Below are 131,579 nucleotides of genomic sequence, written 5' to 3'. Positions count from 1 at the left end.
GACCTGCCTCTTAGGGGATGACCTACAAAACACATGGCACATAATAAAAGATGCAGAAAGGTAAAGAATCAAAATTATCAACAGTGTTAACATACACAATTAGAAAAATAGAAAAATAATTACAAAATGTCATTTGAACCCTGGCTAAAAAACAACAATGTTTGTGAGCATTGTTACAGCTTGGTGTCTGTTCTGACTTGTCTATTGCTCCCATCTAGGTCTACGTCTTACCTTGCATTAGACAGTCTGCAAGCTCTTTGCAATTGTGAATTACATTGAACACGTTTGGGAGTGTAATATTGTAAAAATGCAGAATAAGATAAAGTTCCCAGGCAGCCTTAGTGTGTTGTGATTTTCTGACTCAAAAAAGCAGAATGAGGCCTAAACCTCCAAAATAGAGACTTAGACTTTACTACCTGCAGGCTGTGAATTCAAAATTAACAAAAAGTCCTGCCTCCCAAATTGAGTGTTATGCTACTCTGAGGCCTTGTATTTATAATGGACATTTCTTCAACTCTCAAAAAAATGGAAAGCTCTGATTGAAAACACTTATTAATAATCCTCAAGTAAAATTCAAAAAGAAGGGGAGGAAACCATAAATAACATCTTTATTCCAAAAAATCTGATAACGATGTTTGAAATACAGTAATCCCTCCTCCATCGCGGGGGTTGCGTTCCAGAGCCACCCGCGAAATAAGAAAATCCGCAAAGTAGAAACCATATGTTTATATGGTTATTTTTATATTGTCATGCTTGGGTCACAGATTTGCGCAGAAACACAGGAGGTTGTAGAGAGACAGGAACTTTATTCAAACACTGCAAACAAACATTTGTCTCTTTTTCAAAAGTTTAAACTGTGCTCCATGACAAGACAGAGATGACAGTTGCGTCTCACAATTAAAAGAATGCAAACATATCTTCCTCTTCAAAGGAGTGCGCGTCAGGAGCAGAGCATGTCAGAGAGATAGAGAAAAGCAAACAAATCAATAGGGCTGTTTGGCTTTTAAGTATGCGAAGCACCGCGGCACAAAGCTGTTGAAGGCGGCAGCTCACACCCCCTCCGTCAGGAGCAGAGAGAGAGAGATAGAGAGAGACAGAGTGTGTTTTTCAATCAAAAATCAATACGTGCCCTTCGAGCTTTTAAGTATGCGAAGCACCGTGCAGCATGTCAGGAAGCAGCTGCACAGAAGGTAGCAACATGAAGATAATCTTTCAACATTTTTAGAGGAGCGTCCATATCGTCTAGGTGTGCGAACAGCCCCCCTGCTCAATCCCCCTACGTCAGGATCAGAGAAAGTCAGCGCAAGAAAGAGAGAGAGAAAAGTAAGTTGGATAGCTTCTCAGCCATCTGCCAATAGTGTCCCTTGTATGAAATCAACTGGGCAAACCAACTGAGGAAGCATGTACCAGAAATTAAAAGACCCATTGTCCGCAGAAATCCACGAACCAGCAAAAAATCCACGATATATATTTAAATATGCTTACATATAAAATCCGCGATGGAGTGAAGCCGCGAAAGGCGAAGCGCGATATAGCGAGGGATTACTGTATTTTGAGTTTCAAAAGACACAAAATTAAAAGGTAAAAGGTAGGCCTAAAAGAAACTACCTACAGCAAAAAAAAAAAAAAAAACTACTCCAATATCCATTAATTTAAAGGCTTAAAAAACTAAAAGGATAAAAAAAATCAAGAACTTCAAATACTTACAGATAATGTTAACAATATAAATTTAAATGCTGAATTGGAGAACCTGACCTTTGATCTGTAAAATAGTCAGAGGACAGTCCTCCAGCCAAAACATGACAATTGCTCTGGCCCCTTATAAACTCTAACTAAAGGAGACAGGGCACATAACTAAATACACTCATATAAAAATAAACATGACATTAACATATTAAATTATGAATAAATAAGACAATAAATGGCCTATAGCCAGGGATGTTGAGCCTTTGTATGTTTGAATATATTCTGGGAGACCAAAGGTAACATTTAGGTCTGAGATATATCTAAGATATCACGAGTTGTTTGTGCCTCTGATAAGTAAGTCTCTTGGAGTACTAGGGAAAGCAGACTGTGCATGTGTTATTCATACAGTCCTTATGTGGGTTAAAGCGCTAGGGAATAACGTGTATGTGTATACATCTTTCATACAGTACTTTTGTGTTTAGGATCTGTGTGTATGCGTATATCTATATATGTGTGTGTTAATTTTAAGGTGCGACAATAGACCAACCTGATAAAGAACTTGATGAGTACACTTAATGCCTGAAGAAAACAGGTAAAGGGTAAGTACAGGGAAATATCACTTTAAAACAGTATTGAATGGAAGAAAGTGAGTACCCACATGTTTGATTACCTATTCATCCATATTCCTTACTCAGTAATTCAGGGCAGTGTTGTGGGGCTGCTTGAGTCTATCCCACGATTCACAGTAATAATTACTACATTTTTGCAATTTGCTATCTATAATGCCAGATCTCATAATAATCTTCAGCAACCCACTGAGCCCCTCAAAAACATCAAGTGTGATATGAGAAAATAGCAATCTGGAATTTAATTTGATTTTTTTTTTGATTTGCAAATAGATGTGTATAGACCAAGGCTTTATGACTCATGCTCATCAGAACTTGCTGAAGCTTGTACACACTAAGGCCCATAGCCATATCTGCCCTCACCCATTTAAGCTCCAACCCATTTCTTCACAAAATTCAAAATAATGCACCTAGATAGCAGCATTGGCTACAGACCTTAAATATAAGTCTTGGGATGAACGGAATGTGGAATCCAATGAAACATTTTGAGACTCGTTCCTTTTAGCATTCTTCTGTGCCACAAATTCTTACAAGGAAAGAATGGTTTAAGACCCCCCACAGGCCCCTGGGTGACTTAGCTCCTTAACAGAAAGTTGATCATACTTTTAATAATTCAGCGAACAGTGCAGTACTTCACACTTTTGATTTTGGTGTGAGATCTGTTCGCTTCATCGATGGGAGTAGTCTCCTTCAATCATTTCAACACATGTCATCTCGACATTTTCATTGAGCTGGGGAAGTCCCCCTTGAACATTTCAACGTGCAGATACTGTATTGTTTTTTCGGGTGGTGGGGGGGGGTGTGTTCAAATCAGTTATTTCAACATGCAGATACTCATCCGTTTTACCAAACGGGAAAGGGGGAATTGGCGATAAAGACCCTCTCTGTCACAGGAACACGATGATGGTAGATCCACCTGTGTTACTAGGCTAAAGTATATTTTCCTTTCTGGAAAAATAAGCAAAAATGTTTGTAAACTGCAGAGGGGAAAAAAATCCCATAATATTTTTTGTTTTGTTTTCATGTTTGTTACCACAATTACTCAGTGAGTACATACATACAGGGGGTCCTCGAGTTATGACACAGTTCCGTTCCTACGACAGAGATGTAATCCGAATTTTGGTGTAAGTTGAAACACACCCTAGTGTAAGTCACTTACCTATCCTAATACATTTGCAAAATCACAATCTAGAACATAAAACACAACTAAGTTACAGAAAAAGGAAAAGGACATAAATATACTGTACTGTACACTGTACTGTAGTAACTGAAAAAATTTCCCGGACCTTCTTACCTTTTTGTGGGGTGAGCGGTACTTCGCTCGCCTCCCCCTTCCCCTTCGGAAAGCCCAAGTCCGTCGTCTTTTGGGCGAAGTCGTCTGCAGCGGTACACGGACCTTCTCCTTCCCAGAATCCTCCGGGGCAGGTCACATGTTCCTCGCCGGCACCTGATATGTGGAAGTCCTTCTTTTTACTCGTCTGCTCGAACAAGAGCGCACCACCGTCTTCGGAAGTTTCTCCTGCCTCCCGCAGAGCCTCCGGATGACCTTCTCCGAGGTAGGTGCACAGGACAAAATGTGTTATTTTAAAGATGTTATCAATTTTAATCCCGGCACATACCTTGTAGCAGTCGTCTTCTTCCGGAAGCTTCTCTCGGCAAGCGTAGTTGCTCTGTGGCTCATTCCGAGCGTCGGCTTTGACGAACGTAGGACCTCCGCTTGGGTTGCCACTCTACTTAACCTTCTTTTTTCCCATGATGGACTTGGTGAACATGGGTTGTGGCGATTTGTTTCTGTGTTTCGTGAAGCTGTCTTCTTGGGGTTTTCTGTCCACAGAAATTTTTTTTTCCCCAGGTCCTCTGCCAAACCGACAGCCAGAGAATCCTGCCGAATGCGCCACTGTGACAGATAGGGGGTGCTGTCATCCCCTTGAAAACTCAGACAAGGCATCGGACACCAGATAAAAGTCCAAATATTGACTTTATTATAATTATACAGTGCACAAAGCACCCTCCACTCCACAATACTCAATAATAATCCCAATATACAATCAATAAACACAATCCTCCATTCCCAGCAGCTCAGTCACCTTTCCTCCCAACTCGGCTCACTGCTGGGATTTCCCACAGTCCTTTTAAAGTCCTTGACCTGGAAGTGTTTCTGTCCCTCAGTCCATGTGACTTTATAACACTTCCGGGTCGGGTGAAAACTCCTTTTCTTCAGCCCGGAAGTACGTCGTTTCCTCTGTCCCTGTGACTAGGACGTACTTCCGGGTTATACGGAAAATACAAGTCTTTGAGCCACCCTGCAGAATCCCCTGGCGGCCCCCACAGTATTCAACAGGGCTGTGATAAAAGACTCCAAGTTCCATGATGCCCTGCTGGAATTCGGGGCCCCTCCATGTTGCAGGGATGGCTCCATCTGGCGGCTTGGGGGTATTAGCCAGGATAAGGTGCCGGCCATATTCCACAGTAAGTACGACACTAACGGCGTAACTGAAATATTCATGTCTCAATATTTTTTAAGTTTTTAATGGGAGTTAGCGTCGTAAACTCGAAACGTCGTATGTCGAGACGTTGTAACCCGAGGACCCCCTGTATTATATTTATTAATATTCACCATCCAGAAACTGCAGTGAATGTCAAAAATATTGCCATCCAGACAAAATACTTTGACCCAATTTAGAGCTGGTAAATAACCTAGTTTACACATCTTAGGAGTATTGGAGAGTACTGGAGGTACCAAAAAACTGTTAAAAACTTCACACAAACAATAATGAAAGTGCGATTCAAATTAAAGACTCTGCAGCTGCAAGGCAACAGCACTGACCACAACACCACTGTGCTATGTGCGTAACGTAGAAATAGAGAAATTAAAACAACACCTCCAAAATGTACTCCTTTTCGTCACAATGAAAGCATGTTACCAAGCTACCAAGTAGTGTGGTAGACAGTAGGACTTTAGGAACTTTCAAAACTCGACTTGATGTTATTTTAGAAGAAATAAGTGGATAGGAGTGGTGAGCTTTGTCGGGCTGAATTGTTCTAATGTTAATTTTATATTGCAATAACACATACAGTACATCTTACATTTAAACTTACTTTAGTTGTAATAAATATTCCATAGGTCTATGTGAAAAATATTCTTGAAGCATGCACTGTATTTTTGAGAAATGTATCTAAAATACACTGCCTTCTTTGACTCTAAGGATTATTTAAAAGGATTTAAAAGGATACTTAAAAGGATTTTACGTTTGGTCAAAATAACACATAGTCTATAAATGAATAATTTCAGTATTTTAGAATTTATGGCAAGCCCTGCTTTACAGCTGAAACTGTAAATTGTTTTACAGTTTGGTGAAAATAAAGCTTATATTAACCGTTGAATCAGTGAAGTGCTCTGATGGTGTACATAAAAAACTGCTTATCTTCAAGGTGTCTGTATGTAGGCCTTTAAATGTGTGGACAGCCAATGCTGCTATCTGAATGCTCTGTTTGCAAGATGCTCAGGTTTGCAGAATGCTGTGATGTTGTGCTTTGAAAGTTTAACCTGCTGCATGCATGCTACCAGAAGAGCTCTTTTAATAAACAATGAGCGACAGTAGTTCAATTTACGCAATGAGTATTTATGATTGAAGCTACCCACGTTTTACCCTCTGCCACTATTATTTTGTTCGCTTATTAATCTATTAAAATTATATACCTGATATATGCCAAAAGGGTCCCCTTTAGAATTGCAGGCCATTTTTCACTATGAAAATCTAACATTAATATTAATATCTTCAAACATATTCTTTGAGTTTGGAATTTTTTGGGGGGTATTTATGTGAACTTGTAAAGCATGACTTTCATTAATACTGCTGGCTTACTCACTAATGACAGTCAACTGAAACTGTTCCAGTTTTGTTATATACCAGTCCTCTACAAGTATAAGGCACAAAGCAAAATAAAGGCTAAGAGAATTGTATTTTAATTGAACTACCCTTTAAATTTATGGTCCAGTTAATTTCTGTTTTCTGTTTAACACACAACCTGACACTTTTTTTTGGTTATTCATAATTTATATAATAAAAATAATTTTAATTGTAGAGACTTTTTGGCCAAGCTAAAATTGGCAAAAGGTCTGGAGTAGATATGCTCAATTGCTTGTTTGCTCTGGATTTCTTCCTGCATTACAAAAGAAAATTTTACAAGCAATCAAACAGCAAGCAAATACCAATCCAGAAACCAGAAGAATAATCCCAGAAAAGAGAAAAGAAGAATAAAAATGATAGTAAATACAAATAGAAATGAAGATTTTTAAAACTTCACAAAAAAATAAAAATCTCCAGCTCCTTAAACCTCTTTGCAGACTTAAATAGAAAAAGGGAGTGCTCAGGAGCATCAGGGTGGCCCCGCCTCCAAAGGCTCCACCCATAAAGTACAAGAAACAAGAAAACATTTAAAGGGACAGCACAGAATTACAAATGAAACCAACAGAAATAACTTAAGGAAAAAAAATCTCTAAATTACCAAAATCAACAGCAACATATAAAATACACATACATTTATAGAAAAACAGTACATTAATAATAAACATAGTATTATTAACATTTCATACTCCTTCTCTGTGCGTTTAGCATTTCTTTGCTCAGAGGCTGATGTGCTTGCTGCTTCCTGAGCAGCTCTTCTTTTCTCCAGCCTAGCGGCCTACTTCTCTTCTTTCGTCAGCATCTTTTCACATTAAAACTGATTAAGTCAGTGTTTGTGTTGCGATTACTTAGTATGTTTTCTTTAATTTTTCACTTAAGCTGGCACTTAAGTCTTCAATTTGCCTCAAGAATCATTTAAGATATGAAGAGGTAGGGGAAGTGATGGCGAAGATGGTAGTGATTAGAACGGCGCCCTTACGCATGCACCCTGCTGGCTGCTGCCGAGAGTTGATTCTACAATAAAATAAAATAAAAATAAAAAGAGGAATAACCTTGAAGGTCAATCATCACCCCGAAAGTGGATAGTAGACGTCACGTAGTATATGTGTACTAAATTTCAGGTCAATAGTTCAAACTGTTAGCGAGTGTGATTTAAAATCCTGGACAGACAAATGGACAGTCACAGTAATGAACATACCACACTGTCAGTTAAAGAATTTTTTTCAGCAAAACAATGTGGTTGTAGCTTTACACCCCCTGGGTTTGCCAAATCTCACTTTCCGTGACTTCTTTTTCCTCCCAAAATTGAAAATTAAGGAAAGAAAAGATGATTGTGGAAGAGATTCAGGGAAAAAAATCACAGGAGGCTGTAGATCCAGTAACAAAAGATGAGTAGGAAGCGTTTCCAGGAATGGAAGAAGCATCAGGACCAATGTAATTTATCTCAAGGAGAGTGACATTGTGACTTTTTTTTCTCTCATTTATGGGGATTTTTGCATATTACATTCCCCATCCTTTATGGCAGAATAATGCAAAACTAACATAATAAAGTCTTTGTTGCCTGTAGCATTATAGTTAAAACCTGTAAGTACCCAACTGAAATGCTTACATTGTATAAGGTTGTGTGTTTGAGTTCCACTGAGAATTTTTTTACAGCTTTTTCAAATGTCTCAGTAGAATCCCAGTCGTTGACATTTCATAAATGTGACAATTCTAGTAAGGCTGAAGACGCACTATTTTTCCATTCAAAAGCGGAGATGCAATTATTTATAGTTATGCAAAAAACAGCACAGTCATTGGCAAACTATCAGATACATCTGCCTGATTCAATTTTATTATTGTGCTACTAATGGCATTTAACTGAGCAGTAAATAACTTAAAAATATCAACCATCTATGTAAGATTAAGAAACCACTAAAACCTCCTTGCCTCTGATGCCGCAGAATCAGATACTGTGGTATAGATAAGATTGATAATATCCTTAATGTTACAACTCATATGTAGTGGATCCTTAACATCAAAGCTTAATCTTCTGATAAGAGAGTTTAGAAGAAAAAAGACATCATTAGCAAGATATGGGCAGTAGCTGGGAAGTTATAATTATTATGCACTTTAAGGATTAGTCATGTTTGTAAAACTCTCAGAGAACTAAGATCAAAAAAACCATAAAAACTTATGCAAAATACCAAACAACTAGAGCTATGGAGTAATTAAAGTTCAGGGGAAACATCAATGAGAAAATGAAAGCTCTTAAAAATACTGTTGTTTTTATGAATTGGAAGAAATTGATGGTACTGATAACACTTAAAGCGAACATCAAAGTGTAAAATAAAGTCTATCCGGTTATCAGTTTTTAAACCAGTATACACAGTTATTTGCAAAGTACATCCATTGATTCAGAAAGTTACTTACTGTTGGACCATCTAATTCACTACTTACAGTGTACACATGAAGATGCTTGTGTTTGAACTCTAAATACAGATAATGGCCACTTACTTTCAGGTAAAATCTACTTGCAAACCATTCATGGAATTGTTTATATAGTCAGGGAATCCCAGCACACCCTAGCCAAAGTCCTTTTTTAGAAGGCCTAAAATATTTCTGCTCAATTTGTTCTGCATGGTCTAATTCCCCCTCTTTCCCTTATGGGAAAACAGAATGCTGAATTTATACATTTATCTTAAGTACCTTTTTATTCACCCACTTCTTCAAGTTTTTATTAAGACTTGGATGGGTCAAGCACATTGATAGATGTTTTGATGTCCAAGTCCAAAAATGGCTATCAGTAAGGCGGATACACTGGTGTAGCTTTGACAGTATAATATGGTGTAATTTTGAACGGATACCCTTGAACATATTTAACCCTAATGTAACAAAAATGCTTTCCATGTGTTTGATTCCTATCTGTGATGGGAAGGAAGGACTATGTGATGGTGCAAAGAAACTCAGACCATGTGTATGCACATTTCTGCTTGCTTTTGTAAATGGGCAGCACCCAGTGTCAAAACAGTGCTACTCTTTTTGTGCGGTTTCCCTTTCTTTTTCATATTCGCATCCATGACTTATACACTGAAATTAATTTACAAATTTAAGGCACTTGATTGTAATCAATCTGTAACAATATAATGGTGCGTGGAATGTCTGCTTTAGGGTCGTTAGAAGACATCGCAAATGGAAGAATTAGAAGAGAACACATATTTATAGATCATACTGATTTTCCCGTCTCATGATGATAACTGGTTTCTAAGTTGATTTAGATTTCCAAGGGCTATCCTCTTGGAATTCTGCGCTGTTAGAATACTAGGATGTATACTTGATATTATTTTTATGATGAAATGCATTAAACTATGTATATTACATTTTACAGATAAATTGTTAAGTTTATTAAAGTATTCTATATTGTTAATAATTAAACATGTGGGGGACAAATGGTGTGGCAGAAGCGCTGCTGCTTCCCAGTAAGGGGGTCATGTCCTAGGTGTCCTCTTTCTGGAGTTAGTATGTTTTCCTAGTGAGTTTCCTCTGTGTGCTTTGGTTTCCTTCCAAAGGCATGCAGGATGGGTGATTTGGTGATGCTAAATTGATGCTACTAGTGTACTGTATACTGTATGTGTGCTTGTATTCACCCTGCAATGAGCTGGCACCCTGTCCTTGGATTGCTCTTGCCTTGCGCTCTATGGTTGCTGGGACTGGCGCAACTCTGGATGGAATATATAATGAAGATTTTTCAATGGGTACACCTGGGACTTGACCCCCTTGCGAAGCATCAGCACTACTGCTGTTCACTTCCCGGGTGCTCCCTGCATGGAGTTTGCATGTTCTCCCCATGTCTGTGTGGGTTTCCTCTGGGCGCTCCGGTTTCCTCCCACAGTCCAAAGACATGCAGGTTAGGTGCATTGGTGATCCTAAATTGTCCCTAGTATGTGCTTTGTGTGTGTGTGTGTGTGTGCCCTGTGGTGGGCGGGCGCCCTGCCTGGGATTTGTTCCTGCCTTGCGCCCTGTGTTGGCTGGGATTGGCTCCAGCAGACCCCCGTGACCCTGTGTTAGGATATAGCAGGCTGGATAATGGATGGATGGATTTTAGTATTCTAAAATGTTCAGAGAGCTGTAATATTATGAATGTAATGTATTCTATATGGTGATCACTGCCTACACGCTTCTGTCAGTATAAGAGAAAGCCCATTTAAGAAGCACATAGTGATCAATGACTAGGTCAGGGAACACTTACAATGCAAAGCATTTAATGTGCTACTTTAGTTACGATGGGGCTTGAGAAACTTTATTAAATTAAACATCGATTTTAAGATGAAGTTTACAACATTCTACTTTAATGACAAAATAAACAACGAGATTAAAGTGGACATTTCAAAATTAAATTCAACATTTCCACTTTAATCTCGACATAGAACTTTTTTTCTTCTCTGTGCCCATATTCTTCTTTCTCCTCTGTGGCCCTAATATGCTTCTATATGATGGTGGGCTGTGACTCACTTTTTCACATTGACTTTGATATCTGACCACTTGTTTTTATTTTGGGCACTGTGTGACTTTCTGAGCATGAACGTTTGAGTTCCTTTGCCATGCTGTACCACTCCATCAGTTTCCTTTTGTTGCTTATACCTCTGCTTAAGCCACCAAATAGTATGTTTCGTCATGCCTCCATTTCACTGAGCAGGACCTCCATTTTGCATTTGCTGAAATTCTTCTTTTTTACATGTGCTTTTGCCATTGTCGTTTAACAAAACTCTGAACAGAAGGGGCTATTTATATTGATTTGCATATTCAAATAGGCAAAATTCTGGGAGGAGTCTGGGTGGGGCTGCATGTGCTTTAAAATTCATGTTGATTGGGATTTATAAAGGGAAAGTGTGTAAAACTTTGTTTACGCAGTTTTATGCATCTGAATGAGATTATAAAAGTCGATCAGAACTCCCTTTCCAGAGTTCCTCTTTATTATTGGTTCTGGTGGTGTGTTGCCCTCTGGATCCAACACTGTGAGATGGGGTTTGCAATCAGGAAGCTTTTAGCTCCCTCATGAGGCTTTTTAATGTGTAGGTGCTCCTGGAATGAGAGAATATCTTCTGGACATGCACATTTTCTCTTCAAGATTTTTTCTGTACTCCTGATTCCTTCCTCACAAGGAAATGGAGTGAACTGTGATAATATATTTTATGTGTTCCATCATAGAGTGTGTGTGTTTCAGAGTATAGTATAAGGAATTACACAAAGACAATACAGAGTGTATGTGTTTCATATACAGTATTTACTTTTTACTGCAAAATTGTAACATTTCAATAGAATATATACATTTTAAAGAATGAATGATGTCAAACACTGCATGAACATTCTTCATGATAGACACAGGATACCTTTCTAAACTTCACTGTCTCTGCTGTTTCCTCTGAGTATGTCAGTTTTTTAAACAGTAACTCTGTATCTTTGTGGTTTTGCTAATGCCTTTACAACCCATGCAATTATAACTAAAATATTTTTTTTTAGTTATGATGCTTTTTTAAGATATGTAAGCCTTCTGAGTATTTTGTGGTGGTGTGATGGCACCTGCTGGAGGACTCTGTGCTAATTTCCTGCCTTAGTTGCTGTGAAGTTGTCAGTTGTTTGTGTTTTTAACCCTTTATGGATATTTTAAATAAACTAATTTCATGTGGTCTCTATTTGGCCGATGAAACAGTACTTTCTTTACATTTATATTTTCACAGTTATTTGCTTAGCAGCCACTTTTATCCTAAATTACTTACAAATGTCAACATAAATTAATATACATCAGTCTGGGGGACTATTTGGGAAGTGTTATAGGACAAGGGTACAAAATTGATCACTGCAAGAGAAGAGCTCAGATTACAATACAAGCGAGTTACAATTCCTAGATTATAAAAACCTAACAGCTAATATCAGTTAAACAGAATACATCCAACAACAGAGTCTTCAAGTGCATCTTAAATAAATTGGTGGAGTTAGAGTTTAAAATAGATGTAGGCAGCTTATTCTAAAACCTAAGAGCTATATGAAAAGAGTCTGGACAGAGATTTATTACCGCACAGGGATGGCGTCACTGGATGATATCCAACAACAGACCTGAGTGGTCAAGAAGGAGTACAGGACTGCAGAAGTATCTTCATAATAAAGATACATGACTTGATCAACCCGTGCAACAGGTGACAAGGGTACATTGTGTGGCCCTCACTCCTACTCTTCAAAACAAATCACTTTCAAATCTCCATGATAAAACAATCCTAAGCCCCCATTTTCTAAAACAGGACATTAAAAGAATAAGACTTTTAAAAATAAGTTAAACCAAAAATAATTTATCAGTTCATTAACAGTCCCTTCTCTTTACTCCTTTCAGGTTTGGGTACATGGGTTTGTTGTGAAAATCACACACTAAATCCTGCTACTGTTTAACCATCTGTCTTCATACAACACCACCTCAAGTTCATTTTACCTCTGCCACTACTTGTGATGCTTGGGTTAAAGCGGAGTATGCCAGCTGCAGGCAACCCAGGCATCTCAAATTAGCACCACGATTTATTCAATCTGACAAGATTATTAGGCATGTTAGACAAGCTTCTCATACTCCAGGCGTCCCTGCACATTTTCAAATTCATCCTGCTTTTCATGATATTTTGAAGCTGCTTTTTGAAATGTATTATTACTGTCTTCCTAATGTCAATGTCTCTCCAGAACATTAAATGGTTTTAGATTGACAAGGCTGGGGATTCGCTGTTCACTATCTTGCACATTGGAAGGGCTTTAGCAGACTGGATAGCTGCATCTGGAGTGTGCACATGTCAAGATTTGCAGCTGTTCAAGATTTTTTTTGGGTTGTTTTGTGTTTTTTTTTTTCTTTATTCTGTTTTATTGCAATTAGATTTTAGCTATAATTCATGTTCTTTTCATTTAATCTTTATGTCATCCAATGTTAATGTTTTGCTGTTTTCTGTTTGCAGGACTGTTGGTAAACATTACTCCATTTATGACATAGCAGAAGACACCTTATTTAAGGGTAAGTTACTGAGTTTGATTTTTATCTGGATTTTAACTTTAAACGAAAAAAATACTTGTGTTTCAAAAATAGTACAAATGATTAAGTATTCCAGATTTTTTTTACTTTTGCCTCTACAACCTGCATTTTAAGTATAGTTGTATGCTAGTAATTCTGCCAGATTTAAAATTATAATTTTTTGATTAAGTGTATATCCTTCTGTGATGTGAGAGGTTCGTGGAATTTTTTTTTTGTTTTAAAGTAAATAAATAAATAAAGACAGTGCAGGTGTAGGTGTATATGAAAGCATGCACAAGCAGCCCGGGGCTTAATGAGGGAATTGACTGGCGGTGCATCCACATGCAGATGTGTGTGCGGTTCTGTCAGTTTCCTTGTTAGTGTCCTGGGTTTCATGATTGCAACATGAGATTGGTGTATAGAAGGATGCCTGGGCAGGGAAAAAGAAGAGAAGAGAAGATAAGGAAAGGAGGTTAAAATAAAGAGAAGCTGGTGAAAGCCAAGAAAGGAGGCAGCACAGTAGGCAGGCAGCCAGAAAAGTGAGCCCCGTGTAGCTGGTGCTAAAGAGGGTCACTCCAGCTGAGTGGCTTTAAGTAGCAGGAGTGACCCGGTGCTTGAAAGGGGCTCCCATGTAAAGCCAAGGGATGGCAACATCAGTTGAAGTAGTTAAGGACCGTAGAGCCAACCCAGACCGTCACACCTCCACTACTACACATCTATTATATATGTTTTTCTTTATGAAAAGACATGCTTCTTGTTCGCTGCTTCTACAAGCTGAAAAAGAAGTTATTTAATCTTTTTGATAACCAAAAGTGTTATAGAAATTTTTATAAGTACAAAGCCAATAGATCCTGTGGCAGCCGTGATGCCCTGACAATGGAAGGACCGGTGGGGGTGGGGTGGTTTCGGGTGGAGTGCTTTTCCGGACCGATAGAGGGCAACCCCCTTGGCTTGCAGACAACAGCCAAAAATAAGTCATGGTCAAAACAGATCAGATTTATTGCAATATTTTACATTAGAATTATATCAGTTACTTTCTAAGCACAGTGAATTGGTAATCATTAGTGAAGAGTGAAGCAGTATGTGCAAAACTGAATTTTCAGCGATGCTGTTTCGATTAGTAGGAGCAAGAACACACCCCTGACGAACCCAAGAATGCATTTTTCCCAGTTGATTCTGGGGTTCGTCAGGGGTGTGTTCTTGCTCCTGCTCTGTTCAATGCTTGTATGGACTGGGTGTTGGGCAAGGTCGTGGGGTCCAGCGGCTGTGGGGCATCTGTTGGTGAAGAAAGGTTCACAGATCTTGACTTTGCTGATGATGCAGTGATCTTCGCGGAGTCAATGGATGCTCTGATTGGGGCGCTCGAGAGACTGAGCGAGGAGTCTGAGTGTCTGGGCTTGCGAGTGTCCTGGATAAAAACCAAAGATCCAGGCCTTTAATGACCTCTTGGGCACAGCCATCAGCAGTGTGTCTGTTTGCGGAGAGAGTGTTGACGTTGTTTAGAGGTTTACTTACCTTGGCAGTGACATTCATGTCTCTGGTGACTCTTCCTATGAAGTCAGTAGATGGATTGGGAGAGCATGGGGGGTCATGAGGTCGCTGGAAAGGGGTGTGTGGCGCTCCAAATATCTATGCAAAAGGACGAAGGTCCAAGTCTTTAGAGTCCTGGTACTTCCTGTCTTGCTGTCTTGTGACCTGAGATGAAGACTGGACTCCTTTGGTACTGTGACTCTCCGGAAAATCCTTGGATACCGTTGGTTTGACTTTGTCCCAAATGAGGCACATTACCTGCATTGTGAGGGAGTGTCAGTTACGGCACTACGGCCATGTGGCGCGTTTCCCCAAGGTTGATCCAGCTTGTAAGATCCTCATTGTTGGAGACCCAAGTGGCTGGACCAGACCAAGGGGTCACCCACGTAACACCTGGCTGCGGCAGATAGAGGGTCATTTCTGGAGGGTTGGACTGGACCGCGTGTCTGCCTGGGGGGTTGCAAACCGGGATCCTGAGTTGTTTCGTTGTGTAGTGGGTACGGCAATGCACTGTACCAGTGCATGCTCCCCAACTTGACTTGACTTGATTGTTTCGATTGGCAAAAAGAATTTGTACTAATGACACATATATTTAATCTCTACTGCATATCTCTAGAGACCACTTAAGCTGAAACCACTTTGGAGTCTCTTGTCTGCTGCTAAAATCCATTGACCAAGGGGCATGGCCACCGGTGAGTTTCCTGGCTTGGATTGACTTTACTGATTTGGGAAACATGAGTAGAGATGGTATTTTACCTCTGACCCCAAGTGAGCAGTATGAGAATGGAAGCAGTGCTGCTAATATTCAGGCAGACAGTGCATGAGGGTGATGAGAGAACACAGAGCATGGAATGAGCTGTGGAAGATCTGGGTGACAGTAGCAAGAATAACCCTCTTGACCATGAAATAACCCTTAGGTAACAATATTTCTTGCCTTTTTCTGCCCCCCAAAATTTTAAACACCTGTCAAACCTCATGAGTTTCAAATCTTGTAACTGAAAAACTGCAAGCAAAATTATTTTTAGTGGCAATTTCTTGAACCCGCTTATAACTAGAGATCACTGTGATAGGTGGTATATTAATAATAGATGGAAGTAAGACTTAGGCAAAAATGAGAAAACTTTGGAGATAAAAAAAATATTACAACTTCAAAAACCTCTATGCCCGCTGTTGCTATGTGGTACATTTCAAAAGGAGAATGTCATGTTACATATCAGTAGTGCAACACTTAGCGTTATTGAGAAATAAAAATAAATAAACATGATGGATACATTTTCATTTCTCCTTTCACTTGGAAGTCTCTTGTATAATGAAATTAACACTTTGTATTCATCTGTCTTTCTGATATCTGATTTTACTCCCATTTACTCATAGCACACTCCGCCTGCTTATTTAAACACGACTCACTGCTATGTCAAACCTTGTGTTTCGTTATCAGGCCTATTTGTTCAGTGTGTCATTTGTGTGCTGCCTACCCTAACTTGTATAGCACTGGTAGAATGCCCTGCCTGGAGGGTGTGAATGGAAAAGTGAGGTGATTTTCCACCCAAAAAGTGGACTAGTAACTTATTAAGAGTAAGCGAAGGGACACAGGCCATGGCAGGGTGTTCCTGGCTCTTTTCTCTCAGTTGTTGGCTGCTTGGCATCTAGATGTTGTGTCTACACTTGGCACTTGGGAAGGGTGGTGCTGACTGGTTTAGAGTAGGTTTATAACAGCAGGGGACACGCATATTGTAGTTTATCACAAGGCAGTTATGCCTGTGAAGATGTATGTTGTGGATCCTTGTGCTTTTTCAGAGAGCAGCCTTGCTGTCAATCTTTTATAGGAGACAGTCAAGATCAAGTTGGGAGTATTGTGGATATTCTGTATGGGTGGGTAGATAACAGTACAACTTAGCTGTTTAGACAGAGTGACTTGGCCAAAAATATTGACCAACAGGAGATGGTTCTAGTAGGTTTCTCAGCAAACTCTGGAAGTGCAATTTATGTGACACGATGGCCTGTGTCCAGTTAGCATTTTCTATGGTCCAGTTAGTGTAAGACACCATTTATTCTATCTAGTTAACATACAGTCCTCAGTCTAAAGTTCCCTATAACATGGTATTCCCTTCAAAGATGTAGAGTAAAGTGAGTGGATTTTTAAACTGTATGAATCCTGTCACTTATGTGTCAGTGGATCACTCTCTGGGCTCATCTGAGGTATGTACTACCAACCCAGGTCGAGAGCGGGTACTGGCGCTATGTCCTCTTCTGTTCTCTGGACAGTACAGAGAAGATGCCCAGTGAGGGCATTTGACTCTGCCCCTTCTATTCCCCCAGCTATAAATCTTCGGAAGGAAGCATAACTCTGTTAAAAGAGCACACTGCAGGATGGAACTCCTACCTGGTTACTGAAATGAGATATTACACATCCATTATTCATCCATTTAGATCCTGAGCAATGTGTCCTTCTCTCGTAATACACTGTTTCCTGCAGTTAGTGCTTACACTGCATTTATGTCCAGTGAGTATTTAGTTTCCAGTTGGTTTAAAACACTAATCACCCTTTCTTAGCATAATACACTGGTTGCTCTGTCTGGTTATAATTAGAGCCTGGATCTTGTGTCCATTTCTTCTTGTCACTGGTCCAGTTATTATAACACACTCTTTTTGGTTTGTGCTGCTTCATTCCATCTACAGCAAGCCCTCTTGCAATTGATCACATTTTATGTAAGTCTATCTGTTCAAACTTCTGTGTCATTTCTCTGTTTTGGGTTGACTTGTCCCAGTGAATTGAGCCATGATATGTTCACTCCAGCAATGTAGATGTCTACAGATGTGGTTTTAGGCCATCTACCTCAACTCAGAGAGTTCATTGCACCACTTTGACAAGAGTTTTCTCACCAGAATACTTAAACAACAGTGTATATGATGCCAAAATAAATGAGAATATGAAATAGAGATGGCTGTGACTTGGCTTTGACCAGAAGAGGTTTGAGCTGGACCGTTCTAGTCAATACTGCCTCAAGCAGGCCACAGAGCACTTTGAGACACACCTTCTACAAGCCCGAGAGGTGACAGCTACTAACGTACTTATTTTCTGTATCTGTGCATTTCTGGGCCCCAATTCTTTTGATCTGGACATTTGAGAGCTTCACTCCTTCTTTAGTTTATAAAAATAAGTGCTGCTTGTAAACAGTATTTGTTCAGGGAGGCTCAGATGGCCAATAACCTTTATGAAACAACATTCTTAGTTACACTTTTTCTTTTAAACAATAATATCAGCTACACAAAATAAAAAAGACTCCAATGACACAATGCCTCTGTGCACTTGAGCAGAAGGTTTTGAAAACAGTCCCACCATTGTGAAGTGTTCCAGTTCTTTGGCAATATCAGGTATTTTAATCTAAAAAAAAATTTTCCTCAGGTATTGTGTGTGCAGAATCACAGCAGGCATTGTACGATTTGATTAAGTGTTCATTTTGCCACAAAGCCTTTTAAAAAGAAATTACAAGATAAAGGGAATGGTTAACTGCAAAGAAAACTTTCAGGCACCCAAAGTGCAATTGAACGTGTCTGAACTTGAGAAAACACCATTAGAATGCTAGGACGTTTTTACTTTTACTAACGATTATAATTGAAATATTGGATTTTATTGAGTTTTAATTTAAACATGTGAGTTTCCACACATCCTGTTTAATCCAGTTCCAGAGAGTGTAACACTAAACCCAATCAATGCAAGACAGGGAATCAACCTGTCATCAGGCCCACCAACAGACGCACACACTGAGCCAGTTAAACTAACTTGCACACCTTTGGGGATATGAGTGGAAAACCAGAGAATTAGGAGAAAATGGAACTGAATGAATTAATTAGCCATCAACCATACCATCTGAACTTCAGAACAGACAATCCACCAGTTTGGTGCCGGCCAGTACTTGGGTGGAAGCCAACCAGGAAAGCTTAGGCTGCTGCTACAGGAGATGTTGGTAAAGCCAGCAGGGAGCGCTTACCCTGCGGTCGGTGTGTGGATCCCAATGTGCCAATGCAGAGTGGGGAGCACTGTGTTGAAACAATGGTGCTGTCCTTCAGATGAGACGTAAAAATCAAAGTTCTAACTCTTTGTGGTCATAAAAGATCCATTCTGGCCACGTATTCATCCCCTGTCTCTGATTGGTTAATTTCTCTCTCCCTCCTTCACCAACTAATAGCTAATGTGTGGTGAGTGTACTGCACCAAGAATGGCTGCCATCGCATCATCCAGGTGGATGCTGCACATTGGTGGTGGTTGAAGTGGCTCCCTTACCGTCTATGTAAAGCTCTTTGAGTAAATAGAAAAGTGCTATATAAATATCATTACTATCATCATTATAGAGCCCAATGGTAGATGGTAAGAATGACATCAGTTAGCGCTCTTTTGACGAGTGTAATTGTAGAAATAGTTAGAGTCGTCGTAGTAGTAGCAGTAATAGAAGTACTGCCATGTGTACAGACTACAGGGAAATTCTTTCTTTCATGTCCGATGTTCATGCAACATGTTGCTATTCTCTGGCACCATAATAAACAAGAATTTTTAGAAATACATAATTTTATTTATCTGAAAATACAAACCCGCTTATGTTATGGTACTTCTGTTTCCATACCACTTGTTCAGTAATTGTTTCAGCCTATTACTGAAAGTTCTCCATTGTTTAGCCAAGATGTAGAGAATGAGAGTCATTATCTAAAATTGCTTAAAGTTTCTTGAGTGTCTGCTGTTCTACCAGAGGCTCAACTGACTCAACTAAGACAGCCTCAGTTCATGTTGATTTGTGACTTGTGAGCCACTAGTGCTTCATCTACAGATTGTTCTTTCTTTCGCCCAGTACTGCCTGAATAGCCTCCAGCTCTCTGCAACCCTCAATTGGAAGAAGCAGCTTTGGAAAATGGGTGAAGTGTACATTAATACTAAATGTGATCTTAAATTGTATACCTCCAAGGCCAATCATGTTTTCCTATTTCTGTTTAATTTTAATAGTTGTTAATACACCATAGCATTCCTCACATCCTCATTCCTCTGTCATTCATACCTAATTTTGATGTTGTAGGAAGATAATAAGTAAGCTGAATGCAATGAGTGAACACAAGTTGTCTGTTTTGAGATTGAGAAAATCTGAAGCTCTTTATTATCATCTATGCATTAATCAGAGCTCATCTCCTGAATTCTTCTTCTTCTTTTATTGGTTTTCCACTCTCCATGGATTTTCAAACTAATTCTGAACTCATTCATTTTTAAATTAAGAGCACTGGCTGTTCTAATCATAAGTTATAAGATAACTTTAATAAGCTACCAAAAAAACTGTTCTGTGATAGCCATGCAATAGCCTTGGGAATCAATGTCTGTAAGACTTTAAGGCATAAGGGTTAATACTTTAGAAGGTAGGAGCAGATTTCTGCTATAGGTAATAAACATTTACAGTCTGATCATGTAATTCTCACCGAGTCGTTTAACCTTTTATTAAAAAGCAGCATCTACAATAAAATGCTAAGTTCTGTGTGTTTTTGATTCCACCAGGCAATCTGATTGACCAGTCTGTCTTTGGTCTAATTGGTCAGTTTGGCTTTAGTGACACGATTGAAATAGGAATTGCAGGTATGAGACACATGAGGAAGAGTAAAGGCATATAGGGGACATGCTGAGAATGGCCTTCAAAGTATAAAAGCAGACAGGAGGCAAGCAAGGACAGGGTCTAAGGAGAGGCCTTTACAGGACTCAACTTAATTGTATCTCTCAGTCCTGCTTAAAAAGGTCATAATATAATAATTCTAATAAATATGAACTGTTACTGAAACTTCTTTATTCTGTTTCTCTTCTTGGTACCCTGCAATAGCACTTAGTGACACTGCCACACTTCCAAAAAGCTTTCCTGTCCGTGATAAAGACAAGCAGAGGTACAGGGAGCCAGAAATTAGAAAATGAATCCAAGAATCAAAGAATTTTGTCACCTAGACTGCCCCATTCAGTCTCATACAATACTGCAGAGCCCCCAGAAAGTGGTGGGCAGTCAGCTGATTGAGGCATTCAGGACTTTATAACAACTGTGGACCCTGCAGAGTTTTATTTTTCCAGGGAACCTGCTGACTGGAGTTTTTGTTTTTTAGTTTTTGTTGACTGCTGACTAGGAATTTTTGCCAAGCAGAACGCTTAAAGAACAAGAAGCCAGAGACTTAACCTGAGTTATTGTATGCAACAAAAGTCCTTTTAAAATGACTAACCCATCGATATTTCACAAATCTGTTTATGAAACTAAATAATAGTTTTTTTTTCTGGAGCCTTCATGTGGATGGTTCTTTTGTGAAGCAAAAATGGTTCCTCTATGGCATTGCTCTGAAGAACCACTTTGGCACCTTTATTTTTAAGAGTGTTAGGGCATACAGTACACGATTGAGTCGTCAGTCGTATTATGCGCTCATTTCGGGTATCACAGCCCCTCTCATACTACATGTAAACTGATACTCATTGAAGCTGAAATGTGGGCCAACTCAGCCTAAAATTGTGCCAGAATCGCACAGTGTATGCCCAGCAAGGCACACGCCTGAGGTCTGCACATGTGTTGTTCTGTCTCCATGTTTTTTTTCTTCTTTAACCTCCTGAGCTGGTGTAAATATTTAAAGACAAGGCCCACTGTAAACTCAATGCTATGCTACACTGAAATGTTTATAGGCACTTGACAAATACACTGACAGCTAAGAACACACCTAACGAAAAAAGTTGAATTGCTACCCAAAGGATGGTTAAAGTTCAGCAAAAAACATGTATTTAGCACAGATTTGGACATATTTTATTTAAAATTCATTTATACACATGTGGGCAAGCAGCTATCCTTGAGTCATGTCATCTTCTAACCCGCTTAATTCAGGAGCATAGTCTGCAGGGTAGAAACAAACCATGAACAGGGTGCCAGTCTGTCACAGGGCAGACACACACCGGGGCCAGCTTAGTGTCGCCAGTTCACCAGACTGCCATGTCTTTTGACAGTGGGAGGAAACCCTTCCAGACATAGGAAGAACATGCAAACTCCACACAAGGAGAACCCAGGACATGAACCCTGGTCTCCTTACTATGAGGCAGCAGTGCTACCACTGCACCACCTAAAATCTTAAAAAATGCTTAAAAGTGTCCCAAGACCCTCAAGTGAATTTAAAAAGCAATATATGGAAACATATTTTAAAGTTCTTTGGCAGATAGTGGTTATTAAATTATAATATGATTAAGTGAACCTCAATGGATACTTAAAACAAACAGGTTGGTTCATTTTACCTATATTTTGAGGAGCACTGGTAATGTATTTTTGTACAATATATTTGCCAGATAGTAATTATATTTTGTAATTTTGAATTTTATAAAATATTTAATTACATGTGCAAATAGAATTATAAAATACTGTTAAAGCATTTACTTTATTATTTCTGCTGGAACATCTGCTAATCTACATAAAAGCTTCTAAATAAACCTTCTATATAATTAACATAAAATATTTTTTTTTTGTTTAAACGTATTCATTAAGATACAGGAAAAATAACACCACTTACTAGAAAAAACGCCGTGAAAAAATATAATAATTATATATATATACACAACTCGAAGGAAATTACACGAGAAAATCTAAAAATAAAAACAGAGAACTGTAAAAAAGAAATGCATAAAATGAACAGCTCGGAAAACGAGGCGCAGACACAAAGTCCTTTTAGCTGCCGTCACTTTATCAAAGCCGTCTGTTCGGGGCTCTGCTAACGGACTTCTACCGATCTCAAGGTACATTCAAACGCGGTTGCTCCTTTTCTTCATTTTTTTTTAAAATCAGTATCATATTACGCATATCTGATCAGTTTGTCTTGCCCCCAGTACTGCGGGGATGGCTCTGGGTTACTGTAAACGAATTTGAAAATGCCTGTATTGCAGCTAAAGGACGCTCCGTCAGTGAGAATGCAAATAAGATCCTGTTTAATCCCATTTGCATTCTACATAACCCTGCCTCCGTAAACCTCGCTGGTTTCCATGCTTATTAACGAATTTATTAATATATATTTGCTTATTTAAAACGATTACCTTTGTTTAAAATATTCAGACGCGTACCAGCTCCTATTTTTGCTTGGTGCTCGTTTCTGTTTTTACATTTTACTAAGTGGCCACAAGGTGGCGATACGAAAGCAAGACTGGGATGAAGTGATGTTAGATGAGATGGAGCGGTTCAGCGCAGGCACTCAAAGCGCAGCACGCTTGAAAAGTGCTCTCTACCTTGAAGATCTCAATTAACTAGGACAGGGGAAGATGAAGACTGAAAATCGCTTTTATAAACGTTCCAGACACGTTCTTGACTCCATATGTAGACTGTCTAACTAAGCAGACTTCAACTTTCAAATGCCACTTTTTGTTCCCATATGCGCCTGTGTGGCACTGGCCTTCTCATGAACTGTACAAACAGATACTCAAGACCACAGTAGGTCACATTTTGCAGAATATGCTAAAAATTAAAACCAAAAATCACTTTATTAATTTATTAATTTATTAATTTTGTCCTACACACACAACTATCTTGAACATTTCAAGGCCTGTTCCCTGGAGTTTGCCTGTGAGGCAAAGTACCATCCAAATAAAACCACTAAGTTAAAGAATCCACTTAAAAGGGGGCTACACTTGTTAGCTTATTTTATTGTTCCACAGACTTCTCAGAATCCCTTTATAAATCTGAGCTAAGATTAAGATTTATAAGCATTTAAACTGTTATAATTTTCATTGTATGTATAGTTCATGGATGCAATTGACTCAAACTGTGTTGATTTGGATTTACTTTTATGGATTTTGCCTTGACTGGGTTTTCAGCCTCGGGGACAACCAAATCTTTTTGTGGCACACTGGACGAGCCCTGTGGACATTTCTTTGCACTGTTACGATCTATGAGCCAGGAATGGTCTGTCTTCTTGATTATATTTTATACACTGGATTGCTCTTGATTCCTTCTATACATGCTTAATGACTAAGAAATGATCTGTGGTTTACACCCAGCTGGATGTGGCTCTGGGCAATCCTGCCTGTAAAACCCAGCATTATATGTATGTGGCTGTATGTTGGAACCTCCGAATTTTGGTATCTTCATGTGCATTTGTAATATCTCCTACTACGCTTTTTCTGCTGCTTGACGCTCATCTGCGCCTCCCGTCTCACATTCTCCGCTGTGCTGTGCTGCTTCTCTGCTATTATCAGATAAGTATTGCTCTCTACTATGATAAAATACTCTCATCACAAACTCCTTCATATTGAACAGTTGGTCCAGAGCAAATGGTCAGACTGGAATGTCCTAAAAGACAATGGTATTGTGCGGCGCCTGAAATATTTACATTGTGGGTCAGGTCACCACCGCAGCAGGGCTGTGAATCAAAAGTTCACCAGCAGCATTTGCTCAGGAATATGCCGTCCTACTCACAGCTTTGGAAATAGGAGTGTCAGTGTGCCAAATCTACAATATTTTAAAATAAACTCTGGTCATGGATCTGCGCAGAATGAACCCATGTCGGCTAATATTGCACTGTGTAACTCAAGATCTCTTAATGGCAAAGCACTGGTGCTATCAGAATTCATTACAGACTGAAACCTTGACTTGCTATGCTTAACAGAAACTTGGCAAAAACCAATTGATTTTAGATATGTCACAGAGATGACCGCACCCGCATACATTCACTTCATGGAGCCTCGCAGCTCAAGACAAGGCGGAGGAGTTGCAGTAACTGCTAAATCGAACTTAAACATCAAAAGAATCCCCATTGACGGTCCATTGTCTTTCGAGTGTCTGGCTCTTAAGCTAATAACAAAATCTAGTCCTGTCTCACTTATTGTTGTCTATCGTCCCCCGAAATACAATGTGTCTTTTTTATCTGATCTGACTGAAATATTAACCCACTTAAGTTCACTTTCCCAGAGAGTCATTCTTCTCGGCGATTTCAACATCCATATTGACATTACTACATGTAAACTGAGAAATGAATTCTTATCCTTACTGGACTGTTTTGACTTGACACAACATGTTGATTTTCCCACCCACTCTGGTGGTCATATACTGGACCTGACCTGCACATCTGGATTTCCTGTCGGCAACACTTATAGCAGTAATTTGGGACTCTCTGACTGTAAAGCAGAGCTTTTCACTGTCTCATTACCTCTCCCTCCTCTTATCTATTAACGTCAAATTTCTTTCCGAAACCTTAAAAATATTTGTCCCTGTGTTATTGCTGGATACATTTCTGATCTTTTTCTATCTTCACCTATTCCGTCAGCGCTAGGTAGTCTTGTTGAGAACTATAACTCAGCCCTTCATTCAGCACTCGATAAAACAGCTCCTTTAAAACATAAGGAGGTTTCCTTTAAGCGTTCAGCTCCATGGTATAATTCAGAGCTACGATCTATGAAAGCAACTGGCCGACGCCTTGAGAGAATGTCACGTAAGACTGGCCTCACTGTTCACATCCAGGCTTTCTCTGACCATCAAAGGGCTTACAGGGATGCATTAACCGCTGCCAAGAACACACATTATGGCAGAATAATAGAAAGTGGCCATGAAAACCCAAGGGTTTTGTTTTCTGTAGTTAATAGATTACTTCAACCTGCATCTGGCCCAATTCCCTTCTCTACTGAAGTCTGTGAAAAATTCCTCCACTTTTTGCACAATAAAATTAAAGATCTAAATAATTCAACTAACATAAATCCATCATCCATTTATATCCTTCCCTGTCTTCCCACTCCCACTAAATTTTCACCAGTCACATCGGCATTTGTTAATGACCTGCTTTGTAAGATGAGACCAAATACTTGTGTACTGGACCCCATCCCCACCACACTTCTTAAACCCTGCCTTCATGCCATAATCCCGACTGTTACAACAATAATCAATACATCCCTCGACACTGGGTTTGTGCCAGCCAGTTTTAAAATCACTTCTGTAACCCCCATGTTAAAAAAGTCTGGTCTTAATGGTGACGATCTTAACAATTTTCGGCCTATTTCCCACTTACATTTTCTGTCAAAAGTTCTTGAGCGTGTTGTAGCCTCCCAGCTCACCAATTACTTAACTACTAATAATTTGATGGAACCCTTTCAGTCTGGTTTCAAGGTGCAGCATAGCTGTGAAACTGCTCTTCTTCGGGTAACCAATGATTTGGTTATGGCAGCAGACTCTGGATAAACCAGCATATTAATTCTGTTAGAACTCAGTGCTGCATTTGACACTGTCAGACATGACATTCTACTGTCCAGAATGGAGAATATGCTGGGTATCTCTGGCACTGCCCTCCAGTGGTTCAAGTCCTATCTTACTGATAGGCAAGAGTTTGTTAGTCTTGGCAACAGCAGATCCAGCTCAGCGCCAGTCACACAAGGAGTTCCTCAGGGCTCTGTCCTCGGTCCTCTTCTCTTCTGTAATTTTTATGCAGATGACACTCAACTCTATTTCAATGTCAAAAGTGGAACTTCATCAGAGTTTTCTCAGCTCACAACTTGCCTCAGTGAAATTAAAACCTGGATGGAACAAAACTGAACTCCTGCAAATTGGCACTAAAGCGCTACTTAAGAAAATGAGCTTCTTTCCAGCCACTCTTGATGGTGATCTCATCAGACCTTCTTCTGATGCAAGGAATCTTGGTGTCATTTTTGATTCCTCCCTTACTTATTCCACTCACATAAACCACATTAAGAAACTTTCTTACTTTCACCTCCATAACATATCCCGTGTTCGCTCATTCCTCTCCTTTTCTAATGCTGAGAAACTTGTTCATGCTTTTATCACATCTCGCATCGATTATTGTAACTCGGTGCTGGCAGGTGACCCTTCTAATCTTATATCACAGCTCCAATTGATTCAAAACTCTGCTGCAAGAGTCCTTACACAAACCAGCAACAGTGAGCACATCACACCCACCCTGCTTCGCCTTCACTGGCTCCCTGTGTCTTACAGGATTGAATATAACATTCTATTAATAACCTACAAAGCTTTAAATGGCCATACATCAGTGACCTTCCAAATCACTATGCTCCTGTTCGCCTACTAAGGTTCTCTAATTCATTGTGCTTGAAATACCGACACTTTATTTGAAGCATAACTAGAGATATGTAAAAATAAATATTGCTACGTGCATGTGCATGGGAGACAGATTAAGGGCTCAGGTGATGGTAATTCTCCACCAATCCAAGAGGTGGTGCGTTGTGATAATGTTCTTTATTTCCTCCCACTTTAAGACTGGAAGATTGACAACTCACCTCCAATGATGTCACTTCCGGTGTCCATCCACCTGGACCCACCTCTTCCTGCCAGGTGGCCAAATGACCGGAAGACCCGCCATCTTGTACAGTCTGAATAGGGCTCCGGTTAAGTTCTGTTGGACTGGATGGGAAATGTCTGCCAACTGCCATCTTCAGGGTTTAAGTCTGGGCTTTGGCTGGTCCACTCAAGGACAGTCAGATGATTTGACCCAAAGCTGCTCCAGCGTTATCTTGGCCATATGGTTCAGATCATTGTCATGCTGAAATGTGAATGTCACACCAGTCTGAGTCAGCATATGCCCCGGAACAGGTTTTCATTTAGAAATTCTCTGTATTTGTCTAAATTCATCCTTCCCTCAGTTCTGATCAAGTTCTCTGTCCCTGCTGCTAAGAAGGACCCTGATAGGATGATTCATTGGAGAGATGGTACTAGGCAGGTGATGATCATTGCCTGGTCTTTTCCAGACATAGTGCTAGGAATTTTGCCCAAAGAGTTAAATTTTTATGTCATGTCACACTGACATGAGTCAACTAAAGAGCCTAAATAATGTCAATTCCACGTCTGACCAGGGGGTGGCAGGGTGCACTGACTGTCTTTCTCGATCCCTTGCAGACCATTCTTGGGAAATCTAACAGGGTTCTTGTGCCTTTGATGATGTCACTTCCGGTTCTGGCACCTTTGATGACACCACTTCTAGTCCTGCTTCTGATGACGTCACTTCCATTTCCGGCCCTGATGACATCACTTCCTACATTGGCCTTTAAAGCCGCCATCTTGATTAATTACGGCAGTTCTGTTTTGGACTCAGTCTTGTGAACAACTCTACCATTAAAAATACCTTTTTGCAGCCAAGGCAAATTATACGGGTGGTTGCCCCAAACCTTTATGATGTCTAATTGTCGTTCTTGTGACAATCATCAGCCAGGGAAATAAATTTCTATTGTATGAGGAAGTCGGGAGTGGCACTGAAGTTTGTAAGAGTGGTATAGGATATGTATGAAAGAAGTGTGACAGTGGTAAGTTCTGCAGTAGGAGTGACAGATGCATTCAACATGGATGTGGGATTACATCAGGGATCGGCTCTCAGCCCTTTCTTATTTGCAATGGTGATGGACAGGTTGACAGATGAGATTAGAAAGGAGTCCCCATGGACTATGATGTTTGCTGATGATATTGTGATCTGTAGCGATAGTAGGGAGCAGGTTGAGGAGACCCTGGAGAGGTGGAGATATACTCTAGAGAGGAGAGGAATGAAGGTCAGTAGGAACAAGACAGAATACATATGTGTGAATGAGAGGGAGGTCAGTGGAATGGTTAGGATGCAAGGAGTAGAGTTGGCAAAAGTGGATGAGTTTAAATACTTGGGATCAACAGTACAGAGTAACGGGGAGTGTGGAAGCGAGGTGAAAAAGAGAGTGCAGGCAGGATGGAATGGGTGGAGAAGAGTGTCAGGAGAAATCTGTGACAGACGGGTATCAGCAAGAGTGAAAGGGAAGGTCTACAGGATGGTAGTGAGACCAGCTTTGTTATATGAGTTGGAGACGGTGGCACTGATCAGAAAGCAGGAGACAGAGCTGGAGGTATCAGAGATGCTAAGATTTGCATTGGGTGTGACAAGGATGGACAGGATTAGAAATGAGTACATTAGAGGGTCAGCTCAGGTTGGATGGTTGGGAGACAATGTCAGAGGCACGAGTCTGCATTGGTTTGGACATGTGCAGAGGAGAAATGCTGAGTATATTGGGAAAAGGATACTAGAGATGGAGCTTCCAGGCAAGAGGAGAAGAATAAGGCCTACAAGAAGACTTATGAATGTGGTGAGAGAGGACATGCAGGTGTTGGGTATAACAGAGCAAGATGCAAAAGACAGGAAGATATCGAAAAAGATGAGCCACTGTGGCAACCCCTAACGGGAGCAGCTGAAAAAAAAAGAAAAAGTCAGGGAAATCTGTTTCCTCTTGCTCTCACAGTCCTCTAAATGATATCATATGCCTTTAACTCAAGAGTGACTTCTGTCTAGCAACTCTACCATATAGGCCTGAGGTCATTACCCTGTTGACAGGTTCTCCGATCTCAGTAGAGGACTTCTGAAACTCTTTTAAAGTGGCCATTGGGTTCTTGGTCACCTCCCTGACCAAGGTCCTTTTAGCCCAGTTACTCAGTGTGGCCGGACGGCTAACTCTAGGATGAGTCCCAGTGGTTCCAAACCTCTTCCATATTCAAATATTGAGGCCACTGTACTGGTGAGAACACTTAAAGCTTTAGAAATGGTTTTATACTCTTGCTCTGAACTATGGCAAAATTTGATTGTGGAGGTTTATAAAGAGTTCCTTGGACTTCATGACTTGGTTTTTGAATCATGAATCCTTATATGCACAGGTGTACAGGGTATGTGTCTTAAAACGATGTCCAATCATTTCATTTTTCCAATCATATTTAGACACATCTCAAGAATAAATTAAGAAAACAGGATGCACCCAACCACAATCTGTCACGTCACAGCAAAGGGTCTGAATACTTACAGGAATGAAAGATTTTAGGTATTGATTTTTAATACATTCACCTTTCTGAAGGTAATCTTTCTGAAAACATGTTTTCACTTTGTCATTATGGGTTATTGAGTCTAGAGTGATGGGCAAAAGTGGAAAATTTATCCATTTAAAAGTAATTCTACAACACAAGAAATGTGCAGGAAGTGAAGGGGCCTAAACACTTTCTGAATGTTTTCTTTTTTATGTCTGAAAGCATTCATTAAAACCCATGTATTGTTTTTGTCTCTATTTGACTCTTTCCTTCTCTTAAATGCTGAAATTAGAAATACTAAAGCAGAATCTACTGAATCCATTGTATATATGTTAGCCTGCTGATTTTCAACAGGCTGACCTTCATCTTCTATAACTGAGAAGATGGACCGATGGAGTATAGAATGGTCAGTGTTACATTTTCTATACACACCCAGAATCAACAATTACATTACAGATTTGTGATTTAAACATGAGGTGTAAAGCAGAATTTCTTCTTTATTGTTATCATATTCTTATAATACTGCTTGAATTACTGGTTGGTCAGGAACAAAAATGGAAAAGATCTTTACATTCACTTTTGTATAGCAGAGGTGAGAGGAAGCTTCAGAAATATGGGTAGAGCCCATTTCTGTGAAATTGTTTCATTTACTGTTTTACCACTTCATAGATTCCTTTAAGTTTGAATCATTTTACTTTCCATACTTAAATGACACCCTTAAAGTAAGTTCTGCTTTCACTTTGGTGGGACGTACCTTTGCTTAATTAAAGTTGGAATAATTTAAGGAAGTTATCATGTTAATAAACGAGGTGGTTGCCAATGCTGGAGTGATTTTAATTGGTTAATTATTTTCACTCTCACACCTACTTAATCCAATAAATGGTCAATGGGCATTTTCAGTAAGGTAGAAACCAGCCCAGGCCATCGTGAGAGCCACTCACACTCAGCCTCAGCCAAATTCAAATCACAAATCACCCTAATATGCACTTCTTTGGATTGAAACAAGAGCACCCAGAGAAGACACCATGCATGTACATAAGGAGAAAGTGAAAACAACCCACAGACAGCAACAAATCTCTGGATTCAAACACAAAATGTTGGATCTGTGAGGCCCCACTATCTGCTGTCCCACTATGCCTTTCTAATGCATCCTTAGGCTGACCAGAATAATTTTAAAACACTATCACTCCAGGAGTATGCCAGGCTAGTATCTTTTGCAGACCCCTAGCCCCATGTAGACTGTTTGCAGACTGCACTTGAAGTTAAGAAGCCTTCTCTTTCCTAGTTTTGTTTTTGGCTGAGTCATCAGCTCTATTTTTATATTATATTAATATTAAGACCATTGGCCGCAGCAAAGACAAATTCACTATTACAAGCCCATCTTGAACAATTACTCCTAATATTAAAGGATCAGCACACTGTGAAAACTAACAGTTTGATTTATTCATGCTTTTACAATTACAAAAAATGCTTTAAAAAAGTTTATTGTTCTAATTTTACATAAAATTACATGAAATTCACCATAAAGACATTAGCATAACTCTCATCTAATAGTCCTGCATTTCATGTAATGGAGTTGCACATGATTCTGAGCTTGTACCACACATTTTAACACCATTAAAATAGATCAAAATCTTTTAATGTATTTATTTTATTATTATAAGGTTGCAATAGGTGCCAAAAAGTTGTGTATAATTAATGCTAATTTGTAACTATTAAAGGTTTTTCCTGTGAATGAATGGTGCTGAATTGTTATAAGATTTCATGACAGATTCTGAATTTTGAAGAACCAGCATGAACAGAACATAGGACACTAAATGCGTATGTGTTTCTTGTGTAGGATTTCTACTTTCTATCGAGAGATCGCACAAAGGTCTGCTGACCTAATGTAACATTATGGCTTCTGTCAAATATCTTGCAGACTGCACAAGAACAAGAAAATCAAAAGTGCTGTCGTTGGACAAAACCAAGAGGCCTTTAACCAGCTTTCATTTTAGCCCCAGTTGTCTAACAGGACCTCAGCTCTGAAAGTAGTGTTCAAGAAATGAGCTTTAAATTTCAAGGAACAGTGAACTCACAGAAGGGATCCAAGCTCTCCAAATAATTACAAACAAAAGTATATGTAGATTCCAAAATTCTAATGCAAGTTAAAGACTTGAAAATGTCCTACCAAAGAGTGGCATCCCATCTGGGCTTTCACCTGATGTTTATAGACCCACTGCTAGTTCACACGAGACACACAAAGGAGTTACAAAAAAATGACAGATCTTAAGATTTATTGGAGAATGTCTTTTGCTAACTTTTTAACATATTAGATTCTTAGGCTCACAAGGTTTTTCTAACTGTGTTAAATAAGCAAGCATTACTGTGAGAGGTGCAGCCATGTTCAACTTATCCTTGAAAGAATGTCATAAGATTATCATGACAACAAATGCATTTTATGCTGACTTTTGGCTCTCTGGTTAAAAGTATGTAGACATTTCTCTAGGATGTAGGCTCTGACATTTAGTTTCTTCACCATTAATATATTCCATTCTTCATGTATGGACCACCCTGCCATACCTTTTTATGTAAATACAGTATACTTGCCTATAATTTGCATGTTATCAGCTAAAGATGCAAAATATGCTCTTGTAAATTTAGATCTATTATAGCTTTGTCTTAACAAAGACTTCTTAGTATATCTGTGATTACAATGAAAGAATAACAGCTCACATGATATGCTCTTTGTTAAATACATTTCTTTGGTTACTTGGAGTCTTAAGGGCCTTTGTATTCTAATGATAAAATTAACTGGTGATCAAGAGGAATTTGGGATCAAGAATTTTTCCCTGTCAGATGCTGGGGAATAAAATTTCATTGATCCATTTATTGTATTCACTTAATGAAAATTTATAGTGGGTGGAGTATTGGATTGCACGTAAGAGTCTTCTCAGAAGGTCACACGCATGAATCCACTCTGTTTTAGAGTCCCCAGATAAAATAATGTGCATGCTGTTGGGTGGAAGGCTAACATTAAAATATCCTCAGAAAGCCCAACACGGATGTAGGATAATGTGCCTACTACGCTGAAGCAGTGGCTGGGTCATGAATGGAACCAGCATCTTGGAACACTCATTCTTAATTACAAACTAGTCATTCGCTGTTAGACTATGGTCATGTCTACTTTTTGGCATTTTTTAAATTTAATGTTATTTTGCAAGAGTAGGGAACAAGGCAGGAAGTGGCAAAAAGTTTCAAAACTCCACATCCCACAAGTTCTTCAGTTTCTGTATCTGGTTTTCTTAGTTCTTCGCTTACATATCATTAAGGTTTCTTGTTAAAAAGCATTTAAGAAACATCAACGTATATCCATTCCTTCTCCATCTCTGAACTGTTCCTGTACAGGTTATTTACAAGTAATAATGTACAAATCTATGAAAATGCTGGATCAATTAAACTTAATATCCTCTGATGGCCACATTTCCATAAATTGTAGAATTTGATAACATTTGTGTTTTTCTTCATTAACCTCTAATTTAGAGTCACATCCAGAATACAATTTAATTCTAAACTTGAAAACCCTTGAGGATGGTTTATCTAATTTGTCTTCTGAGCTTCTTGCAGAGAGCAAGCTGTCACAGAAGCGTCTAACGTGCTGTCCAATATCAAGACAGAATAATTCTGACATTACAGAGTAAATGTTGCTAAACGTAAGCTTTGTTTTCATAATTATTTTTAAAAATGTCTTTTCATGTTAATTATTTGTAGCTTGAAGCATTCATTATAGTGGTCATAGTTAGTAAACAAGCTAAACAAGTAGGTTTCGATTTGTATGCAGTTTCACAAAACTGACAATAAAATTTATTTCGTAGGCAAGTTGGCACTTGTGAAACACACTGAAATCTTGCTGAAAGGCGCTTATTGGGTGTTTAAAGACTTTTGGAGTTAGAAAATAAGGAATATTGCTCCCTAAAACCTAGTTTACATGTCTGTTTTACCTGGGTTTTTACTCCAACTGCATTAACACATATAATATGCCGGACACCAGTAAAATCAATACTATTTATGCCTCTCATTCACAATTTACTGTGTTTTCTTAAAAATGTGACATGCTGCATATTTTCATCATGAAGATACATTAAAACGCACCATTGTACACATTGCTGGGTGCTCTCCACAGGAAAAATCCCTTCCCCATGTTGTTACCTAGAAACTGCCTTGTCCTGGTGGAGGTTTTCCACATGTTGTGTGCTGTGGAGCTCTGAGTTTCTTTTTAATTTCTGATCCATCATTGAGATAGCTATCATCATAATTTGCAAAATGGGCAGCGCAGTATGTAGTGTACTACCACAACACATGGCTGGCAACACAGTGTCTACAATGGAAAGGAAATTTGTAATTTTTAATTTTTCTTTAAAGATCTCTATTTAAATTCAAAATGATGGGCAGAGGCACGTGGAATTAATGTATGAAAATATTAACAGACAGGAAACAAATTCCTTTCTCTTGTGTCAATGGCATGATAGCGAAACGCTATTTGTTTTGCAAATTTTTGCAAAGCCAAACACTGTGTTTCATGGCAAATTCAGTTTAACATGAATCACTTCACTCCCCACTACTCATAGTGCACTGCATATGAAGACTTGTAATGTAATGACTAAAGTACACATATAAATTTGAATATTCTGTTACATAAGCAAAATGGTGTTCTTATGAGATATATTTGTCAAAAGACTTTGATAAAAAACCTTAAGTCTCGCTTCACAAAACAGCAAGTGCATAGCTAATATTTCACAGAAGATGCCTCCCTTCTTCCCACTTTGTAACCATTTTTTGGAAAATCAGTTTTGATACCACTAGTGGAGCTTTTTAGCTGGACATCTGAAAGCGTAAAGTCTTGGGAGTTGAGCTACACTGGTGGAGATGACAATGGACCAGCCATCACACTGGTTCGCAGTCTCAACGACTTCTTTCAAAATCATTGTCTTTTCTCAGTTTTGCAGCACATGTCTTCTTCTTGTGCTTGTGTCCATTAACATTTTTCAAATGTTTTCTCTTATTAGGTGATGTCAGGCAAAGTCAGAACATGACAGAATAGGCAGTGTGAGACATTTCACTGTCTGAGCTGATGGATGAGGAGCCAGTTTTTCTTCTGCTGTTTCGAAATCTCTCCATACTAAGTGTCCTTCTTGGGAATTCCAGTTTGCATAGGCTCTTAAATAGCCTCACCAGTTCCTTTCTGAACTTCACTCCAACAAATGCATACAGCAGGGGGTTAAGGCAACAATGTATGAGCCCTAAACTCTTTGTCACCATAATGCCAATATCCAAAATCTTTTCCAGTTTGCATTCACGCTTGATAGCCTCCATCCGTACAAGGCTGTCGATAAATGAGAAAATGTTGTAGGGGGCCCAGCAAATAATGAAGGCTGCAATTATAGAAACAATGACCTTGAGGGATTTCTGTTTTTGTCGACGAGTGGTGTTGCACAGAGAGCGGAAGATCATGATGTAGCAGTAAAGCATGACCAGTAAAGGCAAAGAAAAACCTAACAGAACATTAAGCATTTGCAGGCCTACTCGCCACTGGTCAGCATTCAGGTGACTATAGTTATTGGTGCAAGTCAGCACCCCGTCGATTTCAATAACTTGACCGTAGTACAAATTCACGCTTGAAAAAATGATGCAACTAACCCAGATCACAGCACAGGCTAGGTAGGTGTGTAGCGAGCATCGTCTCCAGGACAGGTGCACAACATGGACAATAGCTAGATAGCGGTCAAAACTGATACAGGCGAGGAAGAGGTTACAGCTATACAAATTAACTGCAAAGATGCCTTCTGTGATTTTGCAAAATGAGTTTCCAAAAACCCATCCAATGGTGGACTGCACAGAATTAAATGGGAGGGTAAGAACCAGCAGGAGGTCAGCCACAGTTAGGTTCAGTAGAAAGGTGTCAGTCAGAGAGAAGCTACGCCTCTTGTATCGGCATACCACCAAGAAAACGAGAATGTTTCCCACCAGGCCAACCAAGAAGACAATTGTGTACATGATGGGGGTATATGAACGGTTGAACTGGAAGGCTTCATCCTGAAGACATGGTGCTGCATCAGTTTCTTCATCTGGGTATGAGGAATTATAATAATCAGCATCCTGCAAAAACATAAAGCAACAATCAGCAAGGATTTGAGATTTAGACTTATCGGGTAAAACAACAACACATTACAAAAGAAAGAAGGGAAAAAGCCTCAGGAGGACAAATCTATCAGTCTCTTTCCTGTATCTTCTTTGTCAAAATTAAGCTTGTGGGAACTGCAGCTGATCCCATCAGTACCAGAGCAAAGCAGGAATGAACTTTACATAGAGTACAAGTCCATTGCAGGATACGCTAATGCACACAAACAGACGACTTTCATTGGGTCAATTGAGAGTCAATAGCTGATGTAATGTGGGATAAAAACCAGAGTCACAAAAGAAAAGCTACACGCAGATACAGACAGACAATATACGCTCCATACAAACAGTAGTTGCCCCCAGTACCCAATACCCTGGAGGTGTGGGGCAGTAGTGTTAACCACTGCATTTTGATACTACCAGGACAGGACCAGCTCTTAAGAAAAATTACAGGTTTTATAGAACACTTCTGATGCTTTCTCATCAGGCAAATTCTCCAAAGGGTGGGAACAAAGTGCCAGGTTATAAATGTTGGCTTTGTAATGTCTAGATTTGTTTTTTTCTAATTTTGGCGGTTTGTATTTGTACTTTTCTATTGTTATTTTATTTTTTTTATTGTTTCTTGCATATAGTCATCATGGTGCCATTTTGTGAATTATACTGGTGCCATTTGGGAGACCTTTTGATGGCTGTAGTCAAATTCTCATTGGAACGTGTATCATTGTCAGTCATGTAGTTCTGTGGCCACCAAAGTATGTGAGCAGATAGAATTCAAGAGAAACAAAAGAAATAAAAACAAGTGACTAACAAACAAGGGCCAAAACCAGAAATAAGGTTAATCTTTAATCAAGTCAAAAAGAAAAATCACGTGGCCAGAGACCAAAGAATGGAATATTAGGCCGTTTGCCAGAAAATTGCCTTGAAAAGATTGCACAAAATGTTCATTTGTTTATCCACAAATTTGGACAATGAGATTCATGACATGTCAACTTATAAACTTTCACACCAATAATGCAATTGGATGTGACTTCCAGGGACACACTCTCCCTAACAGTGCCCACTTGTGCCCTACTAACAAGATGTCAAAATGGCAGTGTCCACAAAAACAGAATGGTGTCACAGTAAAATAAATAAGTACCAGATACAATATTATCCCTGAAATCCTTGATATTTAAAACATAAATCCATCCTAAAGAAGTTGGTCAGAAAAGCAACAAAATCATCACATGTAGATTTGTTATGTCATTCCACGTGACATCATTATGGGTCCTCATCTTTTCTGTACTTTTGACTATACTAGGAAGGCCTTTCAATAGCCAGGAATTTTGCTCTTGTTTTCTCAACTACCAGGTTTCTCCCATGTTTTGGTGTTTGATAGTTGGCCTTCTTGGCACAACCTCCTTTGGCTTCTTTTGTTTGCCCCACACACATTGTCTTCATTGCCCAGTTAATTTCATGTTCTTTGTCCTACTAGATTTCCAACTTGCTCAGTACGTGAAAGGTGCTCCAGGGAATTCTACACACTACAAAACTATACCTTCAGGTCAAGATGAGTCTGGAGATTCATTGAAGGTGTTTTTTTCAAGAAATAACTGAACATATCCCGGGAAAGAGCTTGACTGAAGTAGAAGTTACCATACATAATGTTAAAGGATGACCAAAGCCTTTCCATAGGAATGAAAAATCAAAAAAGAGATCTTCTTAATGTGTTTTTGCTTTCTCCTAGACAACAACAATTCACAAAGAAATAAAATATTGACATTTTCTTTTGTCTCACACTTCTCTGATTTTTCTCCTGAGACAAAACACCCCACATAGGAAAAGGTTACTTCTGAAAGGTTCATCTTTGGTGGCTCGAGATGCTCATTTACAGTATGTTTCATTTAAGAATGAGCTTTGTCATAGATTTTTCTTCTAACATTCCTTAGGAGAAAAAGCTTAAGACAAAAAGGAGACATGAGATATAACTTAGGTAAAAGGAGTCAAAATTGAGAATTTGGTTTGAAAAGCATGTTATATTTAGCAAAATCTCTTTCTAAAGTTGTTGTAATCTCTTTAAAGACTTCATATTGTTTACTTATTATTGGACTGATGTCTTTGTCGATTGTGATTTACGACATCTGCGATATGATTAGTTACATTTCTTTTGTATTTCCAACTGGAGCACAGGCAGGTGAAGTGACTTGCTGATAGTTACATGGAGGGAACCGTGGAATTTAAACACATAATCTTAGGGCCTGAAGTTCAAAGTCTTAACCACCATGTCATATTGCATCTTCCAGAATGACTATGATCTAATTGGAGCACAGCACTATAAATTAAAGTAGCTAATAGTATTATTCAGAAAGAAGAATTACAATTTTGTAATCGTAGTAATGTGTTTCATTACCACAAATGGCTGTCCATTGTGAGACTACTGTGTTATGTCTTGACATTTGTTTGCAGTTTGAAAGTATTTGCACTGTGTGCTCAGTAAAGTATGGTGAAATGTATAGACAGATCTTTGTGGTAATAAAACACTTTACTATGAGTACAAAACTGTACTCCTATGCCTCTCAATAACACTATGAGTTGCTGTAATTTATATTGCTTTGCTCATTCTGGAAGAAAAGCAGGAAGTGTGGCATAATGGGTAAGACTTTGGAGTTCAAACCCTGAGGTTGTGGGTTGAAAACCCACTACTGACACTGTGGGACCACAAGCAAGTCACTTCATCTGCCTGTGCTTCAAGTGGCAAAAGAAATGTAATCCTCACATGTTGGAAGACCCCTTGGATAAAGATATCAGTCCAATAATAAGTAAAAAAATATGAAGTTTTGAAAGTGATTAAAACAAGACTAGAAAGAATACCATGATTTTCAAAGTAAATTCTCAATTTTGACTCCTTTTACATCAGTTGTACCTCATGTCTCTTTTTTGTCTAAAGCTATTTCACCAAAGGAATTTTAGGAGAAACATCTGTGACCGAGTTGCTTCTTAAATGAATCATAAATGAGGATCTCTTTTAACTCTCATGAGCCATCAAAGATAAACCATTGAGCAGTTACGTTTTCTTATGGGATAATATTAGATGGGTAGGGGGTCTGCATAGGAGAGGTGGGAAAGTTAAAGGCTTTGTTCCCCTTTGTGTGCTTTCCTTTGTCAATTAATTTTTATATTTAACGTGACAACCAAGACAAAAATGAAAATATCAGCTTCTAACGCCTAACACACTAAAAAGTGCAAAACAAAAAAAAAGGCTAACAAGTACTGGAGTAGAATTAAAAGTGAGCATGAAATATTCTTCACATCAAAGTTGAAACTGGCAGATGTGTACATCTCTGTTCCTTTTTTGTAAGTTAATCATTCTACCCGCACTCGGACAAATCTTTGCACTTCTATAAGTGGCTTTTTTGCTGCAGTTACGGTTAAACCAAAATGCAAGACTGCTTGTTCCCAGAATTGCAAAACAAGTGCCACCATAAACCTAATGCCAGGTGGCATCATTTATATATTTTGACATTTCTTTTGAGATAAACCAATAAACTGTAAACACACTGAGTTTATTTTATCTTTCATTCTTTCTGTGCATTGAAGAGATGCAAAGAGGAACAAAGGCCATATCTATCTATCTATCTATCTATCTATCTATCTATCTATCTATCTATCTATCTATCTATCTATCTATCTATCTATCTATCTATCTATCTATCTATCTATCTATCTATCCCTTTCCTGAACATCTTTTTTTGTTTGCACTTGAGTGTCCCAGAGGCACCAGGCAGAAGCACTGAATCATCCCTGAATGACACATCTTCTCTCTAAGTGATTCTAGATGTGGCTGTTTTAAAAGCCATTTCATTCTTTGCACTTAAGACTAAAATTCATCTTCTTTTCAGCTTGACACATGCCAGGAGGCTTCATCTTGTTTGCAAAATTGGATACACTCCATTGTTTACATACAATTTTCAAGAATGCCTCACTTTCAAAGTTGCGCAGTGTTAAGCAATACTACCTCGCTGCTCTAAGACATCCCTGTTTAATTCTTGGTTTGACCATCATCTTGTCTGTAATTTACTCATTTGCTACAGTATGTGCTCAAGTTGGCTTACCTCCAGAATCCAAAGACATATGTTTATTGAGTTCATTGTGAATCACAGTAAGTGTATGAGTGTGTTCTGTGAAGCATGGCTATTCTATCTGGGGTTGAATTTTGCCTTACATCCAGTGATGTTATAATGGGCAATGACCCCAAAGATCAGGGCTGGTGCTACCATTTAGGTGAGCCAGCTAGTTGTCTATGGTGGGGAAATACGGGTATTTTTTTAACATTACATATCCTGACTTATAAACACTACAAACACTCAATACAAAACCAAGGAGAATTCCTCCACCCGCTATTTGATTTAACATACATGGACCTAATATATGTATATCTGTGCGCTTGAAAAATTCCAAGGTGGACCCCACAATGTATGTAACTCATGTTGAGTGAAACTCCAAGGAGAACCCATCATGTCGCTTGATTAACAATTTGTGAGCAAACTGCAGTGCTTTAGGAGAAGAACCAAGGAGCCAACAAAAAACAAAGAATAATGGCACTTATTTGTTTCCACCAAGCCATGGGGCAGCATGATGGTGGAGTGGTAAGGAGACCAGGGTCCACTTTCTAGGTCCTCTCTTTGTGGAGTTTGCATGCTTTCCCAGTGTCTGCGTGGGTTTCCAATGGGTTCTCCGGTTTCCTCCCACAGCCCAAAGACATGCAGGTTAGATGAATTGACAATGCTAAATTGGCCCTTGTGTGTAGCTTGTATGTATTTACCATGCGATGGACTGGCGCCCTGTGCAAGATTTTCCCTGCCTTGTTCCCGTGCAGGTTTTGTTCCTTCCTCGCGTCCTGTGCTAGCTGGGACAGGCTCCAGCAAGTAACCCTCATCTGAATTAATCGGGTTAGACAATAACATGACTTCAGGCCTTGGAAACAAAAATGCGTCAGCCAGCCAGTTAATGCTGCTGTAGTGAACCAAGTGGGTTACGAACATGGGTGGGTGTCTCAGATCATCTGGACAAATACCGTACCTCTGGATAAGTAGACAAACACAGAAAGGAATCATACATGAAGCAAAGCACACATTTGTTACACTAAATTCTGATGTCCATGCACATAGCAATAAATGTAATTACAGAAATTGATATCTGTGTCATTAGATCACTAGATTAGATCATTAGATAACAAATATTATTACTAGTAGAAACAATCCTTGTATAACGTTCTGTTTTAGAAAGTCTAGTGAAGACCTGAACAAGTTCACCCATCCATCCATTTTCAAACATATTTATTTCAGCTGCAGGTTCTTGCATGAGTGAGTTTCATCCTATTGTAGGTGCATGCAGTCTGACATGCTAAAGATCAGACTGCTTGATTATTTTAACACCCTACCTAAATTAACCTTCTTAGAGTTTGCAGCCATTGTGAGATTCAAAGCATTACATCTGATAACCATTCACACCACCACCATTCAATTCACATCATATGCAAGTAATATTTTGGGTCTGAGTTTCCTGTAAACACCTATAAAAAGTAACAAATATACTGTTTCAATTGCATGCTTAATTGTTTCCAAGCAGCATCCTGTAAATGAGTGAAATTAATAGTGAATTTGCAGTTATTTGAAAAAGCATTTTAAAAAGACACCTAAAGGATAGATTTACCCTCTAATTCAATGCTTTAGTTTTTAGTACATTTGAGAAGTAAAGGAATATCAATATTATTAAAAGAACCAAACTAATTCAAGGAGCACTTTCTGCTTGATGAGATGTTGAATCACTTTATCAAATTACTATCGCAAAGCACTCTAATGACTTGTCCCCTCAGGAAAGCAGCATCTAAATCAGACCAGTGAGACTAAGCAATGGCTCCAAAGTTCAGCGATTTAAGCAATGACTGACTGCAATGAACACCAGCAGCTGCAGAGAACCTTGGACTCCAAAACCTGTGACTCTATAAAGGAGAAAAATTTTTCCAGTGCAACATGCACACAATTCATGCAAATGAAAAAATAATGCTTTACATGAATGATTGAAAAGATTTTTTCATTACTTACGAAATCATACTCCTCGGTGTGGCTCATAATGTGTGGTTAGGCTCTTCAAGTTTGCCTCTCAGCCCCCTGAGATGTTATGATGGAGCCACAGCTTTGCATTCACTGTTAAGATAAGAGGAAGCTGACAATTCTTGTTTTGTGGCTGAAAGATCACAGTGGCTCATTAGACTCTAATTAAAGAGAATGGTGGCTCTGCTAGTGTAACTGTGAAATTATAAATAGTGTTCGCTGAAAATCACCTTACACGTTTTTAATTTCAGATGGGCTATATTTTAAGCCTTATTCAGACAAGCGCTTGTAATACTGTGAAATAAAACTATAATTATTTTTGCATTGATAAAATTTAAAAGTGCTTATTTAAAAATGAAAATCTTGATTATTAAAGAAAAAAACTAAAAAAAGTTGCCTGTTTTATATTAAGAATAATTATTGTTGAGGAAACAAAAGATTTCTTCACTCCTAACACAATGAAACCGACTTTTTTTTTGGTGAAGTGAAAGTTGCTGACCAGTCTGATTCTTAGATTCTCTGTTGCTTCACATCAATAACACAACTGCTCATATTCCAGTGCATAAACAATGTACAGTGGGTACGGAAAGTATTCAGACCCCCTTCAATTTTTCACTCTTTGTCATATTGCAGCCATTTGCTAAAATCATTTAAACTAATTTTTTCCCTTATTAATGTACACACAGCACCCCATATTGACAGACAATGCCACTTAGAATTAAGGCCAAAAAGTTCTATCTTGGTCTCATCAGACCAGAGAATCTTATTTCTCACCATCTCAGAGTCCTTCAGGTGTCTTTTAGCAAACTCCATGCGGGCTGTCATGTGTCTTGCACTGAGGTATGTGTGGAGACAACCAGGCACTGCTCATCACTTGTCCAATACAGTCCCCACAGTGAAGCATGGCGGTGGCAGCATCATGCTGTGGGGGTATTTTTCAGCTGCAGGGACAGGACGACTGGTTGCAATCGAGGGAAAGATGAATGCGGCCAAGTACAGGGATATCCTGGACAAAAACCTTCTCCAGAGTGCTAAGGACCTCAGACTGGGCCGAAGGTTTACCTTCCAACAAGACAATGACCCTAAGCACACAGCTAAAATAAAGAAGGAGTGGCTTCACAACAACTCTGTGACTGTTCTTGAATGGCCAGCCAGAGCCCTGACTTAAACCCAATTGAGCATCTCTGGAGAGACCTACAAATGGCTGTCCACCAACGTTTACCATCCAACCTGACAGAACTGGAGAGGATCTGCAAGGAGGAATGGCAGAGGATCCCCAAATCCAGGTGTGAAAAACTTGTTGCATCTTTCCCAAGAAGACTCATGGCTGTATTAGCTCAAAAGGGTGCTTCTACTAAATACTGAGCAAAGGGTCTGAATACTTAGGACCATGTGATATTTCAGTTTTTCTTTTTTAATAAATCTGCAACAATTTCAAAAATTCTTTTTTTTGTCTGTCAATATGGGGTGCTGTGTGTACATTAATGAGGGAAAAAATTAATTTAAATGATTTTAGCAAATGGCTGCAATATGACAAAGAGTGAAAAATTGAAGGGGGTCTGAATACTTTCCGTACCCACTGTATATAGGAAAAATAACAATGGGATGTTAGTTCATCAGATTTTTGCTTGAGATTGTTATGGATAGATCTTTGCAAAGGTGAAGACATATTGCTTAGAAATGCATATGTTCTCCTCCTTAGGGTCTGCACTGACCTACTTCGTGGTATCCTCTGTTCAGTCTGTCGTTAAGGTTGCAAAATGTGCTGCTGCTGTGAAAAATTTCCAATATCATTCCAAAGGAGATGTACATGTACCTCTTCAACCTAATGATTTCAGACCAGTGGCTCTTACATCCCATATCAAAAAGACCTTTGAGAGGCTGCTCCTGAACCACAAATCCTCTTATGTAAGAAGACATGGACTCACCTGCAGTTTCCCTATCAGACATAGAATAGAGTGGAGGATGCAATTATCTGTCTGCTCCACAAGGCTTATTCCCACATGGTCAAAGCTGGCAGCACTGTGAGGATTATTTGTTTTTGATTTCTCCACTGTCTTCAGTACCATCCTGCCAGCCCTGTTAATGGGTAAGCTTAAGATATGCAGGTGGAATAGGCCTATTATGTCCTGGACAAAAGGACTATTTGTTGGGCAGGTCACAGTTTGTAACACTCAACGACTCTGTCCCTTATATGGATGTGAGCAACACGAGCAACTCATGGAAAAGTCCTGTCACCTTTTCTCTTCACTCTGTACATCTATAAATACAATACCAGGTCACTTCACTTGCAGAAATTCTCAGATGATTCTGCACTTATGGGGTGTATTAATAAGGAGATGAGACAGAGGATGGGCACCTGGTGAAAAAGATTTTTTCTTACAAGGAGATTTGTCTGCGTCTTAACATCAGGAAAACCAACCAAACTGGTCGTTGACTTTTGTGACACCAAAGGGCCTCTCTGCTCAGTCACTATTCAGGGAGTGGATTTGGAGGTGGTACACTCCAGTATCTTAAACTTAATTCCAAAAATACCTCAGAATGGTCTGGATATTATTTTAAGATATCTGGAAATGCAAATGAGAAATCTTAAATTAATTTCTGATATCTTCATATTGACTCACATTTCAGAAATCTCAAATTCATTTCATGATACAGTCGAACCTCGGTTCACGAACGTCTCTGAACACGTACAAATCGGGTTACGACCAAAAAGTTCTCCAAACTTTTGCATCTGTACATGACCACACACTCGTTTGACGAACAAGCCAGTTTCCCCTTCTGGTTTGTATGCGGCAATGATTTCCGCACTTGTTGCTTTGTTCTCGGTCAGACGTGCATGCTTTCGCTGTGTACTCTTTGTGAGCTATTTCATTTCCCTTCCAGTTCGTATGCGCCATTGATTTCTGCACGTGTTCAGTCTCTCCCTGTAGTACATTGTTCTCGGTCAGACGTGCATCGCGCTTAGGGACTCTACCTCAAAACTGTAACCTCCTCTCCACCCAGCTTCCTGCCAGAACTCGACTCATGCAAGGTTAGTTTTCTTGGTTGTTTATTAAAAAAAGTGTTTACAGTGAGTGGTTCATAAGGGTATAGCGTGAACTCCTGAAAATGTTAGTTTTTTTGATTGTTTATTAAAAAAAGTGTTTACATCGAGCGGTTCGTAAGGGTATAGCGTGAACTCTTGCAATGTTACTTTTTTTGGTTGTTTATTAAAAAAAGTGTTTACATCGAGCGGTTTGTAAGGGTATAGCGTGAACTCCTACAATGTTAGTTTTCTCTATTCAAGGTTTTCTCAGTGTTATTCAATGTTTTTACATTTAGTTTACTATTACACTGTGCATTCTATGGTATAATTAACTATTTTTGTGCTTAAAAATCTTTAAAAAAAAATATATTTACATACAGTTTGTACGGTCCGGAATGGATTAATTGTATTTACATACAATCCTATGGGGGAAATTTCTTTGGTTCCACTGTATCTTCAAATGAGCCTCTACTCTATTTCAAACATTTAAAAATGTATGCATTTCAAGAAATCTTGAATTTTATTTCTAGATATCCCAAATGCATTTCAAAATACATTTCAAAATATATGAATATCATGTCCAAATATCTACAAAACAGTTTTAAGATATTTAAAATTTTTATTTCCAGATATCTTAAAACATCTTCAAGATATCCCAAAATAACTTCATGCTCATTTCGAGATATCGTAAATGCATTTCAAGATATCTTAAAATAGATCATGTGACACATGCACTTCAGAGGACTTCCTCACAGGCTCAGTCAAGGTGTGTAATAACCCACAGGGACAAGAGGAGGCTCCATCTCTAATACTGTCATCTCCTTCTTTCTCCACAGTACTGAGAAGCTGCCTAGTCAGGGCAACCGACCCCAGCCCTTCTGGTTGAGAAAACATAAAAAGCCGGATGTCACGGAAGGAGGTGTCATTACTGGCTTGAGCGATCACTGGATGGAGCTCCACTAGCCATCTGACCTTGGCTGTCCAGCTCAACAACCTATCTTGGTTTTGCTTTGAATACCCCACATAACAGGCAGCAAGCCAAAGAGTATTTTGTTTTGTTTTTGTTCTGCTTGTGGACAATAAAATGACTTGGTTGGCATCCCAAATTTTCTTGAGTAGTGGAGCTGTCATTGCTGCACCTAGCCATAGTAAGAATTCCTATGGAAAGAATAGGAAAATTTACAGGAAGATACTTTGGAATATCTCAAAATGCATTTTAGATGTAGTATCTTGAAATGGATTCAGAGTTGTTATGAGATATCTGAAAATCTATGTATGATGTAAAGGAACATATTTTAAGATATCTGGAAATGAGTATTTGAGATATCTTGAAATGGACAGGTATTTATTTTGAGATATCTAAAATGTATTAGAGACAACTTAAGAAAAGTAGTGAGCCAGAGTGAGGGGGCAAACAAGCAAATGAGAGAGAGAGAGAAAGACAAGGAAGAGATGGACAGCTAAGATTGCATCCTCAATGCTCTTCTCTAATCACACGATTGTACAAACCCCTGGACCACACCCTGACCGTTTAGTAAATCAAAAAATAAGGAAGTACAGGACACAAATAAGAGAAGAGAAACAGAAAACATCTTCAGAAAACCAGAAGGGGCAAATAAGAAAATAAGGTAAAAATCAATCAATTAATGTAGACTTGCACAGAGTGAGGTACTTTGGCAGGGTTGGAGTGCACAGTTAGTTGGTTCACCTTCATGTTTGCTATGTTTACTTACAGTGGTGCTCAGGCCAAGACAATTCATGAGAATTTTCAATTTGATAGAAAACATAATTGATTTATTAAGAAATAATTGGAATGGTGAAGGGTAGGTTGAAATCTTAGGAACACTGTGTTAGCATCTGGTGTTAAACAAGAAGAGATCAGAGACTGTAAACTTCTCTCTGACTTTATTTCATTAGTTCAAACAGAAAACAACCTAAACTCTTTCATGATTTATTTTGCAAGGACACCGACATGTAAATACACAAGAAGTGCAGTTAAGATTAACTATCCATCCATCCATTTTCCAACCCGCTGAATCTGAACACAGGGTCACGGGGGTCTGCTGGAGCCAATCCCAGCCAACACAGGGCACAAGGCAGGAACCAATCCCGGGCAGGGTGCCAACCCATCGCAGGACACATTAAGATTAACTAGCAAGCAGAAAATAAAATTTAGATTTAAACTTATTGCAAGTGTTAGATCCTCATATGTTTTTCAATTTTTTGTCAAAGTACAACCAACTGTGCATCCCAGCACAGTTTACGAGAATCACAAGAACAAAGCAGAAGCAGGAATATCAGCAGTCAGAGGCCAGCTTTACATTACCAGGTCTTGATGCTCAAATCAGAACTTGAGGAGATACCTGATCTGACATCTATGCTGGTTACATCACACAAACTAGACAAGGCATTCAACTTCACATACACATTCAGATTACATGGTATGCATGCACTGTGCATGCTTTCTAACATGGTTTTCACAAGTAAAGAGTAAACCTGAATGTCGGTATGCTTTTTTTCTGCTGATGCTCTTCAGTGTTCCATGTTTTCTAAATATGGTGAATCAGTGCAGGAGCATAAAGCCATTATGTCTCAGCATTTTCTGACATGATTTCCTCCACCTCCATTCACAAAAGAATTTGGAGTCAAGAGTGGTGGGAGTGTATTATTAACTGCTTTAATGAAGCAAATGGCTGAAGAACTGACAATGTAATATTTGTGCAAGCATCTCTTACCACAAGTGTGGTAAGGTGTTGCATGATGCCACAAATTAACAAAATAAAATAACATCTTTGAGCAGAAATGTTAATGTTTTTGAAATGGAATTTAGCACCATTTATGAAACGGGTCTGTATATGATCTCGAAAAATGTGGCTTTTCGTTGTTTATGCAAAACTCTGTTCTGTGGCAGATATGTAAAAAACCATGAATTATCAGAGTGGTGGTCAGTGGGGGGTTAAGGGGACAGTGTAGCATCTGCATGGGCCTGTGTTTTCATATCAGTTGGGGAGGAGGGGGGGTCCTACTGCAACAGCAGATTTTTGTTTTAATCACTTTCAAAATCAGAGAGTCATTTTTATCATTTAATTGATCTATTTGTTTAATTTGCTGACCTTTCCTTTCCTTCTCTTATTTTGCATGATGAAAAGTGCAATGATGTCAAATTAACATTTATAAGAAAATAGTAAGGATTTGTATTTTTTTCACATCTTTAAATACTTAACTCTGTCATTTTCATTTCAATTCATTTTTTTTTCTGTGGACTTTGCTCTCTTAATTTAAACCAAATGCTTCGAATTAATGATGAGTAGAATAAGCACTAAGGTTAATTCAGTGCCATAACCTCAGAAAATCTTGCAATTCTAACACACACAAAGTGTGTTCAATTAAGAGCAGAGTGACACCGAAATCGTAAACTTTCAGGATTAAACTTGAGAAGTGCTGCACTATACTGATCAACTTACAAATCAGTAGAAAATGTTATCTAAACTGCAGATATTGGTTTGGAGGGGTTTGCAAGGATGTGTAGTTCCTGAATGATTGTGGTGGGCTACTCTGGACAAAAGTCCTGGACCAATTTTTGATCATCCTGGGATGGCTTCCAGTTTTCATTTGATGGTGGCCTGGCAGAACTGATTCTAGCTCTCTGCAAACCTGTAATGGAAAAAGTGAATTCAGGAAATAGGAGCATTAATGTCCACTTTTTCAGCATAATTTAACTTATTTGTACTCTTGAAATGTGTTATGGCAACTTCAAACAATGGGAAAATACATTGTCAGACAATTATAGGAACAATACAAGCATACATCAAACACATTTATATTAAGGTAAATTAGAATGGCCAATTAAACATTCAGTATCTTGGGAATGAATGAGAGCATCAAGAAGAAAAAAAGGAGAAGGAGAAAAGACAAGATCTATAGAGATTTACTTTCAAACTATAATAGAATATTCATTATAATACTAGGCGGCTTCGCCCCCTGCTCGCTTCGCTCGCCAACCCCCTGGCCTGCCGCTTGCGTATGTGGATTTCACTTTCACCAAACAACAAATCTTTTCATTCTTACAGATACGCCTCTTCATTGGGAACAAACACTACTTTTCCCTGATGGCAACATGAATTAGATAATCTACAAGTCTCCGACTTAAAGTTTAAATCCGAACAATATATTCAATCTCTTTTCACCGTTCCATTATTTTACCGAGTAATAATTTCCATTTGTTTGCACTAATGCAATATTTACTATAATTTTTTTGAGACTTTCAAATTTTAGAACTTTCATTATCTCTAACCTGCTCTGCATGTGTATTGCGCCGACGTTTTTGAGTTCTTTACGACATTCTACTTAGTCATCTACTCTTTGTCTTTTATTTCTGGCCACCGGGCATGGTTAAATCTCTTGGCACAAAGTCTTGTCTCGCGGGACATGAAAGTATCTCTCTGAAAAAGTCACGTCTCGTCCCAGGATTTTTTTATTATAATTGAGAGATAACATAAAATTAACCTAATTGTGGGTTTCAGGGGGAAAAGCAAGCTCTGGTGAGGTTCAATTAGTTTCCATTATTAAGTGGTTATCAAACATACAATGAAAGAAGAATTGCTTCATTTGATCCACGGCCACCCATTTGTAAGGCATAAGGGCACAGAAAAAACTATGTATTGCACACACACTATCTGTTTCTGGCCATTCAAAGCACATGACATTACAGATTATTGTTTGTGCCGCCTTACCTGCTTATTTCTTCACTTCCCTGTTACACATAATAGAACTGTAACAATTTGTTATTTGTCACCACTTTCATGTAATAAACCTACACTGGACAACCTTGAATGTCAGAATGATGTTGGTATGTTTGGTGGGGTTGGATTCCTTTTCCAAACATGGCAACCTGGGCTCTAGGAAAGACGAAATGGCCACCATAGTGACAAAGTGACTGTTTCAGAAGTATATCCAACACCATGGAATCCTAGAGGTGATACATATTGACCAGGGTCACCATTTGGAATCGGACCTAGTCTGTAATTAATCAAAAACAAAAATGACCCACTGTCTTCCTCAATCTGATGGTATTCTTGAAAAAATTAGCATATCTCTTTAAGATCAGTTGAGCAAGTACATCCTACAGCATGCATCTGAGGGAAATACACACTTGAGAAAAATTGAATTGTACATGCAAGTAACGGAATTATTGCCTATTTTTTGTTATATGGACAATCACAACTACTACCTGTTGATATTCTTTCTGGCTGTAATGCAGGCCATAATTCCTGAATTCCTGGTGCTTCAAAACACTTTGTCCAATCATTGAAAGAAAGCTTATAACAAGCGGCCAGTGGTGTGGCAATGTCAGAAAGCTTATTACAATTCCAAGATTTCATTACACCCTTTAAAAATTGGACAAGTAGTGTTGCTCGATGATTCACCAACATTCGCATAAGATATCCACTGAAATGTAAACAGAGACACAGAAAACAGAGGGCACTTTTGTATAAAATTGTGGATATGAGAAATCAGCCATCTTCAACAAAAGTTATCCACTATAACTACCTGAACCGTTGCATAGTCAGTGCAATAAAAATATCTCCAAATTCTCTTCAGTTGTAGACCTATGCCTTGTGAAAAGAGGGATAAAAAGTTTAAGAGGGGTCACCCCATTAAAAGGTCTCAATTTCTTTAATACTTTCGGCTAGCATTAGTTCTTCAGGCTCAAAGGACAACAATTAAGAGACAATATCAGTATCTTCTTGTGATCCTGCTCTTTTATTGGATCCCAACTGCACTGAAGGGTGTGCAAATGATATAAGTCAATAAGATGGCACTGCTGGGAGGGCACAGTGGGGAAGCAAGAAATAGATTTTGATTTGCAGCTTGTTTGCAGATTAAGTTTCCAGTTGAATATGGGAAGAAAGAACTAATTTGAACTCTTGGGCAAGAAGGGGGAGATCAAGAAAGAGACACATGAATTATGCCTGCTTGAGTGGACCTTTTTGTTGTTTGTTTTTTTAAATTTTTTGCTGTAAATAAGGCCTTCTTAACAACACAAAGTCTTCAGCCTGCTTGTCTTCTTTATTTATTTATTTTTTTTAATTTTTTATTGATTGTATTGAAATCACACAACATTCCATACAAATAGATCAATTTTATAAGAATAGGATTGAAAACAAATCAATCCCCACCCCTGAGAAAGAGAGCACAGGCAGCAGAATAAAACTTAAACATAGTAAAAATAAGCAAATAGATAAATTAATAAGTGACTATAGATAAATGGAGAAGAAAAAAGAAAAAAAGAGAGAATAGGGAGAGAATCTGCTTCCTCAGTGCTTTAAAAGTTTATTCTTAAATGTTATTGATTAGATCCTGCAAGGTTTGGAAAAATTTCTGCACAGATCCTCTAAGTGAGAATTTGATTTTCTCCAATTTCAAATAATATATAACATCAGTTGCCCATAGACTTAAAAGGGGAGAGTTAGGATTCTTCCAGTTGAGCAAGATAAGTCTACATGCCAATAGTGTAGTGAAGGCAATCACAGTTTGTTTGTCCTTCTCCACTTTAAGCCCATCTGGGAGTCCACGAAACACAGCTATTAGTGGATTAGGAAGGATTGTGTCACCAAGGCTGTCTGAAAGGCATTTAAAAATCTTGGTCCAAAATTATGTTAGTTTGGTGCAGGCCCAAAACATGTGACCCAGTGAGGCTAGAACTTGATTGTAGCATTCACAGGTTGGATCTTGCCCTGGAAACATTTTGGACAATTTTAAGTGAGATAGATATGCTCGACATATAATTTTTAGTTGAATAATTGTATACTCCTGCGGTGGGTTGGCACCCTGCCCTGGATTGGTTCCTGCCTTGTGCCCTGTGTTGGCTGGGATTGGCTCCAGCAAACCCCCATAACCCTGTGTTCGGATTCAGCGGGTTGGAAAATGGATGGGTGGATAATTGTATGCTTTGCACATATGGACCTCGAGTGAATTCTCTGCATTGCTACCTTCCAGTCCTATTCTGATATGTTGAGTGAGAGATCCTTTTCCCATTGTCCTCTTGGATCTTTGAAAGGGAGGAACTGTAAAATGGTTTTAAATATTGCAGAGATGCTGTCTAAGTCCTTGAAACTGATGAATATATTTTCCAGCATAGAGGGAGTTGGGAGATGAGGAAAATTGGGCAGGTTCTGTTTAACAAAGTTTCTAATTTAAAGATAGTGAAAGAAATGTGTTGCTGGAAAGTTAAATTTAGAATGTAATTGTTCATAGGATGCAAAGACGTTGTCTATGTACAGATCTCTAAGTGATTTAATCCTAAATGTTTTCCAGACAATAAAAACTGCATATGTTTGCGATGGTTGAAAAAGGTGGTTCTCGTGCAGTGGTGCCACCGATAAAAGATTCTCTATCTTTAAATGTTTCCTACATTGGTTCCATGTTATGAGTGAATGAAGCACAATTGGGTTATTAGTATATTGGTGATAATTTGCATTTATTGGGGCGCAAAGCAAGGAATATAAAGAGGAACTGCAGGATTCTATTTTTATTGCAGACCAAGCCTGTGTATGTTCATCTATTTGTTGTAATGCCCAGGTTTTTGTATGTTTGCTGCCCAGTAATAAAATTGAAAGTTAGGTAGAGCCATGCCACCTTCTGCCTTTGGCCTTTGTAGGGTCGCTCTTTGGATACGTGGATGTTTTGAATTCCAAATAAATGTGGTTATGGTTATGGTTAATTCCTTAAAGAATGATTTATTGATGTATATTGGAATATTTTTAAATAAAAAGAGAAGCTTAGGGAGGATATTCATCTTAATAATGTCAATTCTTCCAGCTAAAGTGAGATGAAGGGTTGACCATCTATACAAGTCTTGCTTGATTTTTTCCATACAGACAGCGAAATTTTGTTGATAAAGAGCTTTATGTTTACTTGTGATGTTTACCCCTAGGTATTTGAAGTGATCTGCAATGATAAAAGGGAAGGTGTCCAATCTAATATTGTGTGCTTGAGAATTCACTGGAAAGAGCACACTTTTAGTCAAATTAATTCTGAGACTAGAGATCTTTTGAAATTCTGTTAGTGCTGTTAGGACTGTAGGCACCGTATTATGTGGGTCTGATATATACAGTACCATATCATCTGCATATAGAGAAATTTTCTGTTTAAGTCCTTCTATGATAATCCTCTTTATCTCATAAGCATTTTGAATGTGAACTGCCAGTGGCTCAATGGCAATTGCAAAAAGTTGTGGTGACAAGGGGAATCCTTGTCTGGTACCACATTCTAGTTTAAAGTAGTCTGAATTAATCTTCTTAATACAAACTGAAGATTCTGGATTGGTATACAGTAGATTAATCCATGCACAAATGTTCGGGCCAAACCCAAATTTCTCCAATGTAATGAAAAGGTAGTTTCATTTAATCATATCAAATGTTTTTTCTGCATCCAAGGATAATAAAATCTCTGGGATGTTTGACTTCGCAGGTGAGTATTTTACATTAAACAGGCGTCGAAGATTGGACGCTAAATCCAGTCTGATCTTGTGATATTAGTGAAGGCAGCACTTTCTCCATCCTTCTAGCTAGGACTTTGGAGAGTATTTTGATGCTTATCTGCTTATAGTCAATCAAACTATGTGTGACCAGAATCTTGTTAGTTAAAAGTGCACCATATGAGCTCTCGTATGTTTGGTAAGTTGCATTGCCTAACTGTGCAAGCTGTCTTGTTGATAAGAAGTCGTAAATTAAATTTACAACAAACTATAACTATAGTTTCAACTTCCATACAGGAAATCATTTTTTTCCCTTAGTCATATATATTAACCACACTGTACTATGACTTCTGCCTTGCATAAGTAGGTTTTTAAATTATATTATATTATATTATATTATATTATATTATATTATATTATATTATATTATATTATATTAATCATTCTGCTTTGAACTGTTTTTTTGCTTGTGCTCAGTGCTGTCAGAACAGGTTTATACACAATGCCCTGTGACAAGACAAAGCAAGTATAGATGGTGGATCAGTGGATAATACATTACTACTGGCTATTTCTGAATACTTTAACAGACTACTAAATATAATAGTTTCAATTTAAAAACACATAAGAAGTCTGTTCAATGTGACTCGCCTAATTTTTCTTTACTTAAGTACTTTTACCTCAGGTAAGGGATGTAATATTTGATCCTGGACATGAACGTATCAAACTGTTCTGATGGAAAAATCAGAAATGAGTCAAGCTATATAAAATAGTTTAGGAAAATGTAAAAACACAAGGGTTAGTGGAAATTGATTAAGGTGTCTACAAAGAATGCCAGTGAGAAGATGGTAGATCAAAATGAAAAATGGGACCCTCATCATAATGCTAGAGACAAAGGCAAGCAATGTCATCAATGGAGCAAAAATGAAATGGATAGATAGATAGATAGATAGATAGATAGACAGACAGACAGACAGACAGACAGACAGACAGACAGACAGACAGACAGACAGACAGACAGATAGATAGATAGATAGATAGATAGATAGATAGATAGATAGATAGATAGATAGATAGATAGATAGATAGATAGATAGATAGATAGATAGATAGATAGATAAATATTTTTTTGACCTCAGAGGAAAAAGAGCCTGCTGTGCCCTTTCTTTTCTAGTTCCTCTGTGTTCTGAGACCAGTCCAACTGTTTATTAACGCGGACTTCCAGTCACTTGTAGGAGTGGACCACCTCTACATCCATACATTGAATAGTGACTGGGCATGGAGACTCTTTGGTGTGCTGAAAGTCAATAACCACTTTCTTGTTTTTGCTGATGTTAAGATGCAGGTAATTCTCTTTGCACCAAGAAACAGCTTCTCCCACTGACACCTATGCACTTATGTCTCATCCACTTTATCAATAAACCCCACAAATGCAAATTTATCTGAAAATTTCTGCAAGTGACATGACCTGGTATTATATTTGTAGCCGGAGGTGTACAGAGTGAAGACAAAGAGAGACAGGGCTGTTCCTTGTGTTGCGTCCTGTTTTGCTCAGTTCTGTATCAGAGATGCTGTTCTTAAGTCTCACAAACATTGGTCTACCTCAGGGGTAGGCAACTCTGGTCCTGGAAGTCCACCGTGGCTGCAGGTTTTCATTCTAACCTTTTTCTTAATGAGTGACCTATTTAATAATAATAAATAATATATTTTATTTATATAGCACCTTTCCCATGCTTAAAGCACTTACAGAATATAAGAAAGAATGGCAGGGTATACAGTATATAGCATTGTACAAACCAGATCAATAAATAAAGAAGATTACGACAGTGAATTCAGAGAAAAAAACAGAAAACATAATTGATGGTCTAGCACACACACACAGGTTACATGAGTATTTTGATAGAGAAGTAAACTGAGAGAAGGGTAATAAAGTCAAGTAGAGCTAAAAGCCTTCCTGAACAGATGAGTTTTGAGTTGTTTTTTAAAAGAATTAATGGAGTCAGCTGACCTGATTAATTTCGGTAGGTCATTCCAGAGTCTGGGTGCTATACAGCTGAAGGCCCTGTCACCCATGGAGTGTAGATTAGTGAGGGGTACAACAAGATTGCCAGAATCAGAGGACCTTAGTGAGCAGGCAGGCACATAGTGATGGAGAAGGTCACTGATGTAGTTTGGCACAAGGTTATTTAAGGCTTTGTAGGTTATTAGTAGGATTTTATATTCGATTCTGTAAGACACAGGGAGCCAGTGGAGACAGAGCAGGATGGGTGTGATGTGCTCGCTGCTGCTGGTTAGAGTAAGGACTCTTGCAGCTGAGTTTTGAATAAGCTGGAGCTCTGATATAAGATTAGAAGGGGCACCGGCCAGTAGGGAATTACAATAATCGATGTGGGATGTGATAAAAGCATGAACAAGTTTCTCAGCATTAGAGAAGGAGAGGAAGGAGCGAACACGGGATATGTTACGGAGGTGAAAGTAGGAAAGATTCTTAATGTGATTTATGTGGGCGGAATAAGAGAGGGAGGAATCAAAAATGACACCAAGATTTTTTACAGTAGAGACAGGCCTGATGAGATCACCGCTAAGATAGACTGGGAGATAAGGCTATAGGCTCATTTTATTAAGTTGCAATTTGCAATTTGCTGGAGTTCAGTTTTATTGCAATTTAATTTTAAAAAGTTCTGCTCCATCCAGGTTTTAATTTCACTGAGGCAGGTTATGAGCTGAGAAAGCTCTGATGAAGTTCCACTTTTAACATTGAAGTAGAGTTGAGTATCATCTGCATAAAAATGATAACCCAGTCCATAGCTATGGATAATATGGCCAAGGGGGAAGCATATAAATACAGAAGAGAAGAGGGCTGAGGACGGAGCCCTGAGGGACTCCTTGTGTGACTGGCGCTGAGCTGGATCTGCTGTTGCCAAGACTAACAAACTCTTGCCTATCAGTCAGATAGGACTTGAACCACTGGAGGGCAGTGCCAGAGATACCCAGCATGTTCTCCATTCTGGACAGTAGAATGTCATGTCTGACCGTGTCAAATGCTGCAATGAGGTCTAATAGAATTAATATGCTTATATGTCCAGAGTCTGCTGCCATAAGCAAATCATTGGTTACCCGTAGCAGAGTAGTTTCACAGCTGTGCCACGCCCTGAAACCAGACTGAAAGGGTTCCATCAAGTTATTAGAGCTTTAGTAATTGGTGAGTTGGGAAGCTACAACACGTTCGAGAACTTTTGACAGGAAAGGTAATTGGGAAATAGGCCGGAAATTGTTAAGATTGTCAGCATCAAGACCAGACTTTTTTAACATTGGTGTTACAAAAGCAATTTTACAAGTAAGCGGCACAGAGCCAGTGTCAAGGGATGAGTTTATTATTGTTGTAACAGTCGGGATTATGGCATGAAGGCAGGATTTAAGTAGTGTGGTGGGGATGGGGTCCAGTACACAAGTAGTCGGCCTCATCTTACAAAGCAGGTTATTAACAAACAAAGATGTGACTGGTGAGAACTTAGAGAAGGAGCTGGATGGAGTGGGAAAACGGGGAGAGATATACACAGATGATGTATTTATGTTAGTTGAATTATTTAGATCTTTAATTTTGATATGGAAAAAGTGGAGGAATTCCTCACAGACTTCAGTAGAAGAGGTAGTTGGGCCAGATGTGGGTTTGAGTATTTATTAACTACAGAGAACAAAACCCTTGGGTTATTGTGGCCAGTTTCTATTTTTCTGCCATAATGGGTATTCTTGGCAGCAGTTAGTGCTTCTCTGTAAGCTCTTTGGTGGTCAGAGAAAGCCTGGATGTGCACGGTGAGGCCAGTCTTACGTGACATTCTCTCAAAGCGTCGGCCAGCTGCTTTCATAGATCGTAATTCTGAATTATAGCAAGGAGCTGAACATTTAAAGGAAACCTCCTTATGTTTTAAAGGAGCTGTTTTATCTAATGCTGAATGAAGGGCTGAGTTATAGTGGTCAACAAGACTATCTAGTGTTGACGGAATAGGTGCAGATAGTAAAAGATCAGAAATGGATCCCGAAAGGATAGAGGGACAGATATTTTTAAGGTTTTTGTAAGAAATTTGTCATTTACAGGTAAGAGGAGGGAAAGGCAGTGAAACAGTGAAAAATACTGCTTTATGGTCAGAGAGCCCCAAATCAGTGCTGTAAATGTTGGCAACAGATAGTCCAGAAGTGCAGATCAGATCCAATATATGACTGCCAGTGTGGGTGGGAAAATCAACATGTTGTGTCAAGTCAAAACGGTCAAGTAAGGATAGGAATTCATTTCTCAGTTTAGATGTTTGGATGTCAATATGGATGTCGAATTCACCGAGAAGGATAATTCTCTGAGAGTAAAAGCTTAGGTTGGTCAAAAGTTCAATCAGATCAGATAAGAAGGATGCATTGTATTTTGGGGGATGATAAAGAACAATGAGTAAGACAGGACCTGATTCCATTATTAGTTTAAGAGCCAGGGACTCAAAAGACAATGGACAGTCAATTGGGATTCGTTTGATGTTTAAGTCTGCTCTGACAATTACTGCAAGCCCACCGCCTTGTCTAGCGTTGCGAGGCTCTGTGTGGAAAGTGAAACCAGGTGGAGTTGCCTCCATGAGAGACGCAAATTCGTTTGGTTTTTGCCAAGTCTCCGTTAGACACAGAATAGCAAGTTTGGTGTCAGTGATGAGTTCTGACAGCACCAATGCTTTGCCATTAAGAGACCTCGAGTTAAACAGTGCAATATTAGTTAATGAGGCTTCTTTTTGCACAGAGCCGCGATCAGGGTTTATTTCCACATAATGCAAATTTGGCACACGGACACTTCTATTTCCAGGGTGATGAAAAGGACGGCGCATTCCTGAGCAAATGCTGCCGGTGGTCTTTTCATTCGCAGCCCGGCAGTGGTGGTGACCTGACACGCGATGTATATATTTCGGGCACTGCAAAATACTAGCATCCTTTTGGATGTTCCAGTCAGACCATTTGCTCTGGACAAGCTGTTTAATAAGAAGGAGTTTGTCATGATAGTATTTTAGCATGATACTTGGCAATACTTATTTGAATAGCAGTGGAGAAGCAGCACAGCACAGTGGAACCGGTAGGAGAGGCGGGTGTGGTAGCGTAGGTGAGCAGTGATAGCAAGAAGCAGAAAGCATAGCAGGAGGAAGTAGCAGGATTTGGAGGTTCCAATACACAGCCGCAAACAGTAACGCTTGGTAATTTCAGGCGTGATCGCCCCAGAGCCATAAGCCAGATTAGTATGAACATCAGATCAGTTCCCAGTCATAGAGTACTGTAAGATGAAACGGGAGCAGATCAGCATAGCGAATATAATCACGGAAACAGATCATCCTGAGGTCCTAGATCGCCAGGTACAAAAAAATGTTCGTAGGTCTCGTCCTGTGATCCACAGACTCAGCTGTTCCCAGTCAAAGTAGAGTCCATAAAATCTGTAAATATTAAGCCAAATCCATACAATTCGAGTCAGCTGTATCCACGAACTATACGTACAATAAAATAAATAAAACAAGCATAAGAAAGTGTAGAATTAAGGCGAATTGTCACAGCTTGTCCATTTTCCAGCACACCACAGGTTCATCCACCTGCATATCTGAGTTTACCCCTTAAAAGGGATGGCTGGATTATACTGAATGCGCTGGAGAAATCAAAAGATATAATCCTGAGAGTGCTGTCAGCTTTGTCCAGGTGAGAATAAGCCAAAAGGATAATTGCATCCTCCACTCCAATCTTTGTCCAATAGCCAAGTTGCAGTGGGTCCAGGTGGTCTACCACAAGGGGATTCATATCATCCAGGACCAGTCTGTCAAAGGTCTTCATGTTGTGAGACGTAAGTGCTATTAAACTGTAATAAAAAGGTGAATGAAATGTTACAGATCAAGCAAATTAATGACTGTAAAAAGGATTTTGTGTGATAGGAAACTAATGCTTCTTGAATGGTTATGACAGAAGGAGGAAATCCAGAGCCAGAATGAATTTTAAATGGTGCTGTAGAAGAATAAGGAACCGTAAAGGAAAATTAAAAAGTGCTTGAAACTCCCTGCTTGTTATGCTAGGACAACATGCCTTCATTTGTACCAAAATACTTTATATTAAGAAATGACATCATATATAGTATAGACTTTCAATGATTAACTGTTTTGGGACCATTGGATGTTATTCTATACTGTACCTTTTATCTGAGTGCTCATTGGTGGGACTGAAATGTTTACCAGCTACTATGTGTAAATGAGCTACATACTAGGTGATAGCTACATACTAAGTGATAACAGGAGCTGTTCTCTTCAGACTAATCAGACTTGCTATGGAGAGCCTTGCTGCTCTCGTAGTGAGCCTCCACCAGTTGGTTTAAATAAAGGACGTCTTTGTATTTAAATTACAGCAATAACTCAGCACTCTTTTTTTAATTTACTAATACTTTCTGCAACACTTTCCAGATATTCATAGTTTTTCTAGTTATGTTTTACTCAGTGTGGACAATGAACCACGATGAGATTAAAAAGAAAAAATATGTTCAATCAGCAAAGAATGTGGTTAAATACTACTGTATAATTAGAGAACAAGAAGACTGTAATCAATACAGTATAGCAAAGTCTAGCATCAGTCAGTTTAGAAGCAAGGACACTGAATAAGAAAGAAAGAAACAAGTGAGACGCTTTTGAAATTTGAACAAGAAGAAACATTTGACATGCAAGGAAGTAAGGCCATAAACAAATATAGAACTGTGCAGATGTTTAGGCCTCCTAAGGGAATTATTATTAAACACTATATAACATGAAATGAATAACAAGAATGTTTTCTGTTTGTAAAGCAAGTTAGCATTTTGTGAGGCTTCCCTTAGGCAAGATGTTTTCTTAGCTGGTAACGTGCCTTAAAAGGCCATTTCTTCTAAAAGGTGTAGTGGGATGAGGGATGACTCAGGCGAGACTAAAATATTTGGGGTGCCATGAGAACAATACTCTGCCACAGAAAGAAAAATCAGTCTTTAACAGAATGGAGGATCAGCAAGTTGCCATTGTGTGGATAACTTTGAGGTGTCTGTGACCTTCCTCGTGCCTTGTCAGCTCTGAACTGAGACACCATCTCTTAGAAGCGCCCCTCTTTTATATAGGTCGGATCAGAAAGGGTGGGTCTTCTTTGGCTCCATTTCTCTCAAGGGGAGATTTCTCGAGGCTGTAAGGGAAAAGTAGACAAGAATGTTAGTGGCAGTGCCCCCTTTCGTCCTGGAGTAGTACTACATAACTTAGGTGAGCCAAGAAGGCAATCCTCTGAAGTGCATGCATGACAAGTGTTTTTGTACAGCTGAAAAGAGTACCATGGCACTAGATGATGAACAAAACCCTCCCTGTATTTCCATCTGTCCTTTAAGAAATTGACCTTCAAATACTGCTCATCAGATGCTTTTTGGGTCTTCCATTGCATTTCTTAGTTCACCTTGCCCAGCAATTTTTGTTACAGCTTCAGCATTACATTTTAAAATGCAGCTTGGTGTGCTCTAGCTCAGTAACTATAGCATTAATGATATGAAATTATAGTTTTTATGTGCCTGTAAGTGTGTGTTTGCATAACTATTTCTAAACCTCTAATTGAGGCACCCCAGTATTTGTGGCTAGCATTCAATTAACTGTTTTGTTTGTTAAATTGCACTGCTAGCCAGGCTGGTCTGGCTACTTCAAATTTCAGTACAATCCTTTACCTCAGTCTGCTTTTAACAAATACGTGGAATGACTGGCAGTGCCCTGAGAACAAGTTCAGGAATCAAAGCTGTCTCACAAGATATCCAAGTTTTTCGAAAGCACAAGGCATTCTTCATACTTTTTATTGTATCAATATTTTTGTATTTATTTTAAGTTACATATTTACTGTATCTCATTAGCAGATAAATCATGCACAGATACTTAGTTTTGTAAGTAATTTTCCTGAGTGGCCTTAGACAAGGCTACAGTCCTGTATGTTTTTTTAAAGACCAGGTACAAAATGAAAAGCTTCCAAATAAAACTGAATAAAGTACATAAGGAATGACTTAAAATGCAATCAAAGAGGAGAACTTGAAATGAAAGAAGAAATTAAAGAAAGAGATCAGGAAGGCTCCACCAAGAAATGTTATTAAGTGACTTAAAATGAAAGATCTGATATCAAGCTGTTATTCTGTTGTACTAAACACCATGGTGGTACAACAAGTAACATTTATTTCTTATAGATGTTGAACTTCAGCTTGATTTCTTGCATTGAAAGCTATTTTGTATTTATGTGGAGTTTGCATGGTCACACCATTATTGTCTTTGCTTGCTACTGCAAAATCAGTTTTCCCTAAAATCCATAGATTGTTTTAAATTCCCCTTTGAGATTTGAGAGAGTATTAGTTGCAGTGATTTGACGTCACATCCAAGGCTGATTTCCTCTCCAGTGTTGCCAAGATAAGCTCAAACTTCCTGTCTACCTTTTCATTCCTAATACAGGAAAATAGCACTGTGACTCAGATGCTGTCACACATATTTGTACTTTCCTGCAATCATCTTTTGACAATATTTGTTATAGAACAAAAAAAAAGTATGATATTTGGACAGAAAATTTTAACTTTATGAGTTTTCTATGGCTTTACATGATTTAGGCTTTTGTTTTATGTTACTTGCTTAATCAGAACAAATGAAATGATCACTAATATAATCTTGAAATAAAAGAATCATATTTGTTATGAAGGAAGATGTCTCAGGAAACTTTGGCTTTACAGAATACAATTTCTGTTTTTTTTTTCTGACCAAATTCTCAGCAGAAGTGATTGCTTTAGTAATAATTCCCATTGTGCAACTTTTCTCATGAAAATAAGACACAGTGACATGGTTGAGTGTAAATGATTTGTATTTTATTCATTTCAAATGAAGTAATTTCCGGTGAAATTGTCTTTTTTTAATTTTTATAACAATATGTGCAAATTAACTCTTTGTTATTTAGAAGAGTATTTTCCTGATATTTGCTATAAATATTTATTCATTTTTTTTAATTGTTGAGAATTTCAGAATATAACCTGGATGTGTTTTGTTGGGCTCTGTCTCATCTCGAGTTTTGCTTTCTCTCTTTTCTGGTCTTTCACATTTACCTAACCTACACCTCAAGTCTTGACTCAATTACCTCCTGTAGCAGCCCACCGTTACAGCCGAGTGGTTATTTCCAAATGAACACTTGGTCATGTCCAGATTCAGGAGCCTCCTATAAAAATCCAGGAGTCCCACATTGATCCCTAGCAAATATTTCACTCTTTGGCCTTCTCTCACTGACTGCCTGCACTCTAAAGACAGAGCTTTCTGCTTATTAAATGGTGTATTTGACTTTTAGCATTCTAAAATACTAGGGTGTTGTACCGTGTTAGCCATTATGAATGTAGTGAAAAGTCAAGCAAAATGACACTTTTTATTGGCTAACTAAAAAGATTACAATATGTAAGCTTTACAGGCAACTCAGGCCCCTTACATTACATCTCGCCCGAAGAAGGGGCCTGAGTTGCCTCGAAAGCTTACATATTGTAATCTTTTTATTTAGCCAATAAAAGGTGTCATTTTACTTGACATTTCACAGCATTCTAAAGTACACATAAACTCAACAGCCACTTTATTAGGTACACCTTCCTAGTACCAGGTTGGACACCATTTTGCCTTCAGAACTGCCGTAATTCTTCATGGCATAAATTCAACAAGGTGCTGGAAACATTCCTCAAGGAGTTTGGTCCTTATTGACATGATACAGTAGCATCATGCAATATGCTGTAGATTGGTCGGCTGCACATTCATGATGCAATTCTCCCGTTCCACCACATCCCTAAGTTGATCTATTGGATTGAGATCTGGTGACTGTGGAGGCCATTAGAGTAAAGTGAACTCATTGTCATGTTCATGAAACCAGTTTGAGATGATTTGAGTTTTGTGATATGGCACGTTAAACTGCTGGAAGTAGCCATCAGAAGATGGGTACACTGCAATCATAAAGGGATGGACATGCTCAGCAACAATACTTGGGTAGGCTGTGGAATTTAAACGATCCTCAGTTGGTACTAAGGGACCCAAAGTGTGTAAAGAAAATATCCCCCACACCATTACACTACCAGTACCAGCTTGAATCATTGATACAAGGTGGAATGGATCCATACTTTCATGTTGTTGATGCCAAATTCTGACCCTACCATCTGAATGTTGCTGTAGAAATTGAGAATCATCACACCAGGCAATGTTTGTCCAGTCTTCTGTTGTCCAATTTCCTTAAGCCAGTATGAAATGTATCCTTAGTTGTCTGTTATTAGCTGACAGGAGTGGAAACCAATGTGGTCTTCTTCTACTGCAGCCCATCTGCTTCAAGATTTCACGTGTTGTACTGTTCACAGATGCACTTCTGCATACATTGGTTATAAGAAAGGGTTATTTGAGTTACTGTTGCCTTTCTATCAGCTCAAACCAGTCTGGCTATTCTCCTCTAACCTCTGGCACCAACAAGGCATTTTTGCTCAGAGAACTGCTGCTCACTGGATATTTTCCCTTTTTCAGACCATTCTCTGTAAACCCTAGACGTGGTTGTGCATGAAAATCCCAGTAAATCAGCGGTTTCTGAAATGCTCAGACCAGCCCAACTGGAATCAATAACCATATCATGTTCAAAGTCTCTTAAATCACTATTCTTCCCCATTCTGGTGCTTGGTTTGAACTTCAGCAGGTCATTTAGACAATGTCTACATGCTAAATGTACTGAGTTGCTGTCATATGATTGGCTAATTAGATATTTGCATTAACAAGCAGTTAAGTAGCTGTACCTAATAAAGTGGCTGGTAAGTGTATTAGCTTCTTTCAGCTTTACTTTGCTGTCGTGCTGTTATGTGATGTACTACCTTTAGTTCTCTAAAGATGCAGCACCCTTCTGGAGATTTAATTGATGTTTGTTTAAAAGGTCTCGAGGTAGCTCTGTGGTCAGGCACTTCACTGTGAGGAGAGAAGGTGGGCAGTCTGTCTATCTGTCCCATGTGAGATGGTCATGCACTATGAAGAACAGAAGATAAGAGGGGTAACTTGTGTTATTGGCCAAGTCTGACTACTGGATGTAGTGTCCTAGCGTGTCCTAGTTCTGCTTTATGAAAACACTGAGCTGTTTCATTTTTCGTAACAAAGCCACAGAAGAGGAAGTACTACAACAGTAAACATTTTCACATTACTATTGTCAATAGACTTAAAATGATCTACATTGCTAAACAAGGATTTTTTTTGTTGACTGTCCAGAAAGTAGCCTTACTGCAGTTTGTTTACTTTTAGCTGTTTGATTCAAAATGGTAAAATTATTTCAAAACGGCTAATGGTTCAATAATGAAAATCTGAAAGGAAAGCAGTTCCTTCACCTGCTACAGATTTCACCGTTGTAGTTTCCATTAGTTAAACATCTCTGACAGCTCATTTTGGCACCTTGGTCACTGGCTTTTGTTCACATCATTGATGTGGTGGTTGGATGCATAAATACCTAGAAGCAGGAATGAGCAATGTGGAGGTTGGTTTCATCTTGGGACCAGACTGTTCATCTAGAGTTTCCACATTAATTACATAGTCAATGAAGTCAAAATTGCAATTTTGGCTTACACTTGATAAATTTAGACTTCCAATGCTGCAAAAAAGGTATAAATTAATATATTTTATTTACTGGTTTTTGTATGGAGTTATGCACATTGACATTTTAAAATGATGACACTTTTTCTGTCTCTGTTTAGGTGGTTCTTGTTTTGGTCAAGCAATTCATGCTGCTTTGATTGTCCATATTTATACAAGCACAAGGGTAACAAAATTAGACTAACAAAATAGCCCCAGTCAGGCTTGTATTAATTCAGGCTTTGTCACAGGAGCTCTGCCTGTGTCATGCTCTGCTCACAGATTGACGTGTTCTTCTGCAGACCTGAATGGGTAGAGTCAGGTGTCCTCCAGGGGTGTATTCTCAGTTCTGCTGCAGGGATAGGAAAGGGCATGGTTAGTGACAGCGCTCCCTCTCAACCCGGGGTGGTACCATATATTTTTAGAGGAGCCCTGAGGATGATCTACAGATGCTCATGGGTGACACAACCTTACTTTGAAACATATTTCTTACTTACCTGAAAAATCTCAGAAAACAGTTTATAGAACTATCTACATTGAGGAGACATATTAAATTTAATTCAAATGATGATGACACTAAGCTGTATTTATCAATAAGACTGTCTGACCATGGAGGAAAGTGATTGTTGTTTCTCGATGGTAAGAACTTCCATGATGATTTTTTTGTTCATTAAATTATTAAAAGCATTAGTAAAATAGAGCCAGGAGATAAAGCAGTCAAATGAGTGTGAGACTGAATGAGAATCAGAAGAATAAGCAAAGTTCAGAACTACGAAGATCATTTAAATTGTGCAACTAAACCAAGAGTACTATTAAATAGTTGAAGCCCAACTGAACATTGGAAAATGCCTAATTATACTTAACTTGTTCTAGAAAGTAATGCTGTTTGTCTTTTGTATGAGAAGATTTGATCTACACCATGATAACTAAGGCATGGCAAAGCTATCTTGAACAGACAGAGTGTGTTGCCGCAATACATGAAACCTGTGTGTCAACGGACTTAACAACCACAAACAATACTGACATGACCGTGCAAAGACAGGTACAAAATGATGATGAGAAAAGTATTAGCAGACTAACGAAAAAGTTCAAGAAATAAAAGTGTGCATACTACCAAATTTATATGAAATTGGATATGGATCCTTTTTCATTTTTAGTTTTTCAGACATCTGTTAAGCAGGGTGACCTCCAGGTTCTCCAGCCTTCCTTACATTTTGAGTTATCCCCTCAAGATCAATGACATGTGGGTTTTCAAGGCTGTTGCCCCTAATAGAGACATTAATCCTTTGAAAAAGGCCCTTAATTTAAAATGTGCCTCATATGATCGATCATTCAATTCAATTTAATCCAGTATAGCACTCTTCACTGAGTGCAGGCTGTGATATGTTCAAAGGTAGAATAAAATTACAAATTTACCAGTAAATAATTACATAATGCATTGTGAGGTGTCTAAGCTCTTTTGGAACTCAACCCGAATGGGACAATACCCCGAAGAGCATCCTGAAGTGCAATTACCACGTCTGTGGAAGACTGTTTATCTGTTGCCGGGGCAGCCGCAGGCTTACAGTGCTGCAGCGGCTCGGCACCGAAGCAACTCCGAGCTGATCGCGGTCACACTATAAGCACCTGTCGTCAATGGGTGAGGCAAGGATCATTATAAATGCAGGGAACAGTATTACTTGGCCACTAACCTGCTCATGACCCTGTCTGACTGCTGAGTCTGTGTATAGGAGAGTGCTAGATTCCACTACAATAAATAACCATGCTGTTCCTGTTTCAAGTGGAATAAAGCTGGTTTTGTTAAAGTACTGAGACTCAGTCTTTGTTTGGGGTGCAAGACAGTGATTCACGCGTCACAGCATAAACATAAAGATACATATTTGATTAAACGCAAATTAAAACAAAGCAGTTCCAATTGATTACCATAAATGGGACCAAACAATATCTGTTCAGTAGCATTATTGCTGAACTGTGACCAGTGGCAGTGATGCAGTTCTTATGATTTGGTCCTGTTTGCTTAATCAGGCTGTAAACTCCAGCATGCAAGTGAAGCAGCAGGTATAAGGATGAGCTCCTCCAAACCTGAGGCAATAGTTGTCAGTAGGAAAAAGTTAGACTGTCCTTTCTGAGTAGGATGTAAGTTATCACCTCAGTTGGAGGAGTTTAAGTATCCCAGGGTCTTGTTCACAAGTGAGAGAAAAAGAGATGGTGAGATCGACAAACTGATAAGGGTTGCAAGTGCAGTTACGTGATCACTGTACTGATCCGTAGTGGTGAAGAAGGAGATGATTTAAAAGGCAAAGCTCTCGATTTATTAGTTAAACTACGGTCATAAGTTTTTGGTAATGACCAAAATAATGAGATTGTTGGTACAAGCAGCTTTCTCAACAGGATGGCTGCATTCTCCTTTAAAGATAGGGAGATAAGCACAGACATCCACGAAAGAGTCGGAATAGAGATGCTGACCCTTCGCCTTGAAAGGAGCCAAATGAGGTTGTTCGAGCATCTGATACAGATTCCTTCCAAATGTCTTCCTGTGGAGGTTTTATAGCCAGCTGGGAGGAGACCCCAGGGAAGACCCAGGGCTTACTGGAAGGATTATATCTCTCAGATGGCCTGGGAATGCCTTGGGGTTCCACAGTAAGAATTTGCAAGTGTGGCTGGGGAAAAGTGTCGTATGGACCTCACTGCTAAGTCTGCTGCCCCCGTCACCCAGTTTCAGATAAGCAGTGGAACATAAATTAATGAATGAATAAATATGACCAGTTGACAATGGAGGAGTGGAAAACAGCAACATTTCTAGAGAAAATAAAATCAAAAGGCAAATTCAGGCACAATCACAGTCTCAGAGACCATGGCCAACTGCTGGCTCACACCCTCCTCAGCATTTCACAGTAAACTCAAGTCTGAGTCACCTGATATGATGACTGAATAATCTGCTCCAAAGTCATTTATTTAAAGGGGCCTCAGCAGTGTGTTAACAGGGTGGGCACTGTAAGGCTCTTAGTGATACTGCTCACTATGTAAAATAAAAATTAAATAACTGATAACAAAACATTTCTAATGTAGTTTCCTAATATTCCCGTAACATCATGCATTTCATACATTCATCAATCCATTTTTAAACACATCTAATCCAATTCAGATTCCCCAGGTAATAGAGCCTATTCCAGTAGATGGAAGTACCCAACCCTGAAAGTTCAAATGTGGTATGCTGATGACACACACTCACACTTACTCATCCTGAGCCTGTTTAGAAACTCCAATTTATAGTAACATGAATCGTTGGGATGTGAGAAAAAAAAAGAAGTGCCCGGAGGTAGCAGAGGAATGAGTGAACCCCACATAGACAGCGACCCCGGAGGGATCTCAAAGCCATTTTACAGGAATGTAAGACAGCAATGCTAATCACAAAACCGCTGCACCACCTTCACATATTTCACAAAAATTAATTTATGATTAGTTCAACGTTTAAAATCAGTTGTAGCAGTTGAGGTTCTGATCCACCTCTTGAACCCTCAGGTACCCACTCCAAACACCAGGTAAAAGTCCAAGACTCTTTTATTTTACAATAATCACGTGCACAAAGCACCCTCCACTCCACACTACTCATGCAATCAATTCTCTATAATAAAGCACAAATAAACACTCCTCCTCTCCCAGACACTTCGCCACCCTACCTCCCAGCTCAGCTCAGTGTCTGGGCTTTCCCAGAGTCCTTTTATACTCCCTGACCCGGAGGTGTTCCTGTCCATTACCCACAAGTCCTTATTCCTTCCGGGTCAGGGTAAACAGTCCTTATCTTCAACCCGGGAGCACGTCATTTCTTCCTGTCATTGGATTATGACGCACTTCCGGGTTATAGGGCATATATGAGTCCACGGGCCTCCCTACAGTGACTCCCAGTGGTCCCCAAGGTATCCAGCAGGGCTGTGTATAAAAACTACATAGTCCCTGAGGCCCTGCTGGAATTAGGGGCCCGTCCATGCTGTCGGGAGAGCTCCTCCTGGCGGCCTGGGGGTGAGGGCCGGAATATGAAGCCGGCCACCCATCACACAGTTAAAACTTTAATGTTTCCTCTTCTTCATTTCCAGATGACGTTTGATTTGTAAAGCAGCATCGACTTCTCAGATGTTCTTGCCTTGTACCCTTGTCTTCAATAATAATAATAATAATAATAATTCATTACATTTATATAGCGCTTTTCTCAGTACTCAGCAGTTAGTTTTCACCAGCTCATGGCTCAGAATTTAAAATCTTTTGTTTTTTGCAACTAAAACTGTAAACAGAGAACTTCCTGCATGGCAGAGTGCAGCTGTAGCCTTTGCAGAATTACTGGGCACAGAATTAGGGGAAATTTCTAAATCATTAGAGGTGGCTTGCAGACTTTAATTTCATATTGCCTATAAAAAAGAGATGTGTCGCTTACATTTATGGTTTGTGGTATATCACCATCTAAAAGTTAATGCATTCACTTCAGGTTGAAGAGCTTTCGAATGCAAAAAATAAATAAATAAATAAAATAAACAAAATTAAGACAGAAATCTTGGGACTTTTTCTTATAACCGGCTGTCTATTTTTAAATTGTGTCAGGTTCTCAACAACAGCATTTCAGATCTTTTAATTACCAAAGGCCCTAAATGCCTACATACGAATGCACATACATTCCATTTTAAAACAAGTGTTTTTATTGTTTTGGATTTTACTAATTTTATTTAAGATGGCTTGCATAGTTGTTAATGCTGCTGCCTCAGTATTCCTGGGACCTTGGTTCATTTCTTTACCTGGTTACCTTCTCTGTGTTTTCACCAGGGCTGCATGAGTTTTCTTTGGCCTTTCTTGTTTCATGCCACTTCCAGAACACATTCATATTAAATTATACATGTGGACACTGTTCCATATTATTGAGTTCAGGTATTTCTGCCACACCCTTTGTTAACACGTGGAAAAAAGTACATAGCCGTGCAGTCTCCATTGACTAACGTTAGCAGTCGATTGGCTCGTACTTAAGAGCTCAGTGACTTTAAACATGGTACTATCATAAGAAGTCAACTTTGCTACATGTCAGTATACAAAATTCAATCATCCCCATTGAAGTGTAAGTGCTATTATTGTGAAGTGGAATCATCTTGGCGCAACAACAGCTAAGCCATGAAGTGGTAGACATCGCAAATTTACAAAGTTGGGCTGCCAAGGGCTGAAGCATATACTGTATTACATAAAAATCCTCTGTTGTATCACTCATAACAGAGTTCCAAACTACCTCTGGAAGCAACAACAATTGTGCATTGGGAACTTCATGAAATGGATTTCCATGGCTGAACAGCTGCACTCAAATCTAAGACCACAATGTGCAGTTCCAATTGTTGATTGAAGTGGTGTAAAGTATTGCCGTTGGACTCTTCATCAATGGAAATGTGTTCCCTGAAGTGACAAATCACACTTTGTTATCTGACAGTCTGATGGACAAATCTGGGGTGCCAAGAGAATGTTACCTTCTGGATTGCATAGTGACTGCTGAAAAGTTTGGTGGAGGAGCGATAATGGTCTGGGACAGTTTTTCAGCATTTGACATAGACCACTTTGATCCGGTGAAGGGTACTATTAATGCTACAGCATGCAAAGACCTTTTAGACAATTGTGTGCTTCCATCTTTGCGGCAGCAGTTTAGGGAAGGTCCTTTTCTGTTCTAGTGTGATTTTGCTACTGTGCATAAAGCCCATTCCATAGAGACATGAAGGAGCCCTGAAAACAACCCTATTGAACGCTGATTGCAAAAAATATTCTGTCCCACATCTGTACCTGACCTCACAGATACACTTGTGGCTGAGTAGTCACATATTCCCTTAGACACACACCAAATTCATACAGAGTGAAATCTGTGCAAAAAATATTCTGTCCCACATCTGTACCTGACCTCACAGATGCACTTGTGGCTGAGTAGTCACATATTCCCTTAGACACACACCAAATTCATACAGAGTGAAATCTGTTATAGTCACAAAGGAGCGGCCAACTCCAAATTAATGCCCATGGGTTTGCAACGTGGTGTTCAACAAGCTCATGTAGGTGTGAGGTTTGTGATCCACAAACTTTTGACCATGTAGTGTGCTTAATTAGGTGAAACCAAACTGCCCTATTATAAGAGAGTGAATGGGGAAATGTGAGTAAGTGCACCCTGAGAAGGACTTGCTTCCCATCCAGGGCTAGTTTCTGCCTTTGTCTCTGTGATGCCTGAATAGGCTTTGATGTTCCTGAAATTAAACAGCAGATTCAAAAACTGGCTGGACAGACAGATTTCAGATTCTTAACAAACTGCACTTCAGCCTTACAGAAATGCTCACTTTTCTCATTAACATCCATGTCTTCCCATTCGTTTTTTCAGGAGGAAACAATTCCCATGCTGTGTTGTTTCTCCTGACAGCTTCACAGTCCTCCAAAGTGTCAGTGTGCACAAGGCAGGAGCTCACCCAGGACATATCAGGGCATTCGTTAACGCATTAGAATGACACGTTCTTTAAATGTAATGACCTTCCATTTCATTAAATTACACCCACATACAGTGTACTAAAATTGAAAAGCCGGTTCTTGTAGTATAATATTGTGTAGCACTTTATTTATTTATTTTATTCATTTATTTATTTAAGTATGAGATGCCTTTATCCAAGGCATCTTATTAGGCAAGTTATATACATATAAGAATAAAGGTGTAAACATCAAAATCAACAGAGAACAAGAATAAAAGTGTGCATAAGGGTGTAGAACTGCTACATACTGTAATTATACCTACATCATGACTAAGCCAAAATCAGCATCTTAAACTCTGTCAGTCCAACAGCAGCTGCCCTGTAAGGGAGAAGCTAAGCAGATCCAAAATATTTAATGAAAAGGTGCACACGAAGACAAGTATGAAGCAGAACAATTAACATTAAGTGAATTGTCATTTGATGTTGAAGTCAATAATCTCTTTATCAGGCATGCATGAAGAGTTGAAACCCAAGACTAGATATACACTGGTTTTAACAGTTCACCTTCATATACCAGCCTTCACAATACCACATAACCTAGAGAACTGAGAAGACTGTCCATTCTTCAGTCCTTCGTTTTTCAAACCTGATCAATTCAATTTAGGGTTATGGACGCAACAGGCATGAGGCACTAAGAACTAAGCAGACTATCAAATAAAAAGCTTTAACTCGTGAATCAAATTACGGAGAGACGTTTGGTCAGGATGATGATGTGTGAAATGCAGCTCTGCTTGTGCAAGGCTAGCTCTGATCCTCGAGGAAACTAATCCCATCAGGTGTGCATGGAGTTGTAGACTGTGTGCTAACACACAAATGTCATTGTCCTCTTTAGAAACTCATAAACCTCACGTTGATGGCCTTCGACAATAACTTGTTGAATGCTTGATTTGCTGGAAAGTCTCTTTTTCTAACAACTTCAGAAATAACTGAATGATGTAAGGTTATGCATTATCCAACATAACGTAACAAAACAGGGTGGCTAAAACGGTTTTGGGCACGTAGTACAGCTGCAAAAAGAGTGTTAGATTAGTTACTGAAGCTGATGTCTGAGTGCTGCCCATTAGTTCACTAACCAAGTACACTCCTGGATGGTTTAGGCAGGTACAAAGCAGACACGCCTGTTTGCAAACTTGTGGTTTTATTTGCACTGCAATGAAAACATCACTGTGGACACAACGATAGGGGCGCAACTTGGCAACCATCTGTTCATTCAAGAGCGAGTCATGTTCTCATCACTGTGACAACCATAGCTTCCTCATGGAGGCGTTTGGGTTTCAGTGAAAACTATACCTTTGTACAGAATGAAGTGTTCCACTAAATATTAGGTGGACTTTGTGCTTTGTTTTTAGATAGTACAACGATGGTCGCTTTTACACTTTTACTTGCTATTACATTTGTAATTTCTTATGATGAGTCCGATATTTTATACAGGACTTTACTATAGTTACAAAAGGAAGGATCTATTTGATGTATATATTCTATTATAAAATTACAATTGATTGTTGATGCTGACAAAAGAAAACAATTATCAGTTAACTATTTAGTGAAGTGATATCCACTAGAATTTGTTTTGCATAGCATCTTTCTTTATGTGGTGGTAGAGTGGTTAGCATAACAGCTTAATTTCTCCATTATTCCAGGCTCAAATCCCATAGCCTTTTTTTTTATCTACGAACACAATCCCACCCCACCCAGTCACAGGGGACAGAGGCAGCATCAGACATCAGTCAATCACCTTAATGCAAAGTTGGGAGGAAACTCGACTATTGGAGAAAATCAACTGAGATCAGTAAAGCTGAGGCTGATGGGTGCACTTTAATTAAACAGAACCTATAAAAAGAGTTTACCCCCTGAGACGTTTCAGTTTATTGTTATGCAACATTGAATCAACATAGATTTCATTTGGCTTTTTAGATGCGGGTCAACATTCTGAAGTCCAAAAGTAATTGTGCTGTTCCAGGCTGTCGGATGGAATTCTCTAACATGTCAGGTTATCTTGGCCTACTGACATTTTAAATTTCACTTGCAGATGTATTTTCATTTATTAACATGTGGTTCTGCTTTATCTCATCTTTTTTATAATGTTTATGTGTCCTTAATTGTGTTTACTTCTCTGCCTATAGCACAGCACTTTGATACAAGTAATGTTGTTATTTTAATTTGCTATGTAAATGACATATTGCTTGACCTTCTTGAGTTTTCACTTCACTGCTCCTTTACTTTTGGATGGTGTTGATCAATAAAGGCTTTACAAAAAACAAATAAAAAATATATAATTTTGTGTCTGTTGTGTGGTGGCACAGTGGTTACAGTAATCCCTCCTCCATCGCGGGGGTTGCGTTCCAGAGCCACCGGCGAAATAAGAAAATCCGCGAAGTAGAAACCGTATGTTTATATGGTTATTTTTATATTGTCATGCTTGGGTCACAGATTTGCGCAGAAACACAGGGGGTTGTAGAGAGACAGGAACGTTATTCAAACACTGCAAACAAACATTAGTCTCTTTTTCAAAAGTTTAAACTGTGCTCCATGACAAGACAGAGATGACAGTTCCGTCTCACAATTAAAAGAATGCAAACATATCTTCCTCTTCAAAGGAGTGCGCGTCAGGAGCAGATAATGTCAGAAAGAGAGAGGAAAGCAAACAAATCAATAGGGCTGTTTGGCTTTTAAGTATGCGAAGCACCACGGCACAAAGCTGTTGAAGGCGGCAGCTCACACCCCCTCCGTCAGGAGCAGAGAGAGAGAGAGAGACAGAGAAAAACAAACAAGCAAAAATCAATACGTGCCCTTCGAGCTTTTAAGTATGCGAAGCACCGTGCAGCATGTCGCTTCACAAAGCAGCTGCACAGAAGGTAGCAACGTGAAGATAATCTTTCAGTATTTTTAGACGAGCGTCTGTATCGTCTAGGTGTGCGAACAGCCCCCCTGCTCAATCCCCCTATGTCAGGATCAGAGAAAGTCAGCGCAAGAGAGAGAGAGAGAAAAGTAAGCTGGGTAGCTTCTCAGCCATCTGCCAATAGCGTCCCTTGTATGGAATCAACTTGGCAAACCAACTGAGGAAGCATGTACCAGAAATTAAAAGACCCATTGTCTGCAGAAATCCGTGAACCAGCAAAAAATCCGCTATATATATTTAAATATGCTTACATATAAAATCCGCGATAGAGTGAAGCCGCGAAAGGTGAAGCGCGATATAGCGAGGGATTACTGTAATTATTATAGCTGACATCTACAAGGACGTGGGCTTGATTCCTGGATTGGTCACTGCCTATGCCTGAGATTACACACTCCACCTAATGGCAATGAAGGTTTGTTCACTGTACCCCAGTGCAATCCCTCATCCATAAAGACACTCATGCTAGTTTGACCCAGTATGAATGAGTGGTGGTGGGTATTATGACATGAAGACTGTCAAGGATTATTGTCAGCACAAAACCATGATAGGCGAGAAATTGTAGTCAAATGGCAAGCAAGGGTGTGAATAGTAAGGAAGCTAAAACAAGAACGAGTAACCAGAATCAATGAACAAATCAAGAATCGTAAGTCACATTCAAAAGAGTGTTGTAATCAAAATACAATATCCGAATGGCAAGGTTAACTTGGAAAGAAAGCTAATTATTACTCTGAAAGCCAAGACAACATAAAGTGTGATTGCCACCATATTTATATTGTGGCTTTCATTACATCATCAGCATTCTAATCTGAAGTCAGGTGACCTTCACAACAGCATCACATAAATAAAGAAAACTAATATTATAATGAAAATTAACTTAAAAATGCAAAGAAAAAAATGTGAAAATGAAAACAGAAGTTGAATCCTTTAAAATAAAAATGAAAAAATAGACTAAAACAAAAGTATAACAATGTTAGTACTATAGTTGTCAAGAAACCAAATAAGCCCAGGTATGGACTGGACAGACTCAAATAATAAAATAAACAAATTGGCTTGTAAAAATGTGACTGACAGTTTAGAGCAATTGAAGATTAATATACTGACACGCATGAGACAGTAGAAAGGAGATGAAAATAACTGAGAGAATGGTAAGTTGAAGAAAAGGCTAAAGGTCAAAACTGGCTGTCAAGGAGTTCTTTCATCAAAGGTGATATGTGATCGGAAAAGTCAGAATCAGTAATAGCGGGTATCGAAAAAACCAGGTAATGATCTTTAAATGCAACGAAACAAGGGCTATCGATCAGGCTCAAATACCCTAGAAATGCCTGGGTGACCTTTGTGTTGTCACCAGATTGACCTTACAAATGAACACAGAATTCTGGGCAAGATCTTCATGGAGACATGATTTCTCCAGAAATAGAAACTTGACATAGTGGTGCCTAGACAGGAATCAAAAATAGACAAAACAGGATTAAATTTGCAAACATGTTTTACACAAAATCATACCCCATATTTGAACTACTTGGGTTTTTAAAACGTACAGTATAATCCCTTTACAGAGTAGCTGGAACTGCACAGGAATTTACACAAAAAAAATCTTTATAGTTGGACATCATAACAGATTACGTGATGAATTAAACAGAGAACAACAATAGCACAGTTCTGCCCAATGACTGTTAGGGTTTTTAAAGTTCCTCTATTAAGAACTGAACTAAGCAATTTTGGAATCTCTTGTTGTAAACAGCTTGGAAAACCTGAACTAAGTGGTTTCTCAGTTTCCTGTGTGGGATTGGAGAAAAACTAAAGGGCTTTATTAATCAGTATTATGCTGTGAACTATTAGATTTTATGAAACTTGAGATACGTGTAATCACAAATAAGTAAACATTAAATAGGCAAAGAAAAGTATATTCTAATAATATGTTTATGGATTGTTAGATATAAAAAAGGAATTGTTTATTTCAAGACTTACATGATCTTGGAAGTGAAAGTCAATGGTGGAAAAAAATAATGAGGAGGATCCTAATTATTATGTGCAATATCTTCTTATAAAACGGGGTTGGGAGCAAATGGACAGATTATCTTGAAGATAGATAGATAGATAGATAGATAGATAGATAGATAGATAGATAGATAGATAGATAGATAGATAGATAGATAGATAGATAGATACTTTATTAATCCCCAAGGGGAAATTCACATACTCCAGCAGCAGCATACTGATAAAAGCAGCATTAATTAAAGAGTGATAAAAACACAGTGCAAGTTAAAAAAGTTCAAGGTGGAGAGTGCGAGGCAGGTATAACAGACAATAACATTGTACTGTATAATGTTAACGTTTACCCCCCCCCCCACCCCGGGTGGAATTGAAGAGTCGCATAGTGTGGGGGAGGAATGATCTTCTCAGTCTGTCAGTGGAGAAGGACAGTGACAGCAGTCTGTCGCTGGAGCTGCTCCTCTGTCTGGAGATGATACTGTTCAGTGAATACAGTGGATTCTCCTTGATTGATAGGAGCCTGCTCAGCGCCCGTCGCTCCGTCGCTTGAAGGTAGAGAAGAAAGTCTAAATATGTGTTATTATTGCTTAATCATTGTAAGAATATACATGTTATCACTACCTACTCTATATATTTCCAGCAGCTATACCACCTGCACTTCAGAACAGGTCATCCACCTGAAGCTAAGCAAGTTTGGGCCTGGCCAGTACTTGGATGGGAAACCATCTAGGAAAAGCTAGGATTGCTGCTGTAAGAGGTGTTGACAAGGCCAGTAAAGGGCGCTTACCCTGTGGTCTGTGTGTGGATCTCAATGTTCCAGTGTATAAATGGGCACACTGTGCTGTAAATATGGCGCCATCCATCGGATGATGCGTAAAACTGAGGTCTGGACTCTCTGTGGTCATTAAAGATCACTGGGCATCATTTTAAAAGAGTAGGGTTTATCTCGGTTCCTGCTCCATCACAGCCTTGTCCATTCTGGCACCCTAATCATGCCTTGTCTCTGATGGGCTACTTACCTCTATCACCCCTTCAACACCTAATAGCTGATATGAGGTGAGTGTACTGGTGCAAGAATGCCTGCCATTGCATCATACAGGTGGATGCTACACATTGGTGGTGGTTGAAGTGGCTCCTCTCAGTCTATAAAAAGTGCTTTGAGTAGTCAGAAAAGTGCTATATAAATGTAATTAACTAATCAATTATTATTATTATTAGTAGTAGTAGTAGTAGTATTATTATTATTATCCTTGCTTTAACAGTTTTGTACCTTAATGAAAATGATAAATATCTTTTAATATTAATTTGGTCTAGATTCCTATTTTGTTGTCTCAAAGGTACAAGTGTGGGGGTATCGCCTCAAGTGTTTCATTGAAGGAGCTAAGCAGGGTTAGAGATGTTAAATGCAGGTCTAGGACTAGGACCAGAGGTCTGGAAATGGAGGGTGAACCTTAAGGGCCCCAAGATCATCATAGCATTCCCATCCCTTAGCCTGGGAAAGAGAGACAGACAACCTGGGTATCCTTCCAGGCCGGATCCTTCAACAGTGCTTAAGTAATCCATCCAGGGTTCAACTCATGGTGCCATTGCTGCTGCTAGCCAACCAATAAAACTTTATATCTAAAAAGTGGAACTGCACACAGTAATACACCTTAATAGATGAACAAGTGTCTTATTGTGTGTTTGTGTATCTGTGTGTCTCTCTGGTTACTGTGTGTCTCATGCAATTTGGTATGGGATCCGTACATTAAAGCAGTACTAATGTTTGTGATGTGGCATCTATTGGAATGAAAAATGTATTGCTACATGCATTATAAAATGTATTCAAGTAGATGGTGCACTGCAAACGGTAATACTGAATACACTGAGGCCCATTATGTTTTTTTAATCTTACTTCTTCTGTTGGCCGTCTTATGTGCCTTGAGTGCATCGGCGCTTGTTCCAGTTGCCTATGTAACCTTTCTCACTGTTGCGAGGTGTGGCCCCCCGTTTCGTCACCTGCTGGCAATTTCAGCAGTGGGTGTAAACAGCCGCCCTCTTCTCTGAGCTGCAGATAACAAAATCCTTTGCTTAACCGATTATAAAAATGTCTTCTTTTCTGCATTGATCTCTTGGGTTCCTGGCTTTCACTGTATCCTTCTGACCTTAATTTTTGTCTAGCTGTTTGGCTTCCTTATTTCAGCGCTTACCCTGATTTTCACCCTTTTTTGTTTCATGTATCTCTCCTGGTTTCACCTTTAACAATGTTGTCAATTTGCTGACACAACAAGGTCTACATCTATCTATCTATCTATCTATCTATCTATCTATCTATCTATCTATCTATCTATCTATCTATCTATCTATCTATCTATCTATCTATCTATCTATCTATCTATCTATCTATCTATCTATCTATATTGTGGCAGACGAACAGATACCTTGCTCCACCGGGACGCCTGGATCAGGGAAGGACCAGGAAAGGGGCAATGTCTCACCTGGGTGCAATAGGGCAGCCCCCCTGATTTCTACCAAGGACCACAGATATGTATGAACTGTATGTAAATATATATTTTTTAAAGTTTTTTAAGCACAAAAATAGTTAATTATACCATAGAATGCACAGTGTAATAGTAAAGAAAATGTAAAAACATTGAATAACACTGAGAAAGCCTTGAACAATAGAGAAAACTAACATTATAAGAGTTTGCGCTAGACCCTTACGAACCGCTCACTATAAGCACTTTTTTTATGAGTTTTAAGCACAGGGAAAAATGAAATGCCACTTCTCTTGCGAAGCTTTTCAACCCATCCTCTACTGGCTTTAAATTCCTCACCTCCGCCACTTGAAGAAGGATTTTTTTCAGCAAATCGCCATGAATCTTCCTGGCTTTCTCGCATATGATTGCCTCGCTTATGCTATCCCCTGTAAGTTGCTTCTCATTCAATCACACTAGCAACAGTTTTTCCACCTCTTCCAGCACTTGAGGCCTCTGCTTGGTTAACATTGTAACTCCTTTTGCAACATCAGCTGCTTTGTTAGGCCCTGTATACGCAATCAAAAAAAATGGGAAATGGAGAATGGGAAATCATTGGCGCGTACAAATCAGAAGGGAAACTGGCCTCCAGTGTTTTTGTTCGCCACCAGAGTGTGTGGTCATGAACAGATGCAAAATTTTGGCAAACTTTTTGATCGTAACTCGATTTGTACATGTTCGGAAATGTTCATGACCAGAGGTTCTACTGTATATATATGGAAGCGAAAGTTTGTGATATGGTTTGCATATTTGTAGTTGGAAACCCACAAAGGGAGAGAATGAATCACGTATCATAAAGTAATTTTTATTTAGGCGAGTGTGTGCATGCTTGGGGGTAATGAGGTGGGGTTAGGAGGGTCATAAAGTTTTATTTATTATGAGGATGTTCATCTTCTTAAGTTTGCAGAATAAGAATTAGAATAAGAATAGCACACAAACCTATGAACAATCTGCGCACTGTCCCTATTTAATGCCAAAAACAAGAAATCGGCAGCAGAGACACGAAACGCAGTTTATAGCATTCCATGCAGTTCTTACCCAGCAGTATACATAGGACAAATGTCAAAAGAATCGCAACACGTATACAGGAGCATCAAAACACCGTCAGAAGGAAGGACTCACATTCACTGATTTATACGCACACAAATTCAACCGGACATACATTTAACTGGGATAATGTACAAGTAAGATTTAAGGCCAGTACTAAAAGTGCCAGAGAACTGGCTGAATCTTGGCTATCAAACATAAAATGCCATTAACAGATAATTTGGACATGAACACAGCATATGCAAACTTAAGAAGAAGAACATCCTCATAATAAATAAAACTTTACGACCAACACCCTCCTAACCCCACCTCATTACCCCAAGCATGCACTAATTTTGCTATATATTGCCTTTGATTCTTGTATGTCTAATCATTATCCTCTGATGACGGCTCAGGAATAAAAACTACTTTATGATACGTGATTCATTCTCTCCCTTTGTGGATCTCCAACTATATATATATATATATATATATGTGTGTGTGTGTGTGTGTGTGTACTTTATTTATTCCCAAGAAGAAACTCCCATGCTCCAAAATACTGCCTAACAGAACAGACACAGTGCAAATTAATAAGCACAAAATGCAATCTAATACACAAGTGCACAATCTAGAACTATATACACAAAAGCACTTCAGTAATGTACAGGTATCCTTGATGTAATCATATATCATTACTTTAACTGATTTCTGTGTGGTGTCTCTAAACAAATACTCCCCCAATGCCAGAGTGTCTAGGTTGAAGACTGACATGATGTTAGGTGGCATTTTCCAACCAAACTAAAAAGAGCCTCATTAGTGTCTCTTAGCATACCGTGGTGGAATAAATATTTAGTATTCTGAAAACTAAATTATGACAACTTTATATATTACACTTATATAAAGTGTAATTTAGGTTGAACCATACATTCATAGGAGAATAAATGGTTCTTAAGGAGAAGTTTTTATGTTCTTATATACTGAAGTATTAATAGAAACCCTTGTTATCCTGCCTCTCAAACACTCCTTCAGTAGGAATGTCTAAATAAAACTTACTGAAAGGAGTAGCAAAAGGTGAATGTGCTTCTCCCATCTCAGCTATCATTATGGAGGAGGCCTATCAGAATCACATCACATTAGGAGGCCGTGCAAACAAACGTCACATACGGTTTTAAACACACCACTCGCTCGATTTCTTTCATACTTCTCCTGTGTCCTAGGTCGAGGTAAGATTTGACTTTCTCCTTTTCACTAAAGGTTTGGGATCGGGGAACACAAAGAAATAATTCTACAAAACTGTAGTTGTTTCTCAAAATGTTCATCTTTGAATATTTATACCAAAGCTAACTATTTGAAATTCAAACCCTTCATGTCAAAGGGGTGGATTTTCCAGATCTTAATTTAATAAAATCCATCCATTCTTTACCAAATCAAGCTAATTAAGTCCAGGACTGAGGGGCCAAAGCCCATCAAACTCATCAAGTCAACATCTGGGGGAAGGCAGAAACCAAATCTACATGAGGTATAAGTCCATTACAAGGCACACGCTCTCACTCAATCGCACACGGCTAATAGAGCGACCAGTTAATGTAACACACATGACTTTGTGATGTCGGAAGAAAGCCAGCAAACCCACACAGAGAGTGATCAGATCAGAATGTGAATCCAGAGTTCTGGAGGGCTGAGGCAGCAGTGCTAAACACCGCACCACCCTATTTTTTTCAAAAGGATTTTAAACAAATGTAACTGTCAGTGTGAGGACCATAAAGTTCACTACTTGATGGATTTGCATTTACTTTGTTAAAGAAATGGATGTATGATATATATAGTAGATTGGCAGATTTTCCTTTCACAAAAACATAATACTGCTGTGAGTAGGTTTTCACTTTTAGAAAAGGCTTTGTCTGGAGAGGATTGTTATTGTGCTTGTTGGTTTCACCTATCGATTCATCTGCTACTGAGATCAGATTGTCTTTGAATGATTTCATCTTTTTGTTTCTTTTTTAGGATTTTTTAATGTTATTTAATGTTGAAAGTTTGACTGTTTTCAATGCCGAGCATTCTATTTTGTGTGTGCTTGTTATATCCTGCTGGCACCCCATCCAAAGTGCACTAACTTAAGTTAATGGACTAATGGTTATTGCCCTGTTTTGCCAATGGAAATATGAACCTATGTCTATCTAGTCCAATAGGCAAAGGGCTCACCTCGGTAATATTAAAACTGCAAGTCCTACAGAACAGTTTGTGTTTGACCTGCTTTTGGTGGTGCTAAAATCCTCTGACTAAGTTTTTCATTTACTAGTCTATCAACATCCTCGCTTGCAGTTACAAAATTTGACTGAATGAGATGGTGTATGCAAGTGCCCAATATGACACCATATAATTAGAAACACAACATCAGAAAGGGACCTAGAATAGAAACATTACAGTTCTGGAGTGAAGTTAGCTAGAAAAGGTGGCGTGAAGACCTAGTGAGGACAGCTTTTGGACATCTGAAAAGGAAAGTGTGCCAAGCCTGGTCCATTAAAGAAAGTGGACAAGTTTCAGAATGTACAGGTAATGTCAGACAACTCCCATAAGAGAAACTAGACGCCATTGATGAGAAAAGTGAGGTTATGCCTGTTCTAAACAGTCTGTTACCACCCTGACTCCCACCAGGAACAAAGTGAGGCTGAAGATCAGATGGACCAGAGAGTTGAATCGATCACCTTACAGGATCAAAGCAATTTATATATTGAACCAGTAAACAACAAAATTGTGTCTTTAACTGTTAGATATTATAAGCGGAAAGGCAGATAAAGTTATTGACCAAAACACCTGTTTGTAACCATACATGTAATAATGAGCAAAGAAATATGCATTCTGTTTTCATAATATTAGATAGCTGAAGTATACTGATATGTATGGTATAGACAAGATTCTGACTTCAAGTGTGCAGTACATCGTTACAAATCTGGATTGGGCAGACTCCAGAGGTAACCTCTTAGCTGAAATGATATTTTTTTGGCTCAGTTCTTCAGTTTACTATAATTTGGCTGTCACTTTTATCCAATGTGATTTACAACATTTGAGATACAATTGGTCACATTTCTTTTGTTTTTCCAATTGGAGCACAGGCAGGTGAAGTGACTTAATAAATGGACACACCGTCTCCACACCCACAACCTCAGGGTTTGAGATCCAAAGCCTTAATCGCTATGCCATCCTGACTGCCTAGTTTAGGGAGGAACCTTTCTAGTAGCGATGAGCAAAAACAACTTGTGTGAAACTGAACTCACAGGGAAACTTAGAGAAACATAATGTGCTTTGCCACAAGTGAAATGTGTGATTTTAGCACACACTTTGGTCTCGTTCGTGGCTGCGCTAGCATTTTCTGTTGCTCTATTCATGACCGTAAATGATAACCACCACTAATTATATGGCCTTTCCTATGGTATAAGACTTTCATAAATGTAAGAGTATTGCTGTTTTATGCTTTGATGTAGTCTCTATACATTTTGTTTGTAATCCAGTAGTTTAAGTAGATTATAAATGGATTGATACAGTCATATTTATTTATTTTTGTGAACTATAGGTATATTTTTCTTTTCATGAATTTCACATTCCCCTGTAAATGATGCTAAAGCAAACTAGCAGTTTACTATACATATGAGGCAAACGGATGTAAGTTTGACTTAATACGACTATAATAATATTTAAATATTAACAATATAACATCATAATATATTTGTTAATTCCTCAATGGTACTTCAATTTTCTTACAGAATACAAATAAAAAAATGCATTTAAAAGCTTTTTACAATTATTAAAATGCATATCACTGAAATTCAGAACTGTTTTTCTTGATTTCTTTTTGCTAGCTTAGATTAGAAAAAATTTATTTTAAATTTGTTGTTTGGGTTAGTTCACTCTCCACTGATAAGACTGATACATGAATCACAGGGATATATAATTTCACAAATGACACTAACATTTTATTATAATTATAATTTAGAATTTTTTTATTATTATTTTAGTACTATAAAAAAGCATAATATACTATACATCTTTTTGATTATTCAAATTTAAGAAATGTCACAGTTGTAGGACTCTCTCTGTCTGCCATCTTCTTTTACATCTGGAGCAGATAAAATTTGTGAGAATCACATACATCATAGGGATATATAATTTCACAAATTATACTAATATTTTATTATAATTATAATTATAATGTAGAATTTCAATTATTTTGGTAATATACATCTTGTTGTTTATGCAAATCAAGGAATGCCATGGTTACAGGAATCTGTCTTTGACATCTGATGTGATTAAATATTTTAGGGATTCCTAGATAGATAGACAGAACTTTATTTGTTCCCAGGGGGACCTTTAGCACACACACAATCCTTATAAAACTGCTTGTAATGGCAATGCACTGTGCTTGCAGAATAAAAGAAGAAAAATATACAGTATGTATAAAATCTGCACTACGGTGGGTTGGCACCCTGCCCAGGATTAGTTCCTGCCTTGTGCCCTGTGTTGGCTGGGATTGGCTCCAGCAGACCCCCGTGACCCTGTGTTCGGATTCAGCGGGTTGGAACATGGATGGATGGATGGATGGATAAAATCTGCATTGACTCAATGTCAAAATAAGGATGGAAAACAAGAAAAAGAACAAAGTTGCCAAAAGGGGACAATACAAAAACAAAAGCTAAAAATCCAAATTTACATCTGAAAATAAAGAAACAAGGACAATTAGCATAGAGAGAACTTCAGTGAAGCTGAGTGTGGTGCATCCCGGGCATTAGAAGACCAGCCATAAAAGGCGTGTGTAGCTCATCAGCTGTTAAGACCATTCATTGCTAGCAGCTAGTACGTCAAAATAAAACTTAAAAATATTTATTTATGTGATGGGGGTTAGATAGTTGTAAAGAGTCTCAGTGTTTGTAAGTCGGGGTTTGCATTTAGGTTGGGGAGCATGAACTGGTACAGCGTGTTGCAGCACCCACCACACAATGAAACAGCTTGGGATCCTAGTTGGTAACTCCCCAGCCAGACACGCAGTCCAGTCCTACCCTCCGCAAATGACCATCTGTCTGCCGCAGCCAGGTGTCGAGTGAGTGTCCCTTTGGCTTGGTCCAGCTGCTCGGCCCTCAACAATGAGGATCCTGAAAGCCGGATCACCTTCAGGGAATTGAGCCAAATGGCTGTACTGCTGTGACGCTCCCTCACAATGCAGATAATGTACCTCATTCAGGACTCCGTGAGCAACTGCTCATTTGACACAAAGTCAAACCAGTGGCACTAAAGGATTCTCTGGAGAGACACAGTACCAAAGGAGTCCAGTCTTCATCTCAGGTCACTGGATAGCGTCCATATTGTTAAATAAAAATGCCAACCACCCCCTTCAAATTTTGTCACTGTAGACAACCATCTAGTTTGCCTGACTGTATGTAAAATGAAATCTGCTCTGTCTCTCATCGCTACTTGGTAGTCAAGGGAAGGAGGGAGTACATTATAATTTGCTCTCATTTATTATTTTTGGAGTCTGCCTAACATAAATGAATGCGAAGAAGAAAATGTTAAGAATAAAATAATGACTGCAACCGTAAGGTGTCCATAGGCCAGAAAAAGCTTAGAATTACAGTAGCTCAGCTAAGGTGCCTGAGAGGCATATGCGGGTGACCAGTTTAGTGTCTTAAAGAACTGGAAAGGTCTGACAGTTCCAGAGGAGTCCATATTACAATTCTGTACTATTATTTTTCTTACTGATAAGTGATATTTGAGTCTTGTTTAACAGCGACCATGAACATTATTTATTACATGCAGAGTACAGATGAATAGGTCAAGTAAACTAACCAGGGTCCACCCTTAGTAATCATGGCACATTTCTCCACCTGGCATCAAACCTCATTGTACCCGTCAAACACACAGGAGACTTAATTTACTAAGCTATACAAGATCGTGTTTAATCTGGGTGGCAAGCGTCTTTCTTATCTGTAAGGGAGGTGCCATGGCCTGGCTTGCCCTCTGAATGCACTTACAGAGTTTTAACATAACATAGCCTTTATAATAACTTTGTTTAGAGTTTTATGTAGTTTTACCAGCCACAACAGAAAGTCAGAGACTGATGCTTTTGTTCTCTTATTTTAATTATTAACCGATAATCTTTTGTTATTCAAGTTTTTTGTTTTATCAGTTCCTAATGGAAGTCACTTCAAGGCAGAGGCTCCATTTAGTAAGCAGCCTGCAACTATCAATCCATTGTTTAAGGTTCTTCAAATGGACGTGAAATTAATTCTGGTCGATCTTATTTTTATCATCCTTGAGAAAATTTAATTGAAATTTGTATTTCTTTTTAAAGGTTTTATTTAAAAATTAATCCATGACAACAATGCCAAAGACAATATTTGTAATGTATTTATATTTATTCCTATAGGTTCGCTAGTAAAGTTGCCAGAAAAACAACTCTTGGGAGTACACGGGGTGCTGGAGCACTTAACGTTTTGCCCCCAGTTAAGATAATGATTCTCATTTAGGTCCATTATGTCTACTTCTCCTTGGAAAGACTGTATGGCTGACTTTAACATGTAGATACTCTGAATGGTGGTTTAAAATATTACTATTAGAAATACAGTCCTACTTTTTTAATCTATTTACTCCAATAAATGAAAAAAATGGAACCACTGGCTACCTCTGCTGCATTAGGCACAAGGGAGTTTAATTCAAGACACAAACAGGCACACACCCACACTGGGTCAAATTAGAATGGTGGACTTGTACAACGTTTCGATGTTTGTAATGTGGGATGAAAATGAGAGTCCATGGAGAAAACGTAGAGGAAATCAAACTCCACACTGACAGGGAACTGAATCCACTGGAGTGGTGAGGCAGCGATGTCAACCATTGCTTTCCCACCTATAAATAAATATTCTGATTAAACATGCCTGTCTGCTGGACTATCAAAAAACCATTTTCATGATGTGAATATATGTGAATATCAATCTTTCATGTAAATGGAACCTTTAGGAGATAATATGGGCCTTCAATTGTCACCTTTTTCATGTACCAGCCTTTCTCTGTTCTCCTCAGAGTTTCTATATTTAAAGTCAATATGGTGTTAACACACCTGACAATAGTGTGTACCTTTAAAGAGTTTGCTTTTCTTTGGTTAAGATGAGATAAGATCAAAGCTAAACTGGAGTTAAGATTAATGAGAATGGAAGTGTAGCTTTATGACATTGCTTTGTAGGCCATTAACAAATCCCTTCTGTCACCTGATGAATGGTCTTTGTGAACAGATTTTAAACAATGAAGGGTAATAACTTTAAAGAGGCCTGTAACTTGCACCCCATCTAGAACTGAATTCTGCCATTGTGCTTAGTGCTGCTGAGAAAGGTACCTGCCCTTGTGATCCTCAACTGTACAAGCAGGTTAAGTAAATAGGTGAACCTTTTAAAAAGATCATCTTGTTAGGCTTTGGCCACAGAGTTGCGCAGGAGACTGGAAAAGGGATCATGTCTCCAAGGTACAAAATCTTTATTGCTGAACTGGCTGGCACAAACACAAGGCCTTATTGAGAAGGGGTTTGTCAACAGCTGAAAGCACACAGCTTACAGTTGTCAAACGTGGCAGTCCAGCTCCTATCTCCAGGTCAAAGAAAACAAAAAGTTCACAACAACAAGCAGATTCAATGGCTCGGAAGCAGCGACTGGAGCAGACACAGTCTGAGGAAGAGAGGACAGGAGAGTGAGCTCTTATGTTAGCCGGGACTCTGTCTTTTAAATGTTCTAAACCTTGTGAGAGAAGCATGTTGCGTGGTAAGCCTGTAAACATGCTGCTGATCCCACAAAGGCGACGGGTAAGAGTGTGTGTTGTTTCTCTTTGAAATACTGTTTAAAAGGCAGTTTCTGAATGGCAACTATGTTTCTTTGCCATAGGTTTACTGTTTAACAGAGAGACAGCTCGCAGTAAAGACTGTAAGAGCGTGCAGCTGGCGGCGCTATGCGGGAGGAGAAACGGAGCAGGGGAAATATTGAACTGCACATGAGCGATGGTTGTTGACATTATGGGCAGCTAACCGGTGGAAACACAGTCACAATATTCAGAAAGATTATATTGTCACTGGTGATGCTAGACTTTTACCATAGATATCAAACTGTAAGACACCCACACATCCACCCATCGCTTATCTGAACCATTAGTTCAGCCAGAGGGAGTGATGGAGTAAGACCTAACCCAGGTTGTTTTAGCGGTAGGGCAGAAATCAGTCTTAGATGGGACTTCATCCATTATTCTAAGAGACTGGAGCCTATCAGATGGGGCTTGCATTTTTAAACGTTCTGTTCCATTATGGATACTCCAAATTAAATTTCTTCATGGATGGTATAATACTGGCAGTAAATTAAAAATATGACAGCCACATATACTCTCCACTTACTACTTTTCTTAGCTGAATTTCAGATCACACAGGCTGAGAATTTCATTTCAGAAAAAAATGGGAAAATGAACTCACAATTTTTGTATGCACCCATTTGAACAGCATTATATGTCTCTTTGTTTCTTGAAATTTAAAGTGGATTGCCTTTCCCATGTTAGCAATCCTTCATTAGCAAAGATTTGGGAGTCTATCCCCGGAGCATTTGGATGTGAAGCAGGATATGGAGGGCTCACTCTTGAATACATCTGTTCACAGCCAGCTCAGAGTCAAAAGTGACAGGAGGAAAACCAGAATACCCAGAGATTAATCCACACATACAGTACATGGGTAGAACATGTAAACTGTGCCCAGACAGTTCCCCATCTAGGATTGAAGGCAGTAGAGCAAACCACAGCTCTAACCCCTCCATTTAAATGTATGTTTATTTGCTTATCAGAAACTTTAATCCAAAGCAATTTACAAAAGAAGTCAACATAATTAAGCAAACATCAGTCTAGTGGACTGTTTTAGAACAAATGTAACAGGAGAAAGGTACAAATTGATCATGACCCCATCAGTAGTGCATAGGTGGCAGTTACCTGAGATTGATGGGAACTTGTTTAATAAAGAAATTTAACCGACATTTTAGAGATGACAGCTGGCCACAGAATATGTAAAGATTGATCAAAACAGGTAGAATTTGAGATGTGTTCTTTAGATTTTAAAAAAGGAAGGCTGTACTTCCACACCCCTTATAGAATCACTGCAGTTCCATGTTAGTTTGGAGAGAGTTACCCATGATGTTTGATTCCTAGCCTGGTCATTTTTTTAACAAAATTTACATGAGATTTGTTCATTCTCTCCATGTCTCATTCGGTTAGGCTAAATGATGACTTTGGATTGGCCCAGTGTGAGAGTGTGTGTGGGATTTAGAAACATGAACTATTAGTGTCCCATTCAGGGCTGGCATTGCTGGCATCAGATTCAGTGTCCCGTGACCTCAAATTCCAAAGAAAACATTCAGATAAAAGACTAATCTATGGACAGGAATTAGTCTTGCTGAGCCAGACATATAATATACAGTACATGTGTGGAGACTATCATGACTGAATTTTGCTTAAAACTGTGTGGGAATATTTAAAAAGCTCATTGAGTGTCACAATCCTAAACCAATCCAACACCTCATGAAGGTGGCATTCAAAGTAGGGATAGTGATTTTAAGCTGGAAAGAGCGGAGGTGCTCTCATTAACCTGGTCCAACAGACTGCAAATCACTGATTACAATGAACTGTACAGTCGAAATGCCTCCTAAAAACCCCTATTAAACAAATAAGTGTTTGTCGCATGAGCAGAACAAACATTGCACCTGTTAAAAAAATATAACCTACTGCAAGAGAAAAGCATTTCTGTAACATCAGATTATACATTGGCTTTCAAATGCATCAATGGACAAGTGAACATTACATTGTAACAGGTTCAGTTACAATGAGAGCGTTGGAGTTGATGTAAGCTTGAAAGAATTTACAGCTGTGTTTGAAAGAATAGGATTTGCAAGGTACTGTATGTATTTGAGTAAACGGTGTGTCACATCTCGTCAAAAGGAGGTGAAAAGGACCGCTGTTAAGAGAGTTAATAATGAAGAGCCACAGGAAATGCTGATTTCAGTACACAAAACACCCAAATCAATAAATATACCTAATGACACTATAGTAGAAGGCTTCACAGCATCCACCTTCTGACTGCAAGTCTAAATGAATAACTAAAGTAAGTTAACATTCCTGTCTAAGTGGAAATGTATGTAAACATGTTAGGGCAGAATATAGTCGGAGCGCTACAACACACATTACATATCCAAAGACTACAATGCTTATCTAAACTCTACTTGCTGCTGTTACGCCATTTATTGATGGAATAGTCAAAATGACAGAAAGATATCATAGCTGACAGAAGTACTTCTCAAACGCATGGGGCCAAATGCCTGCAGTGGTCTAGGTGTGCGTATGTGTCTGTCTCTTCTGTCACCCCTTTCACTATAACATACAAATTAATCATTAAGCGTCACTTGCCTTGTGGTAACAGCAAATTTCACTTTTTATTTTCTCTTAGTGTCAGGTTTTTTGTTCAGTTTCTTATGGTTTCTCCCTGAACCCTGGCAGTTTAATATACACGGACTGAAGGAATTGAGGGTGGGTGCCTTAGGAAGTATCCTTGTGGGCATTGATTTTGGAGCAGAAGATATTCACTGCAAACATTTTAACAAGTTGTCCCCAGACGTGTTTTCTCTTTTTAGAGAATCATGTCTGGCCCCCTAAGATAATAAAACACTAAGAATCTGAAACAACTGAACCATTCAAAAATAACCAAAAAAACAATTAAAACTACATTATATTATGCAGTGACTGTTTTTAATTTTTAGCTAAAAAAGCTATCTCATTCAAGAACTTGCAATGTGTAATCAGCACATTGCTGAGCACAAAATGAGAAACCATAATTTATATGTAGCATTTTTGAAACTGGGTGGCACATTATTATATTGTCCATATTTAGAAGTTTTAAGAAACCTCATTTAAAACGTTCTCCAGGTATATGTGTACACAGTATATGAATATGCCTATTTGTATGCATCTCTTATATTTTGGTTTGGAACAATGGATCAGGCCTTTAATGACCTCTTGGGCACAGCCATCAGCAGTGTATCTGTCTGCGGAGAGAGTGTCGACCTTGTTGAGAGGTTTACTTATCCCAGCAGTGACATCCATGTCTCTGGTGACTCTTCCTGTGAAGTCAGTAGACGGATTGGAAGGACATGGGGGGTCATGAGGTCGCTGGAAAGGAGTGTGTGGCGCTCCCGATATCTATGCAAAAGGACAAAGGTCCAAGTCTTTAGAATCCTGGTGCTTCATGTCTTGTTATATGGTTGCAAGACATGGACACTATCCAGTGACCTGAGACGAAGTACTGGTACTGTGTCTATCTGGAAAAGCCTTGGGTACCATTGGTTTGACTTTGTGTTGAATGAGCAGTTGCTCATGTAGTCCCGAAAGAGGCACATTACTTGCATTGTGAGGGAGCGTCAGTTACAGCACTACAGCCATGTGGCACATTTCCCCGAGGGTGACTCGAGTGGCTGGACCAGGCCAAGGGGTTGCCAACGTAACACCTGGCTGTGGCAGATTTCTGGAGGGTGGGACAGCACCGCGTGTCTGCCTGGGGGGGTTATTATCCTGATTTGTTTCATCGTGTAGTGGGTGCGGCAACACACTGTACCAGTGCATGCTCCCCAACTTGACTTGACTTGACAATGGATCACAAATCGAGTCTGGTAGATGTTTGTGGATTCTTCATGTCACGCCTTTTTTGTATGTGAACTTCTTCAGTGCTCTGTTTTTTCTCCAACATCCCAAAGATACTTTGGTGACTGTAAATATCCCATTTGTGTGTGTGTGTAAGTGGCACTGTGATGAGCTGGAGTCCTGTTAGTTTGGATACTTAAATTGGGACATCCTGACATCCAGAATTACATCATTTTTAAACATTTTATGTTGAACTAATGCACTTTACGCATTTTGTTATGTGCCATTCTGTGGATTACCTTTAATATTTGTATCAAGAAGAGTACTTTTTTGGAGTACATGGCATTAAATTATCCATTTCAGATGACACAGAGAACTGTTCTTCATTAAATGAATGAAACCTATTTAATTTTGTAATGGTTTTAATACATAAAACATTGCAGAAAGTTCACAAAATGATAGAAAGCCTTTAAGTACAATGTGCTGATGAATACTTCTCTTTATTCTACAGAGCTTTTAACAATGGCCTACCAAACAGAAATCATCACCAACCAGCCACAAGTGACTGTCACTAGTTACACTATCTCCTCTACAACCACAGATTGGTCATCTGACGTGTGTGACTGCTGTCAGGACTGTGGGATCTGTAAGTGAATTTTATTAACTTTTAATCGCTCTTCATGGGACAGTGGGGTATTGCTGCTGGACAACTCCAGGAGGCCGAGTTGCAAACTTGGCCTGGTGGTTGTCAGTGTAGAGTTTGCATGTTCTTCTTGTACCTTTCTCTGGGTGCTACAGGTATAGGTTTCTTTCCAAATAATAAAGACATACAGGTCAGGATAACATGCAAATCCAGTCTCACCCTGAGGGTGCACTGCAATAGTTTAATGTCCCGTTCAGAGTTTGATCTTGCTTTGTTCTCAGACCCGTCAGGATAGGGACCTTAAATTAAATTAAGCAGGTTTGATAATAATTGAACAGATTGGTGATCGGAAGTCTGGAGTTTGATGTTCAACATCATGGTTTCTTTTCCCCAGGTCTGTGTGGTACCTTCCTTCCTTGTTTATTAGCCTGCAAAGTGTCTCAGGATTTTGGAGAATCCTGCTGCCTACCATGCCTTCCTGGATCAATGATTGCTCTCCGTACTGGAATTCGTGGAAAATATAACATCGAGGTACACATCATGTTGCTAATGTTACCAGTACATTTTACATCATGTCTGTTTCAAACATGTCCTGATTACTTCTCAAGCAGATATTTAATCAAAGACTGATTATCTTTCCTCCATCTTTTATTATATTCCCTAAAATACTAGAAAATTGTAAAATAAGGAATTTTTATAGTCTTTTCTTTTGTCTTCTGCAGGGTTCAATCTGTTGTGACTGGGTGGTCATGTCCTGCTTGGCCCCCTGTGGATTATGCCAGATGGCCAGGGAAATGAAAAGTCGACAATAAAAGGCACCAGATAAACAGTTGCATGATCTCCCTGAGAGTAACAATTGTAAAATATCCAACACCAGAATGTCAATTTTGCCTTAAAGTTCCTCTGTCATAAAGTCCTTGCATTTGTGCCACAGGGACATCCTGTAATTTATACTTCAGTACAATGTAAATGCTGCTGTGGTTATTAAAGTTCTGAGGAGGTACCAGCAGATCACAGATATTAGACTAACATCAGCCTCAATGACAACAAGCGTCAGGTCATGAATGTCGCTTGAAAAAGATTTATTATATGCATCCTTTATATTATCTTTGAAAATTGAAAAATGAATTTGCTAGTATAATAAATGTATAAAAATAACAATGTACACATGCTTCATTAATCTCATCTTGAAACCTTGGACATTTCCCCTCTTTTTTAACAATTTGGTAAATTTTAAGAGGAATTATGAATGTTGAAGGCATTCTTCATAGTAGTTACCTGACCTCTGCCCCTCACACCAGTGTTGATGAGTAGAGGGATATGGAGATGCTGAGCTTTATCATAATATCTCAAGATTTTTTAGACTTTTCTATTTTTTACAGATTACTGTTAACTGTAAAGTTTATAAAGCAATTAATGATAATAAAATAATGTGCTCTAAACTCTGTGTAGATGAGTGTTATCATTGGATGAGAGGATTGTGGCTGTTGGGCATTGAGTGAGATGTTCTGGTCTCAAGTTCCATGTCTGCAATGGAAGTTTAACTTTGTTAATCAAACATTTTTTAGTTTCTTTGTTTTGTCAAAGTCTTCGCATATACATTGCAAAAATTTTTTTCATTAGTGTATGAATCAAGATATGAATGTCAAACGACTAAAGGTATGTCATGGATGTTCTAGCAAACACTGAGGAGTTGCATAGTGTGGGAGAACATGCAATGCTACTGCTTCTGATCCAAACAAGACCATGAAAATGGTTTGGATGTTGTATTATCATGTGGAGAGTGGAACTCACCAAGTTCATCTTGGGATTGGTCTACTCTTGCACTGTACGTTTAACAGACACACAAATACACACTGATTATGAGTGTTACTTGCACAGCCTGTCACTCCTCAATATTCCACATAGAGACAAACTAATTTCGGCGGGAATTATACACAGGTGTCCCCAGATATAATCTAGGATTAAAGGCTGACACACATTGGTCCTCAAGAAAAACCTAGACACATGAAGGCTGATACATATTGGTTAATGCCACTTACCAACCAACAAAGTTGTATTCCAACTATGATGTCCTCTATTGTGATGTCTTCCTCAGCTTGCAAACCCTGTAGGAAAAAAAGTGTCTGTATCTACATCTGGGGTCCTTTATAACCCAGATGTCATGGATTCTTAGCTGGCCACAGGCAGTTACTCCAGTGCAAAATTTGCAACCTGGGATGGATGATGGTGTGATTCCATAATAAAACAGTTCTCTGTTAAGGTCACCAATCTGCCATCGTCCATGGTATTTATATTAGGCATAAACTAAAAGAGAAGGGCAAGACACACTAAAAGAAGCTATATCACTCAATGTGTCTGGGGTGTCTGAGAATTCCTTAATTGGAATTGGTGATCATACCTTGGAAAAAAGCAGTCTGGTCTTCTTTGTCCTTTTGATACTCACATAGCCAAATTTTACAAAAGATTTACAGAAGATGAGAGGAGTTTTTTTCACATGTGTCAGAAATAGTTATGAGATGGATTTAAGGAAATATCTGAACTCCCCTTAGGTTCAGATTCCAGCCTGCTCAATGTCTAAGATGAGTTTTCACATTTTCCGCATGTCTTTTTGGTTTTCTTTGGGTAGTTTGGTTTCCTTCTGAATCTGTCAGCTTTGATTGGTTGTGGGCTTTTAATTGGCCTGCTATGAGAGAGAGTGTGAGTGTGGCTGCACTCTGTTATGGACTTGTGTTCTATCCAGGGTGAGTTACTACCTAACCCCGGATGCTGAAGGGAGTAGCATGCGCTTGACTCTACCATTGTGATTACAATGCAAACTTTACACATCATCCTCCTACTGATAATGGTACTGAGGCAGACAAGATATGCAAAAAATCTTGGATTTATTCATTATAGTATAAATTCAATTCTGTGTGTGTAGTTTTGCACTTATAAAGGTTTTTGCACAAATAGAATTCAATTCTTACGTTTCTTTTACATTTTCAATGAAAAATAATAAAATCACCTTTTTACCTTCCTAATTTTCATTATTTATATGATGTTAGTTCTGGTCACATGTCAGATGATACCACATATAAATAATCAGGTAATTGTGCTTTCAGGTTACCTCCTCAGAGAACACAAAAACTCACTTATTATTAGTGATAGTTAGTTTTCAAACACATGGGCGCCAGTGCAAGTTTTTCATTTTCTGGTAATTGTCTTTGGTCTCTGGTCGTTGTCTTGCTCCTTTAGTTTTGGTTGCTTTGTTTTGTTTCACTTCACAGTTTTTTGAACCACGCCTTCCATTTTTGACAAACGCTTTTCTCTTTCATGTCATCTCTTGATCCTTTTGCTCACAATAGTCCTTGACACCTTATGTTTCATAACACTAAGTACATATGCACAGAGAGAGGATAAACAAGACAAATGACAGTCAGGTCAGGTTGGGGAGCATGCACTGGTACAGTTCTGCATGACAAAACAGCTCAGGATCCTGGTTAGCAACCCCTCAGGCAGACAAAAGTAACAAAAAGGAATTAGCTCCTGTGTGCAAAATATTCTGACTCATTCACTTGCATTAATTAAGCACAACACCAAGTAACTCTTTCATCGCCTTCATCTTTATTATACTGTCACTTAAAATGACATCACAGGTTGGGCCAACTCGAGGGTCTCTGCATATGATTTCCATGGAAACACACCAAAGGCACTGCCTATTAGAAAACAATAATGGCATTTCAAGAATGACATAATATTAAAAAATTTTAAGGCTATATTTTGGAGAAAAACTAATGGGATATTTGGATTCCTTGGGAGGAAGAAACTTCTCCCTTTAGATGCATACTTCATCACAGAAAGTTCAGTGATTCCTGTGAAAAATTAAAGAAAAAATCTACGGCATATCATTCTTTTCCTCAATTTACTATTCAAGTTTTTACTCAATTAACATGACAGAAAACAGCTTTTAAACTCCATCCAGGTGTTACTTTTGATGCATCCATTTTTAGGAGCATTCGCTTATGATGCTCAAAGCACTTATTGTAATAGCCATGCCTGTCTGTCTGTCCATCTGTCTGTATGCATGAAACAACTCATTGAAACGTGGCACACTTATTTTTCAAGGCAATTTGTCGAGTCAGTTTAATTTTTGTCACTATACCTTGAACAGATTACACAGCTTTTAAATTTTCAAAATCGAAATCTCCCATTATAAGGCATTGGCGAATCAGCCAACTCACCTATCTTAAAATGAAGAAACATTCTCTGCAACATTAACCATAAATTAGTTTACTGTTTCAGTTTTACTGTGACAGTAGTTACAACGACTTTTACATTTTGAATATTTTTCTCCTTTTCACCTCTGATTGCCTCCAGAGATGGCAAACAGATCCCCAGTACAAGTTATTAAAACACCAGCAGACTGCGTGCACAGGTAGGAAGTTGTTGTCACTGTCTGTCTGAATATGTGTGGGGCAGTTGTTGTCTATTAACAAGTCCAGTGAGGCACATGTGGAAACCCCTGAATCAGCAAATTGTATCTGCCTTATGAAGCTTTTCCAGGGCTTTTACCCAAACAGAAGAAAAGCAGTGCATCATTTATTCAGTATTAACCTTATACTAAACTAACCTCACAGCACCGCACTCAGCAGATCACAATGATTCACTATTTCACTGTCAGAATAATTTTCTAGGGTGACCAGATGTCTCAGTGACACAGACAGCCTTGATTTCAGGCTAAGAATATTAAAATGTCTCAGTTTGAACAAGCTGCATTTCTAATAAAACAGTGCTCCACCAAAACAAACATCACAATATATTTAGAACAGCGCGTGCGACGCTCCGAGAGGTAAACCCTCTCTCTCTCTTTGAAATATTATGTTATAATAGTGCAGTGAAAACTCCTGAGGGATAAAGGGTAAGTAAAAACTTGTTTTGAGTACTGCCATTTGTTTGTTCCATCTCAACCTCTGTGTGGAATTAATTTGTGAAAAGTTTTTCTTTTCCCATTTCCTGGTCTCTCTGATGATGATGTGATAAAGCAGGCATTAAACAAATGGTTATGCATGGGCAATCATGAGTGTCCCAGTTTGGGACTTGAAAATTCTGGGCAACCTATGATTTACTATTAGAGTGCCACATTCACCTGATATCCATAATGGTCAGCTGCTGCAATAAAGTTTACCTTTCACTTCTGTTATTCCCTAACATTTTTCCTTTGCAAGTCTTGTGTCATGAAAATTAGAAAGGGCAGACATGCTCAAGCAATTAAGGAATTAAATACAAAAGTTTTTTCTTTAAATATAGGTTATGTTAATTGGCATTTGCAAATTTTGATGAGTGTATATGTTTGTGTGTGTGGGTGTTTATGTGTGTGCGTGAGTGAGAGTGGTTCCTGTGATGGACTAGTCTGTCCAAGCCTGTTTTCTACTTTTTGCCCAATACTAGTGAGATAACCTTTGGAAATGGATTGAAAGTTCTAGAACATACTTACTGAACTAAATCCATTGAGGACTACAGTGCCTGCTCCTAGATGATATGCCATGTCTGCATTTCCTAACTTTTATCCTCTAAAACTTAATTCCCCCATTACTAAACAAAGGAATAACCAAGCCATGAAATCTTAAAGCTAGTTGCTGGAATGTTGGTCATAAACAAAAATGGAAACAAACAGGAACCGGGCTTAGCCTTGTCGGGTTCTTTTGAGACAGTGTAAAGCATCATAGGTAGAACCCATGCCTACCTGAGAACACCACAATAAGAACAATATGATGGTGAGGTCACTTATTGATTTAACCCAAACAGTCATATAAATTAGATTCCTTTACTCAAAAGAACATATAATACAAGTTTGGCTAAGTAAAGGAGACTTATTCAACTAATTAGTTAACTAATAGAGGAATTCAGTCCATTCATTTTAAATAAAGTCAATGTCCAAAATGATGTATAAATTATTTGTATTTCTAGTTTAATTGACTCTCTCAGGGTCACACAATGAGACATTCTTGGGATCAAACCAGCAGCCCTATACTTTATATCCAACCATCTTCAAAGCAGCCATGAAAGGCTAAACAGTTGTCAATTTCACAAAAATGGACAACTCACTCCTCCGAAAGAACGTGTAGTGCTTGCTAGTCATTTTGCTGATTTGCAGAAAATAAAAGATTCCATTTGCAGGTCTTAAACTGTTGCATAAAGCCAATGTTCTGTTTCCACTTCCCAAGTGAATGTGCTGACGTTACTTTGCCCGTGTGTTTTCACTGTATCATCCATAAGATACTGCTGACTCGAAGGCCCTTGGGGTCAAGGTCACTATGTCTTTGAATTCAGCTGGATCACAAGCATAGAAAATGAAAACAATCCCAAAAAGTAGGATGAAGAGAGTGCATTTGGACAATCAAAGAGACAGGAAAGCAGAGTCCTGGATGTTTCTTTGAATTTATAACATAAGACATGATAACATGCATTTTGCCAAATACAGCTCAAATGCATTCCTCTTCCTCTACAGGAATATTGTTTATTTAATACTGAGAAAAATTTTTAAAGGGTCCACAAAATACAAATTTCTTTGTATTTTATGCCAAATGGAAAGTTCTGTGCCCTTTCCTGGACTTGTGCCCCATCTAGAGTTGGTTCCCCACCCAGTGTTGGTGGGATAGAATACTTCCACTCAGGACTTTCTAGATATTTAATGCTTTGTTAATTTATGACAAGAAGAGCAACCCTGTACATGACTTTCCAGGTACAGCCTCACAAGTGAATTGCGGAAAAAGGCTTGATCATAAACTTTCTAAACTTGTAGGTCGTACTCTGAAAATGAATAAACTCATTTATTTTTTTAACCTCATCTCCAGACTTCATGGTTGTGTCTACTAGGACCCATCAGTTTCAAATGACCCATCATGTGTATATTTATACAAAAATGTGTATGTGTGTGTAACCTTATAATCACCCTGAAAACCGTATGTATTTGAGCTATAATACAAAACTGATTACTTCCTTTAAATATTATAACTAATGGAAACAATGACATTTTCCATTTTGTCAAGCTTTTTTGCATTGGTAGACCTTAATGTCTGTGACCCTCATCTGAAGTAAGAAGGTTCAATAATGAACAGATCAACAACAACAACAACATTTATTTATATAGCACATTTTTATACAAAAAGTAGCTCAAAGTGCTTTACATAATGAAGAAAAGAAGAATAAAAGACAAATAAGAAATTAAAATAAGACAACCTTAGTTAACATAAAAAGGAGTAAGGTCCGATGGCCAGGGTGGACAGAAAATGGATTGGTGATGAAGAAGTAGCTGTTTATAAACACGCAGAAAGTCAAATACAACTGCAGCAGGAAATGGGTGTAATAAGATAAACACAAGCCATTCTTCTTCTTTCGGCTGCTCCTGTTAGGGGTCGCCACAGCGGATCATGTTCTTCCATATCTTTCTGTCCTCTGCATCATGTTCTGTTACACCCATCACCTGCATGTTCTCTCTAACCACATCCATAAACCTCCTCTTAGGCCTTCCTCTTTTTCTCTTGCCTGGCAGCTCTGTTTTTAGCATCCTTCTCCCAATATACTCAGCATCTCTCCTCTGCACATGTCCAAACCAATGCAATCTCACCTCTCTGACTTTGTCTCCCAACCGTCCAACTTCAGCTAATCCTCTAATGTACTAATTTCTAATCCTATCCATCCTCTTCACACCCAATACAAATCTTAGCTTCTTTAACTCTGCCACCTCCAGCTCTGTCTCCTGCTGTCTGGTCAGTTCCACCGTCTCCAGTCTATATAACATACCTGGTCTCACTACCATCCTGTAGACTTTCCCTGTCACTATTGCTGATATCCATCTGTCACAAATCACTCCTGACACTCTTCTCCACCGATTCCACCCTGCCTGCACTCTCTTTTTCACGTCTCGTCCACAATCCCCATTACTCTGTACTGTTGATCTCAAGTAATTAATAATAATCCACCTTCGCCAACTCTACTTCTTGCATCCTCACCATTCCACTGACCTCCCTCTTATTTACACACATGTATTCTGTCTTGTTCCTACTGACCTTCATTCCTCTCCTCTCTAGAGCATATCACCACCTCTCCAGGGTCTCCTTAACCTGTTCCCTACTATTGCTACAGATCACAATGTCATCAGGAAACATCATAGTCCACAGGGACTCCTGTCTAATCTCTTCTGTCAAACTGTCCATCACCATTGAAAAAAGAAAGGGCTCAGAGCCGATCCCTGATGTAATTCCACCTCCACCTTGAATGCATCCGTCACTCCTATCGCAGACCTCACCACAGTCACACTTCCCTCATACATATCCTGTACAACTCTTACGTACTTCTCTGCCACTCCCGACTTCCTCATACAACTCCTCTTGAGGCACCCTGTCATATGTTTTCTCCAGGTCCACAAAGACGCAATGCAACTCCTTCTGGCCTTATCTACACTTCTCCATCAACACCCTTAGAGCAAACATTGCATCTGTGGTGCTCTTTTTTGGCATGAAACCAAACTGCTGCTCACTAATCATCACCTCACTTCTTAACCTAGCTTCCACTACTCTTTCCCATAACTTCATGCTGTGGCTCATCAAGTTTATCCCCCTGTAGTTACTACAGTCCTGCACACCTCCCTTATTCTTAAATATCGGCACCAGTACACTTCTTCTCCACTCCTCAGGCATCCTCTCACTTTCCAAGATTCCATTAAACAATCTGGTTAAAAACTCCACTGCTCCACTGCCATCTCTCCTAAACACCTCCATGCTTATACAGGTATGTCATCTGGACCAATGGCTTTTCTATTCTTCATCCTCTTCATAGCTATCCTTACTTTCTCCTTGCTAATCCGTTGCTCTTCCTGATTCACTATCTCCACATCATCCAACCTCTTCTCTCTCTCGTTCTCTTCATTCATAAGCCTCTCAAAATACTCTTTCCATCTGCTCAACACAATCTCCTCACTTGTGAGTACGTTTCCATCTTTATCCTTTATTACCTTAACCTGCTGCACATCTTTCCCAGCTCGGTCCCTCTGTCTAGCCAATTGGTACAGGTCCTTTACTCCCTCCTTAGTGTTCAACCTCTCATACAACTCATCATACGCCTTTTCTTTAGCTTCGCCACCTCTCTCTTCGCCTTGCACCTTATCTCCTTGTACTCTTGTCTACTTTCTGCATAGCATTTCATGAGCAAAGAAAAATGTAAAGCAAAAGGCTTTAAGTGACTCTTCATGTAGAAGGGTCCTTTCATCAGATTGGCTAGCACAGTACAGCTATAGAATGACCAGTTCGGGGAGCAGCAGCTTGCTGGCCGAGGTCTTCAGGACCTTTTCTGTATTTGACCTTTTGTACAATCTGGCTGTGGTTCTGTAATTAAATGATGAACGGGTATGGCTGTTTTTTTATTTATATTAATTAGTTTCTACTTTGTTTTTGATGTATTTTAACAAATATGTATCTTGATTTGTGATAGTTCTATATTTAGAGAGTGGTATACTCCATTCTTGCATTAACCTTGAGAGTTGTTACGGCGCTCTGTGCCTACACTTGGTGAGGAATGCTGTGTAAGAACAAAGTAGTCTGCACTATTGTATTGTACCAGCAAACCCGCGATTCTCAAAAGAATCGCAAATCCAAGAATGGCAATCACTTTCTGTTCCCTCCGATATTTGGAGGGAAGAGAAATCATGTTGGGTGGGTGCATCCTGGGAAAGTTTTCATTTAATCAAATTAACATATTTGTACTAATGCGGTTTCTTTTTGGAGCCATGACTCATCTGGTTCTGGTGTTTCAGAAGCGCATTGTAGGTGCCTTCGTTTATTGTTTTTATCCATGCGGTCTCGTTTTTGTTTTTCTATGGCTGTGTTGTTAGCTAGAAGTCGTTTGCTGATGGTGGCGGATTCGCGTGCTCAAGTGACGATGGTGGCGGACCCGGGCTTGAAGGGGTACATTACTAAACGAAGCTGGTATATGCAGTGGTTTGGGCGGTCGTTTTCGGGTGGCGGTGGTAGTGTGTACGGCTTGCTTGTTTCCTCTGGCACCTGTGCATATATACAACCTGGCGTGCACGCTTTACCTCAAGTTTAGTTTACAGGTTGTGTTGTGTTGTTTGGGCGCCACCTACTGATTCTGAGAAGCCGCTGGGTTTGACTCGGGGGCACTTTCGGTGCTTCTTCATTGCATGCAGTATATACAAACATCACTAAACGAAGGTTGTATATGCGGTGGTGTTTGCGTTCAGGCGGCGGTTGTATTGTGATGTGAAGTTTAGTTTACAGGTTGTGTTGTGTTGTTTGGGCGCCACCTACTGACTCTCAGAAGCCGCTGGGTTTGACTCTGGGGCACAGTGCACGTGTGCTTCGGTGCATCTGGCTTCCGTGCATATATACAACCTTTGTTTAGTAATATAGATTCCTGAGGTGGCCATGATAGATTGGCCATCTAGCTCTGTGAAGAGGGTTACTTGTGTTCTGTTTTGTGTGTTGTATTTAGCCATTTTTTTGGCACCCAGTGCATACCCAACCTACCTGGAAGGGGGTCCCTCTCTTATTTTTCCAAAGATTTCTTCTGTTTTTTGCCTACCTTGCTTTTTTTGGGGGAGTTTTTTTCTTGTGTTCTTAGAACGTTAAGACTGGAGTTGCTATCAAAAAACAGGGCCTGTTAAAACACATTGAGGTATTTCTTGTGCGATTTTGGGCTGTACAAGAAATACATTGCTGTTGTTGTTACTCAAAAAACTTTTTTGACAAAGACGGAACATGCAACAGTAAGCCAGTGACACCTAGTGGTAATGTTAGCATCTTGTGCTAAAAACTTTCTTTACGTATTAATTTTTAAGGAAGCCTTTTATCCAAACAGAACTCCAAATCATAATATATTTGTTTCTCTACCTCTAAAACTGGATCCCTTAAATGTTCTGTGACTTTCCCAAGGGTAACTTAGTCAAATAAATGGACATCCCTGTGATTATAATTGAAATGATGAAGTTTTAAGTGAATTTTGCTTTCTCTCTGGGGGCCTTCATGCAAATGCAAAGTGGCCTACTATAATGTGTCTGAAAAATTTAATGACATTGAACTCATTGAATTAGGCTTGACAAAAACTCTAAACAAGGTTTGTTCTTTTCTTTGCTTTTCCAGTTGTTTTATGTCACTGTTGCTTTTTTTTCCATGTGTTAATTTGCGTCATATAATCCTGAGATAGTTTTTGATGTTGAAACCTGTACTAGTAAGATTTAATAATTGATAAATACAATTTTTAATCGATAAGTTTTTACACTATGTTGTGCTAGAAAATCACAGGATTTTTACTTTATCTTTCTCATTTACCATAGACTATAGACTTTCTCTAATTATTGTAGCATCTCAGCTCAATAGCTCTTTCAAGGAAATTTGCTGTACTATATATGACACGGTGGTCCGCACTGCAACCTCATGGAGTCCTGGCTTTGAATGCCATGTCCATCCACTGTCTCTGTACAGTTTTCACATTCTCTGCATGTCTGTGTGGGGTTTCTTCCTGGTAGTCTGGTTTTCCACACATCCCAAAAATTAGTGTGCTACATTCATTGGTGACTCTGTTTGACTTTTAATAGACTGGCACTCTGCAAGGCTGGTTCACTTTTGCAGCCAATGTTGCTAAGATGGACATTTTTGTTTTTTGTTTTTGATTTGATATACTTTGTTAATCCCTAAGGGAAATATATCTGTTTGGATGACCTTTGGGCGTCAGAGCATTGGGTCAGCCATTGTACGACTCCCCTCTCCACACAGCTGAAATATATGGTGGATGGATGGATGAATGGATGAATACATTTAAAAATTATTATCTAATTTTATCAGTGAGTAAAGCTATATTTATAACACAGGAGTGAACTTTATATTGTAAGGTCATATAATTTTTACTCATCAACCACTTTAAAAAAATACTCTGCACCATTATATATGACGTAAGGTTACATATATTACACAGAGTTCAGCATTTCGAGTTCTGCTAAGTGAAGATTTACACATCTACTTGAGAAATGAAGACATTAGAATACCATTAAGAACATCCATCCATTATCCAACCCGCTATATCCTAACACAGGGTCACGGGGGTCCGCTGGAGCCAATCCCAGCCAACACAGGGCACAAGGCAGGAAACAAACCCTGGGCAGGGTGCCAGCCCACTGCAGGGCATGCGCACACACACACACACACCCACACACCAAGCATACACTAGGGACAATTTAGAATCGCCAACGCACCTAACCTGCATGTCTTTGGCCTGTGGGAGGAAACCGGAGCACCCTGGAGGAAACCCACGCAGACACAGGAAGAACATGCAAACTCCACACAGGGAGGACCCGGGAAGCGAACCCAGGTCTCCTAACTGTGAGGCAGCAGTGCTACCACTGCATTAAGAACAATGTATGTTTATAATGTCGGGTGATCCATAATGGTTCCTGCTCTAGGAGAACCGGCTGATCTATTGTGAAACTGAAATATCAGCTTCCTGTATGGGCAGAACTTCTAAAAACAGTTAAATTTAATGTGCTTCTCTCCTTGGACGTTATCACATTTTATTATTATACAACATTGAATCATAGTGGATTGAATTTGGCTTTTTTGACACTGATTAACAGCGAAAGACTCTTTAATGACAAAGTGAAAACAGATCTCTGTGTACTGGTCTAAATTATTTAGAAATGTTAAACACATATGATCCATTTTGACCCAATGTAGTTGCATTAACTGGTTTTAGAAGTCACAGAATTAGTTGGGACACGCCTTACAGAATTGATAACAGAGCATCTAAATTACCTTTTAGAAAACAGAGCAGATGTATCAGGTCATCAAAGTGGATTTATTAAAAACAGAATGACATCGGATTCACTATTCTGTTTAGAAGATGGAGGTTAGTAAAAAACTTCTAATAGTGATATTCTTTGATATTGAAAAAGCATGCAATATATTAAGGAAGGAACAATTTTTAATTAAACAGTAAATTAGGACAAGAAGGAAGGTTGTATAATTTCTTTCTGAGTTTTTCATTTGGACAGTTTATGCGGGTAAAGGTGGGATCACAATTATGTAAGTTAGAAAATGGTATCCCACAAGCTAGTGTTTATAGCACTTTAGTATTTAATACTATGATTAATGATTTTTTTTCCAAGATAGAAACTAGAGTGTGTAAATCATTACATGCAGATGATGGAGGCCTGTAGATTTGAGGTAGGAACTTCAGTTATATTGTTCATAAAACACAATTAGCTATTAATGTAGAAGAGTGGGGTTTTACAATGTCAGTAACTAAAACTCAAGTAATAATAAAGAGGGTAAAAACACCTGCACTTAATTTGTAATTATGTGATCAAACTTTTATCAGTGGTTTAAATATTTAAAATATGGATGGATGGTAAGGAAATTTCATATAAATGAAATGTTTGAACATAACAAAAAAAATGTGCTGATGGATTGCTGGGAACACCACAAAAAATATTCAGTAGTCTACCTAAACTGCATGTCTTTAGACTGTGGTAGGAAACTACAGATCACCCAGAGGAAACCCACATGGACCTGCATGTAGCACCCAGGACTTCAACCCTGGTGTCCTTGCTGAAAGGCAGAAGCACTACCTTTGCTCCACCATGCTACCCCAGTGTGGTACTTAAGTCTATAAATGTCCAATCATTTGAGGTGTATCATGTAAGTAATAAATTGCCTTTTGAGTTATATTAGACAAGTAATCTGTGAAATTTAAGTCAAGGACTTAACTTGACTCCTAAGCTTTTTGATTTTAAAGTCTGACTACAGGCCCAGTGAAACCAAATTATTCTTATTCTGATTTTATGTAATTTAGGACCAATAGTGAGTATTTTAGACTTATTGCTATGTTTCATAAAAATAGCTTGCCATCCAACTCTTAATGTCTAGATACAATTAATTAAAATACTAAGATGTTTATTATCATTAGGCTTTGTAATAAAATACAGAGAGCCTGTAAACAATTTGATATAATAATAATAATAATTCATTACATTTATATAGCGCTTTTCTCAGTACTCAAAGCGCTATCCACACAGGGAGGAACCGGGAAGCGAACCCACATATATTATACCTCAAAAATTACTCATCTACAGAGTAACCAATAAATTGAAAATGGAAGAGGCCCCAAAACGGAACTCTAAGGTACACCACAACTGTCACTACAAAACAAGCCCTACAATTAAAACTCAGCATGAAGGTAAGACATAAACCAGGTTAATGCTGCACTAGAGATACCAACCAAGTATTTGAGACAATCAACCACAATAACATGATCTACAGTGCTGAAAGATTAACTAATATCCAATTGAATAAGAATACAGCACTCGTTAACTCATCAGCCTTTATCCAAATATCATTTGTTATTCTTTCTAATGCTGTTTCTAGACTATGTTAGATACCTCCCAGATGGGAACCTAAAAAATAACTGATTTAAATTCATAATCTGAATCAATTGATCTGATAAAGCCTTCTTTATAATCTAGCCCATATAAGGAATTTTACAGATCAGACACAAAATGTTAGAACAATCAGGATCTAAATGAGTAGTTTTAAAATAAGTGGAAACTAATCAAGTTAATAATAAATATCATTATTACCGTATATACTCATGTATAACTTGGGTCTTGAAACCCCAAAAATCGATCATAAAATCAGACCCCGATTTATATGCTTGTTCAAAAATGCGACACTTAATTTTTAGATTTTTACATCCTCTTGCCTCCTCCAATCTCGCATCAGTTTCTCAGACGCATCGAGTTCTGTTGTAGCAGCGTAGTTACCAATTTCTTTTGCTACGTCAATGACGTTTAATTTAAAACCAGCTTCATGTTTTCTTCTGATCGAATGCTCCATCGTAGATAAGGGATGCTCTTACGATAAAGGTGTTTGAGGGTGTGAAATGCAAAAAACACAAAACAGTGCAAACGTTGCTTCAGAATAGTTTGGGTATTACCATGTAGTCACGTAAGCACAATAGAGAGACAGAGAGAGAGTGAGAGAGGTTAGGAGCACACGCTGATACAGCACATTGCCGCCCCCACATGGAAAAAAAGGCAGTGTGCTCTCTGGTTACTCTCTCAGGTGGGTGTTAGCATAATCATAATCCATTGTACCAATAGCATGTGTTTTCCGCATTTGATTTATACGACCGACATTATAAAATACCAGACATTATACTGTAAAATCAAGTTCCACGGGAGAACTTATCCGTGAGTTTATATGGTAGTTACATTATTAGAAGTAATAGTATCAATGATTTATTTTAAAAGTTTTATTGATAGTATGTCTAAAGTGGATGAAGTGAAAATTAACAATGATTTAATCTCAAAAAGTTCTTCTATTGATTTTGACACAATGCTTCAAGAAAGCACTGGTAATCAAAGAAAACAGAACTAGTGATATACACATACAGTGCAAGCTTTACAGCCAGCAGAGGGCAGCATTTTGGAGCAGCTCCAGAGCTCCACTTCCAACCTTTGTACTGTCTGTTGCATTTTTTTTTGTCCAGGTCCTGCTGTTGTCCTGTCACTTTCCAAATAATTCAAGGTTTGGTTTATTTGTGATTTGAAATTCAAGTGACTATAGGTGTATATGTGTGTGAGACTGTGCAATGTAATTGACTGCTTCTGTATCAGAGTTAGGTCCTGCCTGTTGTTAAATGCATACTATGACCCAAAAAGTGGGTTAGAAAAAAGATGAATTAACAAAAAAGAAGAAAGCACAGAGGTAGAACAACTTTTCATAACTCAAAATTACAAAAAAAGAGCACACTGAAATCATATTATAATATGAAAAAATATGTTAATCAACACAAAAATAATTTTTAATGTTAAAGTGAAAACTGATCTCTGCAAAGTAATCTGAATTAATTACAAATATAAAACACAAAATAACTGGTCACATAAGTATTTAACCCTAAAAGTCAGTATTTAGTAGATGGACCTTTGGCAGCCATTACAACCTTGAGTCTGCCATTTTCCCCCATTCTTCTTTGCATAACCGTTCAAGCTCTACAAAGTTGTACAGGGATAGTGGTTCTCTTACCATCCCCATACAGCCTTCTCAAGTCCATCTGCACATAGTCAGTTGGATTGAGATCTGGACTATGACTCTGCCACTGCAGGACATTAACATTGTCATTGTTAAGCCATTATTTTGTAGCTTTGGCTCTCTGCTTGGGATTGTTGTTTTGCTGAAAAACAAATCTTCTCTCAAGGCACATGTTTCTTTCAGACTGTGCAAGGATTTCCTCCAGGGTTTCCCTGGATTTTGCTGCATTCCTATTACTCTACCCTCACAAGCCTTCCAAGACCTCCTGTAGAGGGGCATATCCACAGCATGATGCTGCCACCACCATACCTTACGGTGGGGATGGTGTGTTTTTGATAATATGCAGTGTTGGGCTGTTGTCAAATATGGTGTTTAGTCTGATGGCTAAACAGCTCAATGTTTGGTCTCATTTGATCATAGAAACTTTTTCCATCTGACTTCAGATTCTCCCATGCACCATCTAGGAAACTCTAGTCAAGATATTATGATTTTTTTTGACAGTGCCTTTATCTTTGCCACTTTCCCAAAATGATGTGACTGGTGAAACACTGGGGCAACAGTTGTTGTATGCCCAGTCCCTCCAATCTCATTCACTATAGCTTGTAACTCCTTCAGAGTTCTCATAGGTCTCTTGGTGGCATTACAATCATCTTCTTCTTGTATGATCACGCAGTTTTTATGGACAGCCTGCTCTAGGCAGATTTAAAACTGTGCCATACTCTTTCCATTTCTTAATGACTGATTTAACTGGAATCCAAGGCAGTAGTGTCACAAGGGTCAGTGTCATCCAGTGTGACTGGATTAAAACCCACCACAGGTCCCTGGGTGACTTGATGAAAAGAGCTCCTTAACAGAGAGTTGATCATAGTTTATACAAGGCAGCATGTGGACACCCAAATGTTCAATGCATCACAGTAATTTCTACTGTTAATGGCACATGAACACACGATCATTTCATTGACCTTATCCTTCTTTGTAATCTCAGCCTGCATATGATCGTTTCAACAAGCTCACCCCACTTGGTGAATCAGCTCACAGAAACTCGATCTTTTCATCAAATTCTCCTGGTTACATAACCTGATCAATTAATTGTGAAAAGCAGATCTCCCTTGGTGAGTTCAGAAACACTGCACAGAAATGTATATTGTGGGACATGGCCGGCCTTTCATCCCGGCCAATACCCCCAGGCCACCAGGTGGAGCCCTGCCTGCAACATAGAGGTGCCCAGAGTTCCAGCAGGGCATGATGGACAGTGGAGTTTTTCATCATAGACCTGCTGGATACCATGGGAACCTCCAGGGGACACTGCACGAAGGCCCAGAGACTTTTGTTTCACCTATAACCCAGAAGTGCGTCTTAGTCACGGCAACAGAGCGAATGACACACTTCCGGGTTGAAGAAAAGAAGCTTTTATCTGACCCGGAAGTGTTCACAGTCACATGGACACAGAGAGAGAAACACTTCCAGGTCACGGACTATATAAAGGACTGTGAGACACCAGAACGTTGAGCTGACCTGGGTGGAAGGGTGGCAACGCGTCTGGGAGTGTAGGATTGTGATTATTGTAGTGATTGATTTATTATTTATGAGTATTGTGCACTGTATAGTCCAAATAAAATGAATTATTGGATTTTTACCTGGTGTCTGGTGTCAAGTCTGAGGGTTCAAGAGGACGACAGTGCCCGCTATCTGTCACAATATATTTGTCATTTGGGTGTCACCCCCTCTGATGGTGTCACTTGGTGTGGTCTACATCCCTCTAGTGCAGGGGTGGGCAAAGTCATTCTTGGAGGGCCGCAGTGGCTGCGGGATTTTGTTCCAACCCAGTTGCTTAATTAGAAAACAATCCTTGTCAATAATTACATTTCATGGCTTGTTAGTGCTTTAACTTTGCTATGTCAAGTCATTCTCATATCCTAGATTTTTTTTTCCATTCTAAGGATATCATCCAAATACTTTGAAGTGTAAAACAGATAGGTAATTCTCAATCCTTCACTTTTTTCTCTTTTCTTTCCTTCCAAGTATTTAATTAAAACAAACAGTGCACGATAAATACACACAGGTGTAAAGGGTAACAAGCAAAATGGATAACTGATGGTTTCTTTTGTCATTTGCATCTAATTGCTAATAAGGAGCAATTAAAAACCAAGAATGCAGCTGTTTAAGACTTAAATAAGCAATAAGGGTTCAAAATCTTAATGAGGGAGATAACTAAAGTGAAGCAGAAGTGTTTCTAGAGCAATAAGTGCTTCTCATTAAGCAATTGGGTTGAAACAAAAATCTGCAGCCACTGCGGCCCTCCAGGAATGAGTTTGCCCACCCCTGTTCTAGTGACACAACCGCTCAAAGAGATATTCGTTGACTTGGATATTTTTTTTGTGTCCATACCCAGACTTGTACTTTTAAATCATTTTTCATGGAGCTTTTTGGAGTATTCTTTTGTCTTCATTGTGTAGGTAAGGTCACCATATTAATCCAGAAAAAGGGGCATTTAGATTACAACTGAAACCCCAGACAAGTGATCTTTATTGAACTAATGATGTAACTTTTAAAAGCAATTGGCTGCACCAGTGATGACTGAGGTGTGTCATAATAAACGTGTGAATACTTATGTTATCACTTATTTTGTTTTGGTTTTTTCTTTTGTAGTTAATTGAGGCCAGATAGATCAATGTCAAAAAAGCCGCTGTGAATCCACTGTGTTAATCCACTGTGATTCAATAAAATATTCTTTGAAAGTGTTCTGAAAGGAAATTGTTTGCAAATTGCTGGACTCTTCTTTTTCTAGACATGAACATCAATGACTGAACATTTTCTTGAGATCTCAATTAATATCATTTTTGAGGGATCAATTATATATTCATTGTCCATATCTTAGAAACTAAGATGAAATACTGTTTCAAGAAAAAAAGTATTCAGTTGAACATTAGTCACATGCGTAACTACATAATGGTAAAGTTCACACGTTTACTTGCTCATGTGGGCTGTCTGGGAGATTCATACAATTTCAACTTTGTTAAGAGTAATAAAAGCACCAGGATTCTTTCCTGTCTTGCAAGGAAGGGCTTCAACTTTTTATTACTCATTATTTAAATAGGTGGCTTCAAAAATGCTATCAGTGAATTGCACATATTATGTTTTAAATAACTTACTTTATTAAGATTAAAACTTTTACAATGTGTTTTAAGATTTAATAGTACTAATGTAAAAGAAATATGACTTTATATTAAATATTAGTTATGTTAAATTAGATATAAAAACACCACATTCACTCCTGATTCTGGAGTCAGCTATTCAGTGTCTGCAGATTTTATTTTTATTTCTTTGCGTCTCTTTCAAAGCCTGTGTTCACTTCTGCATGGTGCTCTAAGTCGACTGCCCTTCAAGGTGAAGACCCTGTGTAAGAAAAAGATCATAATTACAGATTTATTTATTCTGCAAAAATATGCAGGATGTTGCAGTATCATAAGCAAATACTGTGAGAAGTGCCAAAGGAGATTAATCTGTTCCTTTCTTTGAAGTAAATTCATTCTTGATTATCTGCTTTCTTGTGACTTGTATCATTTTCGAACGGTTAAGGTACAGGGGTCCCATCCACCAGGCCCCACCTAAAGATAAAGCTCGGCTCTTTATTTGGAAGTTTCTTAACTTGTCCCCCCCAAGGGTAGATCTGATAGTCTTTTGATTTCAATATGGAATTAATGAGGCAAAGATTAAGCAGATTGTACAGAAAGATATGACAATGAGAGAAAACGTAAAAGCAAAAAAAAAAAAAAAACCTAGAACCTTTAGTCTTGACTTAAAAATAGACTTGAATATTTTCTTAGTAGCTGCACTAAACATTCAGGTTTAAATAAACTGAGATTTCACTGAGTAAACATGTGTTTTGCCAGGTTCTTCAGTTGCTTGGTTCCTTTTTTCAAACTATTTTGAAGCAGTTTGGCTAGTTATTTTGTTTCTAACTTCTTAATAAAATAACAATGTCTCCAAAACAAGTGTGTCATGCCCTCCAGGATGTTTCAGATGAGGGCATAGACAGATTGCTTTTAATAAATCTAGTGGATTGTCAAACATTGCTGAAGTCAGTACACTAAACAGTCAGATATCAGTCATCAACTTTGTAAGAAAACACTAAGTCATAGCCAGTGAACATAACTAAAGTCAAAACCAGTCTTCTTCTTCTTTTTCATTTGGCTGCTCCCGTTAGTGGTCGCCACAGTGGATCATCTGTTTCCATATCTTCCTGTCCTCTGCATCTTGTCTGTCACACCCACCACCTTCATGTCCTCTCTCACCACATCCATAAATCTCCCTTTAGGACTTCCTTTTTCCTCTTGCCAGGCAGCTCCATCCCTAGCAGGCTTCTCCCAATACCAGGAAACCCAATGCAATCTCGCCTCTCTGGCTTTGTCTCCAAACTGTCCAACTTAAACTGACTCTCTAATGTACTTGTTCCTAATCTTGTCATTCCTTGTCACTCCCAATGCAAATCTTAACATCTTTAACTCTGCCACCTCCAGCTCTGTCTCCTGTCTTTTTTTCAGTGCCATCTCCATTCCATATAATTTAGCTGTTCTCTCTACCATCTTGTAGACCTTCCCTTTCACTCTTGCTGGTACTCGTCACTCACAAATCACTCCTGACACCCTTCTGCACCCACTCTCTTCTTCGCCTCACTTCCATACTCCCCATTACTCTGTACTATCGATCTCAACTATTTAAACTCATCCACTTTCTACTCCCTGTATCCTCACCACTCCTCTGACCTCCCTCTCATTCACACACATGTATTCTGTCGTGGTGATCCTACTGACCTTCAGTCCTCTCCTCTCTAGAGCATATCTCCACCTCTCCAGGTCTCCTGATCCTGTTCCCTACTCTCATTACAGATCACAATGTCATCCGCAAACATCATAGTCCGCATGGACTCCTATCTAATCTCCTCTGTTAACTGCCACCTCACTCACAGAGCCTTAAAGGAACAATATGATCATTACATTCATTTAGCAGTTGGGGAAAAATACATACAGGTGCTCTGAGATTACAAACCTTCTAACCCTAACTTTGGTTCTATTGTTAATTTTGATCTAAGAAAATTGCTTTGATTCTCTTGTTACTTACATTTCCAAGGTTTCCTAGGTAAGCAACTGTGGCTGATTGTGTTTTTCACATTTAAATTCTACTAAGCAAATGATATATCCAGTAGGACAAGGTGAACACAGTGAGCAGTGGTCTGTCTTTTGTGGATGAGCAAAAGAGTACTCAACGTCTTTAACAAGATCATTACACTAAAATGTTTCCTTAAATTGCCAAAAAATTATGAGGGCAAAACTGGGTTCTTTTATAAGAAAAATAATAATATATTCAACAACAGTAGTTCTTTTCATATTATTGCATTTTTTCTTTTATTTCATAAACAGAGTGTCTTTAATGAAGATCTTCACTCTGTTTGTTTAAAGTTCAGATACTTAATAGTGTGAACCTCCATCTTTTATACTGCAGTCGTGCTGACATTATGCTCCACTCAACTGTGTGTTATGATGAATGTTAATGCACCATGTCCTTAGCTATAAACTAGTGGCACTCATGATTGTAATCATGATAAAAGACAGATACAAAATGGAGCACAATGGCATCACCAGAAAGATGGTAAAAAAGCAACCATAAATAAAATGTATAACGTCAAAAGAAAATGGAAATATCAAAAATGTATTTTTAATGTGTTCTTAAAATCAAACATTTTTTGGTCATTTTGAGATATTCTTTATATCTTGTTATTTTAAAATTGCAAACAGATGTTACTATTCAAAACTATTCCTATTTTTGAGAATTCATTTTAATTTTATGAGAAAGTAATTTCTGCTACTTTCTCAGGTCCTAATTTGGTATCCTGAGGTTGTTCTTCATGTGGTGGGTGTGGCAATCTGCTGTATCAGTGCATGCTCCCAACCTCATCCTCCTCGTCTTCCTCCTCCTCTTCCTCGTCTTCCTCTCTCAAGAAGAAGGCCCAGCTCTAGTTAGCCTCATTTCCTGATTATGTGAGTGAAATATTTTACTTTTGACTACAGTTACTTACACTGAACACAAAACTATGTAAAGATGGTCGGTGTTTGAACTTGTGAGTTAAGCTTCTTAATCCTAAAATGTGAAGATGCATAGATTTAGTAACAGTAGTGTGACAGCACAGTTGACATCCTTAGACTCTAAGCCTCTTTAGAGGTATCTGGAGTGAAATTTAAGTCTTAGATAATAAAAGATTTCCTACAAACTAGTGACAAGGGAAAACACCTTTAAAATTGTGAAGATACAGTTTAAATTCCTGCAGAAAATAAGCAAAGGAGTGGAAGGAGTGCAATTAAGGGCAGAGCTCAAGAATTCAATGCTGGTGTGAGTAAAGGGTGAAAAGTCAGCCAAGAAGACTCACCCATTTTCTGCCATTGCTCACATTTTCATATACTCTGGATGTGTGGCCTGATGCTATAAAATCAAGATGTTTAGGGATATCTTAAAAAGAAAAAGATACAGTAAATGACAGTTGTTATCATTCAACAACCTTGAAATGAAGGCTGTCATTGTAATCCAGTAAGAGGTACAAAACAATGGAGCCAGTGGAGAGGCACAATGCATGCATAGAATTTTACAGTCTGAGTGTATCTATGATACAATTAAGAGATAGCAGTCTTGAAAGCAAATAAAGCAACTCAGTAGCATTTGTTTGTGGTTGCCAATAACAAATACTCAATTTTAATATTGAAATGTTTTCTGGTAGTTTGAATGTTTCAAGGTCAATATGAAGGCAGAGGCATGAAGGTGTGTTCCCTTGTATAAAGTTGCACACCAGAAAACTGACCAGGGTAACAACATTATCTTAGGAATGGCTTGGGCTGATGAATCCACATCTAAAGAGCACAATAACTTGACACCACTTTTTGAGGGCATTTTATGATTCATTCTGTGCTCTGATAGTGGATGGAGCAATTACTTGTCATCTTGTTTATTTGTTTTTACATTTACTTAAGTTTTTTCAGTTTTTCCTATCATTTTGTTATGTATAATAGGTATCAGACTTATTAATATGCAAATATAAATAAAGTATGAACAGAATCCATTTTATGGGTGTTCAGTTACTTCTGACAATGCAATTGGATATAACAAGTTATCTTCAATAAAAGTGGCTAATTAATCATTATCAAAGCAAAACATGAATGACAGGAAACTCTGGTGTCATTTATTGTAGCTGGGCTTATAACTGTGCCTGCTAAGAACTAACACCACATCCACGTTGATTCTTGCCCTGTGCCTGTGAGGTACGCTTCCTCCCTTTGTTATTCTAAATTTCAGATCTGATTCGACCCGATTTCAACTTGTTCAACTGAATGGAAAAGACAGAGAAGCAAAATGTTGTGTTTTACTTAAGCAGAAAAAATGAGACCTTTGTGTCAGTTCCAATGAGTTATATATATTGTGACATAAGCAATCATTGTGTTTTAAGCGTGTACTTTAAGAATTGCACAAAATGAATCACATTGTCTATGTGCCCATCTATGTGATTGGCTGCACTGGTATGTATTTGTGCTGCCATTCTTGTGAGGGTTGGGTGCAAATATGCCTGTGTCCACATAGGTTTTTCTGTGGGTACTCCTGCATCCTTCTTCATTTTAAAGACATGTATTTTAATAAATTATCCGCTTTAATTTGAACCAGTGTGGGTTTATGCATGAGTATTTCTTGCAGTGTAGTGGCTTTGCAGGGCTGTTTCCTGACTTGTGCTCTGGAAAGATCCTGTCTACTCCTTATTTCTGAACTAGACAATGCAAGTGCAGAAAAGGGATTGTTGAATCTTTGTACATTACACTTGATAACTGGAGCATTGGGGTTACTCCATATTTCTGAACTGGACAATGTAAGTGCAGAAAATGGAGTAAGTAAAAGATTGTCACATCAGCTGAGTAATGGAGATTTTGCTAACTCATTTTTTCCTTTTATGCTGAGAGGTTCTTCTTGATGCAGTTATAGTGCACAGTAGAAGACAGAAGAACAGCATGGAACGAAGATAACTGTTTCATTTTTAAACTAGGGGGCTTCGCTCGCCAACCCCCCCTGTCTGCGCTACATGCCAGCCACTCTGTCGCTTGTGTATGTGAATTTCACTTTTCACCAAACAACAATGGATACGCCTGCTCATTGAGAAGAAACACTACTTTTCCCTGATGGCAACACAAATTACACGATCTACAAGTCTCCGACTTAAAGTTTAAAGCCGAACAATAACTACATACTTCTGTCATATCACCTATGCCCATATATTCAATCTCTTTTCGCTGTTCCGTTATTTTACAGAGTAATAATTTCTGTTTGGTAGCACTGCCCTTTCTTCTTCGCTTAGTCTTTGACGTGTCATCTTGAACGTATAAAATTATTGTCCATAAAAGGAGCACACCGAAGGAAACAAATAGATTGCATGTCTAAAAATACTGTCCAGAAAAGCTTCTTTAAAGGATGAAACTGAGGACTTTTCATAAACGAATTTAAATGTGGAAAACGTAAAAAATTAACTGTGTCTGGCAATAGCATTCACACGAATGAGAGATGATTGTACCGTGTCGTGGTTGTAAATGTTTGAGAGGAGGGCAGGACTTGTCAAAATCTCTTTGCAAAAAGTCTTGTCTTGCGGGTGTGGAAGAAAGAATTGTTGACCCGTAAAATGGAAGGAGTCAGAGTCTCACACCAGAAGAAATGTTCATAAGCTTTCTTTTATTCTTGCATACCTAGACTAGAGTGTCAGTAGCATGCGCGCTGACAGGAAAGAGTTCAGCTCTTTTATATCAGCTGATTGTGTGCAAACTTTACAAGTTCGTATACAGGCAGATTAATGCATGAGCCTTTTAGGGCTTAAAATAGACGGCAGTTACAGATGAGTTCATAGCTTAGCTTATTCGTAAAACAGGAAGAACAGTTTATAAAAATACATATCTGGTAAAGGCAGCTTTCTGGTGAGGTCAGATTCTTTTGAACTGCTCACACAGGTCAGCATCAGTAATATATGTTAGTCACATATACAGTTTCTGAAAACTGTCAAGTACACATTCTTTTTAATATAAAAAGGACAGTTATCTGTAAACTGAAAATATCCATTCCACACGGGACTTAAAATTATCTCCGAGAATGTCTTGTCACAGGATTTCCTTTTATAATAGAAAGATGTGATAATTGAGAACAATTGATGCCTATGGTGGTGAAAATGAAAAATATATACTTGAAATATCTCAGTGTACTGACTTTACTCAAATGAAGAAATTGTTACTTTTGAATAACAAGGTTCTACTTCCATTACCTGTATATAGTATTGTGTTTTTATCATATCTTGGTTCCCTTTGTGATATAAAGGAACCTGAAGTCCATATATTAAGGTATGGCAGTACTGTATGTCGATTGATAACAGAAGTGCTGTGTAGTAGACAGGCTTTCTTAGCTGTTAGTGCCCATACTAATCAAATTAATTGAACACTGGGTGTGGGACACCCTGAGTATGGAAGGACTGGGGGAGAGAGTATTTTCAAGACCGCTTCTCCTGACAGAGGGCAGCCCTCTTGCCTTGCAGCGTGGCCACAGGTTGTAAGCCTGGAAGCTGAAAACTGCCTTAACTTTTACAGGGCCCTATTTGGCAGCACATCCGCCACACCCTGCTGCTGGAAGAAGCTCGTTAGGTACCTGGACTCCACAAAAAGGTCAGCACACTCAATAGCCAGAGTCGGGAGGAGGTGAATGAAGCTCACTGAAGAGGTGTGGAGGCGGAAGGACTGGCAAAGAGAAGGGACTGTGTTTACTTTGCTATACTGCTGTGGTTTATGTATGGTGCTGAGGGGAACACATGTGTTGTGTGGCAAACTTGTGTCTGTCTGTGTCGGGTTAGGGTGGCTGTATTAGCCCCGGTGGTCCACATGGGCGAAGAGCAATTTAATGTTTGGGTAATGACACATAATGTGTATTTGAATTTGATTTGAAATATTGTTGCTTTCTGGCACACAAATGTAATGTGAATATAATAATATCTATGCTTATATTCCTATTAGCTTTGGGGAGAACCTAATCATGTGGCCACACTACCTGCAAATAAGTCCAAAAGTCATTGATATTGACTTAATATAAACTGAGCAGCTGAGGGCACCTAACAGTGAGTGACGTTGCTTATCAGCAGGTTTTACTTGAGAATGAAGCTGGTGAGCATCTAGCAGAGACACGTACCTCTTAAGTCTTCTTTGTTGTTTTCACATTCATCTTTGTGACAATGTATATTCCTCCTTGAAAATATAGACACACTACTGTTAACCCATCAAATCAGTCATTCAGCTGAGCATAATTAATCAACAATGTAGGTTTAGATACCAAGCTGTATGGGTAACAGCCTTTCACTTAAAAATACAAAGGCCATTGGTAGGAGAATTTTGACCTTCATGATTCAGATAAACAGACACACTGCTTAACATAAAAAAAATGATGGTTCAACATGTGATGGCATGTCTGGTGTTACTCCAGCCAATAAAGGCACATGTCACTCCTCTTTTCAGATCACTACTTTGGGTCCCTAAAGCTGCACATATTAAGTTTGAATCCTTGATACTTCCCCACAGAGTAGTCAATGGATCAGCACCTATATATACAGAGACACTTGTGAGGTCCTATGCTCCTTCTCGCCCATTCACGTCTGCTTATTAATGGCATGTGGTGATGCCACCTCAGTGTGGTATTAAATCTCAGTTCAACCTTTTTTTCATGTGTTGCTCCTAGCTGCCCACCTCCATTTGAAATTCTGACTCTTTCAATGTGTTTAGGAAGCGTTTGAAGACTCTCTTGTTTGTTGCATTTCTGCCTAACTGATATTGGCTGTAATTGACACTAGCTTACATTTTGTTCTGAGCTCCTAACTTGTGGCAGTCAGTTTTGTAACCTTTTTTTGTAACACGGTTCCCAAGACTGATGTTGACATCTCCTGTAAGGCAGTTTGGATAAAGGAATTTGCTAAATGAATAAATGTAAGTATAAATGTGAAATTATTATAGAGCACGATAAAGTTCTGGTGCTATTCATTTGCAGCCCTACGTTTTGAAAAGCATAATTTTTCATCAGTCATGACTTTCATTCTACCACTTATGGAACATTTATAGAGTATGAGTCTTTTGCTTCTCTTCGGTTTCGCACCTCCATCCCCTCTCAACTGGAATATTGCAATTCACTTTGCAATTCCTAATGTATCAACCAATTTCACATTTAAAAAGCTGCTAAAATATGTTTGATGTGGACCAAATTCCACACATCACCACCCAGGTTTAAAATATATAATACTAGGGGGCTTTGCCTCCTGCTCGCTTCTCTCGCCATCCCCCCCAGACTGCGCTACGTGCCACCCTCTTTGAGTCTCTGCCGATCGCATATGTGGATTTCACTTTCACCAAACAACAAATCTTTTAATTCTTACCCAATACACCTCTTCATTGGGAAGAAACACTACTTTTCCCTGATGGCAACACGAATTAGACAATCTACAAGTCTGACTTAAAGTTTAAATCCAAACAATATACAGTATTCAATCTCATTTTGCTGTTCTTTTATTTCACAGAGTAATAATTTCTGTTTGTTTGCGCTAATGCGATCTTTACCATCATTTTTTTTGAGACTTTTGAATTTTAGTACTTTCATTATCTCTAACCTGCTCTGCATGTTTATCACACCAACGTTTATGAATTCTTTACGACATTCTACTTTGTCATCTACTCTTTGTCTTTTACTTCCGGCCCTGGGTGTGGTTAAATCTCTTGGCACAAAGTCTCATCTCATGGGATGTGAAAGTATCTCTCTGAAAAAGTCATGTCTCATCCCTGGGTTTTTTTATTATAATAGAGAGATTCTTCATTTTCATAGCTGCTAATTTCAGCAGTCTGAATAACCCATCTCTGTTGCTCTTCATATACTTGCCCACTAGAAATCTGTAACCTACTTCCAGCCTTCTCCAGCCTGTAATCTACTTCTAGCCTTCTCCTTATTCCCAACACTTGTTATACAACTCTTGGAGAACAATCATATAGCGGGTGCCATTGAATCAACACTTTCTCAGTTTGTAGCAGGTGGGAAAGCTGCAGTAAATAGGATAACTGGCAGATGAGTCAAGAACATTCAATACTCCATTATAACTCCAGGGGGCATGAGGATCCAAATAGCAAAGTGACTTACCTGTAGGGATTACATGGTTCTTCATTAAGAAAGACAAGATGGTGCATGATAAAACAAGTGCCAACTGCTAAAGGGTACATAGTACAAAGAAGAAATGCACAGAGTTGTGACATCCCTTATACGTAAATGAAAGCCTAGGGTTGCACAGTTACAGTACATCAGGCACGTTAGGTGTCCTGGACAGCTCAGGACACCATTTTCTTTCTCATGGAATTATTCATTTTGGATGTTCTTTGAATACATCAGGTCAACACCATAAAGGTCAATGCCACTCACATTCTGATTATCCTGAGACTGTGAATAACTTACTGGTTTGTTTCTCTGACCATGTTGTTTTTTAGCATCTGGGTTTTTGTGAAAGATAGGACTGACTTTATGTTTAGACTTTAGCTTGGTGTAACAACTTTTTCTATTCTCACAGGCCCTTTATAAAAATTTCACCTGTCTTTACCTTTAGGTGTATCGCCATGTGCCAATTGTGCAGAGTGTGATCGTACATGTCAACCAACTCCAAGTAAATTATTTTATGTTGACCCAATTCCTATTATTTATTATGAATAGAATACATCTGAGTTTTATGCTGCTTCTTTGAATTTCTCAATTTGTACTATAAATGAAAAGTAACTTAGTTGACTAAAACTAACAAACTCCAATATTAAAATCTTTCTACTATGAAATCTAAAAGAAGACTGATCACAACTAGTTACACTTACCTGGCACACTTTGCAGAAAAAAATGAAAGTATCGAAATAAGACCACCACACAGAAAAGAAGTGCAAATCACTCCTGTCAACTCCAGTAATGTCAAAGAAACATGTATTTGCAGAACAGTATCTGTAAAATTAAAAAAAAATAATTGAAAGAGGATGGCTATGGTAAGACATGAGATGTCTACCTTTGGCTTGGAATTTATTTACATTAACCACACATGCAGGGAGCAGAACTAACACTTTTCAATGTGCAAATGGGGCCCTTTGTTTTCTTATGTCCATTTAAATACCTCCAGTATGTACAGTACGACTGACCTTGAATGAGGGCAGAACATGAAATTTACAGATTATCAGGTGTGTCAAGGCCAATGTGGCATCCTAACATTTGCACTTGTTCCCACCCATTCAACTGCTAAAATAAACCAGACTTTTATTATGATTTTATTTAAACTTTGAGGTAACTGCAGTATTAAGGGTTTTGTGCTCTGCTTCAATTTTCAACATTGCCAACCTGTTAACTTCTGTTTTCTTGCTCTTACTGTACCTCTCATCACTTTCTGCCTCTTCTTCTCATCAGACTGTTTTGTCTATACACAACAGCTACAAAAGTGCCCCTGGCTTCTCTTTTAGATATCAGCAGGCTTCAATCTTACTTCAGTCTTACTCTTCTGGACCTCTCAGGGGTGGTGATCAATGGGTCATCTGCTTCATTATTACAGAATGGCATGTTCTGGTGTAAATTCTGCAGAACCAGATGGCTTGTGATTGCTTTCACTCGCTTCTTTTTTCTACATAAATTTTACCTCAAAGAGACCAGATGTTCACTCTGCATTTCCTTCCTAGGTTTTACGTAGGCAGTTATATTTTTAACCTTTTTAAGATGGCAAATTTTGTATGTGAATGAGGTGGGATGGGAGGAGGAGATTGGGAGCATGCACTAATGGCACGTTGCCACACCCACCACTCGACAAACCACCTGGATTTTGACCCAAGTGCAACGGGTTACACCTCGATGGGGTAAGGTCATTTTTTTTTTACTGTTACTACTGTTATTATGATTGTCTTCTTTCGACTGTTTATTTTATGAGATACATATATGGCAGACAGTTGGTGCCTCTACTTGGCCAGGACACCTTCATGATGGAAGGACTAGGGGAAACAGCTTGCACAGGCCATTATCTCTTCTGGATCGCTGGATGGTGGCTCCCCTGGGTTGCTATAGCACACTGGCTTCCCACAGGGCAGGCTGGGACTTAGAGTTTGTGGACTTAGCCCTGTTGAGTTTATGGGGTTCCATCAGGGGGTGCTGCAGGAACCAGGGTGCCCTTCTTGGTCAGGCTGAAGTGCTTTCAAACCATGCTTACAGGACACTGTGTAGCGGGGCCACATAGTGTTTAAATGTCAGTTCTGAGTGTGTCTCGTTTCATTGTCCCGTTTACTGTTTGTGCATCAGTTTATGCCGTCCCCTTTGGAAGGAGACCACAGCCGCAAACCTGGAAAACACCTGTTTACAATCAATCAATCCCAGCCGTCACAGGACTATATAAGCCAGCAGGAGGAGAAGGAAGCAAGAGGAGAGAAGGAGATTTTGTTTCACCATCACAACCACGAGCCAACTGTTCCAGTTATTGTCCACATCGCGCATATCCATCCAGTTTGTTTTTCCATCAGCCGGATTTATTTCAAGGACCTCACCACGAGAGACCCCGGGGTAGGACTTAATCATCCACCACACACGAGGATTCACAGTGAGGCTTTTCCATTTTTTCCGGGGAGAATCAAACATCGCAATTTCACAAATTCAGTCATCCGCTTTCAGGACAGTTTCTTATTTACCGGACTCACGTTCTCATTCATTTTCAGTTTATCATTCATTGTTGTTGTTTGTGTTGTGTGTTTATTTGTTACAGGGACAAGGGAGGGTTTTTGTTGTATATATATATATATTTGGTGGTGTCTTGTTATTGATGGGGTGGAGGGATATTTATATTTATATGTTTCTATTTTTCTATTTCATTTCACTTAATACATATAATCTGTTTAATTTTACATCCTGTTTTTGTGTGCTCATATTTTTCACCGTCGATTGTGGGGGGGGGGGGGGGAGTTTAATTGGTAAGAAGTACGGCTTGATAGTTAGATTATTTCTCAGTAAATTATCCAGGCCACTGGTCTTGGAGGTGTAGCTGCCGGCTGGGTAAAAGGGGTCGGCCGTTACATAAAGTGATGCCCTCTCTGAGGAAATCTTATTAAATATCAATCGCTGTCTGCCTTTAAACAATTTCCCCAATTAATATGTCTATAGTGCGTGCCGAGCAGGACGACACCATTGCTTCGCCGCGGTGTGATGATGGAGTAGCCGGGGCGCGGCACGTCACGGTCAGAGCGTGTTCAGCGGTGCAGGAGGTGGTGGATTCATTGCAGTCGCTGTACCTCGAAGATCACCATGGACCTGAGGAGGAATGCCTGGAGGATGTCTCGCCTCCGTGGGAAGATCTGGCGCAACAACTAACCCGGCTGGATGAGAAAGTCCGCGAGGTTGCTGAAAGTGCGCTCGGGCGCGAAGATGCCTTGCGGGCTCGCATCAGCAGCTCCCAGGAGGAAGTAAAAGAATACATCAATGAACAAGTTCAACTCCTGGGGCGGGAAATCGTGTTGTGCCTCCAGAGGCGGGATCAACGCTGGCAAGAAACTCTTCAGGGGGAGGTCCGAAGGAATCTCCAGACGTTACGTCAGTCACCCCGTCATTCAACGCCGTACGGGTCTCGTGGGGGGGTGAATACATCAATCGGCCCTCTGTTCCTGGGGTGCGCCTTTCCTTTCCCAAGTTGGGGGCCCCTTATAACATCGATGATGTCCTCAACTTTGTGGAAGAAGGGGAGGCGTACCTGGCTGTTAACCCTTTAACCCCAGAAGAGCTTATGGGGGTGATAGGGGCATCCCTCTCGGGGCCGGTGCGGAGCTGGTGGCTGACGGCCAAGAAGAACATTAAAGACTGGGGATCCTTTCGTCGATCTTTCCTCGCGGCTGTTCTTCCGGAAGATTATGAATCCGAACTGGAGGACAAGCTGCGATCCATGGTGCAACTGCCTTCGCAATCCATCCGGGACTTCGCCTATGAATATCGGGCTTTGTGTTTGAAGTGGCGGCCGGCTATGTCTGAAGAAGAGGTGGTCCGTCGCATTCTTAATGCCTGCAACCCGCGGTTAGCTGGGGGTCTCAGGGGGGTTGTGGGGTCGGTGGAAGACCTGGTGAAGGTGGGCTCGCAAGTGGAACGGGACTGGGGAAACTCAAAAACGTACTGGAATAAAGTACAAGCCAGTACACGAGAAACCCAGCCCCTAAAACCCCAGCGAGCAAAAACCTTGCTGGTCGGAAGCCGATCTCGCCATCATGCAAGCGAGTACATCCCTCCTGATCGTCCCAGTGAAGCTGCGGGGGTGGCAGGTGGATGCGGTGGTGGATACTGGGAGCCATCACACCTTAATCCGCTCAAGCATGTGGAAGAAGATTAGCCGACCGACAGACAACTTAACATCTGCCCCGTCTGTCCGATTTGTATTGGCAGATGGGAGTAAACACAGGGCCCTGGGCAAAGTCCCCTTGAGGTACAGTGTACTTTCCACCACCTGGGAGATGGATACGTATGTCCTGGATGACCGGCACCTGTCCGTCCCGTTACTCCTTGGGCTGGACTCTTTAACCACCATGAGGATGACCATCCATCTCAGTCCCAGGGGGTATACGGTGCCAGGGGAAGGGGTATGCGACTTCATTCATAAATCCAAAGAAGATCTGGGCTCGGAATTCATTGGCTTCTACGCGGCAGTGAGGAGTGACGTAAGCACCTCGGCGGCAGCCCCTGTGGAGGAACAGCCCGAAGAGGTACGGCCGGTGCTGAAGAAGTGGGCCGAGGTGTGGACTGAGAAATTAGGAGTCGCCCGTGGAGTTACCCACGTGATCCACACCTCGGACGAAGTTCCAATAAGGCACCGAGCTTACCGTGTTTCTCCACTAAAAAAGGGCATAATTAAAGAACATCTTGATCAAATGCTCGCCGAGGGAATAATCGAACCATCTTCCTCCTCCTGGGCATCCCCTGTGGTCCTCGTGAAGAAGACGGATGACACCTATCGTTTCTGCGTGGACTACAGGGGGGTTAACGGGAAGACGAGCCTGGACGCATATCCCATGCCCCTGGTTCATGAGATTCTTGAGTCACTGCATGGAGCTGCAGTTTTCAGCACACTAGACCTCCGCAGTGGCTATTGGCAGGTGCCGATGGATGAGGGGAGTAAGAAGAAGACGGCAGTCATCACCCCTGAAGGCTTGTTCCAGTTCAAAGTCCTGCCTTTTGGGCTTAAAAATGCTGGGGCCACCTTCCAGCGGCTCATGGAGCAAGTCCTGAGGGGGTTGATAGGCAAGATCTGCTTTGTATACATCGACGACGTCATTATTTACTCCCCTTCTATTAAACAACATCTCCAGGACCTGGACACCATCTTCCAACGATTACATCAAGCGCACCTTACGCTGAACACGAAGAAGTGTACCTTCATTCAACCCCACATACGCTTCCTCGGGCACATTCTTTCATCTCAGGGGGTCGCTGTAGACCCCGAGAAGACCTTAGCCATCCGAGACTACCCCAAGCCCATGGATTTGAAATCTTTGCAACGTTTCCTTGGGTTAGTGGGGTGGTATCACAAGTTCATTCCCCGGATGGCTGACATAGCGGCTCCCTTGAACAACCTAAGAAAAAAAGATGTCCCGTGGGAGTGGACAACAGAGTGCCAGGACGCGGTCGAGCAACTAAAGAGCCACCTTCAAGAGCCGCCCGTTCTGGCCCAGCCAGATCCGCAGCTCACTTTCCAGGTACAAACAGATGCCAGCAACCTGGGGCTTGGCGCCGTGCTCACTCAGAAAATCCACCAGGCTGAACACGTCATCGCTTACGCCTCTCGAGCCTTGCACGGCGCTGAGCTCAATTATTCGACAGCTGAAAAAGAGTGTTTGGCTGTCGTGTGGGCTGTGGAAAAATGGAGACACTATCTGGAGGGGGATGAATTTGAAGTGTACACCGACCATCACGCTCTGACATGGGTATTTAATCACCCGAAGACCTCCTCCCGTCTAACCAGGTGGGTGTTACACCTCCAGAACTTTACTTTCAAGGTGACCTATCGGAAGGGCTGTGGCAATATTGTGCCTGATGCTCTGTCCAGGGTGTCAGAGCCACCGGGGATGGTGTGTTTGGCAGAGGCAAAGAAGATGATCCTCCCTCTGCCAAGAAGCCTTGAAGACCTGGCTCAAGCACAAGCCACCAGTCCATTCTGCCAGAGCATCAGGGAGGGACTGGAACAGCAGCGTACCGACCGGGTACACTTCGTGGACCTCCAGGGGGTTCTGTACAGGACCATTCCATCCTCCCTTGGGGGTCTGCAACACCAACTAGTGGTCCCGGAAGAGCTCATCCCAGACTTCCTAAATTACTATCATGACAGTCCTTTAGGTGGTCACCTTGGAAGGACAAAAACTTAATTAAAGATCCTGGGGGTTGCGTGGTGGCCGTCTGTCCGGAAAGACGTTTGCCACCACATGAAGAAGTGCATCACCTGCCAGCAGCTCAAAAACCCACCTGGTAAACCGGCAGGATTTCTACAATCGACAATCGCGGATGGACCGGGGGAGACTTTGGGAGTCGACCTGATGGGGCCATTTCCTGTTACCAGCTCGAGGAAGACCGTCCTGATGGTGGTGATTGATTATTTTTCAAAGTGGGTGGAGCTGTTTGCCTTAACGGACGCAAAAACTAACAAGATCTGCTCCACCCTGAAGAACGAAATCTTCACCCGCTGGGGGGTGCCGAAGAACATCGTCTCAGACCGGGGTCCGCAGTTCACGAGCTCTCTATTAGACGAACTTTATACAGCCTGGGGAGTGAAGAAAAACCTGACAACAGCTTACCATCCCCAGGCTAACGTGACAGAGCGAGTGAACCGGACCCTGAAGAACATGATCGCCTCCTATGTGGGTGAACGCCATCAGGATTGGGATAAATGGCTCCCCGAGCTCCGGTTTGCCCTGAACACCGCTGTGCATGAAGCCACAGGTGAGACGCCTGCTTTGGTTGCGCTGGGCAGACAGCTAAAGGGCCCGCTTGACCGACTCCTTCCCAGAGCCCCTAATCCAGAAACCACCAGTTACAATAACCTATTTAAAATTGAGGAATTACGGCGGAGAATCCAACAGAGGTTGGTGAGTTCAACATCCAGATATGCCAAGTTATATAATGCCCGGCGTAAGGAAGCGCACTTTCAGCCGGGTGATTTGGTCTGGATTAGAGCTCACCATCTCTCGGATGCCAGCAAAAGGTTCTCCGCCAAGCTAGCGCCTAAATGGTTAGGTCCGGCCAAAATCCTATCTCAAACAGGTCCAGTCAACTTCCAGTTTCAAAGGGGTATCGGCACTGACTCCAAGATAGACACAATCCATGTGGCCAATCTCAAGCCGTACTTCGGCCCTCCCTTGTCCAAGGTTGGGGGGGGGGGGGGAATGTAGCGGGGCCACATAGTGTTTAAATGTCAGTTCTGAGTGCGTCTCGTTTCATTGTCCCGTTTACTGTTTGTGCATCAGTTTATGCCATCCCCGTAAAAGGGGACGGATGATGGAAGGAGACCACAGCCGCAAACCTGGAAAACACCTGTTTACAATCAATCAATCCCAGCCGTCACAGGACTATATAAGCCAGCAGGAGGAGAAGGAAGCAAGAGGAGAGAAGGAGATTTTGTTTCACCATCACGACCACGAGCCAACTGTTCCAGTTATTGTCCACATCATGCATATCCATCCAGTTTGTTTTTCCATCAGCCGGATTTATTTCAAGGACCTCACCACGAGAGACCCCGGGGTAGGACTTAATCATCCACCACACACCCGAGGATTCACGGTGAGGCTGTTCCATTTTTTCCGGGGAGAATCAAACATCGCAATTTCACAAATTCAGTCATCCGCTTTCAGGACAGTTTCTTATTTACCGGACTCCCGTTCTCATTCATTTTCAGTTTATCATTCATTGTTGTTGTTCGTGTTGTTTGTTTATTTGTTACAGGGACAAGGGAGGGTTTTTGTTGTGTGTGTATATATATATATATATATATATATATATATATATATAATATATATATATATATATATATATATTTGGTGGTGTCTTGTTATTGATGGGGTGGAGGGATATTTATATGTTTCTATTTTTCTATTTCATTTCACTTAATACATATAATCTGTTTAATTTTACATCCTGTTTTTGTGTGCTCATATTTTTCACCGTCGATTGTGGGGGGGAAAAGTTTAATTGGTAAGAAGTACGGCTTGATAGTTAGATTATTTCTCAGTAAATTATCCAGGCCACTGGTCTTGGAGGTGTAGCTGCCGGCTAGGTAAAAGGGGTCGGCCGTTACAACTGGAAGTACTCCCAGGTACACCATAAAAGAAGCCCACTACCTTCATTTGGGGAGCCAGAGTCAGGACGAAGAGGGATAAAGCTTGCTGGAGGAGGAGTAGATGAAAAGAGAGAGAAGAAAAAAGGCAAAGTATTGTTTTTTTGTGCTTTATGCTGTGCTTGTGTGGGAAACGATGTGGGAAGAGTTTTCCACAGCCAAATAAAAGCCTGTGTGTTGCTGAACTTGTGTTGGGTTTGGGGAGATGGAGCACCCCCTGTAGCTCACACATGATAATTATTGTTTTTTTTATTGATATTATTATAATTGAAATGCCAATAAATATTTAATCAGGAAAAAAAGCATGTGCTTTCCTGCCAAACCCTCAGATATACTCTATGAATATTCATTGCATATATTTTGTTTGTCACATATTGATAAATACGTCTGATAACAAAATGAACAAATGTAATTAATAATAATAATAATAATAATAATAATAATAATGGCCCATGACCCATGAGAATAATATATGTTATCCATTTTCCAACATGACTGATCCAGTTCAAAGTGGCAGAGTGTGAACCATTAATAATACTAACAATAATAATTACCGTATATACTCGCGTTTAAGTTCTCTCGCAGATAAGTCAGGGCTTGATTTTACCATATAATTAACGGTATTTTATAATGTCGGTCATATAAGTTGAATGCGGATAAGTCACGCTACTGATCCAAGAGATTATGGTATGCTAACACCCACCTGAGAGAGTAACCACGGAGCACACAGCCTTTTGTTCTATGTATTATGCCTATGTGACCACACGGTAATACCCAAACTATTCTGAAGCGATGTTTGCACTGTTTTGTGTTTTTTGTATCTCACACCCTCATACACCTTTATCGTAAGAGCATCCCTTATCTACGATGGAGTGTTCGATCAGAAGAAAATTTGAAGCTGGTTTTAAATTAAAAGTCGTTGAAGTGGTAAAAGAAATTGGTAACTGTGCTGCTGCAACAAAATTTGATGTGTCTGAGAAACTGGTGCAAGATTGGAGGAAGCAAGAAGATGTAAAAAAAAAAAATTAAGTGTCGTATTTTTGAATGGGAGCATAAGTTGGGGTCTGATTTTATGATCGATTTTTCAGGTTTCAAGACCTGACTTATACGCTAGTATATACGGTAATGAGCATATGGATTTGTGAAACAACAAGCACCAATTTAATTTTAGGTCTTAGAAAGTTTGATTCAAATATTAAAATCTTATGCTAAGAAAAATTAAATCAACACTTAAATTGTACACCAAGACTAAAGATCTTGGTGATGTCATTACTGATACTATTGTATTTGAAGCAGACGTTTGGACCATCCTCTGATCTCAATACACATGACATCATCAGGATTTTCCTGTCCAACACCTGTAAGCTGACATTGAGCTATTGGAAAGATTTACCTGAACCACACCCTCCAGAAGTTGTAGTTGTTGTGTCGTGAAATCCAGAGGAACTGGTCACATCAGACATGCCAGTGGTTGTGGAGACCTCATCTGCTAAGGGAAACATACAACAAATGATAAACAGTAATACCATAAAAAATGAATTCTGGTGTTCAGGTTACATGAGTGTGAAATTTAATAGTTAAAAGACAGTTTAGAAATGTGAATATTAGTGAGGAACTGATATTTTGATAGGAAAATAATATGGATAAGGGTTGAAATAAAATAATTCAAAGTAATCTATAGGAAAATATTTTAAATTCCATACAGAGATAGGACTGAGGGTTCTTAGTGGGTGATGAGGAATTTGTGGAATCTTAGGACCACAGTGCCAGTGTATTGAACGATACAAGAGGGGGTCGGTTCTTTCCCTCCTTTACCTGTGCCCATGAACTCTTTGACATGCTACAAAGGATGAAATTGTGGTTATAAAAGTTTGGAATGAGTTGTACACATACATTTACATGGATCATAAACTTTTTAAAATATTAAGTCACTTATCTGCCCTTCTGAACGTTTAACAAGGTAAAAAGTCTTCAGTTGAATCCATGGAGAAGACCAAGAAAAAAAAAGAAAAGAAAACCTTAGAAGGGCCTGTCAGCAAACCATGCTGGAATGAACTGGCAAAAGGTGCTTTACACTAATGTGGAGGGAATGTGCGACACTAATGATAGTTGCCTCTGATACTGCCCTCTTTTCTGACATTGTTTCTACTGAGTTTCAGGTCAGTCCCGATGCAGCTCCTTCTTTTTACCTGATGTTTGGCATCTATTGACCTGGTTCTACTGCCCCAGCAGATTATTCATGGAAATATGGGATGGTAGAATATGACATGCAGTTTGTTTCATATACTAAAGAATATGGGTCTTCATCAAAGAAACAGTCTGATCTGGACCTTTTTTACATTAGTGTGTTGTCTGCCAACTCTAGCCTATTGTTGAGATGGACCCCTCTAGTCCCTGCAAGTTTGCACAACTTCCATCTTATCTCCTAATATGATAGCTGCCACAGAAGCTCCTTGGCATGTTGGAACTCCACCACCAACTCATCTGTTTTGGTGATGTTCTGTTGCAGGTGCTTCTCTCTGCATTATGTGATAAAGTCTGTACCACCTTTCTATACTCCTTCTCCACGTTTTTGTTGACTCAGAGAACCATTGAGAACTGGAACAAATTACCTAGCAGGGTGACAACTGGGGGCAATATAAACTTGACTGGATGATATTTTGCAAATGTGAAGTGAAATGAGCTGAATGGCCTGTTTTTGTCAAAACTATTCATATGCTCATCTCCATTATCGATGCATTCTACAATGGAGGAACCATTCGAGAACTTCTGTAGATGACATAATTTGGAGATTGATATGAAAATGATGCAGGATAGATCCTTG

General features: G+C 39.2%; 2 protein-coding genes across 4 annotated transcripts; one reads left to right on the top strand and one right to left on the bottom strand.

Moving 5' to 3' along the window:
- Positions 1–30,981: 30,981 nt before the first annotated feature.
- Positions 30,982–42,118, bottom strand: cxcr3.2 (chemokine (C-X-C motif) receptor 3, tandem duplicate 2). Its single transcript, XM_028822523.2, has 2 exons — positions 41,800–42,118; positions 30,982–35,695 (listed from the first exon to the last, which is right to left on the bottom strand). Exons 1-2 carry the CDS (start codon positions 41,824–41,826, stop codon positions 34,622–34,624), a joined length of 1,101 nt encoding a protein of 366 aa, XP_028678356.1. The 5' UTR covers positions 41,827–42,118; the 3' UTR covers positions 30,982–34,621.
- Positions 42,119–46,327: 4,209 nt separating this feature from the next.
- On the top strand, positions 46,328–93,397 carry cnfn (cornifelin). 3 transcript variants are annotated; one of them, XM_028822525.2, is made up of 4 exons: positions 46,328–46,464; positions 92,105–92,239; positions 92,631–92,767; positions 92,959–93,397. In XM_028822525.2, exons 2-4 carry the CDS (start codon positions 92,116–92,118, stop codon positions 93,046–93,048), a joined length of 351 nt encoding a protein of 116 aa, XP_028678358.1. In that variant the 5' UTR covers positions 46,328–46,464; positions 92,105–92,115; the 3' UTR covers positions 93,049–93,397. The 3 variants fall into 3 exon arrangements, with proteins under 3 accessions (XP_028678358.1, XP_051776604.1, XP_051776605.1); XM_051920644.1 differs by lacking the exon at positions 46,328–46,464 and adding an exon at positions 80,991–81,128; XM_051920645.1 differs by lacking the exon at positions 46,328–46,464 and adding an exon at positions 90,004–90,064.
- Positions 93,398–131,579: the final 38,182 nt, after the last annotated feature.

Source organism: Erpetoichthys calabaricus, chromosome 17 (assembly GCF_900747795.2).
Source record: "Erpetoichthys calabaricus chromosome 17, fErpCal1.3, whole genome shotgun sequence".
Lineage (NCBI taxonomy): Eukaryota > Metazoa > Chordata > Cladistia > Polypteriformes > Polypteridae > Erpetoichthys > Erpetoichthys calabaricus.
This window is presented reverse-complemented; position numbering and strand designations above follow the sequence as displayed.

What these genes read in the sequence shown, in the direction of transcription:
- cxcr3.2 (XM_028822523.2), bottom strand. Translation starts at nt 41,826, where the DNA reads ATGAGCCACACCGAGGAGTATGATTTC. An exon ending in ACACCGAGGAGTATGATTTC is followed by an intron (nt 35,696 to 41,799) that starts GTAAGTAATGAA and finishes ATGTTTTTGCAG; the next exon opens with GATGCTGATTATTATAATTC.
- cnfn (XM_028822525.2), top strand. Translation starts at nt 92,116, where the DNA reads ATGGCCTACCAAACAGAAATCATCACCAACCAGCCACAAGTGACTGTC. An exon ending in CTGTCAGGACTGTGGGATCT is followed by an intron (nt 92,240 to 92,630) that starts GTAAGTGAATTT and finishes TCTTTTCCCCAG; the next exon opens with GTCTGTGTGGTACCTTCCTT. An exon ending in GTGGAAAATATAACATCGAG is followed by an intron (nt 92,768 to 92,958) that starts GTACACATCATG and finishes TGTCTTCTGCAG; the next exon opens with GGTTCAATCTGTTGTGACTG.